At 42.1% G+C, this 117,500-nt stretch overlaps 9 protein-coding genes and 1 long non-coding RNA gene across 22 annotated transcripts in view; 4 read left to right on the top strand and 6 right to left on the bottom strand.

Annotated features, from left to right (window-relative positions):
• Nucleotides 1-6,080, bottom strand: part of cadm4 (cell adhesion molecule 4) — an 83,961-nt gene extending 77,881 nt beyond the window's left edge. The window contains exon 1 of the mRNA XM_035530837.2: nucleotides 5,742-6,080. Within this exon, the coding sequence (XP_035386730.1) occupies nucleotides 5,742-5,817 (76 nt within the window). The 5' untranslated portion in view covers nucleotides 5,818-6,080. The remainder of the gene's footprint in view (nucleotides 1-5,741) is intronic.
• A 3,593-nt stretch (nucleotides 6,081-9,673) lies between these two features.
• Nucleotides 9,674-16,354, bottom strand: si:ch211-79k12.1 (uncharacterized). The gene is made up of 7 exons (XM_027007317.3): nucleotides 16,196-16,354; nucleotides 15,248-15,369; nucleotides 14,313-14,526; nucleotides 13,099-13,250; nucleotides 11,424-11,568; nucleotides 10,880-11,021; nucleotides 9,674-10,430 (listed from the first exon to the last, which is right to left on the bottom strand). The coding sequence occupies exons 1-7, from the start codon at nucleotides 16,296-16,298 to the stop codon at nucleotides 10,343-10,345; spliced, it is 966 nt and encodes a 321-aa protein (XP_026863118.2). The 5' UTR covers nucleotides 16,299-16,354; the 3' UTR covers nucleotides 9,674-10,342.
• A 2,540-nt stretch (nucleotides 16,355-18,894) lies between these two features.
• si:ch211-79k12.2 (uncharacterized) lies at nucleotides 18,895-22,078 on the bottom strand. 2 transcript variants are annotated; one of them, XM_027007266.3, is made up of 3 exons: nucleotides 21,425-22,078; nucleotides 20,794-21,064; nucleotides 18,895-20,680 (listed from the first exon to the last, which is right to left on the bottom strand). In XM_027007266.3, exons 1-3 carry the CDS (start codon nucleotides 21,443-21,445, stop codon nucleotides 19,248-19,250), a joined length of 1,725 nt encoding a protein of 574 aa, XP_026863067.2. In that variant the 5' UTR covers nucleotides 21,446-22,078; the 3' UTR covers nucleotides 18,895-19,247. The 2 variants fall into 2 exon arrangements, with proteins under 2 accessions (XP_026863067.2, XP_026863068.2); XM_027007267.3 differs by having other exon boundaries at nucleotides 18,895-20,677; nucleotides 21,425-22,075.
• A 20,052-nt stretch (nucleotides 22,079-42,130) lies between these two features.
• On the top strand, nucleotides 42,131-52,173 carry nfkbid (nuclear factor of kappa light polypeptide gene enhancer in B-cells inhibitor, delta). Its single transcript, XM_035530475.2, has 12 exons — nucleotides 42,131-42,292; nucleotides 45,467-45,621; nucleotides 45,738-45,762; nucleotides 45,891-46,144; nucleotides 46,566-46,804; nucleotides 46,995-47,100; nucleotides 47,242-47,388; nucleotides 47,538-47,589; nucleotides 47,787-47,959; nucleotides 48,239-48,355; nucleotides 48,757-48,921; nucleotides 49,420-52,173. The coding sequence occupies exons 1-12, from the start codon at nucleotides 42,277-42,279 to the stop codon at nucleotides 49,489-49,491; spliced, it is 1,521 nt and encodes a 506-aa protein (XP_035386368.2). The 5' UTR covers nucleotides 42,131-42,276; the 3' UTR covers nucleotides 49,492-52,173.
• A 111-nt stretch (nucleotides 52,174-52,284) lies between these two features.
• fxyd7 (FXYD domain containing ion transport regulator 7) lies at nucleotides 52,285-53,825 on the bottom strand (the record flags this gene model as incomplete). The annotated part of the gene is made up of 5 exons (XM_027007209.3): nucleotides 52,285-52,451; nucleotides 52,539-52,579; nucleotides 53,142-53,172; nucleotides 53,608-53,682; nucleotides 53,780-53,825. Coding segments are annotated over 5 exons (213 nt in total), but the record flags the coding sequence as incomplete, so codon positions are not given.
• Nucleotides 53,826-55,759: 1,934 nt separating this feature from the next.
• On the bottom strand, nucleotides 55,760-65,691 carry fxyd6l (FXYD domain containing ion transport regulator 6 like). 6 transcript variants are annotated; one of them, XM_035531158.2, is made up of 9 exons: nucleotides 65,498-65,683; nucleotides 63,639-63,698; nucleotides 63,073-63,099; nucleotides 61,774-61,797; nucleotides 61,173-61,196; nucleotides 60,805-60,828; nucleotides 58,743-58,817; nucleotides 57,973-58,009; nucleotides 55,760-56,276 (listed from the first exon to the last, which is right to left on the bottom strand). In XM_035531158.2, the coding sequence occupies exons 2-8, from the start codon at nucleotides 63,691-63,693 to the stop codon at nucleotides 57,975-57,977; spliced, it is 264 nt and encodes an 87-aa protein (XP_035387051.1). In that variant the 5' UTR covers nucleotides 63,694-63,698; nucleotides 65,498-65,683; the 3' UTR covers nucleotides 55,760-56,276; nucleotides 57,973-57,974. The 6 variants fall into 6 exon arrangements, with proteins under 6 accessions (XP_035387051.1, XP_035387050.1, XP_035387049.1 ...); XM_035531157.2 differs by having other exon boundaries at nucleotides 65,419-65,681; XM_035531156.2 differs by having other exon boundaries at nucleotides 63,639-63,718; nucleotides 65,419-65,680.
• LOC145651155 (uncharacterized) lies at nucleotides 64,724-72,330 on the top strand. Of its 2 annotated transcripts, none has more exons than XR_014116926.1 (3): nucleotides 64,724-64,859; nucleotides 70,589-71,166; nucleotides 71,299-72,330. It is a non-coding gene; the product is annotated as an uncharacterized LOC145651155 (long non-coding RNA). The 2 variants fall into 2 exon arrangements; XR_014116925.1 differs by lacking the exon at nucleotides 64,724-64,859 and adding an exon at nucleotides 68,527-68,649.
• A 7,671-nt stretch (nucleotides 72,331-80,001) lies between these two features.
• Nucleotides 80,002-87,743, top strand: si:dkey-56f14.7 (engulfment and cell motility protein 1). 6 transcript variants are annotated; one of them, XM_035530830.2, is made up of 8 exons: nucleotides 80,002-80,211; nucleotides 82,745-82,813; nucleotides 83,630-83,757; nucleotides 84,280-84,392; nucleotides 84,908-85,015; nucleotides 85,200-85,282; nucleotides 85,781-85,858; nucleotides 86,062-87,743. In XM_035530830.2, the coding sequence occupies exons 3-8, from the start codon at nucleotides 83,720-83,722 to the stop codon at nucleotides 86,272-86,274; spliced, it is 633 nt and encodes a 210-aa protein (XP_035386723.1). In that variant the 5' UTR covers nucleotides 80,002-80,211; nucleotides 82,745-82,813; nucleotides 83,630-83,719; the 3' UTR covers nucleotides 86,275-87,743. The 6 variants fall into 6 exon arrangements, with proteins under 6 accessions (XP_035386723.1, XP_035386721.1, XP_035386722.1 ...); XM_035530828.2 differs by having other exon boundaries at nucleotides 82,107-82,813; XM_035530829.2 differs by lacking the exon at nucleotides 82,745-82,813.
• Nucleotides 87,744-90,873: 3,130 nt separating this feature from the next.
• Nucleotides 90,874-96,174, bottom strand: LOC113575646 (serum paraoxonase/arylesterase 2-like). The gene is given in 10 exon segments (XM_027007251.3): nucleotides 90,874-91,148; nucleotides 91,495-91,623; nucleotides 91,726-91,807; nucleotides 92,211-92,411; nucleotides 92,532-92,573; nucleotides 92,575-92,656; nucleotides 92,760-92,922; nucleotides 93,202-93,257; nucleotides 95,241-95,311; nucleotides 96,029-96,174. Coding segments are annotated over 10 exon segments (1,065 nt in total). The 5' UTR covers nucleotides 96,106-96,174; the 3' UTR covers nucleotides 90,874-90,986.
• A 4,451-nt stretch (nucleotides 96,175-100,625) lies between these two features.
• ywhabl (tyrosine 3-monooxygenase/tryptophan 5-monooxygenase activation protein, beta polypeptide like) lies at nucleotides 100,626-113,093 on the top strand. The gene is made up of 6 exons (XM_027007245.3): nucleotides 100,626-100,882; nucleotides 102,937-103,243; nucleotides 108,569-108,692; nucleotides 111,210-111,373; nucleotides 111,535-111,630; nucleotides 111,967-113,093. The coding sequence occupies exons 2-6, from the start codon at nucleotides 102,950-102,952 to the stop codon at nucleotides 112,015-112,017; spliced, it is 729 nt and encodes a 242-aa protein (XP_026863046.1). The 5' UTR covers nucleotides 100,626-100,882; nucleotides 102,937-102,949; the 3' UTR covers nucleotides 112,018-113,093.
• Nucleotides 113,094-117,500: the final 4,407 nt, after the last annotated feature.

Here is a 117,500-nt window from a genome sequence, read left to right as displayed (position 1 = left end):
TACACAAACAAGCGTGTGTCTCATCCATGACCCACCACTCACTGTGACAGGCTCAGTGCAGGGTGGGTGGCTTCAGAAATAAATAAACAAACCACCCAGCCGGCCAGCTCATTGATCATCTGCTCTCTGCATCTCCTGCCATGTGTCTGCTGTTTTCTTGTTTTCTGCTCTCACCTACACGGTGCCTCCTCTGCTCTCCAACGCCATTTGTCTTGCTGGCATTGTGTTTCTCATCATCTCTCTCTCTCCTCCTTCTGCTGTGTTAGTTTCTGTTTCTCCTCTCCTCTTCTCTCCTCCCCTCCCCTCCCCTCTCCTCTCCTCTCCGCTCAGCAGGGTGTGTCCGGCCGGGCACCATGACCTCGCCCACGTGTGCCATGGATGGGATCGTTCTCGTTCTCTCTCTCTCTCTCTCTCTCTCTCTCTCTCTCTCTCTCTAGTGCTCAGCCATGTAACACTAGCATAAAGTTCCACCCACACATCACTCGGGCTGGCAAAATGAGTTACAGGGATGTGGAAAATAAATTCTAAATGAATTTATGAATTCCTCCCCACCCCCAGTGCATCTCCTCCTTCCCCATATCCCAGGCTGTCCGCTCTGCGCGTGCGAGAAGGGGAGATGTTATCCCGCCTCTCGAGGAGCCATGTGTCCCCGTCTCAGTTTCATCCCTCGATCGACCCCGCCGAAATAATGCCAGCTCAGGACCAACCCGCTGTACCTGACCCCTGGTCAGTGAGGGGGGCCGGAGGTCTCGTGCATGCCTGCCTGCCTGCGTGTGCGTACCTAGTTCTGCTGTATTTGTGGGGACTAAACAACATTGCAGAGACATTTTGGCTGCCTATAAAAATCGCATTAAGACAAAATGCAGTTTTATGTGAAAGAGTAAAAGATTATGATTAAGATCAGATAATTCAGACTAAGCTTTGGGCTTTTACGTTCACCCCATAAGGGTTTTTAATACAAGTGTCTGTGTGTGCGTGCAAGTGAAATGAGGTCTGGGAGCTTGTGGACGGTCATGGAAACAGGACTGGGAATGTCCACCTCTGCTGTTCAGGGCCCTCAGCAGTGGTGGACTCTTAATTCAAAGGCTTCTCCCCCTCCACACAGTTTCTCCTCTCTCACACACTCCCACACTTCTCATTTTTCTGCCTTTTCTCTGGCTCATAAAACTCTCTTTGTCGTACAGTCTCAGCTTTAGTTGTATCACACAATGAGATCCACGAGATAAAAGGTTTGCTTCGAGATCCAATAAAACAAAAGAAAAAAGAAAAAAAAAAGTTCTTTACTTGTGTACGTCTGGGCTTTTCCGCTGTGAACGCGTTGTGGAATGACCCGAGTAGGTCCTTAAAGCATTCTTAAGGTTCGCAGAGTCAGGCTCGTGCCCCTGAGAGACGGACATTAACGGTGCCCGCTATGGTCCTGCTAAGACAAAATGGAGATGTTAGAGGAAGGCACTGCGGAACAAACGACCTGTTGACATAAAGAGGAATAGGAAGAGAACAAGAGGTGTACTGCACGAGGGAGGTCCCCTTCAGACAGCCGAAAGCAAGAACCTAGTGGATCTCGCGCTTGGCATGAAGTGGAGGACGAATTGAGCTAAAAGAGGAGTTGGAAAATCCTACAGAAGAAGGCACAAATAGCTATTTCAATAATGCATTTCGATGTTACTGCAGCACTGCATGAAAAGGTCTCAAAATGACTATGACAGGAAAATATTTATGTGGTCACCTCGGTGAGTCCGTTTAAGTTGCACCCAAATCTTCCACACATGCTTCTGGTATCACCGCTTACATTCGATATAAAATTTTGCTATTATACATCTCTAAACATTGACACTACTTAACACAGAACTTCCAAATTTGAACAGAAACTCTAAAAGGGAAGTAAATAACTACATTTAGAAGTGCAAAAAAAAAAACAAAAAACCTCTGAAGAATCGAGTTTAATACTCATATGCATAAGCACAAAAGAACTGACATCAAGGTCCAATTACGGGACAACAGCAGGAGATGCGCACGAGTGTTAAAGAAGCGTCTGAATCAACCGCCTGACGGATAATTGCAGTGAAGTATCACCAAAAAGCCGCATTACTAATGCAAGAACAGAAATCAAAGAGTCTCTCTCTCTCGCCCTGTTCCTTACTCTGCGTGTCTTTTTTACTTTCTTGATCTGCTTAAAGAAAAGTCATTGGAAGGCTTAAAGGCAAAGAAACAGGCTCGCGGCGTCCAGACCGGACATCACATCCTTTCTGTTAGTCTGACTACAACTCCCTGCACTTCTGTTTGTTCCTGTTGGTGTTCGCACTGATGTTTCACACCGCAACTCTGAGACAATGAAATATCAATGAAATATCAATGAAACCTCCCTGAACCACTGGGCCAGCGGTTCGCGCGAACTTGGCGGCTCCCATCAGGACGGCCTGTATCCGCGCAAAGCCGAGAAGTTAATCTAGCCAAAGACTCTCAGATCCCGCTCATGCTGGAGGATTTCTCTTGCCTGCCACTTTGAATGCAGCGGGACAAGGAGGTTTCACTTATTTTAATTAAATGTCAACATCTTTATTTTACCGGGAGAATTACGCTCCCATGGGTTGAGATCAAAGGATAAAGCTTGGCTTATGTTAAAGGCGTTACACAACAATGTGTCGAGTCGAATTACGATTTTTCAGTACCACATACCGGCGGGTATAAACGGGCTCCTGGACCTACGGCTCCCACCTCTAGCCCCCCACGAGCTGATGAGGTTGAGTCCAAACAGCTCCTGTAAGCTCCGTAAGCTACATTTTTTTTCTATTTTTCCTCATAGAAAAAGGAAAACAAACTTCAGGGATCTCCTCCAGCCTCCAAATCACTGGTGCACTCTTATCTTTCGGTCTGTGTGCAGGGGGATCAGTATACCCATTTTTGAATCCTCTTTTTCCAGTTTTTCCTCCCTTTTGTGGTTTGCAGGCAACTGCTCTCCACAGTAGCTGACAGACTGTGGCCAAATGGTGAACAGATCTGAGTGAACGACTCAATGCTCTCCACCAAATAAACAAAACTGAGATGATTACATGTACAAGACCAATGAGAGCTCCAGTCATGGCAGGCACAGTGCTGGAGCCAAGATTCTGTTCTCACTTTGGGGGGGTGTGTGTGTGTGTGTGTGTGTGTACGTGCGGGTATGCGCGTGTGGGTGAGTGTGTGGGTGAGAGACACAGACAGAGAAGTTGGTCTCAGATGGCAGTACCAACATGTTTCTGCTCGCCCAGGCCTGAGGGGACACACCAGTGCTAAGCCCTCTGAAATGAGGAACTGGCTGTCAGTGCTTAAAACACTCCAGATGAACAAAACACACTCACACACACACACAGTCTCACACACACACACACACACAGCCACACACACACACACACACACAGCCACACACACACACACAGCCACACACACACACACACACACAGCCACACACACACACACACACACACACACAGCCACACACACACACACACACACAGCCACACACACACACACACACACAGCCACACACACACACACAGCCACACACACACACACACACAGCCACACACAGCCACACACACACACACACTCTCTGTCTCTCACACACTCTCTGTCTCACACACACACACACACACACACACACTCTCTGTCTCACACACACACACACTCTCTGTCTCACACACACACACACTCTCTGTCTCACACACACACACACTCTCTGTCTCACACACACACACACTCTCTGTCACACACACACACACACACACACACACACACACACACACACACACACACACACACACACACACACACACACACACACCTCCCTTCTGTCCTGGGTCTTTCTCTCCTCCAGCCCTTCAGCATCCCCCCATCTGTTTGCGATCAAGCAGGCTCTTCCAGCTTCATTACTTATCCAGCCATTATTCCATTTCTTGCATGCCCCGCCTCTGTATGTGGACACCCCACCTGATTCTCCATCTCCATGCCCCACTTCCATTCCTACCGTTCTTCTTCTGTAAGGAGACGCGTACCCCTGTCATCACCTCTCCTAGACATGAGACTTTTCCCTGCAGCTCTCCAGAGGCAGAAATGGAGACATGTAAATCTGCTATCCAAAGTCCCATCTGATTTACACAACGACAAGGTGTGATCAGACCTGCTTCTGCTTCTCTCTCTCCCCCTCTCTCCCTCCCTCCACCCTGTCACCAAAGAGATTAATGACTATGATCACAAAACCGCCTCCACCACCAGCAGCTCCAACCCAATGAGGGACCCCAACTCTAGCCTCTGAGTACTGTACACACACACACACACACACACACACACACACACACACACACACACACGGCTCATCACGCATAACAAACACATGCTGGGAGCTGAACTGCAGGGTAGACCGTGGGATACCATATGACCTACTGAGCTCCATTTATTAAAACGTGGCAAATTATATTTCAACCCCATACATCAACCCAGCATGAGAGCGAGAAAAATGAGAGGATCACGATTACGGCCCATATTGCAAATTACAAATACTACCTGAAATAAAAGTCATATGAAATAAAATTGAAAAAACTACAAAATAATGGAAACAAAAACTAATAAAACGTAAAGCAATTGTATACAAGAGATTTCGTGTTTTTGATGTTGCTTCCATTGTTACCAATGAGGAACAAAGGAGTCTATTGGCTAAACCTTTATGACAGTAACGTAAAGACAGTAACGTCTCAACCGAAAAATCTCCGGTCTAGAGCTAATGCTCGGGTAAAGAAACAAAGCCAGATCTGCGAATGTTACTGTAATCCAAATCACTTCCGATGGACTTATCACGGGATGGCAAGCACGAAATATGCGGCCCTGTTGGGAATAGCACGGGACAGCAGACCTCCGCGCCGAGAGCACCGAAGGGGGGGACCCGCGAGGGAACACCACACAGCAGGAGGTGCGAGAACAGGATGAACTGGGCAACGTACAGGTGCAATCAACAGCCGTATGTCTCGCATGAAAGGCGAGCGCGCCCGGAGTGCGACAAAGGAGCGGGAGAGGCGAGTTGGGTAGACGGAGAGCATCCACGACCTTTACGCGAGGCTCTCCGGGAACGTTATTGATCAGAACTAGTAGCCAGAATAGCGCATGACCGTACGCATGCAAGACAAAATGGATGCACATATATTCTGTCGGGGAAAAAGAATGTTTAAGTAAAATGTTTATTAAAATCATTATAACGTACTCGAACTCGCTCAGTGGTCATACCTGCTTTCTCATCCAAGGAACGAGTTTGTTTTAAACTAGCATAATAAACATAATCATATAAACACAAATGAAAACAGTGACATTAACATGCGTGGGGTCAAGCGAAACAAAAAGTAGCAGTTTCTCGGCAAAGAGGTTCACATTTGCAAGGAACCGTTCTCACTTCCTCGCTGCGGGGGTTCTGCGATCGGAACCGCGATCAGAAACGTGTGCCGCAGTTACCGCCACGTTTGACATCTTAAGCCAATCCGTTTTCATCAAAAGTGCGGAGGAGCGAAGGCACGAGGAGTGGCACCAGCGCGGCGCACGTGAGTAAACGAGCCCTGCCACGCTGAACCTCGCCGTTCAGACGTTCCTACCTTCAGCGGCGGGAATACCGAGTGATGGCACTCTCTCCTCTCTCAGGTGCACGGCAGGAAACGTTAACGACAAGTTGCCCTTAAAAAGTCGCAAAAAGCCAAACACAGAATGACAAAGCGTGCTCTCACCTGTGCACAGGAAGCAGAGCGCGAGTACAGCGCAGAAGCTTACGCGGCACGTCCAAGCGGATGGCGATGCCATCATGGCTCGTATTCCGCTTTCACCGGGATTAATTCCTCTTCGGGGTGGACAGCGATCGTAGCGCGAGTCAGGGAAGTTTCTCTCGCAGCCCAGCGCTGGTTGGAACGGTGGTGTGTTACATACTAACGCCCAGCAGACACGCAGCCGCGTCGCCAGACTGCACGAAAGCCCACAGTAAGGTGCTGTTTCGGCGGGGACGTCTGAGCACTAACAGTCCTCACTACTGCCAGGGGCGTGAGCAGCCCGCGCCTCCGCCAATGGCCTTTACGCGTGCACCGTTTGAAGATTTTACGCGTCCGCGTTTGCGGGAGGGGTTTTGGGAAAACAATTTAAAGGGAAAAGTGATTGTTTAAAGCAACCCTTTTTAAAATAATTGAAATCAATGCACAATAAATGTGATTCACTGCAATCATTAAATACACTGCAGCCTTAGGTCAACTTCATGAACGGACATTCTTAGACTAGATAGATAAGAGTGCAAAATCATTAAACTCACTTAGTTCACATATCGTATTTTGACATTTTAGCACAACCTACAGTCTAATATTTAAGATACATTAAAATTAGCCTTAGCTGTGATTGCTTATATTGAGTACTGCTGAATCCGGAAGCGTGTTTGCATGAATAGGTTATCGGACGTTGCTAGTGAAACAAGTAAAGAACCGAATTTATTGGCTATAAAAATAATCTGGACAACATGTACTAGATTAACTGAAACCCAGCAAACAACTCTGGTAGATGTGTGATAGAATCCGCAGTGTAGTCGGCGCGGCTATAAAACCCAATCCTTTCCTAATTTATCGCTGTTTATCGCGTGCACCCAAGCGGTCGTAGAAACCCGTTCAAAGCGAACGTCAAAGCTTGTATGTAGCGACACCACCTGACAAGGAAGGTTAACAACAGTCCATTTAACGACGCGAGTTTGTGCCGGAGAGGACACGGGCAAAGTGCGGCGGTGCCACTGCGCGTGGAGCGTCCCCGGGCACGGCGCGCGCGGTGTCTTTGCAACGGAGACAGAGCGCAATGAGGCCACGCTCGCGCCGTGGGGAAAACAACTGCACTTCCCATTTATTTACATTGCAAACGTTATTGGGTTTAAATTAAAATTGCAAATATGCAAAGTTGTTGCGTGGATGAAGGTTGTTCCGTGGTGGGTTGCGCGACAAATCATATTTAAAAACTCTGATTTTAAGGTTTCACGTTATTTAAAGACGGAAAACCGAACCAAAAAGACGTTATAGTTTGTTCAAATCTAACAGACAGGAGGGCACCAAAACCACGGGGACTTGTGGGATCCTGACAGTATCCATGTCTGAGTGCAGCAGACATTTTGTGTCAGATAAGTCGGAAAGTTCAAATTAAGCTCTGTCTGAGAACTAGTTTAAAAGGTATCCGATTCCCCAGATACGTCAGTTTATCTAGTCAGCTAGTTAAGATATCTAGAGTGTAAGTACGTTAGTTTGCTCTGTGTTAGCTCGCTAGCTAGCTAAAGTATTTGATCTTCATGGTTGCAGATTCATGTCTTATGACTAAATGTACTGTTTGGATGGCTCATGACTAAATGAATGGCTTGACCTCACCCATCAGTCACTTTTCGTAAAGCTTTCTGGAAAGAGCACATGGAGAATAGCCAACTGATAGTTGGCATGTTCCGTATTATTGAACATATGCGGCCTAACAGTAGGCTGTAGACTTAAACCTTTTAACACAACCTAAATAACAATACTGACCAGCTATCTTAGCCAGCCTGGGGATTCAGGTAATGGTTGTGTCCGTTGATGCAGGAAAGAAGAGACAGGAACCAGTGCGTTACCCTGTGGCCTTTTATTAATGCAGAGCTCTGGAGATGTCACTTCACAACGCAGTGCGAGTGAGATCTAAAGCATAACTTTGCAACAGACAAACTTATAGTTTCTCTCGCCTTGTGCCACTTCTGCTTTTGTGTTTTTCCATCTCAGCCGTCATCTCTGTTTGACCGTCTCGTACACATGTCTTCAATTCCTTTTATTTCTAGTTTCATGTCTGGACATACAGTAATTATTTTATTAATTCAAGCATTAGTCCTATTTCATTCTGCGCATTATTCTCTATTAGTGTAAGCTTAGCATTCATTTAATTTATGAAACCCCACATGGTACAAGTTCAAATATGTGAGACAAATATGTGAGTGAGTCCAGTCATATTGTCTCTACATATCTGGAATAGCCTGGTGCTGAAATGTTACGTTGGAGTAAAAGCAAATAGCTTCCTTTCAACTTGGCGAAATGTCTCCGCACCCACGAGGGGGCGTGGGTTTCTCTCCGATGACGCAATACGCGCTACCTCTATGTGGATGTAGGTATTTCAAAGATTTGGCAAATAAAATCGTCTATCCACAGTGATATGTACGCCATTAAAATAAGAAACCGTGAAACCCTTAAACATTTTGACGTTTTAATGGCAGTTGCCAGCTGGGAAAGTGTCCCACAATGGTAGGACTGTGGGGAAAAGTGTTATATGATATTACAGAAGCAACGTCTTTTCTACTGAAACTGTATCATTTAGACTATTATTTTCGTGACGCATCTTCACTGCTTTACTCTCCACTAAAACAAAGAAGCTGAAACACTTCTGAATGATCCCAGTCTCCAGATGAACTCTGCCCCGCCAACTTTACGCTCAGAGGCGCAGCGTCTCACTTTACGCAAAGGACCTCCAAAGTGTAGCGCGTTGTGCGCTCCCCTGCAGAACCTACCGATAAGAACTACGCGCGTAAACGCTGGCTGAAGGAGAACTTGAATAATCTGCCTGATAATATTGTCTCCGTTGTGCTCCGTGGCGCGTGGCTCGGTAATGGAGTGTCATTGTTAAAAAGCTGCGGCTTGCGCGTTATTAACGGCAGCCTCCGGTCAACCGCACACAGGCAATAAAACCACATAAAGGCGCTCATAAATGGCGCAGACAGTAGTAATGAAATGAGCAGTTATGATAGCATGGGCTTTAATGAACTGTCGCGCTCCGCTGGAGATAACGCCACGGAGGGTAAAATACGAGATGAAGTTGTTAGCGATGGATGAACTCCGCACGGTCCATCCAGGTGAGTAATATAAGGTAGCGGAATAATGCGCGAGGTTGAAGCCCTGAAGCGCCTTTTTGGATAATAAGCCTGTTCCAGCAATTTGCTACAAGCGCAGTCTGCCCTAAGCCCTCTAGATAGAGATTTTGGATAATAAAGCACATTTTTGAATTTTTTGCCAGGATACATATTTTGAAGTGGAATCCATATTATACCATCATTCTGCATTGATTTAATCAAGTGGTGTAGGTGAGGGGCTACACCACCCAACCTAACACATTATATGAGCAGTGTGAGCAGGAATTATTGGTGGAATTACGTGTGTCCCGCAAACTACATCTATCTGAAATTCTGAATCTGAACTTCTGTAGTAGTTTGAACTCTTTAGAGGTTTTAGTAGCGTGTTGAGTTCTTGCCGAAGTGCTGTACTCTTAAAGAGGTAACTTAAAAAAAATTATCTGGGAGTTCTTTAGGGCAATGCAAAATATGGTCTGGCAGTATCTCATATAAACTTTGACAATTGTCTTGTGACGTGGTAGCCCCCCCCCCCCCCACTTTAGTCAACTCAGAACATAACATCAATTCTCCAGACCCACCTAAGAGTTTGTTTTAGAGGACTGAATCGTGTCGCTGAAGGCAGTGGCAGGTGTCTCTGAGGTATTTAGTCTATCTCCCATCAGGCTGTAATGGAGTCTCTGTGATGCATGGGTAGACATTCAATTTACAGTACATTGTCAATTTTTGTCACGGCCATGTTACAAATCTGTGTATGTGTCTGTATCTAAATTAAATCTGCAACAACACTTATCTTTAAAAGCAGTTTAATGCGTTTAAATTTTTTAAAAAGTACACAGAAGTATGAAACTTAGTGCAAAAGATTTAAAGTGCTTCCGTAGTCCTTGGTTGGGTCTGAATGTCAATTCAGTTAAGGTGCTTGCAAGTAAAATAGCTATTACATGGGATCAAACAATTCAGCTCAAATATATGTATCAGGCTAAGAGATCTCAAACCTCACAGGCCAGAATGATTGTCTTACAAGAATAGATGCTAATGTGTTTGCCAGGGAAAGAAACTTGTTTATAATCCATGGCTAGAAGAACAGGATAAGAGTTTACTTAGAAACATCAGCCATTTAAAGCTCACAACAGCATACTGACGAGCCACAGTGCCCTGCCACCACCTCCTCGTGATTTAGACAATAAACATGAATCTTAATTCTGCTGGATTATGAAATCAATATAGAGAAAATTGCACACCTTTTGCCGAAAAGCACGGCTGCCCGAGCTGCTGATGGAACCACAACATTAAAACAATCAGCCCAATACCTTTTCTCCTACACACCTTTCACGCTTTCTGCAGTTTAATATTCAGTCTATCTTCACCCCAGCGAGAGCGGCCGTCGCTTAACAGATCTGGGTGGTTCTTCCTCCTTTGCTCCTTAAATCTCCCTCACCCCCACCCCCCCGCCTCTCGTTACACCAGAGGGTCTTTGTCTCCAGTCGTGGACGGCAGGGACTCCACACTGTTCTTGTAGATGGGTTTCTTCTGGGAGTGGTCATCGCTGGAGGAGACAAAAAGATGCAGTGTTACGAGGGAAGGAAACGGCTGCGAGAGTCACAGATGGACCCATCTGTCTGGGACGGCACGGTGGGTGGGACATCCAGGAGCAGCTTGCTCTCGGTCCTGGTCTTCATTTGGGCCTCGTGGTAATACAGCCATGGGGAACCATGGAGCCCGATCACCGTAGAACCTCAGATCATGTGAGCTACAGCAGCAATGGTCCCTTTAGACCATGACCTTTGGATCTGGGCCACGCCAAATGGCCTCTCAGTAATGATCAAGAAAACGGGTAGTGATCTCATTTGTAACAGTGAATTTTCCAGCCAAAGCCTTCATGAATGGCTGCGGATAAAAGGTTCACTTCGAGCAAAAACACAGGTGAGCTTCTGAGCAAAGGGAGTCTAGGTATATGAATTCTACTATAAGCACACTCAGGTGTGTGCTACTTACATGGGTCCTTTGCTCGTCCTCTGTTTGGCCCGACGACAGAGGAAGACCGTTATGGATAGGATGACGACAAAGAGAGCCACGCCTGCCGCCGATGTCATCAGAGTGATGCGAGCAGTCGTGGACTCGTACCACGCAGCATCTTCTGTACCGCGTGCACACAACACACACTTCCTGTGATTAGTTGCCAAACTAATTTTTCTTTCCTCCATCTTTATTTTACTCCTGGGCATTTTGGTTTTCTCTTCTATTTTGTTAAACTCATCCCTTCCCGCCCTCTTATTTTGTCACTGTAATTCTGTAGCTCAGTATCAAGCCACACCTGCGTATCCACACGTTAAATAATAATAACAACAAAGTAATAACTTTACACCCCCTCCACATCTACTCGCAAATATACACAAAACCATCAATTGTTCTGTGTTAAAAAATTCATATACCTACACCTTAAATATTCTTGTATACCACTAGACTCGCAAGGTGTAAACCACAACTCCAGGAATCCCCCCCCCCCAGCACTCTGGCGCCCCCTGCAGGCAACACCGACCTGGCAGCACAGTGATGCTGATGGTGTGTGTCTTGACGAGGGATCTGACAGTGGGGTGCTGAGCCGTGCATGTGTATTTCCCACTGTTCATATCCCTCACTTGTTCCAGCCTCAGCGTACTGCTCGGAACAATCCAGTCCTCTCCCTGCAGAGAGAGAGAGAGAGAGAGAGAGAGTCCACCAAAGACAGGAGGAAAAAAAGAACCACAGTGAGAGGAATGAGGTGATGACAGGAAGACAGGAGAGAGGGTAGCGTAATTAGAAAGAAAGCTTGTGACCGAGAGCTGTTGCTCACACGTGCCCTGTGAGAGACAAAGTGATCTTAGCCAAAAGTGTTCGGGCTCAAAGCTGACAGCAGAACTAAAGTCTCCCAGTGAGGCAAAGATGAGCAGGATAATTAACCCTGACAGTGGCATCAGCAGAGTTTTATCTGAGAGTGCACTGCTGAAAAGGAAGAATAATGAAGAAGACAGGCAGCCAAAGGACCAAAAAGTCATAGAATACCATGTAGAGAGAATGGAGCTTTTTCCAGTAAGGGGGGACAGCCCATCATAATCACACAAATTATTTTGGCACGACGGGCACCTGTGTCGCTTGCCAAAACAGCCCAGTCAATTTTCGACTGTAACCAAATGGAGCGCTAACTTCTGAATGCTAATCCGCTGGCTCCAAACAATGACTTCCTGCTTTTCTTTCTCTTCCAGGGAAGTGAAAACTAAATGCAGTGGCCATGCCTGTTACACAGAAAAACTCCGTGTCCCTCCCGGGAACGTTGGGGAAGAAAAACAGCCATCCATTACGGAGTGTTGGTGAAGACCGTCATTGCAGTTTAACACACTGCTCACGTAAAAAAAAACAATCTTAGGTGGGTCTCAAACATCTATTTCACTCTCACTCTCTCTCTCTCTCTCACGTTTCCGTATGCTACCACACTGTGTGCAAGGCGCATTTATTTTACATTTACCCCAATTTCTGCTAGAAATTGGTAAGAAGGTCCCTGTACCATACACGTTTGTTCTAATGATGGATTATTCTAGCTATAACAGGCAGCCATGGATTGCCTATTTTCTATTGGTCTTTCTAAAGCGTTTGAGTAAATCAGCTCAGTGGTTAAAGCACTTGATTTATAATCAGAAGGTTGCTGGTTCAAGCGCCACCAGTGCCAAGTTGCCACTGTCAGCTCCCTGAGCAAGACCCTTAACCCTCAATTGTCAAGTTGTATTCACTCATAATTATAAGTTGCTTTGGGTAAAAGTGTCAGCTAAATGCTCTAAATATGTTGAAAGTGAGGTGCCCTTGTGTTATTTTCTTTGCATATTGAGCAATTATTGCAAGTCATATTTTTAAGACTTTTACTGTGAAAGGTGTCATGCTTTTACTGTGAAATGCATGGTGGTGGACCATTCTCATGACCTTTGGATACAATGTTCTTCACGTTCCAGTTGCTGCCAATAGATTTTATGGCACATTTCACATCTTGCGTCTCAAGTTACAGTTGGTCAAGTTACAATCATCCGTGTGTCAAAAACAACGGCTTGCGTTATAAGCTACAGCTCAGAAGCCATTCTTTCCTCGTGTATGACTATTGTAGTCACACCATACAAATCATTATTAATTCCCAGGACAAGCTCTTAAAGATCTTACTCTGATTTCCCTGGACGTGGAGTAACTCTTACCTCTTTGGCCCAGAAGTACTCAGGAGTCTCGGAGGCAGAAGTGCAACAGTTCAGCTCTACGTTGTCCCCTAGTGACACACGCAGGTCCTGCAAGGAGTAGTAGCGAGAGAGGGTGCCCACCCCACTCCTGTACACCGACAGCTCGCGCATGTCTGAGAAAGGTGAACACAGACGCTGACGGTTAGTCAAAGGTGGGGCTGGAAACGATGGCAGCATGGAAAAAGGGTGAACCAGGCAGCAGGTGTGAAGCGGACGGCTCCACGAGTCCTGGAGGAAGGACGTGTCCACCCTCTCGCCAAGACTAGAAGCCATTAGGCCACAGGACAGAATTAGAGAGCAAGTGGGGTATTGATAACACCTATCAATTGGCAACAGTTTGAAAAAAATGAGAAAGAACTTCACTCTGGAGGTAACTGTGCCAGGGGAACAGAAGAACTTCATGGGAAGTTATTTAGCACTGACGATTTTAAAGTGCTTATGCTCGATTAAAACCTCCTCATCAGCCTTTTGTCCAAAACCCCTGACCTTACTGCTGTGCAAACCAACTCTGAAACTAATCAATAGTAATGATTACGGTCTATCAAGTCTTCACCCACTGTAATGACACAATGTGTGTAATGGGTCATATTCTCCTGTCTGTGGGCACCGACCCTTTCCATAAGTCCCCACCAGTCTCTACCATTCTCCAGTTTTCCGATAAGCTGCCATTATCGACTCAAAGACCCACTGAAAAACACCACTCGATATCATGCTCACTGCTGTCACTTTTGGAGAACAATGAGTTTTCCATCGCTTCAACTCTCTCAGCCCATAATAGATACACTCATTGTTTCAAAATGCTATAATATTCATCTTGATTTTCAAGGATTACTGAATCTGGGGACCTGCACCTTTTGTAACAGGCTAACGTCTGATTTCAGCAGCTCTCTGATGTCACTTGATCTCTATAAACATGCAGAGACATGAGGCTTGTAGCGTCCTGTAATTATGAGTTTCCCGATACAGTTCCCAATGCGGCAGCATGATTCATATAGAAAGATTTTTTTTATTGCTTTCTAAGTTTTATATAATAGCAAGCGCCTCAGGTCCCTGATTCATTTCTTGAAGATAAGTTTATTATGCCTGGTAAGAGTTATAATACTGCGTATAATATTAGTGGTATTTTCACCAAATCGTGCCGTGGTTTGACATCACCCAAACTCCAGCGGACTCACAGTGAACAGGAATGGTGAAAGGCAGGGAGGAGTTATCCGGGTCAGTTGCATTGTCAGAGATGCAGCGGAACGGTCCCGCCATCCACGTTTGGACCCTGGGGAGCTTGAGGAGCAGGCGCCCGTTTTCTCTCGTAAACTCTACCCCGTAGAAGAAACAGCGACGGTAAAGGTAGCTGTACTGGTCCATGTCCAGCCGGTACCATCTCTGCATGTGCTGCAGGGTAAAGGAGACAACTTTCATTCCCAAATATATGTTATCCATAACCATATGGATAAACCATATTAAACACAACTAGAGGTCCTATTAAATAGCAGCGCGCCTGATTAAATGGAGGAACAGCACGGTTTTGGACACTCAGTGCTTAACTATTAATTTAAATACCGAGAATAATAAATACCGAGAATGAGGAAATGTCTCTGAAACCCTTTCCCAAATGTCCGTCTACAGAAACAGAGAACATTGGAGGGTTTTGTGTTGCCAGACGGCCCATTTGTGCGTGGTAGTAGGTGCCGCGATTCCTCCCAGGACTGATCTCCGCGAGGTGCTAAATGAACTGCCTGGCCTTCAGTGGAACTGGTTTTCTGCCCAAACCCAAACTCCGCCTGCTCAATCTCCCTTTCTGCCTCAGATGCCTGTCCTTTTAAGACTAGACAGCAAAGCCCTGAACACAAGCCTCAGCCTGTATGCTACGTAATCAGATGACTCCAGGAGGTGATGGACCACCACACTCTACAGTAATCACCCCTCTGGGCGGTGCAGCACACAGGCTGTCTGTACATCCACCTCGAACACTGTCAGTTCCAGAAGGGAAGAGAGGAGAGGAGAGGGGGGGGGGAAGGTTTTAGTTCCTCCACTGTGCTTTTCTTTGCCGTTTCTGGGGAAATGTAGGGCGGTTTGATGGAAGCGCTTCGTAGCCACTGTATAATCACCTCACCTTAGAGAACTTTTCAAATTGCAGCGTGCTGATGTTGAACTTGGACTCTGTGTCGACACACTCCAGAGTCGCCTCACCACCCTCCAAGACCGGCTCTGTCGGCCCTTTCACGATGAGAGAAGCTACGAAACACACACATCCATATATTTTCTTATAAGTACCATGTAAACAATTCAAATGGAGCTTGAGAAAAGTCCATTTTAAAGAACCTTTATCGGTCTCTACTGTTGTCGTTAAGGTGAGCAGTAGGTTTTTCAACTCTTCAGACATACATGACAAAGCCGAAGTGGAGCTTAATGATCAGCACTCTACATGATAATTGTTTGAATAAATCTGTAATACTTCGTATAAACAAATAGACAAAAATGGCACAAAAAGGACACTGCTTATATGGATACATAACATCAATGAACAGTGCCTAAAAGAAACGGAAGGCGCTCGTGGATATTGCTGGAAAAACCCGTCGCAACAGGTTTCACAACCTGCTTTAAGAATGTTTGGTACACAATGACTTGTGCGAAACAAAAACAAATGACCGGGGTTTTCACTGGCAGTCGACTTCTTTTCGAAAGAAACATCAACTGTGTTTTCACTGCTCATACTGGTCTTAATACATGTAGATATTAACCCATTACACACTGCTAGTAAACTCTTATCTTTTGAGAACACTCAGTTAATTTCAGTTACAGTTTAATACCAGCTACGCCCCCCATGAAAAAAGCAACTTTTGTTTTCCTTAGCTAAAGGTAATTGGTTTATTTCTGATATTCAGCAAACTCATACAAAACCCTTAATCTACAAAACCCTTATATACGTCTATAAAGAAAATGAGAAAATTAGGTAATGTGTTAAATGTTGAACAGATAAAAAGCAAAAGATGAAGAGAAAATGAAGAGAAAGAACTGGAAAATGTAGGCCCAGTTGAAATAGATCCGTCCGGATATTTACCAGTGCCATACTGCAGGAAGGCGAGTAGCGCGGTTACGAAGAGGACACGAGCCCGCATTCTGAGTGTCTCGAGCGCCAAAGCTTGGACATCAAATGCGCACATTCACGTTAACGTGACTATATATCCGGGTGAAGGCGGAGCCTGCCCATGCTTTGGGACTATGGTGCGAAAATTACCCTGCAAAGATCAGTAAGAATTACAGTGGCTTGCTTGTGAATAATTAGTATCTAATTTCGATTGGCCCTGCTGTATCTGTTTATTTCTGCTGTGAAACTTGGCGTCCAGATCCCCGCGCTCTTCACTGCGTCACTTGTCTCCGGGCGCACGTTCACCTGAAGGTTGCATCGTGATGGGGGTGCAAATGGTTTTAAACCCACCACCTGACAAAACCCCTTTTTGTAGACGCAGTTATCCCTGATAAACTTTGATGATGTCAAGAAAAACATAATTAATTATTGAATAGTCAGCCAAAACCCGCATTAATATTTATAGATTATACATTTCGATTTAATCGGATTTGAATCTTTCATTCACACCTGTTTGAACACGGCCTTTTCCTACCTACTTTCCAGAAACGTAGGAGAGGCTTATTAAGTCTGAATGTTTATAACAACAAGTCGAGACGTGTCAGTCTTCTGAAGTGAGTGCACATAAAAGCAAAATGAAAGAAAGCAAACGCGCGTGACGCGGGTATTTCCTCCACCAGGCTTGCTGATGCACGCTCTTCTTGCTGTTCTTGCGCGCATTTAGGCGCAACGGAGACGCCGTGCCGACCACTAGTGTTGTGCAGTTTCAGGCGTGAAATGTAGCCTATATGTCTGAAATGGCTTTCGACCAGAAAGTGGGTCGCTGTTTCATGCATAGTTGAACATCTAAAACCAGCCAAGCCAGACCGTTGGCTTGCGCACACAAGCAGCACAGGGCGAATAAAACTGCCGAGGGAGAGAGACCCTCAAAGCCCCCGAGGTTCAGCGCTCAGAGCCAACGAACATGATGAGGCCATCCTTCGCGCTGCAGGATGGCCTCGTATGGACGGCCTCGTGAAAACGCGAGGGGATTCTGACGAAATCTTGCCACAGGCGGCATTAAAAGTCAAGGAACTGTTAGAAAAACGGCAAACACGACTTCATAACCACAGCGTATAGTTAAGCCTCTTAGATGAGAACATATTAACCAAATATGCAAAATAGTCGATAACATAACTGCAACCGATTTTAGCCTAAAATCTCAAAATCTAAAGTAAAAACGGTGTACTACATTTAATATTTCAGCCAGTCTATGACTGGTATGTAGCCTTTTTTTGCACTGCCTGTGGGGGGAGAAATAACAGACTGAGATGGTGAATGCTGTCAATATCAGTTGAAGGCAAAAAATAAGCCAGGTATGTAATTCACACAGAAAATATATTTATTACATGTCCAAAGATAAATAACAGCAGAAAAACCCAGAGGAAAGCTCTTACTGGTGCACAGTTCAGGAGATAAACGCAGGACATCAAAGTGTGGATTTACAGAAACTAAATCAATCCACTAAAAGAACATTACGGTCATTACAGGTCATCCATGGCTGCATTTAATCGCCTTGCTGATTTGTTTTACTGCTAAGAAAAGGCAGCTGAGTTGGCTGCCTGCTTGTGGTCTTTGATGCACACCAGTGCACTTTGCAAGTCCACAGTACAAGCAAACCAGCAGCAGTGCAGTGTGTGTGTGTGTGCGTGTATGCATATTATATATATATATGTGTGTGTGTGTGTGTACATATATATATTTATTTATTTGTTTGTTTGTTTGTTTAATTTTATTATTATTATTTTTTTATATGCGTGACAACAGAACACCACTGCAAATCTGCATAGGAAAAAAACACTACTTATAATATGATATGGGATTATATAGACCGCCACTCAGGTTTTGAACAGACCCTCCCATTTTGATCCAAATAAATCAGTGATGTGTCACGAAGGCTTGGTCTCAGCCGTCGTAGTTATGCAACGTCTGAAAATAGGAACAATCTTACACCATAAACAGTGGCCTGACAGCTTGTTCTTACAAAAACTTCAGCTTCTACAAAACTTTCTCCCTGTCAGAGAACAATCTTTAAAAAGAACTTGTAATAAACCAGTGACAACCGATTAACAGGGAATTTCCTTTAGTGGGATTACTTTGGTGAAGGTCTTTTTTTTTTTTTTTTACTAGCAAATGACTCTTAACAAGAATGGATGAGAAGTTTTCTTTTATCAGGGAAAGTGAGAACAGATTCTCATTTACAAACTCAGTCTGAGGAAATGAAATAGGGCGACAGGGCTGTTACCCCAAGGAACAACTTCAGTACGCGGTTCAAATTAGCGCCTGTAGCCAGAAACCTTCCCAGCACTTACAACAGCTCCATAAACAACACAAGCTTCACCAGCGAGCATCAGTTTCGGGGAGATCTACCAAGAACATGAGAAGCTAACGGAGGCAGTCGAGGTCCGCTTACAGACTCTTACTAAGAGCGGCATCATTAACAATCCCCATCTAATGGTATGGCTCCACTCTTGCGACTTACCCACTATCCATTACACTTTAGAAATTACCCTTGAAACTGTAATTACATTTAGGGCAATGGGACCACTCGTCAAAGTTGTATTAAACATTTGTGCAGGTGCCATTACTGTGAGCTCATTCGATGCTAAAAGAAATGACAAATATGATGGATATCAAGTTGGCTTATTACCACTTAAGAATAATCATTTTTTCTTTATTTGGCATGTTTTGCATAAAAGAATTTGTAATAATATCCTTCCAGTGGCAGTTGTCTTACTTTCTAGGTTGTCGTTTCTGAAAGTGCTATTCAAAACACGCTTTGTTAAGGCCACACAGACAAGCATAAAAACGTGCAAATGCTTTATCAAAACCAAATTACTCGTCATTAATGACAAAGATTACCAAATTAGGAGGATTTCAGACCACCTGCAAGTTACTTTATTTGGATTTAAGTCTGGCCAAAACTGTATGGTTTAAAACGAGCTATGGTATTGTCTTAATGAATGTTTAGAAGACCAGAGTCTGTTTAAGTGTGCTCCTTGTCCTGTTCTGCTGGCCCCTCCTCCTGGCCCGCCTCCTGCCCCGCCTCCTCACTCGAGTAGTGCTCCAGTGCCTGGTGCTTGTTTCTTGACGGAGCATCCCGAAAGCGCCGGCCGCAGTCCTCGCAGGTGTAAGGCAGGGACCTCCTCTCCTCGTCCCCCTCCAGGTCACTGCTCGCGGGGCCTCCCCTGGGTGCAGACACTGCTTGGTCCGGCCGTTCCCGTTGGGCGCCGGCGCCGGCCAGGCTGGGCCGCCCCACGGAGCTGGGCTTGGTGACGATGCCGTGCACGGTGCGGTGGTGGAAGCGTACGCCCGAGCGGTTGGAGAAGCCCTTGCCACACAGGCCGCAGACGAAGGGTCGCTCGCCCGTGTGCATGCGCATGTGGATCTTGAGGGCGCCCGACTGCGTGAAGCATTTCCCGCACTGCGCGCAGCGGTACGGCTTCTCGCCCGTGTGCGTGCGCTGGTGTGCCCGCACGCCCGCCAGGTGCGGGAAGCCGCGGCCGCAGTAGGCGCACGCGTAGGGCCGCTCGCCCGTGTGGATGCGCCGGTGGATCTTCAGCGCGCCCGACTGACTGAAGCTCTTGCCACAGTCGGCGCAGGAGTAGGGGCGCGCGCCCGTGTGCACGTTGAGGTGGATGCGCAGGTTGCTGTGCGAGCCGAAGACGCGTCCGCACTCGGTGCACAGGAAGCCGCCGGCCTGAGCGGCGTGCTGCGCGCGCTGGTGTTGCAGGAGCTGTGAGGGCCGGGTGAAGGACGCGGCGCAGTGCATGCACGCGTGCGGCTGCAGGCCCTCCCGCTGGGCGTGGCTCTGCTGGTGACGCAGCAGCTGCGCGCACGTCGGGAAGGTGCGCTGGCACGCCAGGCACGGGAAGTGGGACGGTGAGTGGGCACCGTGGCGGCCCGGAGCTGGCGCCGCGCACGACAGGCACGAGGCGAGTGGGCAGTGGTGGTGGTGGTAGTGGTGGTGCGCGTGGGTGTGGGCGAAGTGGGAGTCGGAGCCCTGCTGGGGGCGGAGGAGATGGGGGCAGGGCTGGAAGCCACGGTGGCAACAGAGACAGGGGAAGGCCGGGACAGGGTGCGGGCACACCTGGGTGCTGGAGGCGGAGCCCTGTGTCGGGCTGTGGGTGCTGGTACCTTTGTCCTGGTGCCGGGGGCGACCGGGCACGGCGCTGGACGTGCTGCTGGGATCGCCGGTGCCCTCCTCCAGGGAAAGGCCCAGCCCAAGACACAAGCCCAGGCTGACGGGGACCGCGCTGGTACCTTTGGCCTGGGCCGGTGACGCGGACTCTGAGGCAGCCGCAGGTGGAACCTGGGTGGAGGAGGAGCTCCCTCCGGGTTTCAGACTCTGCAGAGAGAGCGCTCCAGGCATGGACGACAAGGGGCAGCCTGGACAGGTGCAGGTGTGAGGCTGAACTGCTTAGGAAAGTAAAACAAAGGTGAATTCTTCGCACTCACATGCTGGGCTACCAGCATCAGCACATACACAATACAACACTCTACATTTTCCAGCAGGGGGCGTATACACTCACTTTGCTGGTCGTCACAGTCTGCAGACTCCTCACTGCTCTCTCCGGACTGCAGACCAAACCTTGCCATGTTTTTCCCCGGGCTCTCCCTAGCTGCAGCAGTGGGAGCTTGGCGAGAGGTTTTGGGTAGCGCTGCCTCCGGGCCCATAGTCTCCCAGGCAGAGCGCAGCGACTGCTGGTTAGGATATTTCAGCAGCTGACCAGAGGCAGACGCACTAGAAGCCACGAGGTCACCAATGAAGTTATGCATGTCCAGCCAAGAGCTAGGACCGGACTGTGTTGAGAAAAAAATATCGGATGAAAAGGCGAGGGCAGAGAACGGCATGAAGCAGGATTCTGTACATACGAAATGGAAAAAAACGACAACAAGGATTTCTTAAAAGGTTTCCGACTTGGATACCGAACAACAAAATGGCCTGACGCACGAGCCACCACAAACACGTTCCAAATGCTGCCTTCTGGCACCAAGATGCCGCGAGATCCCAAATGTCATCTCAGCATTCGCCCCTGGGCTTTTTAACACGCGCTGAACCCAGAAAGCTCGCCAACGTGCTGCACGTTCATCCTCTATCGACATTATCGGCTGTTCGTGGTGTATCTCGCGACGAGCCACTTCACGTGGAAGTATACTCACCGCAAATTTCTCTTTGTCCATGACACTGGGTGCACTACATATTTAACGACAGCCAAGAACCTCTGGTTATGATTTTGCACGTCCTAGACCGACTAGACTGGTTATACCGGCATGTTTCCCGGACTGCTGTACCATTAGCTAACGGTAATACCGCTGTTGTTACGTCGCCATCTTCCTCGTGCGCGGTGGTCCGTTTCCGTGAGCTCGGTCGTGTCACGTGAGCAGCGCGGCGTTTAAGACTCAGACCGGCTGTCGTTTCTGAAACTGCGTAGCCTACATTTTTCTGCACTTTCTGCTCCTGTTCATCCATACCGATGGTGCGCCTGTCCAAGGTGCGTGTTCCGCGTTACAGTAAAGTCACAGCGTTTCATGCACGTTTTTTCTCATACTGCACCAAGGCCTGACACGAGCTGAGAGAGGAGACAAGGGTGCAGAATATACGAAACGTTTTTAAACAAGATGATCGTTTAAAAGAAGTCTGTTACACAAGCAAAATTCATAAAATAGCAACAAGAGATGAACAAATGAGAAAAATAAACAGTACATGTATGTTTAAGGCCCAATATATGTTAAACTGAATGTCTTTGGAGTCTAGCTGTTTTAAAACCTTTTGTGTGAAGTCTGAATAGACCTCGTCTTCCCTGTGGAAATGAGTAGCCCACGGTCTCCTACAGATCTGTAAAGAACACCATGTGACGAGATGGTGGTATTCTTGTATTCCCCCCAGTGTGTGCGTGGGGAAAACAAGGCATTATTAATGTACTTTCAATCTGACCTCTGTAATCATAACTGCCATATCAGATCTCTTCAGATCTCAGATGTCAGATCTTCAGATATCAGCTCTCAGGTCGCAGTGACGGGTCCAAACATGACAGCAGTACTCTCAAACGTCAACTCACTAGAGGTGATTAGTAACTAGTTATAGTTATTGAGTTACATGAGTCATGGTTAAATCTTATTACTTTTACTTACGCTCATTTATGATCTACATTTGGTCGTCCACACGTAGTTCTGTATGTGATTCCATGTCACTGCTTTAGTCGCACTTGTATATCTCACCTTGCAGCTTTTTATTTTTTATTTCATCAGAAAAGAAATTGTAAGTCTCAAGCTTCATTTGCAATACTGATAGATGCTGTTTTTGCTAAGAAATCACGCTGTTCAGCACAGTTGTTCGGTATTTTCTTAATTATGCTATTCGAACTCCTACTCAAGTTGTTTTTGTGGTACAAGCTACATATCTGTGAGTCATTACTTGTATGAGTAATACTATTTTTATTTGGGTTTTGGCTAGACTACATGCCTCCAGTGGTCAGATATGAGATCAGATTTCTGTATATTTAAAAATGTTTTTTTGTGTTTTTTGTTTTTGCCCTCCATGCATGTTGTTCATTATTCCCACAAGCAGCACATACAGCAGTCATTAGCCCTCTTTTGCTAGTGTATATGGGGTTTAAGATTTCCTTGGGCACAGAAGCTTAGGTGAGACCTGTTTATTGCGTGCTGAAGGCATCCTTTCCTAAAAATGGTCTTATAATGGTAACAACAGTATGCCCTGGAGAATGCTACCTGACCACAGGGTTATGATCCTCAGCAGTGCCCCACAACTTGCTCTCTAATCTTTCATTGTGAGTGTGTGGGTGTGTGATTTGTAACCGCATATAACACAATGTGATGTAATGTGAGTAATGTGAGCCTGTGAAATATGTGAATATTCAGATTGGACCTCAACGCAGCCAAAATATGCCTTGACAGTTAATGCATCCTGGTGTGACTGAATGAGCCAAATTACATTAAAATGCCAGGTGTAACCCTTGGTAACGAAAGACTCCTCTGTCTGAGATAGTATGGTTTGTATAGTACGGTTTGCCTTCATGTGTAGACTATCTGTTTAGATTAACAGACTTGTGGATCTTCAGCAGTAAGACTGTGATCTAATACTGCTAATGTGCAAATACACTGATGTTTGCATTCAGGCGGATGCATGGGTGGGACGGGTGGGGCGGGTTGTCCGTGCGTGACAGGGGAGTACCAGCTTTAATCTGCACGTGGCTGTGAGAATGTGTGCGTCCATGAACCTAATGTAGGGAGAAAGTTTGTAATGACATCTGACTAGCTATTTTTAATAATGAACAAAAATAACCCAAAACAGGAAATCAAGGTTGCTATTTTGCATGTGTTTTCATGTTTACTGGACCAAACCAGCTAGAATAAATAGCAACTGCAGTATCACTCATTTATGCTAGAAGTCAACAAGCATTAAGATTAATTTCCCTGGTGCAATCAAAAGATGTTTTGACTTTTTCTGCTACTAGACCAGATTAAGCTCTGATTATGGATAATAACAGCGTAAATTCTACTTTGTCACCTGTACCTCAACATCCTTCTCGCCTAAACGAAGAGGACAGAGAGGAGGGTTTTTTAGGCTTAAGTCTTTGTCAGAAGAAGAAGTCTTAACAGCTGGATTCACAGACAGTCAGAAGGTGTGGGCTAAGGTAAAGCCTCCAAGGTCCCCAATTGTCCTTAATCACGCGCTGCACTCAGCAACAAAACAGAGGCCGCCACTAGACCATGTGCTCATGCCTTTGATTCAGCTTTTCAGACTATTACTCGGCCTCCAGTGCTTATTTGTCCATGAAATTAAGTGGGTCCTGACATCTAGTTATTACACAATAACACGAACAAGAATGAATTGTTCCAAAGTCTATTGGATTGGAAATTAGATGGTCAGGCTGCTTTCAGATGTTACTTTCAGTCATCGGTGTTGGTGATAAAATTTCTTGTAGTTAATTTGGTTTCTTCTCAAATGTTTATTAGGAACAGATTTCCTTTACCAGATTTATCCTGGTGGGTAATTTCAACATTTGCCAATTGCTGAATAAGCCGTCGTTCAAGATTTTCGTCAACCTAGCGTGATATCTGTTCCTGCAGACTCCCTTGTGCTTTCCATATGGCGCGATATGCACGCGCAGTTGTAACATGAGCGAGGAACCGTTGCAGGCTTCTCGGCGGGCAGTTGTCTAGACGGGGGTGAGGGGAACCTCTGGCTGCCCACCATTACAGCGATCTGGGAAAGAGCACATGGATTCCGTGTCTAGATTGGCAGCTCTAGACAGATGCGTTGTCTTGGCTCGCTCTCTGTACAGATGGAGAGAATTTGTCACCACATGTCCATGTTGAGATAAACAGGTTTAGAAGTCGTGGTAGATTTACATGAGGCCCAAAGAAATGATTCAGATTCACAATTATTCATGAATTTATTATTTTGTATTGAAGATAGAAAGAATGACTTCCTCGCCACCCATTTTTTGCATTGGGTCCCTTTTGTCCATTCCATGGTGTACCATATCCCACTTTCCAATTCCATGGTGTACTATATCCCATTTTCGCATTCCATGGTGCCCTATATCCCATTTTCCCATTCTGTGGTTTACTATATCCCATTTTCACATTCCATGGTGCCCTATATCCCATTTTCCCATTCTGTGGTTTACTATATCCCATTTTCCCATTCCATGTTGCATGCAGTGGTTATTGCTTTTGCTAAGGTTATTTTAACAAAGTTGGGTAATGGTGAAAGACACAGGGACCAACTTATTGTGTCCCACCTCAGTCAGCCATCTGTTACATCACATTAGAGATCCTCCCTTGGCATCTGCAATTACAAATAAACATATTTTGGCTATGGGAGATTAATTCTCAAGATGGACTCTGGCTCGTCCTTTCCAAAAGCAAAACAATTACTCCATTGATACATGACTAGCTGAGATGGGGGTCTGTCACCATAGCACTGTTACAGTAATATTTTTTTGAACTACTATAAAGGGTGACAATTTTGAATATCTACTCTCAGGAGCTACAAAGATAAATTCCGATTCTTAAATTTAGGGCATGTGTAATTGAGTTTGTAAATTCTATGTTAATCTATTGGTTTGTCCGTTCTGTTAAGTGACATTCAACAAAACTGGGAAGGAATAAACGAGGTGAAAGAAAATAAGAGTCGCTGAACCTCACATATGGTGCTGGGGTGCTGGGGTGCCGTCCAGCTGTCCCAGTGAAGAGCTCTGCCGCCCCCTGCTGTTGCTGCGAGGACATTTCGCTGAGCAAAGGCTCGTTGCTCTGTCACAGGAATGTCTGTTGTCCTTGACTCAGTGTTGATAAGAGGCAGCAGGCTGCACCCGTCTGCTGTGTTTGTACTCAACAAGTGGGTCCTGTGCTTGGGTGCCAACAGAAGTGAAGATGTTTTATATTTTTGTGCGTGCGTGCGTGTGTATGCATGTGTAAGTGTGTGTGTGAGTGCATGTGGATTAAAAAATGATGTGAAAACAACAACATCTGCAAAAAATAGATGCTCGATGCTTGTATCCTGTATCTGTGTTTTTGGTTGTTCCCTCTGAACGGATGTCGGAAAGCCCGAACAGACAAAGTTCCAAATGTTGCTGGCTGCGTTGCTATGGCTACAGCTCCTCTAGCCAATGGTTTGTTTGTTTTTTTGTCATTCTAGCTATGCTACCATAGTAACATAATTACATAATTCCTTCTCCTAAATTGTGAACATACTCACAAGCTGCTAAAAGAGACATATTAACTGCCAGTTATCTGGGGAATCAATCCATACAGGGAGCTTTAAGAGAGCGGTGTGTGTGGGCGGGGTGGGGGGACGACTAGGATGCGTCTGTTGACCCTTTCAAATTCTACCAAGTGATATGTGTCCATTGGCCTGGATGATTGGACAGCTGTCCAGTCATAACAAACTGATGCAAAGTTCTCTTTTTTGAGCTCCTTTCAGTGGATTACCCTGAGTTAAGTGTTCCCTTTTTGCCACAAGGCAGCTTTTTTGTTTGGGTGGCTTTGAACAGCAAAGGCAGCATAAAAGCCATTTCTGAGCCACCTTAACTGTGTTAACAGTGTAGAAACATTTGTAGCAGTAGAGATTTGAAGTGGATCTGTCTTCCGGCTTAATTGGCCTTCTTTAATCTGTTCATTTAGGTCTTGTAGTGGGGGGGTGTCCCTTATGGCTTGTGGTTAGGTGAGTGCATTGCGTTTGTGACTCTGAGTTTCTGAGGTGTTGTTCTTGCTGTGTGTAAAGCAGCTTTTTGGACTGTTTGTGGACTGCACCTTCTGTCTCTCTAGCCCAACTGATTATGAAAACAGATGAAGAATCATTAGAATTCATCCAGTCCACTGTTTTCGTAAGCGCATTTCAGTTGGAAAGCAAAGTATTACCTGCACACATGAAAAAGTAGGCAAGTTATTCTTGCCCTGCGCTTCAGCTGTCCGACTCATTTGTTTTAGATAGTTTTAAGCTGTTGAATGAGAGCAAGCAATATCCTCCCACTGCTGTTCCATCTCTGATATAGTGGCCTGTCAGCATGGGGACATGCCATTAGTCTTTTAATAGCTTCTGCAGTGTGTGTGTGTGTGTGTGTGTGTGTGTGTGCGTGTGTAATATCAGATTTCTCACCACTCCATACTGCCACCCAAATGGGAGCCCACACCGTGAAGTCTGTAAGAGTCTGCATATGGGCATTCCTTCACACAACAAAATTAGCCTTTTTTGTACAATTAAATGAAAATGCCACATAAAATTCCACCATCTGTGCATTACTGGATGTTCTCAGTTTCTCTCAACCGGTCTCTCTCTCTCCTTTTTGATCGCTCGCTGTCTCTCCTCACCGCTGGGCTGATGTGCTGAGCTCTCATTCCCGGTCTTTCTCTACTTTAATTTTCTACTCGTAGATTAAAACAATTAAGTCATTATGGTGGGAAATCTGTGCATGTTTAACCATGCCATTACATTGTTAAATAATTTGCCATAAAGAAATGCCTAGTCTTGGTAATCCCCTAAAGTGTGGACTCCAGCTTTTCCTGGGGTGAGATTTGGGCCGCGCTGGTCTGTATGGCCACTAAGGCATTCAGTTAGGATTGTGGTGCTAAAAGAAAGGGTGAACATTTCAGAGGGTTTTTTTTTTTTTCTGGACTGATAGTCAAGCTCTTTGTCACTGCTGTCTGAGTGATGCCACACCAAGAAGGGCAGAGACATTGGGGTTCAACAGAGGCGTCCATCACAAGCAAGAGGTTTTGGCTCGGGGCATGTCTAAGCCCTTCTAGTGGATGATAAGAGCACATTGGTTTGTGTGCGTGTGTGTGTCTCTGTGTGTGTGCCTGTCTGTGTGTGTGTCCGTACGGCGGGCGGAGGTGTGAGGAGCTATTGTGCTTTTGACACCATACACAGTTTACACAGTAAAGTTCTAGAAACTGGAAGAAGAACAGGAAGAGGTCACCTCAGTGACATCACTAAAGTCAGAAAGGAACTGTAGAAGCGTAGAGTCTCCATGTCAGAACAAACGTTCTCACGAACACCGCCAGAGCAGTAAAGCATATGAACTGACAGACTTTACAGTGCCTGTCTGCGCAGGGCCCCAGTTAACAGAGATGGACTTCAGATCCAATCTGGAGCCCTGCACTGGGCAGCGTTTGCACAGACACTAACGCCTGCTGTGTGAGTCTTACACACCTGTTCATGGATGGTGTGAGTATGTCTTTTAGTTGGACAAAGTCGTGTCTTTTGCACCATATACCAGTGGTATTGAAAATCTGAACTGTACATCAGAATCCTGTGTAGTTGATTAAACGACGCATGCAGCGCTTGGATACTTTGTTGTCACCGCTGACTCGTTGGTGTACTGACGGGTAAAAACACATGCTGGCCTACTCTGATCAGTCCAGCAATGAATACCAGGAGGGGAAACTGGTGATGGTTCGAAGACATTGAGTTTAGCACCTATAACTCAGTACATTTGAGCTCTCAAAAACACAAAATAGCATTCTTTGTCTACCACAAATTCCCAACTTCTCCAACTATATCACAGCGTTCATTACTTGATGCCAAATATAAGGAGTCCCATTGTTACAACCTGCCCCACTCCCAGAGTAAGTTATAACACAACCTGAGGTAGTCTGTAAAAATAAGCACGACGACATAAACATTTAAGACCAGAACACAAAATATTCACCTAATCAGTTAATTTTGTGTATATGCCACCACTTCAACAGCTAGTAGTAGTACATGAATACATACCCATGAAGATAGAGTTAGCTACTTTGTCATATGATCCTGACACAGCTGCCCAGGAGCCACAGCAGGTAGAAGGGGTATCCCTGTGGTTAAGATACTGGACTGGTTCTCAGTAGGTTGCTGGTTCAAACCCAACTGTTGCTAGTTTACCCTAAGGAACGCCTTTAACCCTCAGTTCTCAATTTTTATTCAGTTGTAAGTCGCTTTGGATAAAAGCATCTGCTAAATACCGTGAATGTAAATGATTGTTTACAGGCAACACATCACACATAGTTTAAAAAAAAATTGATACATAAACTAAAAACCAATTTCTAACAAACTAACCCCGTCAGATGTTCAGTAGGCTTCCCTCACCTGGAGTCGGTTCACACACACTCACTCAGCACTGCTGCGCTCAAGTAAGCAGTCAGCACATCCTTTTGCTGCGCGTTGAATACCTTTGACTTATGTTCCATTTATGATGCATCCATATAAAAATCCATTTGTCTTGGGTAGCACATTTCCATTTCCATTTATAGTGCTTTGTCATTTCCCCATAGAACACATCCTAGTACAGTACAGTAGGTTAGAGTCCAACATACCAATGAACTAGAATACTGTAGAATACAGGGATCAGTGTTCATGACTAGAAGCACAAAATACATATAAGCTCTATAACAGACATCAGTGCAACAAACAATAAGTACTAGAGTTAGTCAACATAGGTTCTCATTAGGTGTGTGAGTGTATTTAAAAAAAAGCGATGTTTGTAAAGCGTCCTTAAGTTTGAGAAATTAAAATTTTGATTTTAATATAATTTGTTTTATTGGAACATTTATTTCTTATGACTTTCCAACAACGGTTCTGGGCTTCTTTGTGGACGCCACGTGCACTGGTCATGTTTCATACTAGAGACGTGGGCTGAGCAATTACACTTTTCCACATAGTCTTAGTGCCATTTTCACATATTGTATGCACAAGTATCTCCAGCAGGCTGTTATACAAAATATTTTCAGAGTATACTTTCAAAACATTGTGGGGACAAAATCTGCCATTTCAGAAAGTGGTGGGTACATATCCTCAGCATAAATTAGGCCTAGGGAAATATAGGATTTCATCTGGACTTCCTAGGAATGCTTACAGGTGCATCACTGAGGGCACACTCAACCGTGCCATCATGGTCTGGACTGGAATCTTCCCAGACATGCGCACTGAGTCAAGATAGCCCAGACGATCTCAGGGACGCCACAACCCTGCTGGAGGACAAACCTCACACCAGGGTGCTAAGAGGAAACCCTGACATCATCAAGGAAGAACCCCAGCCCACCATGACCTCTTCATACTCCAACCACTGGGTGAAGGCTGCAAAAATATTAAATCAAGGACCACCAGAGAATGGTACAGGTTTCAACCCCAGGTCTTCAGACTTGGGAATGACTTTCACACAATGGCTGACACAGTCAACTGGCTAGGAATATGATCCGGTTCTATAACCAACACATCTCTCTCTCTCTCACACACACACACACACACACACACACACACACACACACACACACACTCATCTATCTTTGTTTTTAATTCATGTTTTTAATTCATCTACAATATTAATTCAAGTATTTGTTCACAGAATTATTTCTAACATTTTTATAGTGTACATTTAGAAAACTATTAGGAACTGCTATTAGGAATTTCAGTCTTACTTCAATAATGTTCAATCCATGTCAGCTGTGTTTGTCCAAACTCTTCATCTCATATAAGCTGCACTTTATAGAAATAATAAAAATAATAATAAAATGCAATATATAAATGCAATTAATTTTTAAATAATAAAAATAATAATAATCACAAATAAATATTATTTGTTACTTTATGATGGTAAAAATGACTGATGGCTCCTTTAAGAAATTGAGACAGGTTACGAGATGCTTGTGTTAAGAAATTCAGACCAAATGCTACCAAAACTGTCTATTCCTTATTTTGTTGTTGTTGTTGTTGTTGTTTTTTATAAGATCGTATGGAATGAAGATAACATTATCTGTGTGCCATGTAAAAATCGTATAATGCCTAACTAATAAAACACAGCGTGTCCTTGTCTTGCCCCATGGGATGTGCAGTAGTGTCCAAACACACCATGCACCAAAACACATGTGTCTGCCTGCACCGACCAGCCAGCAGCCTAGGAGTGGAAAGCAGAGACGATCGTGCATGTCCAAACGAACATGGTCAGATTTGCTTCTGAAGCTGTGTCAAAATCTACTTTGTTTTTGTTTGTTTGTTTGGTTGGTTTTACTGAGCACTGCAGGGGTCCCTGACAGGGACTGAGATACTGCATATCTGGTGTGTGCGAGGCAGAAAGTGCAACTGCACTACGCTGTATGAAGATGTAACATTAGTCTATACTTTTTTGCACCACTAGATGGCACAAACCTACTATTTTAACAATGTAAGCGCCTCAGGTTGCTGTACCCAAGGGCATAGTGGTCAGACACGGTTAACAGCAGCAGGGGGGACTACGTAATTTTTGATCTATGAGAACTCGTTAAGAAAAGGAACCGAAACTGTCACGAAACAGAAATAGCAACATGACCGCGCGCTTTATTTGTCTTAAGCCCTATATTTAGCTGGGAACCAGATTTAGATGGAAAGTATGAACAGTTGTCTTCACAGCTGATGTGCATGTATAGGTAAGATGGACTGGGCTTCTCTGTGCCTGCCACTATACGCTTGATGAGTCCAATCCAAAGTCCAATCCATCAGTTTTTAGAGCAATCAAACCTTGTTATTCAATAGCAACAGTTGCCGCTGTATGGAAACAATGCAGTGGAAACATTCGGTGTTGAATTACAAGAGGTCTGATTGCTTTAAAAACTGATTTACGAGCTTTGTTTCAAATCAGGCATAGCACTAGTTGACAACTGTTTCCACTGTAATGAATTAGGTACTGAAAGTTCTCTGAAGGAAATATTTCCATTACAGAGGAAGACACGGAGATACTGGCTGACCAGACTGACCGAGCGGACCTTCTGACAGTCTTGATAAATACGCAAAGAGGTGTAGACAGTGTGAGGTGATCTCCACTGTTTCACAGTTCAGGGGCATGCTAACCGACATCAGTTCAGTCAAGAAATACCAAAGACTTTTAACATAGTTTTATTTTTCTACGAAACATTATATAGTAAGGTGACTTTCTTGGACAGTATTAATTTTTAGATATCGTTGTCAGCTAAAATGTTAGTTTGTATTTACTTGTATGCATTGTTTAGGTTATAATTTTAATGAGGTGTTTTAGGCTGAGCTATGGCTCTTCTTACTGCTGCAATGCTTTATTTTCTTATTGTCTGCAGTATGTTAAGTTTATATTTACATTTACGGCACTTGGCAGATGCTCTTATCCAGAGCGACTGTAACGGTGAGCGGTAAGGAGGCGGACGTGCGGAGAAGAGTGAGATTTATTAGGGGCAAATCCAGAGTCCGAGTCGTAGTCGTGGGTCACAGAGCCGGCACGAAGTACGGGGATACTTGATTAAACGGGACAAGGGCTAGAATAGACGAGTAACTAAACACAGAGGCTAGAACTAAACACACGGAAGCAGGCTGTAACAGACTAGGAAACACGGAGGCTAGCTGAACACAAAGTACAAAAAAAAACACCTTAAGAATAAACGTGCAAACGCAATGAACTAAACACATACAATAATTCAAGAAAACCAAGTAAAAGGCAGGGTACAAGCCATGGTTTAAATACACGAACTCAACGAGGGACAGGTGTGGAAACTCAAACGAGGGGTGGAGAAAACGAAACTAAGGCATGAAGCCTGGGAGTGCAGGAAAACAGACGACAGGGAAACCATGACAACAGGAACGCCGCGTGGTGGCCATTCGTGACAAAGACTTCCAAAAGTGTTTTTATCATTTCCTCATAGAACACATCTTAGTACAGTACAGTAGGTTAGAGTCCAACATACCAATGATCTAGAATACTGTAGAATACAGGGATCAGTGTTCATGACTAGAAGTACAAAATACATATAAGCTCTATAACAGACATCAGTGCAATAAACAATAAGTACCAGAGTTAGTCAACATAGGTTCTCATCAGGTGTGTGTGTGTGTAAAAGAAGCAATATTTATAAAGCATCCTTGAGTTTGAGAAAGGCACTATATAAATGCAATTAATAATAATAATAATAATAATAATAATAATAATAAGCTCGGTCAACATCAGTCCAATAAACAATACTCTACAATAAGTACTAGAGTTTTAATTAGTCAACATAGGAGCAGGGTCAGTGGCCATTTAAATAATGCACAAATAGATGGGTCTTCAGTCTGCCTTTGGTGACTTCAAGGGAACAGCCAGTGGAGGTTCGTTCCATCATCCAGGAGCCAGGACAGAAAATTTGGACAGAGAATTTTTCGAAGTAATAAAGGTACAGATCTAGCTTTGACCACTGACATCATGTATGGAGGGACTGGTCCATTCTTTGTAGGCGAACATCAAGGTTTTAAATCTGATGGGGCAGCTACAGGGAGCCAAAGAAGCGAGCGCAGCAGCAGAGTAACGTGCACTTTGGAAGATTGAAGACCAGTCATGCTGCTGCATTCTGGAAAAGCTGTAGAGGTCTGATGGCTCTTAGGGGAAGACCAGCAAGTAGCAAGCTGCAGTAGCCAAGCTTTGAGATCAAAAGAGACTGCACAAGCACCTGGGCAGCTTCCTGTGAGAGAAGAGGCCGAATCCTTCGTATTTTACAAAGAAGAAATCTGCAAGACCAGGTTAGATTAGAAACATGAGTTGAGAATGACAACTGGTTGTCTAAAGTTATGCCCAGGCTACGGGCATCTTCAGATGGTGATACCAGGGATTTCTCGAAGGAAACTGTGAGGTCATGGTAAGGGTTGGAAGTACCTGGGATGAACAGGAGCTCAGTTTTACTGGGGTCGAGCTTCAAAGTGGTGGGCTGTTATCCATGATGCAATGTCAGTCAAGCATGCTGAGATATGTCTGGAGTCCTGCATGTCAGAGGGTGGGAAAGAAATAATTAATTGGATGTCGTCAGCATAGCAGTGGTAGGAGAAGATATTACATCACCAATTCTGTTTTAATACACGTGACGTGTCTGCTTTAATACATGTGACAGGTCTGCTTTAATACACATGATGTGTCTGCTTTAATACACATGACGTGTCTGCTTTAATACATGTGACATGTCTGCTTTAATAAACGTGACGTGTCTGCTTTAATACACGTATATTAAAGCAGAGCTCTCACGGGAATGCAGACCTGTCACGTATTAAAGCAGACACGTCATGTCTTAAATGCAAACTAAATTTCTGTTTTGAAGTCTACTGTTCATTTAATTGGAAAAGTTGCTGCTTCTGTAATATATAAGATATCTTTATCTTGCCAAAATAAGTTTCTGGTCAAAACTGCTGATATTGTGATTCATGTGATAATAGATCCAAGCTATTAGAAAATGCACTATATCAACAAAAGTATTGGGACAAGCCTTTTAATCTTTGAATTCAGGTGTTTCATTTGGTCCCATTGCCACAGGTGTATAAAATCAAGCATGTGGCAATACAGTCTGATTTTACAAATCATGAGTAGAAAAAATGGGTCGTCCATAAGAGCTCACTGAATTCAGTGTGGTACTCTAATAGGACGCCACTGTTCCAACAAGTCAGTTTGTGAAATTTCTTCTCTGTTAGATTTTCCATGATCAACTCTGAGTGAACATTTGTAACATTTGAAGTGTTTAGGAACCACAGGCACTCAGTCATGAAGGGGTTGACCTAATCACTGCAGAGTAACTGCTGTTACCCAATAACTGCTGACTCAATAGCGGCAGAGAACCAAACCTCCTCTGACATTAACATCAGCACAAACACTGTGCGTCTGGAGCTGCAGCTGCATGCAGGTCTTACATCACCAAGCACAATGCCGAGCGTCCGATGGAGTGGTGGAAAATACGCAGAGACATGTGGAGTGACAAATCCACACAAATTACTCTGTCTGGCAGTCTGATGGACGAGTCTGGGTTTGGCATACACCAGGGAAACATTATATGCCTGACTATGTTGTGCCAGCTGTAAAGTTTGGAGGAGAAGTGATAATGCTATGGGCTTGTTTTTCAGGGTTGGCCTAGGCCCCTTAGTTCCAGTGAAGGGAGATCTTAATGTTTCAGTGTACCAAGATATTTTGGTCAATTGTATGCTTCCAACTTTGTGGGAACAGTTTGGGGGAAGGCCATTTTCAGTTCCAGAGGGACTGTGTCCCAGTGCACAAAACGAGGTCCATAAAGGCAAAGCTGTGTGAGCTTGGTGTATAAGAACTTGTCTGGCCCACACAGATCCCTGACCTCAACCCCGTCAAACACCTTTGGGATGAACTAGAATGTAGACATCAGTGTCTGACCTCACAAACACTCTTCTGGATGAATGGGCACAAATTCCCACAGACACACTTTCTTCCTTCCAGAAGGACGGAAGATGCTATAAAATTCAATCCCTCCCCAACCAATAGAACTTGTCCATTTTGTGTCTGTTTGTTTGTTTGCTGTTGAATACAAAACAGCTTTGTAATCCTTTGTTGATCTGTTGCAATATTTTGTTGCAGACGTTCAGTCTGAACAAAATAAATGGCGTAAAACAGGTTGAGTAAAGCCATGTTTACTTCCACCAGAAGTTATGGGTCTTGATAACAGTCAAATACTGGGTGTGAAAGTGTTCTGTAGAACTATATGATCCTGCATCTCCATATTAGTGGTCTCTCTGTCTCCTTCAACGGGTCTTTTTCTGCCTTCTGATTGCTCTCTCTCTCTCTCTCTCTCTCTCTCTCTCTCTCTCTCTCTCTCTCTCTCTCTCTCTCTCTCTGCTACCATTTGCTACTGATGAGTTCAAAGAGGTAAATCCTTAAAGTTACATGTGATGTGGCTATATTGGTACATATCCCACAATAAGATAAGTAATAGTTCTTGGCTGGACAGTCCAAGTACTCCAAGATGATCAATGTTCTGTAGCTAAAAGGGTGGTCAAATGAAAGCCTAAAGGTCAGTTTAGGTTTACGAGGTAATAAGAGGATGACCTTCTCTGATAAACATGACCTGTGTAAAACAGTTCTACAAACTAGAAGAATGAGACAATAAGGTACAACATTGAGTTGACAGTTGATTAGGCAAACATACTATATAGCTGCAACTACAGAGTACCAGTAGTTAGAACTAAATTGACTAATGGTAATTAACTAATGGTAATTTAGTAGTAGTATGGATTAATGGTATTTGATAAATGGTTATTGACTAATGGTAATTGATTAATGGTAACTGACTAATGGTGTTTGATTAAAGGTAACTGACAAATGCTAATTTGCCTTGTGCTCTACCATTGTGCCATGTTTCCAGTGGCTTCTCCCCTGAATGATTTAATGAAAACGAATTGTGCATGTACAATATATTTCCATTTATTCATTTTGATTTATTTTATTGAGTTTACAAGAGCATTTACAATATGCATGTATATTACTGCTAAAAAGTAAAAGATTTTTTAAGTTGTAAAGATTTGAAAAGATTCTTTAAAACCTTAAACACAAAGCTTTGATCACTAAAATGCATCTCTGTGTGGCAAAAGCAAACAACAATTTGAAAACCTGTAATCATTAATGAAGAGTAAATTTACTGCATCCCAGCATGCTATCTGGCCTGGTCAGAAAGCAGGGAAAATCCTGTCCTCTATGGTATGAGTCTACAGAAATGTGACCTCCTGCCATCTCCACAGCCTGGAGTTTCCCCATTAATACAGATTTCTGTCTTATAGCTTCCGCTGCAGTGCAAAAATTTGCAGTGCAAAAATTTCGAGAAATGGATGTTGCTGTTGAACCATCCACAGACCTAAGTGTTATGATGAAAACTCATGTCCCAAATGACTTTGCACCCGTGCATTGCAGGGGCGTCTACAGCGGAACATTGGGTTGGGATGTTGTATGAGGTTAAAGCAAGCCTTGTCAGCCAGAGGGCAACAAGGATTTGATTAGAATATTAACTTGTTACTGTAATATACTGTAATCAACCTTTTGTAATTAATATTTTGTCTTGTTTGGTTTTGTTTTTGTTTTTGTTTTTTTGAGGGTGTTGTCAGTTTTGTTGTATCTTTCACTTCACAATTCCTTCAGTGGGCGGGGGGGGGGGGGGTATTAGCACTTCCTTTTACCATTTCTTCACTTCTTGTCAGAGAAAAGTGATGGAAAAGAGAACAAAAAAGAAGGAGGATAGAGTTTGGGAGGCTGGAAGGAGTTCCTCAGGCCTTTAGTGGACTTAACTTTGGACTTAATTGAGTGATTTGGAATTGTTATTGTTTTTTGAGTCAACGTCCCTGGTTTCTCATAGCCTTATATTAGTTTAAATGTATACAAACTGCAATTAAATGTTCTCATTTTTTGATTACACCTTTAGGTGTGAAGCATTAGGATGGATGAATCTTAATGAGTGGGTGGGGGGGCCACTGTGGTGACTACAGTCATGTGTATTGAATACAATGTTTTTATGCTTTCAACATGACAACAAAAGGTTAATTGTGATTTAACTTGATAAAACTTGTACTTACAATTATATGAAAATGTTTCAGGAGCTCTGCAATTTGTGTGTACCAGCTGAATTTTGTGCAAAAGAGTTTTCCTTTTGGTAACTGAAGAAAATGTTTGTAGAACTGTGTTCAGGTGGTTGAAAAAAAACTGAAAATGCATTGAGGTAAGAGTTGTTTTTTAGTCAAAGCCAGGTCATTAAGAAAATTGTCCCAATGTACACTGGGTGCAGTCTGATACAGTCTGATACAGTCTGATACAGTCTGGTACAGTCTGATACAGGCAGTGTGACAATCTAATACAGTCTAAACCTCTAAGAGGTTTATAGGTTCTAATGAAAATTAAAAGTTTCAGACCATTAAGTAATCATATTATTAATAATCATATTATTATTACAAAGTGTGTTTCTGGTTTAGAAAGAAATTTAGAGTACACCCATTTTCGAATTTTTTAAATCCTGACATGAAATTCCAATTTTAGTGGAAATAATAAAACTTTATTCCTAATAAAAACAAACAACTAAACAATATAAATATTCTAGCAGTGTAGAGGACATCATCTGTGGTTTAGGAATACCTAATGCCATTGTGGAAGCTGTCTGTCCAGAAACTCACCCAACGTCCATCTTATCTTTCCTATTACTTGGTCCTGATGTTGATATCACTTGGGATTGTGACATTTATCTTTAAGGCCCTCTTCTACTGTTTATCCATCACTACTATGTGCAGTCGGTTAGCCATTACCAAATGGTCAGTCTGTATCTAGAAGTCTTACAGGATCTTAGCTCAGTCATTCTCCACCACCTACAGGGATGTATCTCACTTTCTCCTTGGAACTACCAGCCCATACTCAGCACTGATTTCCATTTCCAATTATGGAATTTAGCTGACACTTTAATCCAAAGTGACTTATTATCATGACTGAGTACAACTTGAGCAACTGAGGGTTAAGGGCCCAGATGTTTTTGTATAGTATGTATACTATATACTAAAACACAGATGTTTCTGTATACTATGCCCACCACTTGGTGATAGCGTTCCATGTACACTCTGCTTGCTAGCATCTTGCATCCCGCTGTTATGTGCTGGATTGTCTCACATAGGACAATCCTGGGGTCTTGCCTGGTGTGGCAGATCCCAGCCTCTATTGAGCTTGTATTCAGAGCTTGTTCCTGGGCTGCCATGATTAGTGCTTCTATGCTGTCTTTCAATCGAGCCTTGTCCAGCCTTTGGTAGGATTTTCCATATCAACCACCATTTGCTGGTGGTACATACTGTGCAGGTGTTTATCCTATCATGATGGTGTAATGATTGTAAAGACAAAGCAGGTTGCACTCTCAAACATTTTAACACAGCTTTATTGTTTTTCATACTATCCAGGGTCCAAAACCGATGAAAGGGATAATCCATGACTTCATTACCAAAAATCCACCCAGAAACTTACACAGGATGCTTAACAGGAGTACTAGGAAAACCCACAGAACTGAAAACCAGGGAAAACCAGAACTTGACTAGACAGGATTGCATAACAGACACATGACAGTATAGAGTATCCAAACCAGGACTCAATAAACAATAGTGAAACAATAGTGAAATGCATTACTAGGCAGCATGGCAAAGCAATACTTTGCAATGTTAGCAGGGAACAGGGGTATAAATACACAAAAGTAGACAAAGTAAGTTCAGTCACCTAGAGACAATAATGACAATAATGACTAGGATAATTCAAAATGAGGGGGTGTAAACCATGGTGTGGCTAACAAGAGCACATGGCAGGACTAAAAGGAAAGCAAAAAGAACCAGAAGAGAGGAAACCGGGCGGAATCATTACAGATGGTTCCTGGTCCATTTCATTACCATCCTCCTCAGGCTTCTGCTGTCTGAGGTAGTCATGGAGCACTTCATCTTCCTGGTGTACTCCGGTTCATGGTTGCTTCATTCTGCATCGTGGCTCTGACATTCACTAGTCTTCAGCTCCCCTCCTTCCGCTTACTGCACAGTCTCAGTGAGCTGGATTTGGGATGAAAACCCTACATGCATTGTGAAGAGTTTCCCTGTCTTGATGTCAATGGCTTTTATCTTCTCCTTGGGCCCACTTATTATGCCAGTGGGGTATCTATTGACTGGTGGAATGTAGGTGTTGATAGCCCAGGTCTTGTTCTTCCCATTCTGCTGACTTCTCAGGACGTGTCTGACTCTTTGGAGGTGTTTGTCTGTTGCTGTTTTCCTTGTGGCCACTTCATGATTCCCATTTGCCTGTGGGATTCCAAGGCACTTGTAGCTGCCCTCAACATCTGCTATGTTAGCTTCAGGTAGTCCGATCTCCTCCGTTCTGGCTACCTTTCCTCTCCTTGTAACCATCCGACCACTCTTATCTAATCCGAATGACATTCCAATGTTGTTGCTGTATAGCCTGGTATGATGTACTAGTGAGTTAATGTCTTGTTCACTTCTACAGCTAGATGTCATCTATGTAGAGGAGGTGGCTGATGGCTGCTCATTCCTTAGCCAATAACCATAACCGCTCCCAGTGATGATCTCACTGAAGGGATTCAGACTGATGCAGAACAGCAGCTTGGACAGGACATCTCCTTGGTAATTCCCATACTTGAATGGTGACTTGTGCTATTGTCTTGAAGTTGGCCTCTAGTGTCGTCTTCCACAGCCCCACTGAGTTCTTGATGAAGGCTCTTAGAGTCCTGTTGATAATATACAGCCTCAAGCACTACAGCTGTGGAGCAATGAATCATGGCCTCATGGCCTTTCTTGTAGTCAGTCCAGGCAGTGCACCGGTTGGTCTGTCTGGTCTTACAGTCTCGAGTCACTGTATATATATAATTTATCACTTTTATATATATATATATATAAAATGAGTGATATATCACATATATCACTCATATATATATATATATATATATATATATATATATATATATATATATATATATATATATATATATATATATATATACTGATGAAGGATCTCTGTTCCAAACATTCTATTTCTCTAGAAACTGTACTTTACTACAATTTTGAATCTCTCTCTCTCTCTCTCTCTCTCTCTCTCTCTCTCTCTCTCTCTCTCTCTCTCTCAGTGGTTAAGGTAGTTGGTTCAAGCCCCACCACTGCCAAGTTGCCACTGTTGGGCCCCTGAGTAAGGCCCTTAACCCTCAATTCAAAGCGTCAGCTAAATGCAATAAATGTAGTTGTTCTAAAGAAATTCTATATGAATAAATACTTATTATTCACTTAGTTTTATTTCAAGGTAACAAACACAGATGTCATATATATATATATATATATATATATATATATATATATATATACACACACACACACACACACACACTTTACAGTATCACAGAACAAAATACAATAAAATCTAAAATTCAAAAAAGCTACTTTAGTTTAAGAGCTACCCAAATCAAGAGAACAAGTTTTTCAAATGTTTTTTTAAAACATGGATGGAGTGTTTAATGTCAGTGAGGAGATTGTTGCACAGTTCTGGGGCATTACAGTTTTAATTTGGTTCAGGGGAAATTTTGTAGAATGGAGAATTTGTATTGTGTTGTTCATAAAATAAAGAAGTAGCATTTAGAATGAAAAAAAATAAAATAAAAAAAATAATAATTATATATATATATATATATATATATATATATATATATATATATATATATATATATATATATATATATATATATATATATTAGCTCTTTTATCAATGAGCATGTTTTGGATATATGTTTTGAGCATGAGCATGTTTTGGATATATGTGGGTTCCAGTGAAGAGCAGAAATACTCACTGATTGTTACTGTGCACACTGGGAATTTTCCAGGGATCAAAACTTCCAACTGGTCACTCCACTTCCAACTGGTCAACTCCCTGCAGACAAACCTATGGATTATCACAATTTTAAGGTGTGAAGAAAAGGAACTATTATTAATTGTCATGGGGAGATTGTCATAGTTTTATGTTATTTTAGTTTAATTTGATCCGTATTTTAAGCAATGTTTTTAAAAAATAGATCCGGGGCCATGAAAGGTTTGTTCGAGGCTAGAGCCCACATCTAGTCCTGCCCCTGAGGCTATTCCTGTTGAAAAATCTGTCTTCATCCAACATATGGCTGCGAGAGTTTTCAACAAAATATTTTCATAATTCTGGAAATTCATGATGTCACTGACCTTCTTCCCCAGGGCCACTGTCAACAAGCAGACCTTTGTATAGCGTGTGTGATATTTTCAGAATGGTTTCTTAAGTATGTATGTGTTCCTCTTTTGCTAACTAACACGACTATGATGACTGTAGCTAAAGATTTTTAGCAAACTCATCTAAGCAGCTATTCCAAAGAGGTTGTGGCATTACATGAAATAGTGTCACTTGAGACCTGAATCCGAGATTTCAAACTGTAAAATATGTATTTTTTGTTCCCCACCCTTACTACATTTTCATTGTGCATGACCACATGAGGGGGTTGCATCCAGTCCATGGCAAATTAACCTGCATTCTAGTGAATTTGGGTTGGGGTTTTTTTTTTGTTTTTTTTTTGTGGTTATTGTATATTACTGTTTGTATTATATTTTTATTAACAATGAATACTGGTGTTTTATAGTGTTCTTTATTTTGTATTAACTCTTGAGAAGGTCAGTCAGAAGTGCCCAATTTCTTATAAATGAGCTTTTCTATATTTCCCCCTATACTTCTATATTTCTTTGGATACTTTTCTGTGTGTATTACAACATTTATCCCCAGGGAAGTAAAAATAGTCTTCATACATCATATAATAAAAGTGACAGCCTTAGACATGTTGTCTTACATGATGTAGACTGTAGGCTGTGAAATTCTTGAGTGCCAACAATAGTGCCGACCATTTTTCACCTGTTTTTTTTTCTTTTACATTGTTTTAATCGTTTTAAAAATAAGAACCTGTGTAAAAGAAAACAGGAAAATCACGTAACTAGATTTTTTTTTTTTTTTTTGCTGTGGCCTCCTACGTCATACGTCATTACTCCGCCCAACACGCGCGCAACTACTTAATTCAATTGTAGCACGAGACGATGTCAGATCCGGACGTCCATACGCGCGTGCAGTGAAGGAGTCAAAGCGTAGTACTCTCGATCAAGAAGCGAGGAAACCGAGAAGCATTCGCTTCACAAACTACGTCGTTTCATCTGGAGTGGCGTGCTGAAAACTATAGACAGCGAACTGAATTCTGACATGCACATGCAGAAATGTAAGTAGTCTGATTAAACTGCCATGATGGAACTCTCATAATATTGTGGTTTATACGAGCAGTTGCACACACACACACACACATATATATATATATATATATATATATATATATATATATATATATGTGTGTGTGTGGACCAGTTAAACCTTCAAGATATCAAATATATTAACGATTTTGTGATCTAAATCTTTGCGAACATGGGCAACGGTTGATTTTGTGATCTAAATCTTTGCGAACATGGGCAACGGTTGATTTCAGTCGTCTAATAGATGTGGTTGTTCTGGTTTTGAGTAGATAAATGAAATATCGCCTCGGACGCAGCTAGAGAGAAATAAACAAGTGAGCTACACGTTTGGGACTCGAGCGCAGATCGTTTGCATGTAGGGACTTCAATCCAATATTAGAATCTAATATGACGGATGACAAGAGAGAAATACGGACAAACCCTTATTAGACTACCCCTCCCTGATTTATTTTCAGTTCTCGTTTTAGTACACCGTAGAATTGTTACCTTAGCTAAAGCTGACCATCGGCGAGCCGCGAGGACACGCACATGCAGCTGCGCCCGTGGTGGCTCGAGCGAGCGTGGGAGGTGGCGAGCGACGGAATCCCCTCCGCCTCCGCCGGTGACTCAGTGGTCAGGGATTTCCGTGTTTGGAGTGAAAGACTGCACCGCAGCAAAAGGGTATCCCAGCATACACCCACGTTAAGTCATCCGAGAGTGAAGCTGTGACCTCAAAGTTTACCTTTAACATTAACGTCATCGTGGCTGTTGATCTCATTCAAAATCGTGCAGCAGGCTACAATATTATGCGTAGTGCATATATGTACATTATATATAACACGATATGGTCTGCCGCTACCATCCATTAAACTATTATACTTTAATGAGATATATTTAAGGTATGTTAATATTTTCTCCCTCATTCAGTGACAGCGATTAGGTCGAATTCTAGCGTCCAGAAAGCAAAACCGTGTTATGTTTCTCCGGTCTACTGATAATGTGTATTCATGTAAATCCGAAAAGAAAGCTATAATTGATGTGCCTGTAAAGGAACGTGTTAGGCCAGTAATCATTGTCATACACACTGTAATGTATAGGCTACTGTTATTTATTAGAACAAGAACACAGTTTTTAAATATAAAACAAATAGTAAATGGCTTTTAATTGAGTGACTTTTAATTCGTAAAACTGTCGAGCAGTTCTGTAGTCTGAAAGATCAGAGCTGTTCCGCATGGCCAGTCTGTCTGACAACATCATTTGCATACCACTGTGTGTGCGCGTAACTGGGCAGGGGTGTTCTGTGTGTTTTGGTAAACCCCTTCACGAAGCCATCTGTTATCTGCTGTGCATTGATTCGGATTCCACAAGCGGTGCGTCATTTAACAGTCTAATATTGTTTTGACTCTTTGTGAGAAAGCTGAAGGGGCTGGAGCTCTAGAAACAGGTAGGAGGTGAGTAAAGTGAAACCGAAGTGAATGGAGAAGAAACCAGAGAGCGATAGGAAAGGGAATTATCCAAGTCAAGCCAGGCACAGTGGAGTTTCCATCCTGCTCGAAGTAAAGTTGACTTCCTCCCCTGCCCAATCCTCTGCCATGAGAATCGCTCACTTCAGTGGTTTTTAAGAATACTGCTGTTTTTGTTCCCGTAGGGGCGATATGGAAAGCAACATACAGCAAACAAACGAAACGAAAAGCTAACATTAATCTCTAATGTACATGTTTACCGTGATGCGCCTGTCCCAGTTGCAAGTAAGCCTATATATACTATAACGTGAGATCAACGACATCATATATTATGATGGTAAGCGGGGTAGTATTAAAAACTAGCAGTGCTGGGAAACGAAATATAGCTTAGAAACTTCATTTAGGCAGGTGGGAGGGACACGACGTGCTTATTTGTGCCATGAAAAGTCATCTTTTGCTCAAATCTCGCATTTCAGCTCTCGCGTCCTAAAATCCGGCAGCAATACTTACAACTCCAGCTCGTGATCAGTGTCGAGTTTAGCTCGAGCGTGCGCCCGGAACAGAGAAAGCTCGATACTGTGTGGGCAGGATGCGGTCGAGCGCGCGTCGTAACGGAGCAGAGGAAACAGAAAATGCTCTCCACCGTCGCCAGACAGCCGTGGAGGTGAGCAGGCAGTGCGTAAGACCTCACCGCCCCGCTTCCTAATGGAATACCTTCCCCACGGTTTATGTGGCGACCGCGACGCTCCTCCGACGGAAATGTCACATTTATCTCACGTTTGGGGTTCGAAGATAGTTTCCTTCGCATCCAGGGCGTGCAGACTGATGACCGCTGGAAACTCGCCGATGTTTGCGTAGTTTTAGCTTTTCTTTTCCTTTTTTCCTTTGGTGACTAACAAATGGAAAAGACTTTAACACAAACAGTTCTTATAAGAGAGAGCGCAAGGGAGTCTTCAAAAACAAAACAAATGAAGACGGAAGATTTTAGTGTGCTGTCTAGCCACATGCATTTACTAACCAGGTGTGACAACTGTGATTGAATTATGAAAGGAAGAAGTCATGTGTCATGGGGATGTTTTTGTCTTGAAACAATAAAACATTGATGGTAGTTATTAGATATGCGTGTATTAAATCATGTTTCTTCTTTTTATTGTTAGCACTGTTTCAAATTTAAAAGGGTCATCATTTTTGGCTGCAAATGTTCAGACAGAGACAGTCTGGCAGTTGTTGTTTTTTGTTTGTCTGGTTTTTTTTAGTTGTCATTTACATTATTGTAAAAGTGAGCAGAGGTGGGAAGAGCAGTCAAAATACATCAAATCTAAAATAGTTGTGTGTTAAAAAATGTAAAAACGGACTCAGCAACAGCTTACAGTTATTACTGCTAGCGCAGTAACAGTAATGGCTAGCGTTTAAGTACACTGGTCAGTGCAACAAATATTACTAAAGGTTAGTTCTCAACTGAAGAGTCTTCTGCCGGGATAGTTCTGATGGCTTTTGTTTGTTTGTGGTGTTTGTGCCATTGCAGTGATAGCTCAGTGGTTAAGGTACTTGACTTGTAATCAGAAGGTTGTGGGTTCAAGTTCCCACTTTTGGGCCGGTGAGCAAAGCCCTTAACCCTTAATTGCTCCAGTTGTACTCAGTCACAATTGTAAGCCATGTTGAATAAAAGTGTCAGATAAATGTAAACTTGTGTTTTATCCTCAGCGCCGAAGGAGAAGACGTGTTACACACTGCCCACAGTGAAGAAACTCCTGGAGCAGAAGAGAAAGAGAGAGACTAGCTCCGCCCCTCCGGCCTGTGCTGCCGCGAGTGACACCGCTGGCGGCCCCGCCCCCGCCCCCGCCCCCGCCCCCTTCCCGGTGAGTACGGATAGCCTACGGCTTATGATGCACTCATGCTTGTTCGGACTTCACGAGAAAACTTTTCGTGTTCAGATAATGAGGTCGAATAACATAATCCTTTCTTCTCTGGACAGGTATCAACGTCCGCTCCGCCTGCCAGTAAGTCACAACCCCATCACAGCCACGCGGCGCAATCTCACGTGCACAGTCATATCGTTTTGAACGCGAGTCTCGCGCTGGTCCGGGGTTGGGGCTGGAAGCTGAAAAGCCTCTCTTCCACACCGCAGGTGCTAGCTTCAGCTACTCGGACATGCCGGCGATGCGGTACAACTGGGAGACGGGCGTGCCCCACTCCTACCCAGCGCTGCAACACTGTGGCTCCTTCCCCCATATAGAGCTGAGCTTTGGGAACAGCTTCTCACCGGGCACTGGCTTCGTCCCGTCTTCGCTTTACAGCTTACCTCCTGCCGAGCTGCAAGGTCCCGCCTACAGCCTGCACCAACCGCAGGACTGTCCCGACGGGCAGATGACGCAGCACTTTGTAAGAGGCACCGTCTGATGGAAATCAGCTTTTAAACATCTGTTCCTTCGTTTTTAATGTATTATGTATTATACCTATATGACCTGAGTGCATAGAACAATAAACAGATCATCTATTCATATTATTTGATACATTTGATTACAGTTGTCTACAGTTTGGGTACAGTTGTCTGTTTTATTTGACAATCAAGGTAGAGTAATACAGTGAGTGTGAAATTTGAGCAAAATTTCTTCAAAGGGGATTTAAAAGTCTCTTAATTTGTGGACAAATCATACATTTTTACGTTTATGTTTCCATAATATGGAACATACTAATGACTAGATGAAAGCAGTGGACTCAGAGTTACCACAGTAACATTAATCTCATTCTGCCTGGCTCAACTACCACGTGACTGCTCTTTTCTTCACGTTTCATTCATTAGCCGGCCCTGGAGTGCGCTGTGACCGTAGCCGTGACGGATGCCAGCGCTGACCCCAGGACCCAAGCCGTGTCTCTGAGCCCAGCCCCCTGGGACTCGGAGCCCAGAGCCCAGGGGCCCACGGGTCCGTGTGGCCTCCAGTTCAGGCCCCGGATGGACATGGCTAAACTGGAGGAGGCACGACTCTTCATACAGAGCATGGACTACAGGAGGACCACCTGGCAGGATGACGATGGAGACACGTAAGTCACGGCGGGGGGCGGAGGGGTTTTTCCTCCTTTTTGCACCCAGCAGTTATTAATTTAAAAAAAAAACGTTAGTATAGAAACCGTACCAGCAGACATCTGAGGGTCTTCACAGAGATGCAGCCTGCTGGGAGGGACATTGATCTCTGGGAAAGTAAAGGAGTCAACGCTTTTGTTTGTCCATTAGGATCCTACACATCTACACTGCCAAGGGCCAGAGGGAGTATGCCTTTGCTGCCGCGGAAAGACTTCAGGAGCTCGGTAGGCTGGACTCCAAGGAGCACAAGGGCAAGGTGAGCACATGGAGGGTCACTCCATGTTCCTCATTTGTGTCACGTTGTCTGTTTACTTCCACATTTAAGTGCAAAAGCCTGTGGTGCAATGATATTGGTTTGGGTGTGTGCATACTGACTCTTAACTCCGCTGTATCCCAGACTGCATTGCTGGTGGCAGTGACAGCCAACCAGCCAGAGATAGTCCAGGACCTGCTGTCCCTGGGGGCCGACATCAGCATGTGTGACATCAAGGGTCAAACTGCGCTGCACCTGGCCGCCACATATGGCTTCCCAGAGGTCATGCAGGTAAGAGGGAGAGAAAGGATGCCTCTGTCCACGTGTCTGTCCACGTGTCTGTCCACGTGTCTGTCCACGTGTCTGTCCACGTGTCTGTACATGATTTGGTGAGATCCGAATACAAAAACACAACAGCATTCAAATCCTTCCATTCACAGGTGATTTTGTCCATGGACCACGGCGTGAACCTGGAGGCTCGCAATTTTGATGGTAAAGTATCTACTTTTCCCCTCACATAAAAGACAGAAAACTCAGTTTTCTAATGACTGAGTATTTTTAGGCCTCTCTGTGTCTCTCATTTGATGTCTTTCTGTCTCTCTTTCCTTTTCTCTCTGTATCTCTCTCACTCTCACTCTCACTCTCACTCTCTAACGCTCACAATGCCTTTCACTCATGGTCTCTCTCAGGTCTCACCCCACTGCACTGTGCGGTGATTTCCCATGGTGCCACGATGAAGGCCCTCACGGCCTCTTCCTCCTCCGCTGCCTGGACCCCTGATGATGAGCTGCAGTCTCAGGCTGATAATAAACTCTCCTGCCTGCAGATGTTGTTCAGTGCTGGGGCTTCTCTGCTCAGCCAGGTGAACAGAATGTACCTTGGCTACAGTCCAAACTGTTCTCTACAGTAGTACGATACTACACTACTCATCCTGCATCTATAATACATTACTGGGTATTGCATTACACACTCCAGTTATGTAATGTTTTCAGACCACACAGGCAGAGTGCTTCCTACTTGACACAGAGAAAGCGAAAGGTCTTGTAGTGTGTTTAGTTTCGGGTAGGCGCCTACGTCCGTGCAGGGACGGCACACGTGGTTGGTTTCACTTTGTCAGCTAGTGCTCTCCCTGATTTCTCAGGAAATCAAAAGCAACAAGACGGCTCTCCACTTGGCCGTAAAGGATGGGAATATCCAGCTGGTGCATTTCTTCCTGAAACAGCCACTGCCTGATATGCAGGCCTTCATCAACATGAAGGTAAAGCAAACTGAAAATGAAACACTTCTACACACTGTTATATTCACGAAGGGAATTGCCTGCAGTCTGCGCCCCCATAATAGACTGAAAACACTTACAGCATTTAGCTGACGCTTTTATTCAAATTACCACTGAACACAACTTGAACAATTGAGGGTTAAGGGTCTTGCTCAGGGGCACCTTGGCAGTGGTGGGACTTGAACAGGAAATCATTAGTCAAGCAGCTTAACCACTGAGCTCCCACTGCCCCCACTGAATACAATCAGACCCTATTAGATTACCCATGCTCCACCTCACAGAGCAGTGGAGATCATTTAGTACAGGGAGCTTGTTGAAATACCACCTTTATCATGCTGTTGTTTTGGAGTGGTTATTTCAAGCACACCCCACCTCACCCCCAGGCACACGGGCACACGGCTTTGCACATGGCGGCTGGGCTCCACACCAGTCTGCACCAAGAGGACATCATCCGCCTTCTGCTGACCAGGGGCGCTGACCCAAGCGTGCGCAACCTGGAGAACGACCAGCCCGCGCACCTGCTGCAGAGCGGCGAACAAGGGGAAAAGGTGAGGCGGGGGAGGGGCACCTCATTGGTTGGAGAATGTTCTTGAGGATGGGGTGCAGGGCTAACGCCATGACAAAAAGCTTGACGCACCAGGCGGTCTCTGGGAGGGGGGGGGGGGTCTTTGAGAAGAGGCGCTCCTCAACCATTACATTAGAACCGCTTATCTCACAGGTGCTTGTTATAGGTGTAGTCCGAGACTGCAACCCATCTGCAGCCATGAACAACGTGTGTTGGCTGTCTTCGAGCTTGTTACCAACGGTCACCCAAAAATACATCCAGCTTCGGCAGGCACCACTGTTGGTTGGATGTACTTTTATTTGGCCTCGCGTTTGCAAAGCAAGCAGTGGTGAACGGTGAACATGCCGAGTTCGGCATGGCAACAGATGGCCTGCAGTCAGAACCCGCACACCTGTGAGACAGGTGTACCTACCGCCAGGAGGTGGCTGTTCCTCCTAACGGGACGTGACGGGTCCAACTGATGGAGCTCTTTCTCCTTTAGCTCAAGCTCATCTTGAAGAAGAGGAACGCCTCGTCTAGGCGGCGTGTTGCATCCTTACAGGACCAAGACTGACCAGGACTGCTATCCAGTCTCATCGTATCTCCCTTTACTTCTCATAGGGACAGGGAAAGGACTACATTCAGTCAGGGGACACCATGTAAGCTTAGTGGAGGAAGTACCTCCCACCTATTAGAGGAAGTACCTCTCACTTATTGGAGGAAGTAAATCCCACTGATTTGAAAATAAAAGTGTCATCTAAATGCCGTAAATGTAAATGTACCTTAAAGCACTTGTCAGTCATAGCAGAAAAGAAACATGATTTATTTACTTGAAATATGACAAGTGGGAAAATGTTATTGTTATCTGGAAGAAATGTTTAAAAAAAAAGAAAAGGTGAGAAATAATTACTTGAACCAGAATTACTTGAATCAGCAATTACTGAATAATTACTAGAATCAAAAACGTCCCTGAAAAGGTTCCTCCATGTTGTTATTTGTATCCCTTGACTGAATTTAGGTCTTCACACAGAGGACAGATTTTATCTGTGGTATCCTCTTATGAGGGTTTTCACAAATTTCTCCTCTAAATTGTCGTAGAGGTTTGATTTCTCACACATGTTGTGTCACTGGCATTTCTCCTAAATATGTGTTATATGCTCATTCATCAGATGAGTGTGTATAAATGGTGTCATAGAAAGGGAGACTTCCTTCAGCTCCTTTTCTGAAAAGCGATTTCTGTGAAATCACCTGGGCAGGGTTTAGTGTCACGAACTGAATTTCCTGCCATTTTATTAAACCATGTTGGTTTGAGAAGGCATGCTGCTTCATCTTAGTACACTGTATCAGTGTCCTGTTACCTGCTTTAAAACAAAAACACAACCATTTATTTATTTTAATGCGTTAACACCATGGCCTTGTTGTTGTTGTTGTTTGTTTGTTTGTTATTTGACAGTGCTTCACTCAGGATGAAGAAATAGTTATTTATGTGCAGTACAATATGAATGAGTTAAGCTATTGTAACCTTTATAAGAGTGTAGTGGGGGTATCCATAGCAGATTTGTCATCACAAGAGGGGGAGCATATTTACATGAGTCATTCAAGCCAGTGAAAATGTCAGACTTGCAAATTGTTTACCAAATGTTGTTAAACGACTTATGGGCTGAATTTCATTGGCCTTTGTATTATCTACCTAAAAAATAATCATTGTAATGATTCTAATTTCACAAACAGAGGTGAATATTCTATGTAACGTTCAGGCTGAGTCAAAGAGCTCTTTTAAAGCACTGACCGAGGGACTGTCACGTGTGAATCACTGGGTTACTCTACCTCTGTCATTCAAATGAAGGGGAAAAACATTCTACTGTCACTTCCTTGTAAAATGCTGAAATGATTGTAGATTTATAAGAACTGCTTGAAGTCTTCACGTAAGAAAACTGCATTTAGAGATTGAGCCTTTACAGCATACAGTTTCATTGAAAAGTTTAATGTTGACAAAGTAGCAACACTGCAATAGAAACTTGTTTTTACTGATTGAATGTAACAGTGACCACATGAAAATTTTCAAGCTTCAGCAATGGCATTAAAATTTGCTGTTAAGGTTTCCTGTGTACCGTGATATTAGTTTTAAGATCATTTCATGCTTAAGTTGTCATGATTTATGCTGGTGATGATTGTGTTCTGATGACATATATCATACATGAATACATGCAGTGTGTTTACATGTTTACTTTAATATAGAGTGTGCATTTACTGCTTCATTAAATAGTTTCCAAGAAAGATTTAACAGGACACAGAGCACAAACATGAATCAAAAACCAAACCTAAACAGATGAAAACTATATTCTGGTAATGCTGAATCTTTTATTGAACTATTTCTCTGCAACATTTAATAGTTACATCACTGACAAGATTTACAAATCTATAAGAGCTGGGCTCCTGGCATGGATTAAACCTAATCTATAAAATCTGAAATCCTGACATGGATTAAACCTATTCTATAAGAGCTGGGCTCCTAACATGCATTAAACCTAATATTGGACTAATCTGCAGTGCCAATTCTTAAAACACCACTGCAAATTCTTTTTAGTTTAGTTTTAGGCTTAATCTGGGTCTAGGAACCTGGACCATAAGGTACCAAAATTAGTCCAGTTACCCAACACAACTTCCTGTCACGTCTTTCTTTGGGCTGAGACAGTATTACATGCTGATAATAGATATGTCACTATCTGTTACTGCAGCAGGATCAGTGGGGATTAAGATGCAGTGTTAGTGCACACGCTCATTGCATATTAAGACCATCTCCGTCACAGGGTGCCCCCCCACCGCACGTGCTCATGCTGCCGAACACTCTAGCTAACGACACACATGAAGAAAGGAAGTGGAGCAGGAAGTGAAGAAAACAAGGGAGGGTTGTGTTGCACCCCAGGAGGCCCAAGGACACAACGCCTGTGCTCACTTCTGCTCTAGAAGGTGAATGCGAAGATACCGGCCTGCACTGTGGCTCGTCCCACCAGTACAGTAATAGAGGCGAATGCATCCATTGCGACATAACTTCAAGTAAAGTTTACAGCATTTAACTGATGCTTTTATCCAAAGTGACACTTCATGCAGTTTGACTCTTTAAATAACACCACAACCAGACTGAGTACAATATGAGAGTTAAGGGTCTTTCTCAGGGGCCCAACAGTGACAACTTGGCAGTGGTGGGGATTAAACCAGCAACCTTCTGATGACAAATTAAGCACCTTAACCACTGACCTACGACAGCCCATGAAGAAAATGAAGGCCCCAAGAGTTCTGTTGAATGGTGGTGGCAGTCTGGTCTCCTGCGAAAAGGCTGCAAGCTAAGAGATCTGAGCAGACTGGACCTGCAAGATGACAGGTACAAAGAAATGAAAGGGAAGGAAGCTTGAATGTCCACAGCGTGACAAAGGTGGACATCCATGTGCGGCTTGCATTCCTGTTCAGGTCATCTTCCCACTGAAATGGCTTCTTCCCTGGTCGGAATTCACGTCTATACCGTCTGTTGGGGTACTAGAAGATAAAAATTTGTGGCGGTAATAAAATAACTTATGAAAAGATTTGCGTGTGCAGCTGCGTGTGCAGGGTTCCTGATCGTACCTTCTGTCTTGGATGATGTGCCGCTTCCCAGATGGCTAGAGCTGTGAAGAGACGGGGAGAAGCAGTTATCAGGCTCTATCAGACAGACAGAAGAACTCACTCAGCAAGCATGCAGAATTAAGACCAATTTTTAACATTCCTGTGCAACAGAAACATTCAAGTGGTGCATATTAGTTTGGGCATGGTCATCGTTATTACCGCTGGTAAATTTGGAACTTTGCACCGCATGTTAGCGGTTTAGCAATTTAAACTAGGCATTTAAACTGCGGCATTTGTCAGCAACTGTGCCAAGGACACAACATGCTCTGCATCTCAGTGGTTCAGATCCATATTGCCTGTCCATCTGAAAGACATCAGAAATGTGGATGTGTTTTACCCTAAGATATATGGCATGCATCCTTGAATTTTCAGGGTTTGCAACTTTTAATAAGGGTGTTGTTTGTCTGGATGGATAGGCAGTGTTTCTGGACTAAAGAGAAGCAGCTGGGTTGGAATAGCTTGAATTTTGCAGTCAAGAGTCTTCTGGGAGCGGGCCCTTGCGTTTGTTATCTCTCCTCGTGCCACATGCAGAGAGGAGACGTGGCTTCGCGTGCAAATTCTTACTTGGTTGATTTTGAGCATTTGATTTTTTTACCTGTTAGAGACAAAAACGGATTAAGGCAGAACTGATTCAAGTTGCGGCGTGGATGCGAACTGAGCGCCGCTTCGGTTCAATGGCGTCTACCATGCTCGTGTTTAAGTCTCGCCTAACCGAGGCCTTGAAGGGCTGTGCTCTAGCAGGACAGACACCGCCGCCGGAACCTCGCGGCTGCCGCTGACGGTAACGGCACTTCGCCTTTTGCTCGCGCCATGGCTTTTGTTTTCTATGGTATTTCCTTTAATACCACGCCAGAGGTGAGCGCTGATAGTCGTTTGGCATTCGCCAGTTCTAAGGCATGAAGTGCATGTGCACATATAGCCTGCGATAACAATCAATACACGAGTTACCAGTGAACGGAACTTCGACTCATTATAAAGTGTAGAAAAGGCGGAATTGCCTCCTCTGTAGGATGTCTTAGGGTCAACTTACTCAGGGCTATGAGGATCCCGAGAACGAACATGACCACGGCGAGAATGACCCCAGTGGTGCGCAGCGTTTCGTAGTCTAGCGGGAAGAATTGACAGCACAGCAGTTTGCTCAGTCGCGCCAGCCGAAGACGCTCACGACGCAGGGCTTTCTGTGCTGCTGGGATAACACTCACCATAGTCGAAGGCGCTTTGGTCCTCCCACTTCGATTCTGTGAAGTATAATTACGGCTTCAGGAATGGGAAAAACCACAAGAGACTTGGTAGTGGTTGTAGAAAGCAAGCAAGCAGGCGGACTGACGGTGCCACTGGACGCCGAGGGGCTGACCGGAGTCAGCGCCACGGACACGTTTGGTCTCTAATGGAACACAGAGGAATTTCTTTATCCGAAAATTAAATTCGGTTCTGGATATATTGTCATTTCAGTGGTTGTGTTTCGGGGGGAGATAATATTTTGTGATTACACTTTCCCATAACTGTATACGCCCAGAAATAAACGCCATGAATTTACAGCATTTGCACAGACGCACGCGGTTTGCGTTATCGACTGGCGGCAGCGCGCGCAAGGGGAGTCGCGAGCTCAGCGCAATGCGCTGTGCGTCGTGTCCAGACAAAGCAGAGAGGAGACGCGTGCACCTAAAGAAGTCAGGAGGTGTTCATGGTGTGGTGAATTTTAGGTTATGATACCAGGTCAAAAGTCTGGGTAAAAAGAGGCGGAATTGATTAAAGTGTAGGACGCATCTTAATAAAGACAATTAAAACAGCAATACCAGCAGAACTCTTAGACACTTACATCCCATATAGACTAATCAAAACTGGTTTGAACATACTAATATGCACAGATGGTTCTGAACATTTTTACGCGACACCAATTTCTTGTGTAAACTTTTTTTAAGGATTAGCGTTTTTGGAGTAGTCTATCCCCAGCATACACCTTAGTGTATAATATTTATAAAATATGATATTTATAATATGCTACAATTAAACGATAACAGAACAATTGTAAATAAGAGAAACAAGTACTATGCTTAAAAAACAAATTCTCATGTAAATTATGAAGTTATTATTATGTAAGTTATTAAACGAATTTAACGAAAGCCAAATAAACACACGAAAGCCAAATCAGGAAAATTCCTGTAAACAGAATTTCAGGTCTGTAAGGCATCTGTTTTTATGTCAGGTTGAAGCTTTTCAACAACTCGCACATAATTACATGCTGCGTAATTTTACGCTATACATGCACGAAAGTAAAATATTTTTGCATGACCAAATTACAAATACAAACTGCAAATACACTAGCGTTTACGAACCTGCTGAAGTTGCCATGACTGCAGTGCTGGAACTGGAATGGGCTTCTCGACTTATCTGACGGGATGGGTGAGTCAGGGCTTTGTGGGGAGAAGCAGGCGGAAGGGTGAACCTATTTATGATGCCCCTCTAGTGATACACTCTGCCCTCTAGCGGCACAATCGAGCGCTGCATTACCTATAGACCAAGGGAAATAAATATCTCTGGCTCAGCCTTATCAAAGTTAATTGGCCCCCGACATAAAGTTGAGCCAATGCGGCGGTGCTTGCACCAAAGCGCCCCTTAGAGAAGCAAGGCAGGAAACCCTGCTGTTTACTTACACAAAACCGAAGGGTCGCAATGAGGACGTTTCGCCAGCTAAATCATAGCTACAAATATGAAAACAAGGGAAATATCAGCGTGAAGACTGATTCAGATTCAGATAACGAATTCGTTAGACATCCACTCACACTAAGTGAAGTGAGACTTTAGGGTTATCTGCTACTGGAGGTCCTACATTACTATTCCTCGATAACGCAAACTAGGCAGAGTAATCTAGCCCATGTCCTTCCCTTTAGGACAGACTTGAAGACCGTAAATACTTACTAACAGAAGTTTTCATGATGACCTGTAATATACTGCTATTTTACAAGAACCTTTAAAGAGACAAATCTACTACATTTTACAGAGGTTTACTGTAGTATAAGATTATGATAGTTTAGAAGTTCTTAATTGTCTTTTATTTATTCTCTATTCCTACTAGAGTTTCCTCATTTATAGCATTTTGCTATTTTAGTTTATATACATTATATATTTACATGTTTTTGTTAGCATATGTACTTAGGCCTACTAAAATGAATCACTGCATATTTTATTTCAAGTCCAAGTTTATTTGATAGAAAAGTCATGTCAGTCATGTCTTATTAATCAGAATGAATCAGATTCATTGCTTTTACAAACAATGAAAAGAATTTACAAAGTGTAAAAAAGGCTACAATTTAAAATCAATAGCAGCCTCAACATGACATCAATTAGACTTTAGAAAGTTTTTTAAAATTATTTTTACAAAAGACATCTTGTGCTGAACAGCCAAAAACTGGGTAAAACATATCAGGCAGAACTACACTACCGACTTCAGTAACTACCAAACAATAATCCCAACTATAATTTGTTGCCAGTCAGCTGCTTAAACTGATCCAGGTACCTTATCTATCTGGGGTTTAGGAGCACAGATGGCAGCGTCTGTTGGTATGAAATGGAGACTTACGAGATACAAAAAAAAATGACAAACACTCTGAAGAAACAGGTTTCCTTGCAGATGTTTGCCATCCTGCAGCTGACTGTGAGAGTCCCAGGGCTGGATTCTTCGTCCGGTGGAAACAAATGCTAGCGTGGCGAGGCATAAACAGAGAAATACCAGATGACTTCATGAAGTCAAACATCTGACCATAAAATTGCCAGTGGCAAATCTAATCTTAGAATTTGTCTGAATTAGTTCACCATAAAAGTTGTGACAGAAGTGCTTTATATAATGCATAGGTTGTGATGTACAATGCTTTGAAATATATATATATAGGGCCAAAAAAAGGTCTCCACCTGGATTTAACTAAGCAAATAGGTAAGAGCCCCCCATTGGATAATTACTGCATAGGTGATTATGTTTCAGCTGGCAGCAAGTTATTTAACCCTAACTGATGCAGTGAGTAGCTTCTTATTTGTTAAACAACCATGTCAAAACACACATCCTGTAGTCGTGGAAAAGATGTTAATCTGTTTCAGAAGGGTTAAATTATTGGCACGCATCAATCAGAGAAAACATCTAAGGAGATTGTTAAACTACTAAAATCAGGTTAAGAACTGTCCAGTGCATTATTAAAAAGTGAAGGGCAGTGGGGAAACATCATCTTCGAGGAAGGAATGTGGTAGGGAAAAAAATCTTGAATGATCGTGATCGGTGATCACTTAAAGGTGTGGTGAAATCAAATCGTAGAAAAACAACAGCAGAACTCAGGGATATGTTTAATAGTGAAAGTAAGAGCATTTCCACACGCACAATGCGAAAGGAACTCAAGGGATTGGGACTAAACAGCTGTGTAGCCTTAAGAAAAACACAGTGAGGCTAACCCGAAAATATGGCATCAATTTGCTAGGGAGCATAAAGATTGGACTCTGGAGCAATGGAAGAAGGTCATGTGGTCTGATGAGTCCAGATTTACCCTGTTCAAGAGTGATGGGTGCATCAGGGTAAGAAAAGAGGAGGGTGAAGTGATGCACCCATCATGCCTAGTGCCTACCGTACAAGCCTGTGGGGGCAGTGCTATGATCTGGGGTTGCTGCTGTTGGTCAGGTCTAGGTTCAGCAACGTTATGTGCCCAAAGAATGAGGTCAACTGACTACCTGAATATACTGAATGACCAGGTTATTCCATCAATGGATTTTTTCTTCCCTGATGGCTCGGGCATATTCCAAGATGACAATGCCAGGATTCATCAGGCTCAAATTGTGAAAGAGTAGTTCAGGGAGCATGAGACATCATTTTCACACATGGATTGGTAACCACAGACTCCAGACCTGAACCCCATTGAGAATCTTTGGGATGTGCTGGAGAAGACTTTGCACAGTGGTCCAAATCTCCCATCATCGATACAAGATCTTGGGGGGAAAATGAATGCAACTCTGGACAGAAATAAATGTTGTGACATTGCAGAAGCTTGTGGAAATGACACCACAGGGAACGTGTGCCATAATCAAAGCTAAAGGCGGTCCAACAAAATTTTAGTGTGTATGACCTTTTTTTTGGCCAGGCAGTGTATATAACACAGTGTAATGCATACGTTGCAATATGACGCATCATACCTTGCAGTAAAAGCTCAGGTACTCACCCACTCATTTGTTTTCTGCACCTTCTAGTATAATTTCTGCCTACAGTAAAGGGTTCATGCTGTTCTATTTATTGTCAGCCAAGTGTAATACACAAACACCTTTCATAAAGTCCCGCGCAAGCCAGCCAGTTTACGCTTCTTTCTAGCATGTGCACAGGAGAGAGCAGCTGTGTTGTGTTGCGAGTTCTTCCTCAACTCACCTCTACTTCTGGCCTCCTTTGCAACGGCACTTTCGACCTGCAGGAAAACACAAGACAACGAGAGTCAGTGAGCAGCAAGGCGAGACAATGAAAAAGAAAAACATACAAACAAACATGTGGATTTTGGAGCTTGGGACAACTGCCTGAACTGTCTGTTGAGGGGACCTTAGTGGGGCATGGAGATGGGTGTCGTAAGGGGCTGCTGTGTGGGGTATCTTGCAGAGCTCAAGTTGCCTCTATAGCATCAGACTCCTTGTTTTCATGGTAGGATGCACAGGCAGCCTGGAATATGTCTTTAATGACCTTTAATAGCATTACTGTTGATGAATGGTACACAGATCTCTCAAACATGCTGTTTAAGACACAGCTGATCACGTATTAATACCCCCCCCCCCCCCCCCCAACCACTGCAACGTCTATAGCTGGGCTGAATTTGGTGAGATGGCAAATCAAAGCTTTCAAGCATTAATGAAACTTAATGAAAGTTTATGAAAATTAATGAAAGTTAAATCTTTTGTGGTATCTCTGCTTTGTCTTGGTTTGTGTCATGTCGCTGGTCTGGGATTGGAAATGTAATGTAATTGGAAAGGATGTAGCATGTAGGATGAGAATTCTGACTCTGGCTTGAAGAAGTATCAATGTCCCAGACAACCTGTGTCTGCAGGTATCTGCCAGTCAGGTGTTGCAGGGTGTCACACTTTAGCTACAAGTGGGTTATCTGTTCGTGGTTTCCACAACATTTTTTCCAACATCCGAACTCCGGAACTCACCGATGGCAACGAAGATTCCCATGAAGAAGAAAAAGGCAGCGAAAGCCAGACCCACAATTCGAACAGAATCGTAGTCTGAAATAAGCAGACAAAGGAGGCATGAACAAAGTAAGCAGGAAATGTATTTGTGGCTACAATGATGATGTTTGGTGGGGAGAAGCTTCACTGTTGTGAAGCAACGTGTGAACTGGGACCAACTGCTGCAGAACTGTGCTGTTTAGCATATGACCCCATTCAGATCATTATATAATCATTTTAAGGTTATAGATATAATCTTAATTTAAACGTTTAATTTAAGATATATATATATATATATATATATATATATATATATATATATATATATATATATATATATATATGAATGATAATTTTATAATTTTATAAAGGAGCTTGTAAATATTGTTTATGAAAAGAAAGACGATGTATGTTAGTATATACAGTTGCAACCAACACCTTATTAAGTCTAGTAAAGTTAATTACAAACAACTGCGATCTATTTTCTGAGAGGTAATATTGACCTCTAAAGACGAGGAAGGGATCTGACACCATAAAACCAGATGATATGTTTGTGTATGTGTGTGAGATTCCTGGCAATAATAACACTGTACTGTAATTAAAGGTGTAGATGTAGTAAAAATTTATATACAAGATTTTGGATTAACAGGAAATGTTTCAGACAGACACCACTTCATTAGCTGTGCAAATACGGCTGTGCGATATGACCAAAATCTAATATCCTGATACAGGACATTTCATTTCCGGATAACGATACCATGATATTGTGATATATATCATGATATAGCATATGTTCCTTAAATTCATGGAATAATAGTAGCTTATAAAATGACCACATAGAAAAAAACCCAGTTGTACCCTGACCCTTTGGTTGCCCCTACGCTTGCAAATGTCCAGAAGAGCACTGGTGGAAGACACAATGATAACAAAGGCGCAACACTATTGCCCAACCAACCATTCTCATTCCTACTGGCTGACGATAATTACTGCAGACCACAGCCAGTGTTTGGTAAAAGTGCTTCAAGCACCTGTTAGTGGAAAACTCAAAAACATGTATTTTAGGAGGAGATATTTTATCATAGAGACTTTTTTTTCATAGGCATGGTTTGACAGGAAAACACTGGCACTTACACACATGTATACCCAAACACACACATACACAAACTGACACTAGCGTGTGTGGTTTGCAATTGTTTGCAAATGTACAAACTAGAGAGACCAATGATACTACAGAGCTCAACGCATCACATCCTCTCAACACAGGAAGCCTGTTTCCACCCTGCTTTTGTTAACTTAAACTGATCCACGTGTCTTTTATGAAATGCTCCTAAATCCTCATAACCTCAATGACTGCATTTTCAAAATGGTCTGAAATAAGATTCACATAAAAGTAAACGATTATAAGCCAAAGGCAGATTAAGACGTTACACAGATAGTACCTGGAGCTCTTTGCTAGGCTGTGCAAGGGACCGGCCCCCGAGGGCGATTGTTTTCCATCTGCTTCAGGAAAACAGAGGGAAAACGCAGACACTCCCTGACCTCCCCAGATGTTTCCTGAGGAGGGGGTCGCTCTCCTTCACCCAAGCTTTTGCGTGAACACCGCGTGTCCCAAAGGTGAGTTTCCCGAATCCCCAAATCACAACACATGCCCTTCGAGTTCACAGTGCATGCAGAAACTCGAGTAGCGACACATGAACAATTGTGTCAAAAATGGCAGGAAGGACCAGAGTGATGAGCACCCAAACAGGTGCAGACCACTCCTTCACCAACACACCATCGCTTTTCATCTGTCTGTCATATATGTGTGTGTGGAATCTCTCTTCTCTCCATCTCTCTCTCTCTCTCTCTCTCTCTATATATATATATACATATAATATATAGAAAATGGGGGAAAAAAAATCAAAATAAATATATATATATATTATATATATATATATATATATATATATATATATATATATATATATATATATATATATATATATATATATATATATAATATACATATATATTCTCTGAATAGATGTAATTTATCCCCACTTACCATAATGAAATGGGCTGTCGTGGTCTGATGGGAAACAGAAATGAATAAAGAAACTTGAAACTAAACTTCATGACTCTCCAGTTGCAGGCTAACAAACTAGCAACTCGAAATGCGAGTAGCGACACATGAACAAGCGTGTCAAAAATGGCAGGAAGGGCCAGAGTGATGAGCTCCCAAACCGGCACAGACCACTCATTCACCAACACACCATCGCTTTTCATCTGTCTGTCATATATGTGTGTGTAATCTCTCCCTCTCTCTCTCTCATTATATATATATATATATATATATATATATATATATATATATAAAAATAATAATAACATACATATATATTCTCTAAATAGATGTAATTTATCCCCACTTACCATAATGAAACGGCCCCTCACGGTCTGATGGGAAACAGAAATGAATAAAGAAACTTGAAACTAAACTTCATGACTCTCCAGTTGCAGGCTAACAAACTAGCAAAGTGAGCTCATATACACATACACACGTCTGAACTATTACAAATGCAAATGTCCAAAAAAACTAAGCTTATTTCACCCCCCCTACCCCCAAATCCACATTCAGTCCTAAGCATTCAGAAGCCTCCACCATCCTTCCCTAGCATGGGATGGTTGTTCTGAATGTGGTGTGGGGTTCCATGGTATGACTGCCTTAAGGCGACCTCACTACACTGCATTCGGAAGGGCAGGCCCCTGGTAATCTCCCCGCACCGTGTCAGCAGTCCACTGGTATTCCGCCGTGTCAGGCCTCGTGTAATAGCACGTAGAGGATGAAAAGGCTCCATTGGCAGGAGACCATCGTAAACGTTTCCCTTTACCTGCTGAGGCTCAAGCCCCAGCGTTTCAAAAACTCCGACACACGCAGCCGTGCATAAGACAGATGGCTCTTCTCTGGCACGAACACAATTCCAGGCTCTGAATTAAGAGACATAAAGTACATGTGATGTCAGAAGGGTCTTACCGTTGTTGTCATCCATCGTAGAAGCTGGACAGGAAGCAAAGAAGAGATTATTAATCAAATGTTAAAAGTGTTTTTATTGCACTGGCATAAGTAACGGAAATGTTTAAAGTGCCAGTGCAGAAAATCTCTTGATATAATTTTATTACTGATTTCCAAATGATTTAAGCTTCTGTTCTTTGACCTGTATCTCTGGGCATTACACTGTATCACTGGACACCAAAACGTTTGGTGTCAAAATTATTGTTTTTTTCCTGCTATTCATGTCATAGATCTCCTTTGTGTTACACATTTTGCCATCTGAGGACCAGCAAAATGTGCACACAATGTTGCATTTGTTTATTTATTTATTTTTTGTTTAGTTTTGCCATTACAGTGAACGTATCTGTACATCACCGGTTGTATATCAGTAGTGAGAGACACGCACAGTCACTACAGCAATACCTTTGCAAAGCAGATGCAAGTTTATGGGACACAGGGATGACAGGGATCGCACAGGGATGACAGGGATCGCACAGGGAGGGCAAAAGGCTCACACAGGGAGGGCACTTTAGACTTTGGATAACCTTCTGCTGTATTTCTGACATCCCCAAACAACACAGATGGTGTAATTGTTGGACTAGCAAGACCTCAATAATGAGCAAATCTATCGATTGCAGATCATCCACCATTCAAAAAGTTCTGTGCTTGTGTTGGGATTTCAAAGTGCTCTTACAGCCGATCAAATGATGTCCTTGCAGGAGCACCAAACTAATTCCAAGTCTGGGAATACTGCAAAGGTCATGATGTTCTCAGAAATCCACTGGGATTGTAACATGAGCTTAAACACTAGACTACATAGCGATTCAAATTCTAATGCCAGTCATCACTCTGTATTAGCCAAACAGATTTAACCGCTCACTCATGCACGTCCTGTGACAAAGCTGAAGTGAGTACAAATAAATCTTCTGTTCATGTTTCAGACCCATGTAGCATTTTACAATGTTTCCAGTCAGTGGCTTCCGTGATTCCAGTCAGTAGCTTCTGTCATTCCGATCAGTGGCTTTTAGCAAAAGTTCGACTTCACCACAACTTTGCTTTCAACTTCACCTGCGCCGACTGCCAAGCAAAGCACTGGGTGTGTTGCAGTGCATGCGTCGTGCAGGTATTCAGTGTAGCCTGGAGACGGATACGTGGAATCACGCTGCAGATTCCCACAGCTCCAAACTCCAAAGCAAGTCTCTGCGCAGCCAATGAGGTGCAGAGCCAACGCCATTCATTACTGCGCTCAAACGTGCCTCGGCTGAGAATCAACACACTTACCTGGCATTTCCCTGCCAAATGCTGACCCTGCACAGATACACACACACGTGGGCCAAGAAAACAGCGTTAGGGCTACGACGCTCAAATGACCTCTTAGTGTGGGAGCAGTATAAACAGTGTAGTATTATCCCCAAACTGGGCTGTTAGCGCTGCGACGCTCAAATGACCTCTTAGTGTGGGAGCAGTATAAACAGTGTAGTATTATCCCCAAACTGGGCTTACTCTGTTTAAGGGGAGATCAAGCTTGTTTCTAAATGGAGAAGTGGGCGGGGAAACAGTTCTAGATTGGAGGTACTAGATTTTGTTGACTTTGTCGAAAAACAGGTTGAATGATTGAATTGGGTAAAAGGTTGGAAAGTTTGCAATGAGAGAAAGATAGGCCTAGTTCATAACATTGTTATGAACAGATATGTAGGTGCATATGAAAACAGAATAATGCAGTGCAATATGTTGCGTATACACACATATTTTACTCGGTGGGTTGTGTGTGTTATATGTGCATGTAGAGCCTGTTTGGCTCTGCTGTAACTCTTTCACGAGAACAGAGAACTCTGGGAAAGACTCACCAAGAGCTGGAACTATACAGCAACAATAGAACAGCACTGCTATACACAGATCCATCTTATCTGAAAAACAGAGAAACAGTCTGAGACATGCGCGCACACACACACACACACAGACACACACACTTCAGTTGGGAGGGCTTTGGTGCTCTGCTGAATTTCTCACATCCACTCACAGTTCTTGTGAGTTTTTAAGAACTTGTTTTGACAAAAGTATATGAATATTTAACTGGCAATAGCATATAGACCATTTCAAGCATGTCACTGTTAAATTCTAGATTTTGAGCAAATAAAATAGTTTGTCACGCTGGCACATTGGAAAGTTGCCCTTCTACCCTCCACATCTTTTCTTAGTTTTCCATTCCGTTCCATTTCCCTTTCAACAAACATGCAGCCTACATCCTTGTTTCCTATACCTTCTCCGTTTGGACTCATATCAAGGGTTTGTCATACGAGGGTATGTTATGTGTTTGATGAGCTGTGTCAGGTGTGGTGGAAGCAGGAAAACATGCCCTGTGTTAAAGGGGCCAGTGCCCAAAGGCTGACAGATGACCGGTAAGCAGAGTATTACATAATTCTAGGGAGTTTTTCCTTGCCACTGTCGCCCTTCACTTGCTCACTGGGGGCTTGGACTCGGACGGTTGTAAAAAAAAAGAAAGAAAGAAAGAAAGAAAAAAAAAAGCACTATATAAATAAATTTGACTCTGATATTTGACTTAATTACACAAGCCTACAGCTATAGGATAAAGAGACAAGGCACTACATGTACTGGCAGAGCTGGGACAGCTTTTCCCATTAATATCCACACTTGTTGCCATATTATAACTCTGGGTTTGACCCTAATTAAAACCATGAGGAAAATAATTGAGAAAAATTTAATTAATTACCTAGGCAATCAAGATGGCCAAAAAGCAGATTTGGGCTACGTACTGACAGTCACAAATTGCGTGATGGTTTATATTGTTATAGTTATTCTACAGTACAGTACATGCGCGTTATAGCAGACCCCTGCAGCCACGGAGCTCTCAGTTTGTGTGTCCAGCAAGCTTTGGGGTGGTCACTTACACGATCCCAGCATGCTTCTGAACTCCTGTAGCTAAGAAAGGAAACCGGTCTCTATTTCCAGACCGGCACCTCAAACATGGCTAGGTACCAGGCAGCCGCGGCACGGCGCCAGGGGCTGGAATGCTGCACGAACGAGTTTACGGTCAGCGCGTTACAAACGTAAGTGACTGTGACTCCAGATCAACTCATTCTCATCACGAAGCGGAGTTTCACGGGTTTCACTGTTTACATGCTCAAAATGCACATGTCTCATGACAAAGGGGCGTTCAAAGTTGGCAGCAGCAAAAACAGTTCATATTTATTATTGCTTTAGAGTATACTTGATGTTAATACACTAAAAATATGCCCCTTATTTATTGTTCACTTAGGCTCGGTCTTTTCAATTTAAAAACCGCAGCGTACATAAAATATGCCATACATATTACTATTGATTAAATCTGTCGAATGCGATCAGTGCTGTAGGTTTTCAAAATAAGTCTAGGAGTAACGTGAGCTAGCTCCGGGCTGCGGCACAACGAAAAACATTAGGAAAGGGAATTTGTCCCGAATACTACTGGAAATAGTTAGAAATGTCACTGACAGCTCGTAGTCTACGGTACACTGGCAGAGGAACAGTCTGCACCAGGACGCGAAAGCCACGAGGATTTTAAAACCTGCAATCCTTTCAAAACAGACCGACTAGATTTCTTTGTGGAAAATGTTAACAAGAGAAACTTACCGGTTAGGCCAACACTTAACGCCAGAACTGTGATGTTCGTTTTGAAAGGAGGCGAATCACGACTTTTCTTTAAGTTCACCTAAAGTCTGTACAAGTACATGCAACTTGCAAAGCGCTTTATTAAAGATAAGCTCGGCTGTAAATGAGCGATGTGAAGCGCAGACTCCAGTATATCAGGCTTCTTCGGCACCTACTGCTACCTACGACTCTGCAGTTACTTCTGCACCTTTTCAGATAACGCACGTTTCATAATCCAGATCAGTAGCCCAGCCACTGAACGACCAGCAACAGACGTGGGCGGGGATCGGGGTGTGGGTGTGGGTGTGGGTGGGGGTGATGATGGTGGTGTTGCTAGAGGTTGCGGGGGGACTGCGTCCAGTATGCGGAAGTTTCCTGTCGAGACCATCATTTTGTCATGTGCGCTTAGAAAATAGATATCTGGATTCATGAATCATTTTAACCGAGCAGATCTATCTTACGGTACTTAGTCCCAGATATTAATGGATATTGAGGAAACATTCATCAGTAAACCTGCTACAGGTTTCGCATTGAATTCCATAAATTCCAGTGTGACGTATGCAACTGCTTATACTGCCTTAAATGAAAGGACTTTATTTTTATCACATATTACTTTTTATATGTGTGTCCAGCGAGGTAACACGAACTATGCCACAGATTAAATTTATCGTGCAGTGAGAAAAGCATAAGTAACAGATATGTGGTACACGTGGTAAAAAAAAAAAAAAAAAAAGAACTACTTTTAGCGCGCTCAAATCAAAATGACGATTAAAACATTTGGGTTGTACTGAGCAAAACTGGGGAACACAGCTAACGGAAAGAGCCAGCGAACCACAGGCGCATGCGGGCAGAGCATGGGTAAAAGAGGCAAAACACACACGCACGCACACACACACACACACACACACACACACACACACACACACACACACACACACACACACACACACACTCTTCCTCATGCAAACATGTATGTGTGAACGGACACTCCCACATAACCACTCAAACACACACAAATGCCCATATACATACACATGCTCACAGTGAGAAGAGAAAGACGGTCAGGGAACAGGACAAGGCCCCACCATCCAACAGCCCTCCAGCAAAAGAGCCACGTGCATGAGAGAGTTAGCTATGAATACGACAGTTACCATACAACGATATACGACAAAGAGATATAACTTATAAAACTTGGGTGGAATAAAGAGAAAAGCAAGAATAAAGCCCCCATACACTGAAGAAATGATGGGGGGAAATGGAATAGATGAACAAGTAACCACGAGGAGGCAAAATGACAACGCTACAGGACACCCACGGGAAACACATAAAGTGGCTATAGTAATGGTACCTGTTCGAAACAGCAGTTTAAACACCAGGCACAGTCGCATGACTGCAAGGGTTCAGTAGTTAATTTCCACTGAGTCATTGCCTGAGAGGAATTTGTTTTGGTACTGCACAAACACAAACAACAAACCGCCACACTTGCATTGTCTAAGAAATCTCTTAGAATACATTAAAACACATTAATATATCTCATAAAAAACATTAAAATACATGAATATAGAAAAAATTGTCAAGATTGTGAGGTGGAGTTGAACAGTCTTATGGCAGAAGGGTGAAGTTGTTATGGAACGGAGAAGTCCTACATAAATAAGCTTTTGCCAGAAGGGAAGGAAAAAGGTCCTGGTTGGCTGTGACTTGCATGAACTTCCAATACCACTTTTTCCATTCCACTGATTTATATAGAAGCAAAAGTATGCTGAGATCACAACCAGGGATTTTAGAAGCAGTCTGCACCATTCTCCAACCGTTCTCTCTCGTGTGCTGTTGAATTACCATACCAGACACGTACTGAAAAGGTCAATACACTTCCCATGCCAGCTTTGTGAAAGTGTAGCATACCAGCTCCAGTCAGGCCAAATTTCCTGAGCTGTTTCAGAAAGAAAAGGCTTTGATGAACTTTTCCTAGCAAGTCAGCAGTGTATTGCTGAAGTGACATACTGGTGGTTGTCCCCTGGAGCGTAAAAGTTTTAGCTCATGCCACCGCATGATCATAATGGCCAGAGGTAGAGCCACATTCCTTCTCCTGAAGTCAACCACCAAATGCAATGTCTTAGCCACACTGATTTAAATGAGTTATGTGACCAATATTAAATCTCAATAGCAATGAACCAGCGGGGGAGGCAGTTAGGGCAGATGCAACAAAGCGAACATGAAGCGCCTTTCTGAATATAAACATGGCCTGGTAGGTCTATAGGTGTGAATGTGAAACTGTCATGCCAAATGGTGGTTAGCCGGTGTCGCTGGTTTTCCAGTTTTTTATTTTTTCCCAGAACTTTTAAGTCCAGTTTTTAATTCAAAATTATTTTTTTTGCAACAGCTTCACTTTAAATGTAAATGTAACATCTCAACATGTTGGACACTGGATTTTGTACACATTTTAAGTGATAACAGCAGTCATTGCCTTGTATGGCAACCAAAGCAGAATGTTCCAGTGTAGCGTGTAGGTGAGAATGACATCTGTATCACAGAGTGGCGACGTGGACAGCAGAGGATGAGACCAAGACTTGAGATGGTGCTTGGAATTTGTCCAGTGTCTCAACCTTCTAACAGTCTTTGCTATAATACCACCCAACATGTAAAAACATAACATAGCTGTCTGCTGAACCTCTGCAGCAACTTTGACAGTATATTTATTACCTTAAAAAAAACCCAGAAATAATAAATTTAGAAAGCCCTCAAAACCTCCTTTAGAGCAGAGTTTTTTTGTTTTCAAACGATAATTCTCCAACCATTAAGCGTTTACTATGCATTTCTGTTCAACAATGAGTTGCAAACCTCACTGTAAATTCATTTGGAAAGTGATTCTTAACATATGGTTATATATTGTACAACACATCCTGCCCAGAAGACATGTACTCAATACCAGTTTCAGTCCACATGATGGCAGTTTGAGACCATAACGGATTATGGCTGGCTAGACATCATTTCAGTTTTATTCATTGGGCATCAAACGAGAACATTTTCGCATTTTGTGACATCTGTCGTATTTTGGTAAAGCCACTTCTTACACCTAGGCCTTGCTGGATTCACCCAGCCGCCTTAAATGACCCTGGTAAACAGCTCTGTTCGTACCAGACTTCTACATTAGACTCACACAGCCGACAGAGAGCGCACTACCGAATTCACCTCTCCAACGACAAATACTAAGCGGTAGGAAGACTACATTGATTTTCTCCGATTTTAATTGTCTTCTTTAGGATATGTGATAGAATCGAATTTGTTTCTAGAAACAATAACATATGATTTGTATAGGCAAATTAATTTGAAAATTAAACTAAATAAACCCCAACGACAAATACTAAGCGGTAGGAAGACTACATTGATTTTCTCCGATTTTAATTGCGTTCTTTAGGATATGTGATAGAATCGAATTTGTTTCTAGAAACAATAACATATGATTTGTACAGGCAAATTAATTTGAAAATTAAATTGAAAATGTCACTACTACACGTCTTAGCCTACTGTGACAAATTGTAACCTAACTAATACTAACTGAACTCTTTAACCGTCGTAAACCATTTAAGCGCCGTTTAAATGTCAGGATATTCAAAACTAACAATCTAGTCAGACGTTTTCTAGAAGTGTAATATAGTTCTTTGGTGTAATTTACTGAGTCACTCAATGAATGGATGGATGGATGGTATTTATTTAAAAAGTTAAATAGGTCAATACTCCTACCAGTTTTCCACCGTAGCCCACCGAACATATCAAAATGTTACCTCTAGCTTGTCATAAATCTAACCTAATGTAGGCTATTCTTACTTGCTTAAATGAGCGTAGGTGCTTAATTATAATTGTCACTAAACAAAAATCAGCCTATTTATCATAAACAACTAGATAACACACCCGCTATTAACGGAAGATGTCCCTACAAAACTATAAGTTATGTTCCCGCGCGGTGGAATATGGCGGCTAAATAAATAGCCAGACTTTGTGAAGCATACAATGACGTCATCACATACATATATATATATATATATATATATATATATATATATATATATATATATATATACATACATACACACACACACACACACACACACACACACACACACACACACACTCTCTCTCTCTCTCTCTCTCTCTCTCTCTCTCTCTCTCTCTCTCTCACACACACACACACACACACACACACACTGCAGATCAAAATTAGAGAACAACACACAATTTCCTAAATGTCAATGTCACTGTGTAGTCCTATGTGAATTTATCCTAACAGGAGTAAAAGAGCAGAATTTTAATCTTATTTCATGAGTTGTATATATTATAAAGCACATTATAAAAAACTTAAATGAGATAATTGAAAAAGAACACTGATCAAATTTAGAGAACACTTTCAGATACCTGCAAGTTATTGGTGTTAATCTGGCACCTGGTGCTAATTTCCGTAATTAACTGACAAACCCTATTTAACTGGCAGCCTAAGTTTCCAGTTTTCACTGACTTTGCAAGATGGTGAGCCGTTCCAAAGTGAATGAAACCCTCTGGCAGCAGGTTGTCCAGATGAAGGCCAAAGAGGTGACCCTATTAGCCACCCTCAACCAGTCTCCTCCAACTCACAAAGCGGGCAATATTCTGCACCTGATCTTCACCCAGACCACCACAACATCGGACATCAGTCACCCCCCTCACTCACTCTCCTCATCAGTGAATCTTCTGTGCCCTCTCTCCTCTAGACCTGTTGTGTCCTACCCACCTGCCCCCTGGCTAACAGAAACACTTTGCTGCCCCAGGAGAGAACTAAGGACTGCAGAGAGGCGGTGGAGGAAATCTCATGTAGATTCCGACCTCAGCCAATACCAGTCTCTCATTTCCAAGTTTTCACTGGAAGTAACATCTGCAAAGTCATCCTACTACAGAGAGAAATTTAAATCAGCATCTGATCCATGCAAGCTCTTCACTATTTTTTCTTCTCTCCTTAATCCTCCCCCTCCTTCCTCATCTCTTACTCTGGAGGATTTTATCACCTTCTTTGAGCAGAAGGTTGCAGCAGTCCTCTAGTCCTTTTCCTTTGTTCCTACTCCTCCAACCAATGTGCATTCTCCAACATCCAACTCTCTGACTTCTTTTTCTCCTTTCTCCTCAGGTCTTCTCCAGCAATCTGACTACATGTCTGCTGGATCCAATTCTTTCCACACTGTTCCAGACAATCTAAAGAGATCTGCTTCCTTTCATCTGTCATCAACAACTCCTTATCTTCTGGATATGTGCCTACTGCATTCAAAACTGTGAGGGTGCTACCAATCCTCAAGAAGGCCACACTTGACAGCTCCAGTGTTACCAACTACAGACCAACATCACTTCTCTCTGTCCTCTCAAAAGCCCTCGAACAAGCAGTTTATAATCAATTGTCTCTCTCACCCAGAACCAGCTGCATGATCCTAATCAGTCTGGCTACAAACCAGCACATTCTACAGAAACGGCCCTCAGCAGTGACTGAGAAACTTCATGCTTCTAAAGCTGCCAAACTGTCATCTGTTTTGATTCTTCTAGACCTTTCAGCAGCCTTTGACACAGTGAACCACAACATTCTTCTCTCCAGGCTTGGTGTTACTGGCTCTGCATGGAAATGGTTTCAGTCCTATCTGGATGGACGGTCCTATCAGGTGACATGGAGAGGATCCACATCCAAACCGTGTAGACTCTCTACTGGTGTTCCACAAGGTTCAGTATTAGGCTCTCTTCTCTTTGTATACTCATTCTCTTGGTGATGTAATATCTTCTCATGGTTTCTTCTACCACTGCTATGCTGATGACACTCAATTATTTCTTTCTTTTCCACCCTCTGACATGCAGGTCTCAAGCTGTATCTCAGCATGCTTGACTGATATCGTGTCACGGATGACAGCCCACCACTTGAAGCTCAACCCCAATAAAACTGAGCTTCTGTTCATCCCAGGTACTTACAAACCCTTACCATGACCTCACAGTTTCCTTTGAGAACTGCCTGGTATCACCATCTGAAGCTGTCCATAGCCTGGTCATAACTTTGGACAACCAGTTGTTCTCAACTCATGTTTCTAATCTAACCCAGTCTTGCAGATTCCTCCTTTGTAACATAGGAAGGATTCAGCCCTTTCTCTCACAGGAAGCTGCCCAGATGCTTGTGCAGTCTCTTGTGATCTCAAAGCTCCACTACTGCAACTCACTGCTTGCTGGTCTTCCTCTAAGAGCCATCAAACCTCTACAACTTGTCCAGAATGCAGCAACATGAATCTTCTGAAGTTCACATATGTTACTTCACTGCTGTGCTCCCTTCATTGGCTACCTGTAGCTGCATGCATCAGATTTAAAACCTTGATGCTTGCCTACAAAGCCAAAAATGGACCAGCCCCTTCATACATGAGGTCAATGGTCAAAGCCTGATCTGTACTTTGAACCTCAAGTACGGCTCGGCTTGAAATACCTTGCTTCAGATCTCATGGACGACAAGCATCGAGACTATTTTCTGTCCTGGCTCCAAGATGGTGGAATGAACTCCCACTTGCTGTCTGGACAGCAGAGTCCCTTGCAGTCTTCAAACACAGACTGAAGACCCATCTATTTGCACAATATTTAAAGGACAACTGAAACTGCTCTCATTGACTGACTAAATTGGTACTTATTGTAGGGTATTTGTTTAACAAACTCTAGTACTTATTGTTTAGTACTTATCATTGATTTATCTTATGTATGTTGTACTTCTAGGTATCGGCATTCATCCCTGTTTTGTATTTTTGTCTACATTTCCTTATGCACCCTTGTTCCTTTCCTCAGTTTGGACAGACACTCACAACCATTTCACTGTATTATACCATGTATGTGACAAATAAACCAAACTTGAAACTAGTTCATTGGTATGTTTGATTCTAACCTACTGTACTAGGATATAGTCCGAGTAAATGACAAAGCACTTTTGTAAGTTGCTCTGGATAAGAGTGTCTGCTAAATGCTGTAAATGTAAGTTGGTTTTTCCAAGTCTGTGATTTCTAGAATATTGCATCTTTACATCACGAACTCATTCAAGTCCCCCCAAGAAGGCTGGTCACCCATGGAAGGCAAATGCAAGAGGGGACAGGATAATGCGGATAATCTCCATGGCTAATCAGTTCAACAGTGCAGCTGGAATTGCTCGCCATTTCAGCACTGAACAGGTTAAGGATCTGTCTCATCATACAGTGTCTTGACGTTTAAGAGCATTTGGACTGAAAGCCCACTTTGCAGTGACCAAACCTCATTAGCAGAAAGAGTCAAAAGGCTAGACTAACCTTTGCTGAGGAGCATGTGTGGACTGAGAAGTGGTGGGAAACATTATGTTCGTTGACAAACTGGGGAAAGACTGAACCCAAAGTGTGTAAAGAAGTCAGTGAACGGTTGAGGAGGAAGTGTCATGGTTTGAGGAATGTTTTCGGCAGCAGGAGTTGGACATCTCATACAGCTACAGGGCAGAGTGAAAGCAAGTGTGTATCAGTGTGTATCTTTAACAACACATGGTTCCTTCTTTGCATTCATCACTCAGCCAGCAATTTTCATGCAGGACAGTGCCCCCTGTCACACAGCAAAATGGGTAAAGCAGTTCATTGAAACAATGAAACCCAACCCAGAGTCCTGATCTAAACCCAATACAAAACCTCCAGAAAATCCTTGGTGACAAGTTTATGGCCAAGAAACCCACAAGTCACCAAACTGTGGAAGAGACTGCAAGAAGAGTGGACCAAAATCACACCAGAGTAGTGTGAGAGACTAGTAATGTCCTGTGGCCACAGATGTGCTGAAGTTATTTAAAGCAACGGCCTGTACACTTCCTACTGATTTGGTGACTGTTGTAACCTTCAGAAAATGTAATTTTCTGAAATGGAATCTTTCTCTGTGCTCCAGTCATTGCTGTTCTCTAATGTTGGTCATTGTGTTTTCTGCAGAATAAAGATTTTATGTTGAAATATCTTGGTTATTTTGTAAAACACTGTTCTAGTGGCATGGTATACCCCTAACAAAAAATCCTTCAAATGTTGACTAATGATTACATTATGAGCTGGTTTTCTTTGCAGTATTTGTGGTCTAAAATTTCTGTAACTGTTTTCTTATTTTGACCATTAGTCATTTTCATTAAAAAAAAACAAAACCATGCTCTGAAATACAATATTTTTATCTGGAATTTGGAAGAAATGTTGTCAGTAGGTTATAGAATAAAACAAAACTGCTCAGCCTGGCCAAACAAACCCATCAATTGTAAAACTAAAGAAACTGAATTTTCTCTTTTTTCTTTTTTTCCCCAGAGCTGTATATTATTTTTATTTATATATTTATTTATTTTTCTCCCCAAAAATTGTATTAAAAATTGTATCAAAGAAACAAACATTTCACACAGAGGTCCTTCATCAGCTGTATAAACTTGTGCATAAATACACATGTGGGGTTCTTCTAAGATCTAGCGTTAATGAGAATTGTGAATTAGCATATTTGACGGCAAGGCGGTTCTTGGCTAAAACGGGAAGGGGTCAGGACAAACGAGACGTGTCATGCTTGTTGATGCACTGTCAGCCATTACTATAGAGGACAGTGACTGTCAACATCACAAACTGTTAAGTTGCAAAAATTTACTTTTGAAGGTTTGTCATTGCACATAAAACAGTAATAAGCAGGGAACATAACTCTTTATTTTTGCTAATGAAACAGACCATTAGTAGTTTTTTCTTTGAAGAACAGTTCTATGTCTTGTACAACTGCAACAGATCTGGACCATTTACAGTATTTATCTGACACTTTTATCCAAAGTGACTTACAATTATAACTGAGTACAACTTGAGCAATTGAGGGTTAAGGGTCTTGCTCAGGGGCCTAATGGGCCACTTGGCAGTGGTGGGGCTTGAACCAGCAACCTCCCCATTACAAGTCAAGTACCTGAACCACCGGATAATTATACATAAGAGAAAATTCCATATAAGAGAAATTTGTCCTAAATCACTTGTAAGGAGAGTTTAAGAAGGAATATAATTAAAAGAAGAAAAAATATCTATGAAAGGTCTCTGACAGTAGTTCAAATTCATCCAAAGAACAAGAACAAGTCCAAAGCCTTTTTCTGATATGCTGCTATAGAGTCTGTTGAAAGCACAGAAAGAGGCCAGGATGACACGAAAAAGAAGCTTTTGTTTGTGGTTTCACAACGTGAAAAATGAAGAAGTCTTGTTATTATTCTTATTATTTCCAGAAACTACAAAAGAGACACGTTGTTTTTGCAACTTTGGTGAGTTTTAAGATTATATTAGCTGTAGGATTTATCATATCCCTAAAATCCTCTACAAGAAAGAGCGTAAACATAGAGAAGGAAAACACAGACAAGGCAAACATTAACAGGACACGTACAACAAACACTGATTGCAGAACAAGACAATAAGATTAAGCCTGAAAAACAGGAGGGGAGGAATTGAGTGGGAGTGAAAAAGTAGTCTTCTAAAGACAATGTTACAGTCAGGAATGATAAACTCCCCTTTTTTCCTGGTTTGTTTGGGAATGTTTGCATGCTCAACACAGCATACTGCAGATAATCCCTTCATGTGTTTGAATCAACTATGGATGCGAATCCTTTAGCCGTATCCTCTACCTGGACATGCCCATTCAACATTCGGGGGCAGGATCACTGTGAGGAATCTTGTTTTGATTCAAACTAATCTCCTGTAATTTTTGCCATCTGTAACACTGCAGTAAACAGCACTGAACCGACACTAACATATCAACTACATTACATTTATATTTCAGTCTAATGGACATACCTTCACCTGTGTGTTCTGAACACGTGTACCCAGTAAGCAATAAGACTGAACTGCCAAGTAGCATGCATGAAACTAATTATGGAGGTTAGAGAAGTGTTTACATCATAGGTATAGGCTTTGTTTCCAGGATGGAGGGCAAGGTCAGTTAAGCAGTGACCCACTCTAAAATTAGACTGCTACCACAAGGTGTGACCAGGTGTGTCCTTGTCAGATGCTGGGGCACTGTCGTGTGTGTGTGTGTGTGTGTGTGTGTGTGTGTGTGTGTGTGTGTGTGTGAAGCCACTGAGCTTCCAGTTCAACTTTTCAAGTAAAATACCAAAATAACACAGCATTTATAGTCCATTGGCTTTCACGTGATTTTATTTATTTTGTATACTTCATACAAAAACAGTTACACAAATACATCATACAGACAATAAATATAAGTAACAGCTATACACTGTGGTCATCATCAGACCACGAAGCAAGCATACAGACATTTTAACTCTGAAAGCCTCACTCCACTAGAGGAATATGTTTGGAATAATGAAAAGTGCTTTTATAAAAAATCTTTATATTAAAACTTTGCATTGTTACTGTCGACTGGTATCGTTATGTGCAAGATGTTAAATATGTTTATGCGAAATAACTGGCTACTTTGAGATTGCATTTTTCCTGCATATGCAGTTCGTTAGCATGGTCCATTTACTTTAACAAATGTGCATGAAACTCACAGGTACAAAAAATTAAATATTACACCAGAATTAATTTTACCCTAAAATTATTACAGGGCAAAGATTACAGCTGTTTGCTGTTTTCTGAAAGGCTACATGGACAATGCACTCCCGGCCTTTAGGTAATCTTGCTGCCGGATCCTTGTAAAATTAATGAATAATTGAACAAAAATGCACAAAACTTAAAGAGACATTCAGACCCCTGGGGGAAGCAAGGAGTCAGTGCGTGAAATGAATATTTTACTGAGAAACTAGAGTAGCGGACGCTTGTGCCGTCTGCACAGAGACAGCGACAAGAGAAGAAATGCAGGCTGAATGATTGATTTCAGCGAACCATCATTTTTCTGAAGCATTTTTTCTCTCTTGCTCGTTAATGAGGTTTCTTGTTTCCCAAAGGAGATGATTGGCTATGTAGAAGAATCATAAACATCTCATGTAGATGTAGTGCCTTGTAAAAACCCAACTCCCATAAAAGTAATCAGATTTATATGGATAACAAATGACTTTGATATTTTGTGCTGTCTTATTTTATTTTAATAAGGCTGACCTCCAAAATGTATGAATATGAAGTGATATCGTTTTTTGTAAGAACATATTCTGTGATAAAAATTACTACTTGAAAAATGCTGTTTTGTATAAGTATTCAACCCCTGTGCTGTAGATACTACTGTGTAAGTTTGCCTTAATGAGGACACAACTGGTTTAAAATGGAAGAAGTTTACTTTTTCTGAATAAAAGATTCAAGTACCATTAGTCAGGCTATGAATCTTAATAAAAGCTGTTAAAATTAAGACCAAAAGGGCATTCTAAAGAAATTCGATGTTATATACATAAGACAGGGGAAGACTACAAATTAGATTCAAGTGTTGGGATGTCTCATTGAGGACTGGCTAGACAAGCGTGTTCCTCAAAGCTTGCCATTAAAGCAAGAGGACTGCTGAGGGAAGGCAAAGAGAGGCCAACAATCACTTTGAAAAAGGGACAGAGTTCAGTGGCTGAGACTGGAGTGAAGGTGCACCAGTGATCAATATCAAGATCTGGCTATTCAGTTGACCTGTATGGAAGGACGGCTAGAAAGAAGCCAATAATGAAGGAAAAAAACACATCACAGAGTGTCTGGAATTTGCCAGAAAGCAACTGAGTGAAAAAATCTAGGATAAAGTTTTGTGGTCAGATGAGGTTGAGGTTTTTGGCCAGAATTCCAAAGGCTATGTGTGGCACAAACCTAACACTGCCCAGTCCTCAACAAACACCATCTCAGTAGTAAAGTGTGAGGGTCATGTTGGGATAGGCATCGTGTTGACATTGAAGGATGGATGGTGCACTGAAAGTTACTGCAAGACAATCTACTTCAATCTGGAAAAAAAGCTTGAGAGAAACTTTAACAGGACAGTGATCCCAAGCACAAGACCAAAGCTGCACAGACCTGGTTGAACAACAAAAAGGTAAAATGTTTTGCAATGACCAAGTCAGAAGTTCCAATCTCCATCCAGGCAATAATCTGCACTTTGAAAACACAAGTGTCATCCAACCAACCTGACAAAAGTGTAGCAGAATTGCATAAAAAAAGGTGAAAATCACTCCTAAACTGCACAAAGCTGATAGAAACCTCTCTCAACAGAATCAAAGCTGTATGTGAGACATTTAATGATCTGCAAATCTCTTTTTCTGCTGCTGATGTCAACACTCTTAAAATTGCCTACATTTACAGCTTTGGTTATAAACCCAGAGACTGCAGTCTGTCCACAAGAAGACTATGCACCTTACTGTACATCCACAGTGCATCTTGTGTCTAATACTGCATGGTGTCTGATTTGGTGAGCTGGCCATGTATTAGAAGGTTCTCCTAGTCTTGGTGTGGATGGGTGTGCATTCGTCTCAGGGACGTCTAGGGAGCGCAATGTTGCACTGATGCTGAGGTGCCCCTTGGTGCCTTTGAACAAGAGAAGTCTAACTATGGCGTGCTAACCCTTCTAACACTCCTGCTAACCCTACTAACCCTGCTAACACTCTTGCTAACTCTGCTAACACTCTTGCTAACCCTGCTAACACTCCTGCTAACCCTGCTAACACTCCTACTAACCAAGTAAAAAACTTCTACTAACCACAATAACAGTCTTATTAACCCAGTTAACACATCTACTAACCAGGATAACACTCCTGTTAACCCAGGTTACACTCCTACTAATCCAGTTAACACATCTACTAACCACGATAACACCATTTGGCACCACCGTCGCCTATGGTAGTGAAATGAGAATTAGGGCAGAAAAGTGTTGCACAAAATCAAATCTGGACTAACTGATCTCTTGGCCAGGAAGGTTAAGAAATGCATGTGGACAAGATCAGGCTGATAGTGTAGGGAAGACCAAGATGATTAAGGGCACATGTTCAGCAAGGGCTTCCAAACGACCATGCCAAGCTACAGCAGGTAACCTCTCCTGGGTATGTGTAAGGCAGGACAGATGGACCACTGGGACTGTATAAACGAGTGAGTAAGACTTACTATATGTTGCTACATGCTATATGTTGGTATATGTTGCTATGCATTGGCTATATGTTGTATGTGTTGGTAGCTCAGTGGTTAAAGCACATGACTAGTAATCAGAAAGTTGCCAGTTCATGCCCAGCCACTGCCAAGTTGCCACTGCCCCTGAGGAAGACCCTTCACTCTCAGTTGCTTAAATCTTTTTTCAGTCATAACTGTAAGCTGCTTTGGATAAAAGTGTCAGCTAAATGTTCCTCTACACTACTTATAAATGAGTAGTACTCATGAAGCAGTGCAGTCCTTTCTCATTAGCTTTTAGCTCATTAGCTCATTAGCTCAGACCAGCTGGTGCACACTCAGGCTTCCTCCCTCTTGTTTCTGCCTCTATATACAGCTCAATATATAGAAATAAGGCTTAAATAAATGTCATTCATCTCCATGGTTTTTCTCAGGTGTTGGAACAGCATGCTTTAGATCAGATTAAAGTCATTCGTGTTTATTGTGCATGACATTGTTTAGTATCTTACAAATTTAATGCTCAGACCATAGACTCACAGTACAACTGGTTGGCTTCTTAGTGTGCACTAGAGCACCTGTGGCTTTTGGTGCAGAACTGAATGCAATATAGTGCAATACATTACAATAGAACTTGATTGGCCATGCAATGGGTGGAAAAAGAGACCACAACGTGCACTGGATAAATAAACATGAACTATGCTGAGAAGTCAGACTTGGTTTTACTACAATATAAACAATATATACAATTGCATTCTACACTATGAACAGTAATCTATTGAATATGTTTGTACTTCTAAGTGCTTTGTATATATGCAGCCAGGTCTCAATAATACAAATTTACAAAAAGATAAAAATTTAAAATAAAAAGCAAATAAGAAAGGTAATTTGTATTCCATTCCTATTGGAAATTATTACTACAGTCATAACTATTAATAGCCATGGTTACCAAATCCTAACCTTAAACCTGACCTTCCCTTTTATATGACTCTGACTCGATGTTCAGACTGTACAATTATCCAAACCCGTTAGTCCTGAAGGCGTTAGTCCATCACACTCGGTCTTGGCTCACCCCAAAGACAGTCGCGGAGGGAGGAGGGGAGCGGGTCGCGGGGAATGGGCCGATCGCACCTCATCACACCGGGCCACTCCTTCAGTCCTGCTGCCAGGCGCGGAACTGGTTGCCATGGCAACAGAATCCCAATGACGGCATCCCTTGGCCCTTGGCTTCAGAATTATGCTTCTGACTCTGGTTCTCCCTGCATGCACGTGTGTGTGCGCGTGTACCCGTGTAATTTCACACGTGCGCGTGCGTGCGTGTGCATAGAGGCTGCAGTCTCCTCTGCCTCTCCATCACTGTGAGCTCTGGACTGAAGTCATTACCTTCCCCCATCCTTTCCATCTATCCTCCCTTCATTGTGGAATGATCACATGACCCACCTCAAGCTGCTCATTGGCTGCTGGCACAAAGAACGCAGCCCTATCCGCGTGCGCTTACTGTTCATATAAACATAAGCAACGCTGCACGCGCCTGAAGCAGACCTGCCTGCATGCCCACTGCAAAGCGTGTCTACCTCTCTCGACCTCTGTCCCTTTCCGGTTGCACGTCTCTTCTGAAACGCCCCCCCCCCCCACACTCTCTCTCTCTCTCTGGCGTCTGAGCTGAGCGACGTCGTCTCCGTCGTCCCCTTTATTGCGCGAGGCTGCGGCGCCCATAGAGGAGACATGGCTCCGAGACTGGCACGTAAGTACGGACCCCGTCGGCACGCGCGCGCACCAGGCACCGCCGTCCGGATGGTTTCGTGCGCGCGGGGGGAGACGCCGAGGGCTGAGCGTAGCGCGCTGCTGTCAGATGTGTCACGGGAAAACGATGGTTTTGTTTTGCTGAGCATATGGCTGAATACCGGAGCGCTGGACCCGAGCGAATTTCCTTCATGTCATTACCGATGCCCTCATTCATTATGACTTAACACGTACGTGTACGACACCTTTTGATTTACATATACGTATGAATGTTTTTAAAGGAGCATATTTATGTACTAAAACATAGTACAAGATCATAATTTATGTAATATTTAGGATAATATTGAGCACAGGACATTTGTTTCTAATTTCATTCAATCATTTTATTGGACATCTGCCATTGCTTGCAAACTGCTTCCACCTTCATGAGACATTTGACACAGACTACAAAGGTTCTGGGATTTGATTGAAAATTGGGCACTTTTCAGCCCTGTCAAATGCAGTATGGGGCCAAGCACTACTTATCCTTGCTGGACCAGGGAAAGCCCATTTATACAGGCAGAAGAGCATAAGGCGTGCACGCTTCTTTTGCTTCTGCGTTTTGGCAGATGAGGTGAGGTATAGCTTGGCTTTACGAATTTCCTCGTTTCTGTTAGTTTAGCAAGGTTTTCTTTTGTTTAGCCAGTGATGTAGAGTTGGTTAGCTTCAGTCTGATGCGATGTCAAGGCATGTAACTTCCTTTTCCCCAGATGACTCTGGCATGAGATGTTTTACCACATTTGATAAACGGCATGGCATTTTAGTTATATGTTGGGCTTAGGACAAAACCTCATTAATAAGGCTATGGAATGCAGAGTAATCATATGACGATGATATTTAACATAAGGATTGTTTAAAAATTTTGAATTCTTTAAATTTTTTAACTAATTTTTCCTAAAAAATATAAATGAAATGAGGCAATGAAATATATAATTGAAATTATGTTTTGCTTTATATTTCTCATATGTAAACTCACTGTGATTTTGCAATCGATAACACTGCTTGCATTTTTTTTTTTCACATTTCCTTCAAATTAATTTTACTCTAGTAGAATTAAGATGTCATATTCAGTAATTTAATCCAGGTTGGGTTTCCTGTGGGACTGAACATGTTTTGTGGTTGCATGAAACTTTCCATATGGACAAAGCTGAGTTTGTTTGAGAATTTCATCACACTGCCAATTTCGACACACATCTTGAATCCGAAATGTGAGTTTCCGCCGTGATGCGTCACTGATTGATTAGCTAGAGCTCATTATTTTGGCAATGGCTTAGCCATTGGGGAGCAAAACGAACCTTTAAACACAGACTATGGTGTCACTGGATGACATGTTATTTGCTTTCAATGCCAATGCAGCAACATCTTTTGAACGTCTTATGAAAAATCCCTGCAATGTCAGAAAAACAGCACTTATTCCTATACAGTACTGTGATGTAGAGTAGCTATGCTTTAAAATGCTGTCTTTAAAGAGAAAACATAAGATACCTGATAGATTGCATTAATTTCAAAATTTGAATGTTCATGTAACAGAATAGCAATCCACAGCCTCACGTGTTTAAAGTTGCCGGCAAAATGGAGGGTGAAATCTGACTGCTGGTGAGTTATGAGCTCCCAATAAACTATGACTCCTAGAGTGAGTGAGCATCACATGATTACGCAGAGAAAAACTCAGTGTAGACACAACAGGACAGCCGACCACGGTATGTGATCTATACACCAAACCACTGATGGGTAACACAGTGTCCTAATTGTTGTGGTTCTGTTGAGCATGACACATAACCACTAGCTATTCCACTCTGCATCTCTTTCCTACGCACATTATTCTGCTCCTTATGGTCTATGTTGTTACTATTGTAGTGTCTGTTGTCATCCAGAGGAGGATGGCCCCCCCTTTGAGTCTTGGTTCCTCTCAAAGTTCTTCCTCAAGCTCTAGGGAGTTTCTCCTCACCACTTTCGCCCTTGGCTTGCTCACTGAGGGCTTGGACTCTGACATTTATAAAGCTGCTTTGTGAAAAAATCTGTTATAAAAAGCGCTATATAAATAAATTCGACTTGACACTCAGTGCTGCTATGATGGCTGGATGGATGGATGGATGGATGGATGGACGGATGGATGGACGGACGGATGGATGGACGGACGGATGGATGGATTCTACCAATAATGGGAGGAGAGGATGAAAATGTGAAAAACCTTTACAATTTACAATGAATGACTTCGTTTGCTTCCTTTCAGTCCAGCTTGCTTCAGATGAACAATTTAGATTTCTGCCCGATTGATGCCACCTTGACTGATGGAATGTCAACCTCAGACAGCCAGTTCGAGATCTTAAACAGCATGGCACATGCTTTTGTGTATTAAAATCTGAATGCGGTTTCTGGGGGAACCTTGAGAGTTGCAGGCTAGTAGATCTATGAAGGATAAAGTGTTTCAAAGGCATGTGCAGGTTCTTCCAGAGGAGCCCTCCTGAAGGCCATAAGATGTGTCCTTCTTGCAGTATGCGGCCAAGCACTCAGCACTCCACCAGCTCAGCAGCAAGGGTGTGACATCATCTAATCCCTCCTCGGTAACTGGCCAAAAAAATGCAGCTTTGTTTTGTTCACTTGGGAATATCATTGAACCAATTACAGATAATAAAGATGACTATTATTAAAGCCTACTGAAGCCTGTATTCAGTTCAGTGTCTTGGCTTTGGCAAGTGGGCAGACAAACTGATTTTTACCTTTGTAGAATATAAAAAGTACTACTTTTTTACTGATTCTCTTGTATCATTTTATTATAAAGATTCACTTTTTTGTTTTATTACCCAACACATTTCTTGGTGGTGTGTTTTTGCCATTTTACAGTTGTGCCCATAAATTTAGCACTGGAGAGATGTGGAAGTTCACTAAGCCTATTGTGGCAGGGTGTTTATCCCCAGAGTGTGTCAGGACCATGTTGGAGATTAGTCCACAGTGCTTTAATCCTACAGAGAATTCCAGCCCACCCCCAAACAAACACACACACACACACACACACACACACACACACACACACACACACACACACACACGCAAACAGTCTCCTGCTACTGCTCCTGGTTATAACTGGGTTACTTCACACGTTCCACTGAGCCAGTTTCAAGAGACAGCTTCAGAACAGCATACACAGATCAACCACAACAAGGCCATATCAACACATCTGAGAGTGCCATGGTCACAAACAGATCACACTCGCCTAATCCAGAACTTTGGAGCAACATCTTGCATAACATCGGTACTCTCATCCGGTCAAACAGCGTACCTAATCTACCATCACTCTGTCTATTCCTAACCAGTCAGTTTGGAGAGTCATCTTTATGCACTCAAGCACAGAGCTCTTTCCTTTGCCTTTCTTTGCACAGATGGCAACACTGTAGAGACGGCGCCTCGTCCGGACCTTGACACAGAGGCCTGAAACTGGCGGGAGTCCGAGTCCCCCCCTCCACACCGAGATGATAAGTCAGGACGAGTCAAAGTCGCGCCCGATGATGTGAGCGCACTCTCCGCTCCATTCGAACAGCATGCTGGTAGTGGTTTGTCGTATGTGGTATGACGTCATGGTTTTATCTGGCGCACCGTCGTGCTGAGTCCATGAAACGTTCGGGATGACTCCTGTGATCTTCAGCCTCTGCAGATGAGTTCAGGGCAAAGCTGAGGCATAACCAAAGTTATTTCACTTTTATCATTTGCTTTGGTCAAGGCTAAAGTGGGACTAGGACATATATGAATATACATATAAGGAGCACATGACGGAAAATATTTGAGATTCCTTTAGTCAGGCATGCTGGTCAACAACACCGAAACATCTAGGGCTGTTAAACACAGGACTGTCCTTGGCAAGCCCCGAGCAATCCACCACCCACACACACCCCTGGCTGGCCGGCCCGTGGTCCAAAGTGGCTCACGGACTCGAGTGGTAAAAGGTGTCCTGGACGTTCCGTGGGCCTGGCGCACATGTGCACGCTTCCCCACGTGCCTGGCGATCACGTAAGTGTGTGTGATTGTGCTGCAGGGAGCTGAGGGAGCGGCTGCAGCCGGAGGTGGCCGAGCTGATCCGGCAGCAACGCCTCAGTCGCCTGTGCGAGGGCACCTGCTTCAGGAAGAGCGCTGCCCGCCGCCGTCAGGGTGAGCAACGCCCCTTGCCCGCCCACCCGCGCATGCTTCCAGCACAACCTTCCCCGAGTTCCGTCCCGTTCTGCCTGCTGTCTCTGGTCTCAGTCTCATCAACACAGTGTTTTTTGAACAAAGAATAACTGCACTGTTCTGACCCTGTGGTTTGACAGATATGTTTACACGTACCATATACAGTATAGGTACTTTGTAGGTAGCGTAAACAGACTCCTCATAAACACATCTCAAACTACTGTACAGAAGTAGGCTATAGGCACTGTATTCATATACTACTTCCACTTTAAGGATCTTTGAGGTCAAAGAGCAGGAAATTGGAATTTATACATAGGGATTTGCAACACTCCTAATCTAAACAGACATCCTATATTTCCTCACTTTGCGGCTGCATGTTATAAACAACTTTCGAGCTGTTCTAAGATTAACTGCATGATCTGCAGTATGACGTCCTGTTACATTCACAGAACATTTGCAAGCTGTATCCCAGCACACACCCTCTTCTCTCCTAACAGATAAGTTCTGGTACTGTCGTCTGTCACCCAACCACAAAGTACTGCACTACGGGGATGTAGAGGAATTTTCACAAGGGCAAATCCCCCACGACTCTCTCCAGGAGAAACGTGAGTCCATTCAGTCATGTCTGTGCAACAAGGTGTTTGCATATTTTAAATAATGCGGCCTCCTCTTTAGACCATGCACATGCTGTCTCTGCTTGGTGAGGCTCTTAAGAGACTTGGAAGTAGAACTGAATGCAGATCACCCACTGAGTGCTAAAAGGATCGTTCTGCTCACATTCCTCTTCAGTAACAGTAGCGGACATCAAGGCACTGATAACTGGGAAAGACTGCCCTCATATGAAGGAGAAGGGAGCACTGAGACAGAATAAGGTATGCCTGCCCTGAGCCAAAGAGCACCTTCAGATCACTTTGAACAAGGGAGATATCTTCATCATGTAATGACTGATACCAGAAAAGCACACACTGTGCCTTCTGTACTCTCTCTCTCTCTCTCTCTCTGTCACGACCGTCAACACTTCAGTTTCAGCTGAAGGAGGCAACACTTCTTGGGACGCAGTGTGTCGTATTTAAGTGCATACGTGTTGGCTCCTTAAAAATACGCTAAATGTACATCAAAGAGAGAAAATACATACACGAGTTACAAAGTCATTTGTTGCATACTCTCATCTTCTTAGCATAGCACACCTTTTAGTGAAGAGTCACGTGCATGGTTGGCGAAGGACTCCAGCAGACACCTGTGGTAGTGATGGAGCTGCCAGCTGGTGTGGCCCTCACCTGTAGAACAAGTGCTAATGGAGACCGTGGAGGACAGCTGAGGTCAGAATCAGAAGCCTCACAGCAATTCAGTACTTTTCTTTTGCATTGCAGGACATGTTGGACTTGGCTTTCTCCATCTTATACGAATCTGACGAATATTTGAATTTCATTGCCCCTGACAAGCATGAGGTAACAAACTTTGTGCTACTTTATACATTTTGTGTTTATTCTATTCTGGTTTTACTGTGGTTACATGTGTTAAAAATAGTCCAGCATATTTTTTCTAGGAAATTCAGTGAAGTGACATTTAAGAATTTAGTTACTGGTTCACTGATCCAAATGTCATTTTAAATAAAGTTCATCTTTCTGTTTCTCTTTTGCCTTTTATCAAGTACTGCATCTGGACTGATGGCTTGAACGCTCTTTTGGGGAAGGAGATGACAAGTGAGCTCACCAAATCAGACATGGACACACTGGTTACCATGGAGATAAAACTCCGCCTCTTGGACCTTGAGAACATTCAGATCCCCGAGGCCCCGCCCCCCATCCCAAAAGAGCCGAGTAATTATGACTTTGTTTACGATTACACCCAGCAGCAGACCTGAGACAGGTCTAAGATATTCCATCATGGCTGACAGGAGTGCGGCAGGACTATGCTTCTCTTCACCCACTGCTTAATTCTGGTCTGGGGAGAGAACCAGGATAAGCTAAACTGTTGCCCTTTCCTGGCATGTCTAAACGATGTTGAATACAAACCTTGGAACCCCGTTTTGCCTGGAAGGCATATCCTGTATATCCCCACCTTCTTCCACATATCATGACTAGAATGTGATGCTTTAGCTTCTTGGCCCCTAATAGATATTCTTTAGTGGTAAAAGTCTCAAAAACAAGGGTCTATCAACCTGGAGGAAAAGATGCCACTTCACAATAACACTTCTTTGCACAACTAGAAGTATCAGTTTTATTGAACTGATTTTACTGAATCAATTTTATTGAACATTTCTTGATGTTCAAGTTGTAACCTAAATTGTTAATATATAACTGCATCAATATGTTATTTGAATTATGATTGACTTTTTCTTCGTTTGGCTGGATGGCTCACCTACTGCCATTATTTGTTTCTTCAACCACTAGTCAGTTAATTTAAACATAAATATGTTTTTGACAGATTCATAATTGCTTTGCATTCACTAGATCAGTTTACATTGATTCAAGAATTAATTCAAAGACTGAAGGATGTGCTCATTCCCCTGAACTATCAATCAGTGCCCTTTTGATTAGAATAAATTAGAATCAGAAGTCAGATAAACAATGCATTAAAAAATATAAATTTAGTTTTTAGCTTTACAAGTACACCATGACTAATGAAGATTGTTTTTAGAGATTTTTCCAGCTTGTATCAGGAGATGTTAATATATACCAGAGTCCCCCGACCCATAATGCTTATTTATACTCTTACTCCTAAGAATGGTGTGTAGTTCTCATGAGTCATTGGGGTGCCACCGAGCAGGGGACACTGAGATATGTTGAGACAGACAGACAGGTGGACACGATTTATTTCAACACCGCTACAGCTCCACAGCTCCTAAAAAATAAAGGGACTCATTGGCCACATCAGTAACCCCAAAACTAGCCAACTGATCCACCCAACATCCAGTCTGGCAGAAATTCCCTTCCATGAAATTCCAGATCATTAAAGGTTACGCTTCGTAATATCTTTCTTTGTGCTTGAATTAATAGGAAAATGTCCATTACTTTCTGTATTTTGTGGACACACCTTGAAGATTCAAAATTCTTGACAATAGTTTATTTGTTGCGCAGGACTGTTTAGCTATCCAATGGTCTTCATCAGTAGTCACATTCTGACCACTGGGCTACTGTTAGCTGGATATTTGTGGGTGGTGGATCACCCTTAATCCAGAACTGATGCCTAAGTCTAAAAAATATCACCAGCTAAAGTACTGAGCCCAATAACCCTGGACCAGCTCAGTCTATCATGTTGGTGGTGATGCTGTGTGTAGAATGGTATGCCACATAGACGTTATCCAGAATGCTGGGGCTGTGGTGAGAAGATGACCAGTGATGAACCAGGTAGATGGTGGCTGACCACTTGTGATTGCTTACAGATAGCTACAGTCTGTAATTATGCACTTATAAAAATACCACTGTAAGACACGTGTATATATAAAGTTATTATAGGTACAAAATAGGTGTTTAATAAAGTGATTAGTGAGTGTATATAATTAAAGTAAACATAGACTAACATCAGCAGTCCCTGATAGTGTCTTTTACATGAAAACTATACTGACCATAGTACTTATAACAGAAATACTTTTTTTATTTTTTTTTTGCTGTGTAATTTATTTTCCAAAAATGTTACCTTTTTACATTTTCAGTTGTTTAGTCTACACCCTATGTATGGCCCTGTACAGTCATCTTATCATGCCAACAAGTGGGAAGGGACCAACATAAAATTACAGACAGCACTAACCAATTTTACTGCAGAAAATATTGTCACATACAGAAAGGAAATCGAATCACAATATAGGTAAGTCTGTAAGTCTGTTTTAAGTGTCTCTTGTGTGAATTACTCTGTAAAAAAGAAATCTGAAAATCTTCACTATTAGCAATATCTAAATAATTCTTTCATAAATCTAAACTAGCAATATGCACAATGATTATTCAAAAAAAAAATTTCCTAAGGTTTTTAGATTTTTCAATATTGCTTAACTACATTGTTATAATGTTGTATTGATGTGACATTCATCAGCACATTCATTTTTAAGCGGTCATTTGTCTTCTCATTTCGGAGTGATGTTTTGCAGAAGACAGAATCATTAGCATTTGACAGTATCATATAAATACAATTAAAGTATTTTGATGCTTTGTCCCAGTCATGTCATTACTTGCTGATAACAGTAACTGCACAACTGCACATATATTTGATTTGTAATCAGAAAGTTGCCACTGTTGGGCCCCTGAGCAAGACCCTTAACTCTCAATTGCTCAGGTTGTACAAGTTGTAGTCATAATTGTAAGTCGCTTTGGATAAAAAAATTTCATAAATGTAAAAAAAAAAAAAGTTAATCTCCTTTCGCATGCCTTAAAAGCAGGCATGTCAAACATACATATTTAAAATTAAAATAATATTGTACACTGTAATTGGACTGAAAGATCCACCATTACTAATGGAAAAAAATGCTAGTCGCTGTATTTCCACTAAGGGGCAAATTATAGCAATAAACTCAGTGCAGGTTATGGCCTATTAACAAAGTGTTCGTCAACAAGAATTTGACAGTATAAATACGCCACATGTCTGCAAAAGAATAGTTGAGAAATTCTGATTATTTTTTCTCTAATGAATTCAAGTCTATTCATGTTTTGTATGTCATAAAGCTCAATGCATACATTAAAAATGTATATTTTAGATAAATCATGATACATTTAAGAGGGGTTGTAGGCCTATTATTGATTATTACATAACTGCTTTTTGGTGTGGGCCACTTGACACTAAACTAGAGTTTGGCACCCTTGATTCAGATGCAACCTTTCTTCTTTTCATTTAGGTAATGCTTTAAACAAGTCATTCATGGCTAGAAACTGTCATTAAGGTATAATGACAAAGATTTTATGAATTTTAGTGTAGATAACTACTTATATCATGGCTGGTCACCCACTGTCCTGTTCTAATGCCCCCCAGTCTCCTCTAACCCCAATTCAGCTTTTTAGAGGCTTGACAATTGCATGTGCAGATGATGCATCAGGGCTGTGTACCTCGATGGTTAAGGTACTTGACTAGTAATCAGAAGGTTGCCAGTGTGAAATGACCACTGCTGGGTCCCTGAGCAAGGCCCTTAACCCCACAATTGCTCAAGTTTTGTTCAGTCATAATTTTAAGATGCTTTGTGTCAGCTCAATGCTGTAAATGACAGTTAAATCTGGGTGGAACAATGGACCCCAAAACCAGATTTGGGAACATACAGTTAAATTCAGAAATGTAAACATAGAAAAGTATAGATGCATTATGTACTGTTTTATCATTCTAATGTTGTCCTCACTCTCATTTCATTGGAAAGAGACCTCCCTCCAGTGGTTTACTTAGGTATTATAGTTTGTTAAAGTCTTTATTTGAGGAGAAAATGAATTGCCTAACAAGTTACTTTATTCATCCAATTTAAAAAAGCTTCTTAGCCGTTTTATAAAAACAGTTCTTTATGAAATATTAATTCTTTTAGATTGACATAAAATAGTTACCACCCAATTAAGACATTACTTTGATTCTAAAATAACACTTTTATCACTAACAATACTGTTCTCTAGAAACTACTCTTCACACCACCCAGGGCTGAGGTCTGTTGTGTGTTTCACACAGCCAGGTGAAATGTTTACTTACCAACATGGCAAGTGAATCAGTGGTGAAACAATCAGCCAACTGTATCAGAAATCTGCATTTATAAGACAGACGCTGCCCATGTGTGTTGGGACTCGTTACTGTTAGCCATCGTCCAGTTGATCACCACCTCCAGAAATCATCAGTTTCTGGGTGCAGAACTGCGGCTGCCGTGTTGAGAATAGGCAGCCACCCACATATCTTGCCAGCAGTAGTCCATTGGTCAGAAATTGACCAATGATTAATGAGGTGGAGGATGACTGACAGGGTGTTCATGACACTAGATGGGCTACAGTCTGTAATTATGAAGGTATTAAATTCATCCACGTGGCTGTACCTAATAAAGTGAGCAGTGAGTATTTAGGTGATTCAAATCAAGTGGGTAGTGAGTGACAGAGAGTCTGTCTGTCTCTGTGTGTGTGTGTGTGTATATTAATAAAATGATGGCTCACAGAAAGAATCTGGTGTTATGACTTACTGGACTCAGATGTGCCACTACCATAATTCAAGTATTAGGACTGTAATTGTGCAGTGTAAATTCTAACCTGAAAATGTTCTATTATAATACTGTGCAATTGTAACTGCTCTTTGGAGCTATAAATATATTTTCCCACTTTTATTTGGTTAGGAGGTGAAAGTTAATAATTTAGCTGATTTTTATTGTTAGTCCACCTTATTAGTCTCTCTCTCTTTTTTTGAATGATCAGTGATCCTGCTCTCCATTATTGACCTGCCAATGTGTGATTTGCCTGTTAGTGGGTCCCAAATCATATTTTGAACCTTGCTCTAGTAGTACAATTGAAATAATCCAACAGAAAATCACAGTTGTTTACTACACAGAGTGTTGTGTTAATAGACGTACAGCTGCAGACATAACCGAGAGGCACTGCAGTGTCAGGTGACCAGCGCCAGGTTCCAGGACTGGTGTCACTTAAGGTCACACTGCAGGGCTTTGTGGTAAACTGTTCCTATGAGAAGTGTTCCTCTGTAGGGTGCAGCCACTGAGGATCCTATAATCACTCTGCCATCGTCCATGTATACCTGGGTTACCACTGGCTCTTCAGAGTGAATATTCTGAAGACGAATTACCTAGAACAAAAATAATGTCACCTACAATTAAAATATATACAATCCCTATAAATGGCAGACTGCTGTCTGATATGGACCTAAAAAAAGAGGCTAATAACTATTACAAAATATTGTTACAAGTTTTAAAAAAAAGAATTTAAATATAAAATTAATAGTGCTTAATTTAAATGTATAGTTAAAGAGGAAATAATGTTTAACAGAAATATAGCTCTAGTTTTTACCAAAATCCTTTTACTTCATAATGTCCTATGATTCTAAAGAATGTGTGCTCTGTGTAAGAGAAGAGGGAGCATACAATCTTACCCAAAATACCACAAATTTCTCTTTTTCACACAGACACACTGACCTCTGAGCCAGGTGGATCACTTGGATCACTGCGAAGTAATTTGGCTCCATTTGGATGGCAACCCATCCACAAATCACCAGTCTCACTCTCCACTTCTATGTTGTCACAGAGGGATCCCACCGCAACTTCCTGGACAACCGTGGGGTGGGGAATGTCAGACACCTTATGAACAATATAAGAAAATAAGGAGGACAACTACAGGGACATTGATCAATTAACCATTACGTGCACCTTTACACGGGATAGCACGCCATCTTTTTGGATCTCCAGCACAACGATTTTGTGATCCGTGACATCTGAAACATACAGATATCTGGCCCAAAGGAAGAAGTGTCATGGAAAAGGAAAATTAAAACTAAATTTCAGTGTTTTCCTAAGCAAATAAACAAACATACATTTAATTTTCAGTGTTTTAAAATGTTTGGGGGTGTGGCTAATTTGTGACAGCATTTTTCTGATGTAGGACATTGCACAAAAGTGATTTCGCAAAGATTTCAAAATGGTATAGAATTGTATCCAGTTCACTGCAATCAAGTGCATTGCAAAACTGAACTGCAACTTTTAACACAGAATCTTTAAAGTGCCTTATTTTAGAAGCATGTTTTTTTACTTTTTTTACATACAGACACAAACATTAATGTTAGGATGTATTTTCATGATATGCAAAACGGCTTGTGAGAACATAAACATAAATGAGGAAGAGCTTAATGTGCTGCCTTTTGTCTGGAGAGATATTGATGCCGTTGGCAGAAGCAAAGCCCCCTGCCACAGATTTAACTGCCCCAGGGCTATAGAACACTACGTCACACCAGTGCAGAGGGAAGAGGAACTCCAGAGTCTTCAGCATGTTGTTGGTGAAGTAGTGATCATTGGTGGCGTAAAAGCTCTCTACTCCCACAGCCACGATGTCATTCACGCTATGAAAAGTTGCGCGAGAGAAAAGCAACACACAAAAACGTTACAAGAACTCGAGCGTGCATGTCTGCCAATAAGATGCGCAGCACTTGTGATGCGAGCTTCTTTGGTGAAGGATATACTTATGGAGCAGGGCATGTTTGATGGTCTTCACATGCTCGAGTGTTTTCATCCTCAAGAACTTTAAAGATCTCGACAAGGCTGTTGTTTTGGGGATGATTCACAACAAATAAATATATGGTGCCATCTGCAAAAGGATGACAGCGGAAAAGAAAAAAAAAAACGCCTTTGAAAAGTTAATCACTGTACTGTGTCTATAAGGGTTGCAAGTTGTGGCAAAAACACCATACCTTTATCATCTATATATATGCTGATTCCATGTGGGTTGAAAGACTCGGTGTCAAAATCTCCCCTGATGTGCAAGTCTACAGGACCAACTCCTGAAAGCAGGTCTAGAGTGTATATTTTCCCAGGGACATCGGAATAGGGAGGCAATCCTGGATATTTCAGACCCTATGTTAAATTGGAACAAGATTAAACTACCATTTTGAAATAAGAAAGCAAGAAACAGGACAAATATGAAAGAGATGGGCAGAACAAGCAATACAGATGCGACTTATACACGTTACACTTCAAACATCACACACTTTATACCAAACCATTTCTACAGTGCTACATGTACTTTGGCAGAGTACCGTATAAGAATGCTCTAAACAAAATCCACAAAGCTTTACGACAACTGTAATATCTGTACACATCAGTGGAGACACAAGTGACATGGGGACAACATACAGAGCTTATGAAGGCCAGTCCATCTTCCAGTACGGTGATGTCTTCAGCTCCAGTCACTGCCCAAGCACATGAGAAAAGACACCAGCTTTTTTTAGTTCTATTTTAGTTTCAGCAGCTTTTCTTCATGCTACTGCTGACATTCTAGAACTTTCAGTTCACCAGGGCAGTGCTAGGGACTGGGCAGGTGTTTGAGGTGGTCTGGATCACCGAGGGTGGGTTTGTTATGCAAGCTGCATGTAAAAGGGCATGCAGAAGCAGCAGAGAGATCTTGCGTTTCAACAAGGCCCATCTCACATGTCAGCACACGCTTACCACTTCAGCTTAAGGGGCGCGTAAACCTTGACAAAGTGCTGCGCGTAGGAGACCGAACACCCCCAGGGTTTGATGTTGGGGGGGGGGGGGGGGTGAGGGAATTCCATCCCCCAGTAAAAAAACAAAAAAACAAAAGCACAACAACAAAACCTTCCCCTCGTAAAACTTCCACCCTACCCTCCTTTGTATCCCCTTTTCAATGTTATTATATGATATCAAGTCTTCTATCTGTATTTTAATTCTATTTATAAATGAGTTCTTCAAACTAGATCAGGTCAGGGCAAAAGGTTAAGCTTTTGAATGCAAACAGCAGGGGGCAATCTTTCCTCCTTTATACAGTGAAGTATTGGGTTGTGATTCAGACAGCCATGAGGTATATTATTTAATCCCTCCACCCCCTCAAGTGAAAATGACCTTCCACACTGAATTTTTTATTTTACAATTCGATCACTGAACACCCCAGCATGTAGCATTCCCAAGATGATACACCTCTTAAAAGCCCTTTGGCTAGCAGCAAACTTTTCCCCCTGCATAGTGCACTTTTAATGAGCCAATATCGTGGTATCTAGACTGATTACATTATTTGAAACTCCAATCTCAAACACGTTACAAAACAACCACTCAAATCTCATTAAAGGAATCGTTCATTCAGAAGAACTAATGCTGCTAACAGCAAATGACATTCCAGCACACTTGGTGGCAACCAGTTTACAGTCATTGTTGGCTGTTAGGTCAATCTGTCTCAAAAATCAAACTGTTTTTTAAAGCACTTAACCTCATGTGCTATGCTATGCATTGCACACCTATGTTGACCATTTGAAACACATTACATCTGAATACACAATAGTGCAATGTGATAACATTAGCTGGTGACCTTTCATTTAAATTAGGGTGATCATGCATCTTCTTTTTCTTGGATATGTTCTCTTTTTCCCTTAGACATGCTCTTTTTGGGACCTAAAAATCTGCCTGGATGGGATTTCCAAAATGCCTGAAATGCCCGGGACTTGTCTTTCCTTTCCTGTTGAGGTTTGCTTTCTATGGTCACCATATACTATTCTTACGTTGCTTTGCCCATTCTCCAGCCGTTCAGCAGCCGTCTCGCACAGCACAACTGCCCGATCATGTCCGCGCCTGCACGCAAGCACTGGCCAGAGTGTTCCACATCGCATGTGCAGCTGCTTCACAGAAGTGTATCGCCAGAAATGATACAGGAAGTTTACTCTCTATAATGATTTTATATACCGGGCCTTAAGACGGTATAAAATGCCAACAGCGACCACACTGAAGCGTTGAGGACTGGGCTCATTTTTTGTGATGTCTGATTTGTCTGTGTATAGCAGGCAAAAAATTATTTGACATAAATTATTCCTGTTACACTCAGACCCTACCACCTAAACCCATTTAAATGGCTTGTGTCTAATAAAACAGTTTTTTTTTTTTTATCTGAAAGAATTATAGATGTGATGTGGCCAAAGATTGTGTGAAAATCTGCATTAGACTAGATTTTCACAATGGGTTACACATCTGCCTTGTTAAAACAGCCTCTTCAGGAAAGTATACATTTGCACATCAGAAATCCTGAAAAAAATGTCTAGAGAAATTGTTGATTTTTATGGCAATTGATTTTCATTTATTGACCTTTTTTTTTTTTTTTACTTTATCTTAACAGCTATAAAGTATTTTAATTCTTTGTGCATGTGAGCAAAGTTTAAATCTTGACTTACCTATTCCCTTTATCAGATGACAATTAGGAAGGTGATTTTGGGTGAGTTCTCTAAATGCAAGCGACAGATGACTGCAGGGGAAAAAATCTTTATGAGCAATATTTTAATTACATTAATTAAATTGAATTACATTTAAGCACAAAAGTTGCAAAGTTTAGCGCTCGTGGGGGAGGAATATTGTTGCAAAACCGCTAACGATACGTCGCAGCTGTACAAAGTTCACCATTAACAGAATTCGCACATTCCGTATTACGGAAATGCAGAAAGGACAGGGGTTACTTTTTACTGTACTTATTCAAGTTAGCAAAGTTGTTTTCTCGAGGTCACATTTTTTTCGTGATCTCAGGACAAAAATCTTGAAGGCCTCCGAAGCTTAGGTCTTCCACCATGAGTTCTACAAATTCCTGAAAATAATTTAGATTGTTTATAACTTACTAGTGTAAATGAAACCGCTTAATGTAGCTTCCTAAGAAAAAAATAGTTGTGATATCGAGAAAATAACCTTTATGTTAAGATCAGAAGAAAAAAAGTAGACATCTCAAAACAAAATTTTGCTATCATGAGATCACAAGAAAAATAAGTTGTAACGTACATTACACTACTGTATAGAAAAAGCAATTACTTCCTGACCTTTCTGCAATTCCTACACTGGCCTATAGATCAGTGTGTCTTCTCAAATGTGCAGCTTTTGATCGCTAAAATGTGCATACATGACAAGCTCACGTTAAAAGCCTTAGACTACGTTTGGTTTTGCAAAGCTTGGTTATCCTGTTATATCCAAAACCAACCTTAGCGCAATAAGACGTTGTCCGATCAGGGCTGCGGCAGCCACAGCGAAGACCAACACAACCGCCAACTTTCCCATGCTGCTGGCATAGAAGTCCAGTTTAGCTGGCTGGCAGTCTGTATCTTAAAATGACGTCGACTTTAACCCTTTGCTGCACTTTAACCCTCTTTGCGGGAGCACTGTTTTTAAAAATGTTTGATTCACTTTTCTTGCATAAAATGGACCGGATTATTTAAATTAATTAATTGATTAAACAAATGAATTAAACAAAGTGTCACAAGTTAAGCTTTTCATTACGTTTAATTTTTTGGTCTATTTTTGTTCTTTTTAAAGGCCCTGTATAGTTGTTTTCTAAAATCTATGAAAAACAAATATCTTCGCAAAGCCCGCTATATATATGGAATGTTTTTTGGGACAAAAATGAATTAATTAAATGAATTAAATGGCATCATGTGGTAATAAATAAATAATAGTAAAATGTAAAGTGATTTTAAATAATTAAATGTGTCATAAGTGAATAAATTAATAAATCCAACCAGTTGTCAAAGTTTTGATTGGCAGATTACTCACCTCTGTCGAGAAGACACCGTTGCCACACCCATATATAAAGCCACGCCCATCTATCACGGGTTTGGCTGTTTTGGCTTTTGGACAGAGGTCAATTATCAGCTGTGCAAGCAGAGTGCTTCTAAAGTTGTATGTTTATATTAGAAAAGGTAGATGTTTAAAACATAACATTTGTTCCATGGATTTCTAAAGTTCAAGAGAATTCATTACAGACAGACCACAATCAGTACGGGTGGGCAACTGTGTCTCATCCACCCTCACCCTCAGCACTGGAGCTCCTCAGGGTTGTGTCCCAAGCCCCCTGCTCTACTCACTGTACACCTACGACTGCACAGCCACTTCCAGCTCCACCATCATTGTCAAGTTTGCTGACGATACCGTCGTCATGGGCCTGATCTCAGACAACGATGAGAGGGCCTACCTGGAGGAGATTAAACTGGAAAACTGGTGCCAGGAAAATAATCTCCTCTTAAACGTCAGCACGACAAAGGAGCTGATCGTGGATTGCAGCAAGAAGCAGGAGCGGCACTACCAACCTGTGAGGATCAGTGGAACCACGGTGGAGAGAGTAGATAGTTTCAGGTACCTTGGTGCTCACATCTTGCAGGACCTGTCCTGGTCCCGCCACACCAACTCCCTGGCAAAGAAGGCTCGTCAGCGTCTTTACCACCTCAGACGCCTAAGAGAGTTCAGACTGCCTTCCAAGGTACTGCGGAACTTTTACACCTGCACTATCGAGAGCATCCTCACGGGGAACATCACAGTCTGGTTTGGGAACAGCACCAAGCAGGACAGACAAGCACTCCAAAGGGTGGTGCGTTCAGCAGAGCACATCACTCATACGGAACTTCCTGACCTGCAGAGCATCTATTACAAGAGGTGCCAGACCAAGGCCAGGAGGACTGTGAAGGACCTCACCCATCCCTACAATTTAATTCTTTAACATAATAAAGATTACTAAGTCCCCCCTTAGTGCCAAAAGAGGTCATAAACATTTGCCTGTTGAAGCCATTTTGTTCTGCAAATTGTTGTTTTTAAAAATCTTGTGTACATATTTTCTGTATTCTCTCTCTCTCTCTCTCTCTCTCTCTCTCTCTCTCTCTCTCTCTCTCTATATATATATATATATATATATATATATATATATATATATATATATATATATATATATATATATATATATATATATAATTATACCTTTGCATATACAACAAAGTAAGTAAAGTGAAATGTTTTTGTTACCCTAAGGCAACGTTGTGCAATAGAGGGTTGAAGAAGTGCAGCAGTGTTAGAAATGTGCTGTTCCCAGCAAATCCTATAATCCTAAATTTCTTTATAATATAATGTCTTTATTACTGCCTTTTTGAGACAGGGAAAATAACTCAATAATCAACAGCTAAAGCAAGCTTGCATGTCTAATGGAATCAACCTTCTTAATGACTGTGGCTGGTCTTTCTGGAAAAACCCTGAATCCATTAAATGCAAATGGGACAGACACATTTGCAGAACCCATGCTGGATGACTCAGTTACAGTTCCACAGCAACAGAATCCCATTCAGAAAACATTTCATTTCAGCTCAAGACATGGAGCACCTCTGAGAACTTCCCAGCAGTCACAGCTGCCATTCCCTGGGCTATGGCCTTCGGTCAATGCAAAAAACAAAAAAAAAACCCCAACTATTATACCAGTCTCAGAAGATGCAAAATCTTTCATGAATGTGCTCCAGCTCGCCCCCACTCCTCCAGGATTCTGTGCTTTTGTTCTGTTCCATTTGCAATGGACCTTGGCAAGGTAATTCAGTTCTGCAGCCCGAACCTTGTTCGGGTGTACAAGGAGCTACAACAGTACTCAGGAATCGAGTGCTGGATTTAATACCTATGACTCATGGCGTTTTCACGCCTGTACCGAATACGTGAGTCCGCACCTATGACCGATTCTGGGCTCGTTATCGCTGGTTTGCTTTCACACACGAGAACTCTATACGAATCCTGGGTTGATTGCGCAATTTCATACGTCACTTTTCTGCATGCAGGTTTGCAAAATGGTAGGAAGAAGCTGTTTTATTTTTTTATTTATTTTTTGCTTGTATACAAATACTCAAGCAGCGCGGAACAGCGCTTTTGGGATGCCTGCAGGCAAGGAGCCATTCTCTTGAGACGATTTCTTCCTGGATTGTACGTCTATAGATTTCTTTCTTCTGTAAAATATACTTACAGTGATGTGCAAAAACTTAGTTAACAGAGAAAAGGGATTTTAAAAGTTTATCTGGATAGTAAGCGTTTATTTACTCAGAAAATACACGAAACGTGAAAATTGAAGTAATGCGATAAGTCGAATCGGTCACGTAACAAAATGAACCAATACCGGGAGTGAAGAGCTTCCAGACCTGCTCGAAAACAGCTTTCACACCTGCCCAAGTGTACCGAACTCGCGGAGCAAGCGGACCTGGTTCCGGAAAAAAAGCGCTAGTGTGAAAACGCCTTTAGAGCGATGCTCACAGAAACCTTTGTTGCATGTTTGCTTGGGTCTGCAGCCAGCGGCATGCATTTGTTTAGATTTCATTGCCATTGGAATAAGGTACAAAATTCTCGCTTAAGAATGAATTCACATAAGAATGAATAAAAATGGCCTTATTTGTCTGTAATGTACTCCTTTTACCATCTCCTCCCTTTGAGCAAACACTAATGACATCAAATGATGTACATTTGAGTCACTTTTCTATGTTGACCTAGATCTAGATCACTGACCTAGCTATCAAACCAGGAAGAATGGGAATAAGTGGGAATCAGATTTTAAAAATGATACCAGCCAGCCACAACTGGTCAGCCGTGGACAGGCAGATCTGCGGGAGGGACTCAAGCTAAATAACACACTGCACATTCAGAGTGAGGATATGCGATTTCACTCAGCTACAGCCTGGCTATTTCTGAGTGGTTCTCACTGTAATTTGAGCTGCCACGCATTTGAACAACTTGGGTGTGGCACTCGGGGGGGGACTCTGCCATACCGGTCTTGCAAGAGTCTTGTATGACCTTCCTCCAGTTTTGCGTGAAAGTGGCCCGATGCTAGATTTGCTGATACCGTTTTTTGGTTTTGTTGTTGTTTTTTTGTTCACAATATGCTCACTTTCACTGAAGAGACCCGACCTGAAATAGGTTCTGACTAAATATCGGTGGGAAAGACATAAGACAGTGTGAAAAAATAGCCTCTTTCTCCCCATGGAAATGAAGTGGAGAGGTGCAGAAATAGCTCCTGTTTTATAAGACAGCCACCGTGTCCTATGTTCCAGTTTTGTCGTGCTTTTTTACAGCACCAAAAAGAGCGTGACATCATTCCACGTTTCGTGGGTTTTACCTGACAGTGTCTTAAATGCAAGCACTAAAGTTATTCTTAAAATAATAAATCTGGAAAATATGAAGTCACCAGAACTTTATGTGCCTAAATTACATGATTAGTAATTAAGAGCAGTTTTCGACTCCAGCCATGGAGCCCCACTGCTTCAGCTAATGAGCTGGATCAGGTGTTGGAGCAAGTAAAACTTGAGTATAGTGATAGGGATGTTATATCGATTAATATCTCTTATGCCTAGTCCTATCTATTTAAGACCCACCAGAACAGCTTTGAATAAGCACTTCCATTTATTTTTACTTGATAATTTGGTACTTGAAAGCTATAACACATTAGATTACATTTAATTTATGAAACTTTCGAATGCATAATTGCTTTTGGGCATCTGTTATATTACCCACCATGTAATGTTACAGGCAACTGAGACACACAGGTGACACTGACCCTGACATTTTTTTCCATCAGTACCCTGCTAATTTATATCTGTGTACTTAACACTTTACCTTATAACCTAGCTACAATCTGATTTAAATGAAGAACGTGTTATTATCTGGCCTCTGTTTTAAGCGAAAAAAAAAACAACAAAAAGGCACCGAAGCTCGAAATGGCTGTTGTGCAATCGCAGCCTGTTAAGTCAGCGGTCGCCATGGTTACCTTTAACGTCACCTCGCGCAGCGCGGTCTCGGCTCCTGGGGCTCGGCGTGATTGGAGGGAAACCCCGTGGATTCGCCGTGCCGCTCGCGAGGATCAGCTGTGAGGTGTAGTTAGCTAGGTTAGCAAGCCCCGCCACGGACGTCGTTCTCCCCGTTAGCTAGGTTAGCAAGCCCCGCCACGGACGTCGTTATCCCCGTTAGCTAGGTTAGCAAGCCCCGCCACGGACGTCGTTATCCCCGTTAGCTAGCCCTGTCACGGACGTCGTTCTCCCCGTCGCTCACTCAGGTAAGCTACTGGCATTGACGTCGGGCGGTGTGGAGTTTTGCCGTACGTCCGTGAAACAAGTATTGCAGAGTCAGTGTCAGATCTTTCAGAATTGTTTTGTTGTCTTGGTCAAGATGATGCTAATCTGCTAAAAAATGAACAATGAACAGGATATTTAGCCAACCCTAGCTGGCTATGTAGGTTACAGCAGAGCTGGTCCAAGGATACAGATGTCAGCCGTTTCGTTACCTGTTAGGTTATTTTCCATTAAGGTGGCGTTAGTTGGTCCGTATGTGGTTAAGATCGCTCATACTCGATAGCTAACCTAGGTTTACTTAGGTTGTATCTGTATCACAATGCTTGCATGACGCGTGTGCTAACTGTCCTAGGAGGGCTGCAGTTCTTGCGTAAGCCCAACTAACTAGATAGATGGCAGCTATTTGGATATGTTAATTGGTTAGTAACGGCGTATATGTATTACGATCGAAATGGACCGCACCTTTCTGGTCAGATAAACTGTGAAGATGGACAGAGAAAGCTCTTGTTGGACACGTAGGAGTCTCTCATGTTCTGACAACCGCCAAAGCCTTGAGCGTTTAACGCTTGCTAGCGTTATATGTAGGTGTCCATTATTCGCTTGCGGGGATTTCATATTCAGCCAATGTTCGCTCATTGTGTTATACCAAATACGTGTATTATGTTTTTATTATAATAAAAGAGAATGCACCTGGCGAAAAACACTTCTTTATCTAAGGATTGGAAATATTGTAGCTAACTAGCTACGAAAGTGTGTAACTTATTGATAATGCGCTGACGTTTGTAACGTCAGTTTTGGAAAGCAGGATGAACGTCCAGTTTTATTTGCTTGCTACCTTATTTGCCGAAAACAAAGTTAACACAATTTTGTTAATTAACATTGACTGTTAGTTTGAAGACCCGCTTCTGCTTTTATGTTACTAATATTTCGAAGTACACTTACCCATTTTTAGCTACAAAAAAACTGGTGCGTAAACAGGTAGCTAGCTAGCTAGGTTAGATGTGGGAACAATTGGGTGTGGTAGCTAGGGAATGAGGGCACATCCGCATTTTTGTATGTAGTCAATGCCACCGAGGATAAAACGTTATGTCTCAAAACTGAGTTAGCTAACGCGAAGTTAGCTGTTTTGACAGATACTTTTGCGTGATCTCGAAACCAGTGAAAGTTCATTTGTTGACCAAAGCCTTTTTTTTTTTTTTTTGGAATAATAATTAGTTTCTTGTAAATAAACGGTCATACTTTTGATTGGACTTCGTTAATAATCATGGCTTCTTATTTTATAATATGCAATTAATAATATAACCTTATAATGAGTCAATGCAGTTTACAATTTCTCTTTATTTTGTTTTTGGTTAATAATGGTTGTCCAAAGCTACTTACAATTATAAATGAGTATGAATTGAGGATTATGGGTCTTGCTCAGGGTCCCAACAGTGTCAACTTGGTAGTGGTGGGGCTTGAACCAGCAGCCTTCTAATTACTGATCAAATACCTTAACCACTGAGCTACAACTGCCACTGTTGTTCTTGTGCAGAAACAGGTTTCCATTCTAAAGCAAGCCCTTTTTTTCTGACTTGATATTAGCTAGGTATGATGCTTGCAGATGTTAGAAGAATTACACATTGTTTTATGGTAAACAAACAGGACATTGCTTTCAAGGTATTCAGTTGTTTTTTAACCATCTGATGGTGAACCAACACCTAATTAATGACTTACAGTAACACCCATCTACATCTAGTGCATATTGGCCAACTATGATATTAATAAATGACCCATTACTTTGAGGTATGACTTTGAGGTAAGTCGGTGTTTCCCTGTCTTGGGGTATTGCTGAAAAGAAAACATTAAAAAGTCTAGCCTAGTACAGGGTTACTCTGGTCCCAAGACTAGGGAGACACTAATTGACCCCACCCAGAAAATCTGACATCTTTCAGGCAGGGAATTCAAACAAAGACCTTTTTTTGTTAACATTGCAAATAATAAGCAAACTGAGTGAAAAGGAAAAAAAAACTCCTCTCACCTAAATGCTTCTTTCCAGCTCTTAAGCAGCCATGGACAAGAGCGAACTGGTGCAGAAAGCCAAGTTGGCGGAGCAGGCTGAGCGCTACGATGACATGGCCTGCGTCATGAAGCAGGTGACGGAGGCTGGTGGGGATCTGTCCAACGAGGAGCGCAACCTCCTCTCCGTGGCCTACAAGAACGTGGTGGGAGCCCGGCGCTCCTCCTGGAGGGTGATCTCCAGCATTGAGCAGAAGAGTGATGGAGGCCAGAAGAAGCAGGAGATGGCCAAGGAGTATTTAGTAAAGATCGAGACTGAGCTGAAGGATATCTGCGACGACGTACTGGTAAGGGCGTTGATTTTTTTTTTTTTTTTGGTTTGTTGGTTTTTCTTTGAAAAGCTCCTTGTAGCCAGCCCCAGCTTGTCTGAGCGGACTCTGAAGAACAAACTCTGGTCATGTTCAGGTGATGCAGTTGAGGGTGTTTTTTTATGATTTTGGGAACTGTTTGCTTTTTGGCTGTTTGGTAGCAAAGAAAAGTGGTTGTTTTGCTGTTTGTCCTGAATTTACTGTTTTCACTTTTAGATACATTACATTTACAGCATTTGGCAGACGCCCTTGTCCAGACGTACAGAAGTGAAGATTATTGTGAAGCAGGAGAATGACTTGATTTGGTTTAAATATAGATAAAATGAAGCCATGCATAATGATGAGGAAGAAGTCAGCCTCGTCTCAGATGTGGGTGAAAGAATGACGTGCTGATGAGAACTCTGACAGTCTCCCATTCTAATTTGAATTAGTAGTCATGAGCAGGGACCTCCTTCCAGCCAGCCTACTAGTCCAGGCCTGAGCTTGTTTCTTCCAGCATAGGCTCAGGTGTAATCACTGTGGGCCAAGAGTTGCAGGGGAGAGCAGACAGATTTACTGTGGTAGTGTCTGTTTAGCCATGTAGATTTGGTCCATCTAATGAAAATGATGCCTTGTGATTGCCTTATCAAGTACATCTGTAGTAAAACTCCAATATTAATGATAATTTGCATACAAAACATTTAACACTGAATATAGCACTGTTTGCCAGCTCTGGTCCTGGAGATGCAATGCTCTGCTCATTTTGATGTTTCCTAACATACCTGAGTTAACTCTTCCTCACCAAAGCTTAGTGTGTTTAAAATTGGTGTGACTGTGGCTTCAGGATCCCAGGGTTCTCATCCAGGTTTCCAATTCCTGAGGTGCTCTGTGGGATCATTCATTAATTCATTTAATGTTTTTTTGTTTGTTTGTTTGGTTGGTTGGTTTTTGTTTGTTTGTTTTTTTTTATAGATGGGACATTTCTCAGACCTATCTTTTTACTCACTCACCCCCATGTTTAGCAGTGTGATGCTTCTCCACGAGGGGGAGCTATTACTACTCAAGGAGGTTTTATGTGCATCATTGAGAGGGAGGAAAGTGGTGGTGGTTTATGTCGGTGCCAGTATACATGCTTGTGTCAAACAAGTCAGTTTAGTGTGTTTCGCTCAATAAATTCAAATTAGTAAAACGCGGTTTGGCACGTCTATTATGCCACTGGCTGTCACATTAACTGGCAGAGCTATTTTTGTCTGTGCAGGACAATATTCTGTGTATATATCACTACACTTCAGCACTGAATTGGCTTCACTGTGTTTTTCGAAACACTTGTGGGCAACAAAAGAGAGGAAAGACCTTCTAACTGGGCTCCAGCACTCTCAGCCCAAGAAACAGACCGTGTCTGTGGAGGCTGAGAGGATGATCTTGGTCTGTGGCCAGTTCATATGCAAAATGTGCAGCAGAATTGAATGATTAGTCAATAGAAATATATCAAAAAAGTTTGACTTCAGAAAGACATTGGGGGTAAAAAAAAACAAAACAAATTAAATAAAACAAACAAGCAGGCTAGAACTTCTAAGAGTGAAATTTTAAATATTGAGTACAGCTACAGCATGCTTAATCTTTAAACACTTTTATTTATGCAGTTGTAACAAAGGCTTTGTTTGTGGTATTTGTGGATGTCTGTGTGTTCTGACGATGACTAAATGATGATGTTCGTAGATTATTGAAAATGTACACTGTTACCAAGTCTCTTTAGTTTCCTTCAACAAAAGATGACTACTCAAATGTAAGTACTGTAAGTTTGTAAGTCATCATGGCACACAAGTTCAGAGATAAACTATAATAAAATAAGCTACAAAACTATGACTCAGGGCTAAGCAGTGATTTCATGGAAAGCCTTTCAGTGGATAAACCAACAGAATAAGTCAGTAATACCAGAGTTCTATCTGCTCCTCTGGGGCCTTGCTAAGGGTTGCTGAACATGCACACATCACCGTTACGTGAGGTTTATAGTGTTTCTCCTTAAGATCTCCAAATACCTGACGCATTAATGATAAATACAAAGCAACTACTAATACAATGCAATTGAACGTTGTGAGTCACTGTGTGATTCCGTATGGAACAGATTATCTGGTGTTCATGACTATTGATCAGTTGAGAACCAATTGTGGGTCTGCTGACTGGGTAGTATTACGAGCCAAGCTTTTCCACAACGTAGGCTACACTGCACCATAAACATTTATCAGAACATCAATTTCACAATTTAAAAATACAAGAGGAAAAAAGGTCAGACTTTTCCAAGGTCCAATCCTCAGTGTACTGGTAGCTAGCTGCAGACAGAGCTCAATCTGCAGGGGAAAGGGAGGCAGACGTCTCCGCACTTACACCACGTCGCCACTTCAGGTGAGTAAAAGTTAGTCATGCTGTCTGTGTAACTGAGTTCGTCTCCACGAAAATCTGTGACTTGCCCAGAAACGCCTCCAATCTTGCACGAGACTCGGCCAAGGGATTTGACAAGAATTGGCCACTGACAGCATGATAGCAGTGGAGATGAGAGCGTGTGCTTGAGAAAGTCAGAAGAGGAGGAATTGAGGAGGAATCTATATAAAATTACCACCAAAATTTTTATATATATATATACACACACAAAAATCACATACTGTTATATAAAGATAATCACATCTTATTTCAAATGTTGAAATAAGAGTGGGTGTTAGGATATTTTTTCACAACACATTTTCAAAATGCACAATATCCATTCCTTTTTTTTTTCTTTTCTTTTTTTTTTTCTCTTTTTTTGAGGTTTGCAAACAGGTCAGACCGGACAAATCGGTGTACCAGCAAAACGGTAGTGTTTTTTTTTTTTCTTTCATTCATCATTTATTTAAAATGAAAGATACAGTTAATCTGTGTTCTTTAAGTTTCAATGATCCTTACAATGTATTAAAGGCGTTTTTCTTTGTTTATAAAGATGACTTCATTCACTATTATATTTGCATAGAAGAGGTGTTTTTGCTGACTGAGACAGGAACACGTGTACCCACACACACACCTGTGGGATATGTGGTGATATGTATGCTATTAGTTAGCCATGTCACATGAAAGATCTGTTCCATTTTTAATATATATTAATGATGTCTCAGACACTGCAGTCGAGGGCTTAAAGCCTACACTATAATTATTTTATTTACTACAGAATAATGTTTGGGTCTTTTTGTACCAGGGACTACTTTCCCATATTTGAAAAGTGCATAAACAAGAGATCATGTTTTGCATTTCTCGTTGGCTATGCCTATAGCTGACAACTGCAAAGTGCACAAATGTTCTGGCACACTGCACAACAGATTAGCTTGCAGAAAGGAAGATAAAATTTTTGTTTCCTTATGAGATTTCCGTGCATTTCAGATTTGATACAGTTGACACTTGTGTCAAAGATGTACACTGGATGGCGGACTCTTAAATTGCTCTTATATGGCAGAAATGAATCAGTGCTGTGAAGTGCATAATATAGCCCATAGCACAAAATGGTATGGGGAGAGTTCATTATGTGCACTGTGAACTGACTCTTAGTGAAACCAAGACTTATTTCATGAATCACCCATCTCATGTGTCCTACTGCTTCCAGCATGCCTTACACAAGTGGGTCATTTGGTTCCTCAGTGGCATGTGACTTGATATGTTTGGCTAGTTCACATTCATTTTACTGGCTTGAATACCAGACAGGTCTGATGGTTGTCTCACATTTCTTCTGCATTTCTCATCCTTTATACTAAAGTTTATCTGCTCACCAGCCATGTTTAGATACACTTGTGCTGCGGGTGTAGTCATAATCTATAGTCCATGCACAGTTTGTTAAATTTCATCAGTGGTCAAACCACAGCACTGCTGTTAGTCCACTCTCGTTCCAGCAGTGACTGTCGTCTAACGGGGTAGATGGTGGCTAGCGAACTGGGCATGCCAACAGACTGTAATTTCACATCTGTAAAAAGCACCTCTAACAGGTGTATCTAATAAAGTGGCCAATGATTTTTAAATACAGGTTGTGTCCCTAAAATAAATGCCTTGTGATCTTATATCATGGACAAACCAGCTGACCAGTAAGGTCATTTACCAGTTGCGCCTTATATCTCATTTAATTGAGTAAAATGCCACGATTCACTAAGATTCATTAGTAGAATATCCGGAGTCGCTCTGCAGATGTCAGCAGAGAGCAGAGCCTCGGCACGGCAGGCGTTGCTGAAGTGCCCCCCCCCCGGAGCCGTGTATGAGCCCGGCACGCACGCCGACCTGCTTCAACTAGCAGGAGAGCAGGCGGGCAGGAAGGCAGACCTGCAGTGGAAGGAGGTCTCAGAACCGCCGTGAAACCGTAGCCTGCCACGCGCTGCCAGGCTTCAACCCTCAGAACAAAGCCAAGGTTGTTTTCTTAGTTCCACAGGTGGAAATTTGATGAGTGTTTCTGAAAGAGTGAATCCTGAGATGTGGGGGATTGTCCGGTTTCTAATATTGTTTTTTGTTTGTTTGTTTTTATTATTAGTTACACTTACATAGTGCCTTTCTCATACCTGAGGATGCTTTTCAATCAATATTCTGCTTTTACATCCACTCAGCACACACACACTGGTTGAGAACCAATCCGCACGGTGTACTCTCAACAGGAAACCACAGCCCTCTGGGGGAATGCGTTTTCTGATTAGTGTTATGATGTAATGTTATTTGTGTAGGGTAGCCTTAAGAAAGCAATGAGGGATATGTTGTCTTAGGTCTTGTGGTCTTAGGGGGTTATTTTTGTGTGTTTTGTGTACTTATTAGAGTGAGGTACAGAGGTACGTAGTTCAGATTTAGAAGGTAAGGATCTTCCATCTGGCTTTGCCTGTATTTAATTTTAGCCAGCAGGTAGAATTGATTAGTAAAAGTAAAATGTTTGTGATACAGAATTGTGGCAGGAATTATCCCTTAACTTGTATACTTCTGCTTGGCTGTTGTTTTTGACTGTAACAAAAAAATAAGAACTCTGATAAAGGCATTCTCAGACAGATTTTCTATCATTGTATTTCACCGTATGCTGTGTATTATCATTGTTGCCAAGGTAATTCTGTTGATTTTAAAAAGCTAATAAGCATTGTGTCTCTTAATGTCTATGTACAGTGTACTTTAGGTTAAACCCATTTCCTCTTCGTCATCAAAATGATGCATGTTTGTTTAAAAGAAAAGATTAAATGTGTTGTTGTTGTTTGTTTGTTTGTTTGCTTGCTTGCTTTTCCAAATTCTAAACAATGTCCTCTTTCTCCTCCTCTCAACAACCCTGCCCCCTCTCCATTTTTTCAGACTCTACTTGAAAAGTATCTGATCCCCAAGGCGAATCCAGCTGAAAGCAAAGTATTCTACCTGAAAATGAAGGGAGATTACTACCGCTACTTAGCCGAGGTAGCCTCGGGAGATGAGAAAACGAGTAAGCCACTACATCCCCGTCTCTCCGTCATCACATACACTGAAGAGGAAGTTGGGTTTGGGAGTTATGGGAGGGCAGGATGCATCATAGTCTGGACTGATATCAGCAGGAAATTCAGCCATATTTAAATCTCATTGAAAAAAATTATATACTCACTACATCCTTCACTTCACAGTGTCTGCAACAGAGTAGTTATAGTTCTTCATAGCCACCTCTTCAGGAAAAGGGAATTCTCAAAAATCACAGATCATAGAGTGATTAAAATAACTAGAGCCCATTTAAAAAAAGGCAAGTAATGTTACTCAAACCACACTGCTGACAGACATAAACTGATTTCACCTCCTAGAACTTCAGAAGCACTTTACTTGCTCAGCTGATGAAGCGCCTCTATCTGAACTATCCTGCTTCTCTGGAAACCGTTTGTGCCACACTGTAGTTTTTACTGCCTCTTGAACTATAGTACACTGTAGTTGCTCCCAGAAAACTCTGCACCTCAATGCAAATGCCAGTGTACTACCACAGTCTCGACGTCATGGAAATTATTGAATAGAATTATTAAATAGAATTATTGATTGGACCGTCTTGTCAATTGGATGAGACAATTAAGTGGGTCTGGCTAAGATTAGATGGTAATTAAGTTTGTTGCAGTTGTTGTGTACACTCAACACATTTCAGGCACATCTCCAAAATATCTGAGATCATGGTGTAGTGATATCGTGGTTTTTAAAGTACATTCCGTAGAATGGACAAGGAAGTTCAGTGTGGCCATCAGAGCGTGTTTCATTTAATTTGTGGATGATTCTTCTGAACTCCTGCTTTTGGCCAAATGTGTAACCATTTCTTTGAATGGTTGACTTAAAGCCCAAAGTTAAAGGAATCACTTAGTTATACATTTTAAAATATTTTGTCCAGAAAGGAATAAAACAATTCACACACCATCCAGCACTTTAGATCTGTGTGTTGGCGAGGTAGAGAATGGCAAATTGGTCCCGCCCACACAAGTAGGACTAGTAGGTGACTTTAGATAAGAGCCCATTTGCGAATGGAAGATTAATAATAGAATGTGAATTTGATAATAGAAGACGAATTAATTTGTTATGCATGATGGCATGGCTATTCGCTTTGCTCATAGCTCAAATTTTCATTCAGCCTCTAGTACTATGTCTCTGTGCCATCTGCTAGCTGGGGTGGTTGTGTCCTTCTGTAGGAGCTGTTCACAGCTCAGGAGTTTGAAACAGGACTTTGGCATTAAATAGGGTGGATGTGTATATACATAGATCCTCCTAAATTACTTTAAATTACTTTTAGTATGTTTGTTTTTTAATTACAGAGGTCAGTGTTAAAAGATGCATTGTAGGTTATGGAACCTATTTTATTAAAAGTATCGTATAGCATTTGGCTTTTTGCATGTTGTTGAGTCAAAATGAACAATTTTCCTTTCATTCCCTCTTTATCTTGGTGAGTGGTTAAATTGTCTGAACTCTGAGGACTGTTCATTGTCATGGAACTGCAAGTTAAGAGAAAATAGAAGTAAAAGGTTGCCAATGAACAGAATACTTGAGATGTTTTGCTACAACTGTGACCTATACAGGTTAGCACGCAGATAAGACGCATGGCATTAATATGTTATGAACAGCACTTCAGGAGAGCGTGATTCAGGGAAACATTTATTTTAGCACAAATAATGGAATGGTGTTTCTTTTTAATCTCAAAATGTTTTCTATTTACGCAGTTATCTTACTTTCCTCTTCAATTGACACACACACTCATAAGTACAGTACTGTCCTCTGTGGGTAATAAGCTTTATTTCATTGTATAATCCTTTGAATATTGTTGGCTTTGTTTCATCAAATCATAAATCCTTTATTGTAGAGGTATGATAAAAGGTGCATTTTTATACATATAAATGAGTGCTTTTTTGGAGTGTTGACTGGTAGTTGAATTATGTAATGACTTCTCTTTGAATTTAAGACATGCAGCTCCCGAACGTTGACAATTTTGGTGGCTTCTTATTCTCACATGCTTAGCCACCTTTTTAAGGAACAACCATTTCACTGCGAGTTATACTGTGTATGACTATGTATGTGACAAATAAACCAAACTTGAAATATGGGAACATTTAAATTTTCATTGGTCTCAGCCTGCTGCACTTGATGTGCACAACATTCATACGATTTGTCATAACTTGCTGCAACCCCAGAAAAGAATGTGTACAACAGCAGCTGAGGTTTTCTGAACCAGTCTGACATCCTGCAGTTGAAGACAGCTGGAGGCAAACTAGCCAACTAGTATGCCAGTCAGAAAGAGAACACTAACAGCTGAGCCTCAACCACGGTATCAGTTGTCTGTGCTGCTCTCCTCCAAACAATGTGTGGACTATTTTTTGCTTCATGTAAACTTTCCCACTGGTTTTGAGAACACCACTGACGACTGCTCTTACTTTTCCGTATTCCTAGTGGCTCTTTTAAGGCTCTGATTTGCCTTAGAATGATACAGTTCTTATGCATCAATCCTCAGCCATCATCGAGAACTCGGAAAAGGCCTACAAGGATGCCTTTGAGATCAGCAAGGCCGACATGCAACCCACACACCCCATCCGCCTGGGCCTGGCCCTCAACTTCTCTGTCTTCTACTACGAGATTGCGAACTTGCGTGAACAGGCTTGCATGCTAGCCAAAACGGTAGGGGTTGATATATGTGTGCATAATTCCAGATAAACAGTTGATTTTTGTACTCAGTCACTTGCGATAAGTCACGTATTTGTTAACTGACGACGCTGATGAGCAGAGACGGGGAGCAGGGTGTTTATTTTTGCTGTTTTTAAATCTTCCCTTCCTCCTAGGCTTTTGATGAGGCCATTGCAGAACTCGACTCCCTGAATGAGGAGTCGTACAAAGACAGCACACTGATCATGCAGTTGTTGCGAGACAACTTGACAGTGAGTTTCCAATTCTTCAGTCCCAGTGCCCTTATCCGCCAGTACTTGTCCGCTACAGGAATTTGCTTTGGCACGCTGAAACCTGGCAGTAGAGTACCGCATTTACAGGAACACAAGCGCACTGATATTATGGACAGCGTAATGCACAGCGGACAACACAACAGATTATTATTATTAATAATAATAGTAATAATAAACATAATGATACTACATTTACTCATTATTGGAGCCTCCTTTTATGTGTAGCTTTAGCTGAAAAGTGGTGAACTGGTGTGTAACTGATGAAACATGGCTGTGCTGTGCCATACGTGGCTGACACCTGGTCTCCTCCTGCAGCTGTGGACTTCGGACAGCAACGAGGACACTGAGGAGTGCAGAGAAAAGTGAACCCATCTCTGCTTCTCCAGGCCCCCTGCCCCCCAGCCCCCACCCTGTTCCCCGACATCCACCTTGCGTTGTCCCCGCTCGCTATCCACACCAAGACCACCTCATCATCTGGCTTCTGTCTCTGTTTCTCTTTCTTCCTTTCTATTTTTTTCATTTCCTTGTCATGGTGGGTTTTGTTTTTCTTTCTCCAGGGATCTGTCCACTGGTAGAGGTAGTGGTGAGGAAGACTGGGTTGTGCTTTGGGGTTGGGGTGGCTTTGTGTGTTCCACAGGAGGCTGTAAACAAGCAAATCTGCTGTTGACCTTCTCTATGAGGCGCTGTAATCTGTCTCATTGATGGGGAGGTGTTCAGCTGAGAATGAGCTCTTGACTCCAAGCCTCAGGTCTCTCTTCACATTGGTCATATATATTCTGCATGTCTGTTGGTCGAGGAGTCCGACTACCCTCCATAGTTGTTAAGTACCTCTGACATTTTATAGTCTATGCTTACAAACAGTCCAGGTCTTGAAGTAGAGAAGTAGCAGTAATCTGTAGCTAGTAAAGACACAGGAGCTGCTTCACACAGTTCAGTGTCTTGCTAGCAAGCATGTGCTGGAAAAGGGACACCTTCTGTCTACTGTCACTTTTACAAGTTCAAGGTTTTCCTTATTTTTCCTTCCCTTGTTATGGGTGATCTGCAGATGTCATTTTCGTTACACTTTTGTATCAGTTACGAGGTAAAGAAAACCCATAAGATTAAAAAGCACATAAGCTTGATACTGTTACCGTATGACTGCACAAGCATCAAAACTTTCCTGTGTTAGAAGCGAGTTACTATTTTTGACCAATTATGTTTTGGTTTTTTTTGTTTGTTTTTTTGTTTGTTTTTTTTTTTGTTTTTTGAGTTTTATAATTTTTGATACCTGCCTAAGTTGCATGTGGCTATAAAGTAATTAAGGGGGAGTAGGTTGTTACTATTGGGCTGGCTAGCTTTGTTTCATGTCTTTTCGGAATTTCATACAAAACACCAAGCATAAATGTTATTTGGAGGGAAAATATGTAATTTCATCCATGTGGAATAAAAAGGTAATAATTTAATGCTTTACTGTTTTGGTTATTTTCTTACGTGTGTGATCTCCAATCTCTGTAAACAGATATCGTCCTGTATTGATACTCCATTGTTAACTCCATGGAAGCAGTCAGATGTCTTGATTAGCTAGCATATTTGACAGCAGGTTATGGTTCCACTGTTAGAGTTGTTTATGCAAATAATTAAATCCTTGTCTTTTTCACCCTGTAGTGGTAACTTAAGATCTGATAAAACAGCAGAAATGTAGGTTTCACCTTCATATTCCACTTAATAATTGCAAATGTGGAGTCCTGATCATTTTATAAGTTCCTAGATTCTTCAGGAGCCTTAAAATGAGGTGGTTTGGCCTGAAAAAAAAAAAGTGTTCCTCTGTTTTAAAAATGTAAATTCGTGGCATTTAGGGGTTGGATAATCGTGCAAAACAATTTTTTCAGGGGTTGGTTGGGTGGGTAGATATTGACTGTAATCAAAATACTAGTGGATCAGTAAAATTCTGTGACAGCTGTTATCTGTTGCACACAATTTGATGTTGCTGAGTACTAAGAATTTGCTGGTTTAAAGTGTTTACTTCGTAATTGCAAAGGTGTGCACCATTTTAAAATTTGGGTGGGGGGAAATAATTAATGAACTTCAATTGGCTATTACATCTACTACTAATGGTTTTAATATTCAAAAGTAAAATGTGGCATGCTAGTGTATTATGCAACAGTTTTTTTGGCTGGCGGTTTTCTGATTGGTGGATTAGTCTCAGGTCAGCGTTGACATGTACATGGAAAATTTCCAGCAACATTACTGTTCCCAACACGCTGATACCAGCCCTTCACCTGCTACCACACCATTACCACTGCAGAGTCACTGGTGTAGTGAGAGTGGTCCAGCCTTCAGGTGGTGTCCAGTAAGTGGTCCTGTAGCCAGTATCTTGACTACTGATGAATGGGATAGAGGGTAGCTGACAAATGGTGTATGGAGACAGTTGAGGCCAAAGGTTTACATATATCTATGCTAAAGATTCAGTCTATATTTCTCACAACTCCATAATTCGGGCACAATTTGTTTCAATTAGGGCATGTACATCAGAGGTAATTAAAAAAAACCAAACAGATTTAATTAAACAGGTTACTGCATCAAAAATTTAAATATAGCAGGCTGACTGTCTCTTTGATGACTCCTGAAATGTATGCAATGACTTGTAGAAGCTTCTAATTGGCCAATTGTCATAACTGGGAGTACCCGTATGGATGTATTTAAGAGCAGTCTGTAAAATCAGACCGTGAATGATCAGAATGCAGGAAAATCGGGATTAAAAAAAAAAAAAAAAGACTGAAACGTGGCTTTAATGGATGGCGCAGAGTTAAATGGACGAACTCGTCGCTTTTCCCTGTTGCTATGGAGACGAGGTGATTTCCTTAAAGGAGTAATCTGGTGTGGATTTTGAAGTTATAATACTGACTGACATTCATGACTTTGACAAAAATGGACCTCTATGAGAAAGCTTTGTCAAAACACGGGCAGGTATTTTAATCCCAGTGAGATGGAATGAGCATCACTTAATTCCTGGAATGTTGTTTTAATATAGGCTATGCCATGAGATGTACCATTTTCTTTTCTGTCATTTGAGAAACTAAGTTCGTGAAATTAGCCTGTTTTCCTGGGAATTTAGTAATGCCCTATCCATAAAGAATAATCTAACTGGGAACAACTTTCAGACAGATGCTACCATGAACATCTGCACAAACAAATGTATGCAAATATGATCTTGAGCATAACAAACAAATCATTAAAAATAACAGTAATAATCTTTGGACCATGCAGAGTGCATTGAAACAGAAAGGGATCACAAATTAACCACCAGGGCTGGACAAACCGATATATGACATTCCTCTGAACCTCAAGACAACAACAGAGGAACTGGTAGCAGGTATTGCAGTGACTTTGTCCACCATTCAGGGAGTCTTGCATCACAATGGTCTGAAACGGCTGTTGCGCACAGAATAAGCCCATCATAAAAAAGCCCACCTGAGCTTGGCAAGTGATCACTAGGAGTAAAACCCAATCTTTTGTTGGAGCTTTCCAATCAGATGACACAAAAATTTAACAATTTGGGCATACTTATGTATGGAGGAAATTTGGTGAGGCTTTTAATCCAAAAACCTTCCTAAATGCAAAGCATGGTGGGTTGCCTGTTTGCATGTTGAATCTTGCAGCAGGACAGTTATCCCACATTTTCCTTCTAGTTTTGACAAAATGGCATTAAACAAAGTATAAGCATTGGGGTGACCCATTATAAAGCTGTCTTGAAAACTTTGCATAGAAAGTTTGTGCACTGAACTGAAAAAGCATATGTGATCAAGGAGGACTATAAACCTGACTGAGTTACAGCAGTTCTGTCAGGAGGCAAGGTCAATTTCCACAAAGTATTGAAAAGAACATGAAAGGTTACTCCAAATGTTTGATGTTTGATTCAAGTTAATCGCTAAAAAAATGTAATACCACCAAATACTAAAAAAGTATACATATAAACTTTGTACCTGCTGAGAATGTGAAATAAAGCTGTTTTTATTCATTCAAAACTACCTCTTATGGAAAAAATATATAGTCTACCTGTCATTCATATATATATATATATATATATATATATATATATATATATATATATATATATATATATATATATATATATATATAAATTATTATTATTATTATTATTTTATTTTTTTTCTTGCGGCAAGTGCAAGTCCATTGTTAAAATGAATGTGTTGGAAGCAGGGTCATGTGCACTCCCTCAAAGCTGTGGGGTGCAAAGTGTGCTCTGTTTGGCCTGATCCCACAAAAGAGCTACTGTAGCACAAATTGTTGATGTTCTCTACAATAGAATAGTATTAGAATGCACAGTGCATCACTGCTCTGTCCACTGCCAAAAGCACCAACAATGGGCATCTAAGCATGAGATCTGGACCATGGAGTAGTGGAAGAAGGTGGCCTGGTCATCATGTTAGCATTCAGGTGCACATGGATCACTTGCTTTGGGATGAGGTGGCACCAGAATGTACAGTCGTGGCCAAACGTTTTGAGGCTGACACAAATTTTGGTTTTCACAAAGTTTGCTGCTTCAGTTTTTATGGTGGCAATTTGCATTAACTCTAGATTGTGAAGAGTGATCAGATGAATTGCAATGAATTGCAAAGTCATTCTTTGCCATGAAAATTAACTTAATCACAAAATCTTCTTGTTAGCTCAAGAGAAAGTGTTAATGAGGACAAGGCAGCTGATATCACTCTGTCATGCTGATTAAAAGAGTAGACTGGTTGCTTTAAAAGTGTGGTGGCACCACATTTATCAAATCATCTATTTATTTATCATCAGTAACTTCAAGGAGAGAGATTCAATTGCATTGAAGGTTTCAGGGTGCCCAAGAAACTCAAGCAAGCGCCAGGACCGTCTCCTAAAGTGGATGCAGCTACGGAATCGTGTCACCATTAGTGCAGAGCTTGCTCAGGAATGGCAGAAGGCAGGTGTGTGCATCTGCATGCACAGTGAGGTGAAGGCTTTTGGAGGATGGCTTAGTATCGAGAAGAGCAGCAGCAATGCCACTTCTCTCCAAGGAAAACATCAAGAACAGACTGACATTCTGGAAGTATAGGGATTGAACTGCAGAGGACTGGGCTAAAGTTATTTTCTATGATGAAGCTCCCTTCAGACTGTTTGGGACATCTCAACAAATGATTGTACAGAGAAGAAAAAATGAGCACTACCATGAGTCCTGTGTCATGCCAACTGTGAAGCATCCTGAGACCATTTATGCGTGAGGTTGCTTCTCATCCAAGGAAGTGGGTTTGCTCAAGTTTTTGCCAAAGAACAATGCCATGAATAAGGAATAGTATCAAAACCTTCTCCAAGAGCAACTTCTCCCAATGATCCAGGAACAATTTGGTGATGAACGATGCTTTTTCTGGCATGATGGAGCATCATGTCACAAGGAAAAAGCAATAACCAAGTGGCTCAGTGAACAAATCATTGACATTTTGAGACCATGAACAGGAAACATCCCAGATTTCAATCCCATTAACCACAGGTCAGTCCTCAAAAAGAGAAACTGGGATCAGCTTCAAGCACTGAGTAGGCAAGAATGGGTTGCCATCAGTCAATATTTTACCCAAAAGATGATATCCAGCATGCCAAGACGAATTGGAGAAGTCTTAAAAAAAGAAGGTTCAACACTGTAAATATTAATTCTTTGCTTAAACTGGATGTATTTATCAAAAAAAAAGTAAAAAAACAAAACAAAACTTATGAAATGCTTATAATTGTACTTCACTATACCATATGAATATCTGAGGATCTTAAAAAAAAACTGAGGCAGTAAACTGTGAAAACCTAAATTTGTGTCAGTCTCAACTTTTGGTCACGACTGTATT

The sequence above is a fragment of the Electrophorus electricus genome, chromosome 14 (genome assembly GCF_041902795.1).
Source record: "Electrophorus electricus isolate QZ-2024a chromosome 14, ASM4190279v1, whole genome shotgun sequence".
NCBI classification, from domain to species: domain Eukaryota; kingdom Metazoa; phylum Chordata; class Actinopteri; order Gymnotiformes; family Gymnotidae; genus Electrophorus; species Electrophorus electricus.
The sequence above is the reverse complement of the archived record's forward strand: the minus strand, read 5'-3'. Positions and strand labels throughout refer to the sequence as shown.

What these genes read in the sequence shown, in the direction of transcription:
- si:ch211-79k12.1 (XM_027007317.3), bottom strand. Translation starts at nt 16,298, where the DNA reads ATGTGCGCATTTGATGTCCAAGCTTTGGCGCTCGAGACACTCAGAATG. An exon ending in AGTACTTCTGGGCCAAAGAG is followed by an intron (nt 11,569 to 13,098) that starts GTAAGAGTTACT and finishes CTCTCTCTGCAG; the next exon opens with GGAGAGGACTGGATTGTTCC. An exon ending in AGGACGAGCAAAGGACCCAT is followed by an intron (nt 10,431 to 10,879) that starts GTAAGTAGCACA and finishes TGTCTCCTCCAG; the next exon opens with CGATGACCACTCCCAGAAGA.
- si:ch211-79k12.2 (XM_027007266.3), bottom strand. Translation starts at nt 21,445, where the DNA reads ATGGACAAAGAGAAATTTGCG. An exon ending in TGGACAAAGAGAAATTTGCG is followed by an intron (nt 21,065 to 21,424) that starts GTGAGTATACTT and finishes TTCTCAACACAG; the next exon opens with TCCGGTCCTAGCTCTTGGCT. An exon ending in AGACTGTGACGACCAGCAAA is followed by an intron (nt 20,681 to 20,793) that starts GTGAGTGTATAC and finishes TACTTTCCTAAG; the next exon opens with CAGTTCAGCCTCACACCTGC.
- nfkbid (XM_035530475.2), top strand. An exon ending in GCTTCCCAGAGGTCATGCAG is followed by an intron (nt 47,389 to 47,537) that starts GTAAGAGGGAGA and finishes TTCCATTCACAG; the next exon opens with GTGATTTTGTCCATGGACCA. An exon ending in AGGCCTTCATCAACATGAAG is followed by an intron (nt 48,356 to 48,756) that starts GTAAAGCAAACT and finishes CCTCACCCCCAG; the next exon opens with GCACACGGGCACACGGCTTT.
- fxyd6l (XM_081696374.1), bottom strand. Translation starts at nt 63,693, where the DNA reads ATGGATCTGTGTATAGCAGTGCTGTTCTATTGTTGCTGTATAGTTCCA. An exon ending in TACGATGGATGACAACAACG is followed by an intron (nt 61,197 to 61,773) that starts GTAAGACCCTTC and finishes GTTTCCCATCAG; the next exon opens with ACCGTGAGGGGCCGTTTCAT. An exon ending in GGGAATCTTCGTTGCCATCG is followed by an intron (nt 58,010 to 58,742) that starts GTGAGTTCCGGA and finishes GTTTTCCTGCAG; the next exon opens with GTCGAAAGTGCCGTTGCAAA.
- si:dkey-56f14.7 (XM_035530829.2), top strand. Translation starts at nt 83,720, where the DNA reads ATGATAAGTCAGGACGAGTCAAAGTCGCGCCCGATGAT. An exon ending in TCAAAGTCGCGCCCGATGAT is followed by an intron (nt 83,758 to 84,279) that starts GTGAGCGCACTC and finishes ATTGTGCTGCAG; the next exon opens with GGAGCTGAGGGAGCGGCTGC. An exon ending in TTGCCCCTGACAAGCATGAG is followed by an intron (nt 85,859 to 86,061) that starts GTAACAAACTTT and finishes CCTTTTATCAAG; the next exon opens with TACTGCATCTGGACTGATGG.
- ywhabl (XM_027007245.3), top strand. Translation starts at nt 102,950, where the DNA reads ATGGACAAGAGCGAACTGGTGCAGAAAGCCAAGTTGGCGGAGCAGGCT. An exon ending in ATATCTGCGACGACGTACTG is followed by an intron (nt 103,244 to 108,568) that starts GTAAGGGCGTTG and finishes CCATTTTTTCAG; the next exon opens with ACTCTACTTGAAAAGTATCT. An exon ending in CTCGGGAGATGAGAAAACGA is followed by an intron (nt 108,693 to 111,209) that starts GTAAGCCACTAC and finishes ATCAATCCTCAG; the next exon opens with CCATCATCGAGAACTCGGAA.